General features: G+C 34.1%; 3 protein-coding genes and 2 pseudogenes across 7 annotated transcripts in view; 2 read left to right on the plus strand and 3 right to left on the minus strand.

Annotated features, from left to right (window-relative positions):
* Positions 1 to 1567, plus strand: part of LOC134274095 (perlucin-like protein) — a 3114-nt gene extending 1547 nt beyond the window's left edge. The window contains exons 3-4 of the mRNA XM_062756341.1: positions 58 to 157; positions 915 to 1567. Of these exons, the coding sequence (XP_062612325.1) occupies positions 58 to 157; positions 915 to 1135 (321 nt within the window). The 3' untranslated portion in view covers positions 1136 to 1567. The remainder of the gene's footprint in view (positions 1 to 57; positions 158 to 914) is intronic.
* A 1998-nt stretch (positions 1568 to 3565) lies between these two features.
* On the minus strand, positions 3566 to 9675 carry LOC134274096 (von Willebrand factor A domain-containing protein 2-like; annotated as a pseudogene).
* Positions 9676 to 13386: 3711 nt separating this feature from the next.
* On the minus strand, positions 13387 to 59889 carry LOC134274103 (nuclear receptor corepressor 2-like). 5 transcript variants are annotated; one of them, XM_062756356.1, is made up of 29 exons: positions 59824 to 59889; positions 43781 to 43955; positions 35282 to 35397; positions 34031 to 34220; positions 33656 to 33814; positions 33329 to 33445; positions 32105 to 32161; positions 31922 to 31974; positions 31637 to 31703; positions 31248 to 31333; positions 30954 to 31040; positions 26447 to 26534; positions 25975 to 26208; positions 25719 to 25826; positions 25213 to 25435; positions 24827 to 24998; positions 24089 to 24204; positions 23883 to 24008; positions 23731 to 23784; positions 23173 to 23315; positions 22406 to 22583; positions 21565 to 21783; positions 20683 to 21372; positions 18453 to 20488; positions 17988 to 18204; positions 17382 to 17584; positions 16958 to 17114; positions 16384 to 16530; positions 13387 to 15447 (listed from the first exon to the last, which is right to left on the minus strand). In XM_062756356.1, exons 1-29 carry the CDS (start codon positions 59847 to 59849, stop codon positions 13946 to 13948), a joined length of 7746 nt encoding a protein of 2581 aa, XP_062612340.1. In that variant the 5' UTR covers positions 59850 to 59889; the 3' UTR covers positions 13387 to 13945. The 5 variants fall into 5 exon arrangements, with proteins under 5 accessions (XP_062612340.1, XP_062612339.1, XP_062612338.1 ...); XM_062756355.1 differs by having other exon boundaries at positions 16958 to 17111; positions 32090 to 32161; XM_062756354.1 differs by having other exon boundaries at positions 32090 to 32161.
* Positions 59890 to 61100: 1211 nt separating this feature from the next.
* LOC134274097 (T-complex protein 1 subunit zeta-like) lies at positions 61101 to 76408 on the minus strand (annotated as a pseudogene).
* Positions 76409 to 79703: 3295 nt separating this feature from the next.
* On the plus strand, positions 79704 to 90077 carry LOC134274105 (NADPH--cytochrome P450 reductase-like). Its single transcript, XM_062756361.1, has 15 exons — positions 79704 to 79805; positions 82980 to 83235; positions 83841 to 83895; positions 84353 to 84481; positions 84797 to 84946; positions 85163 to 85287; positions 85676 to 85765; positions 86030 to 86128; positions 86249 to 86365; positions 86652 to 86770; positions 87447 to 87628; positions 88056 to 88205; positions 88424 to 88688; positions 89273 to 89501; positions 89867 to 90077. The coding sequence occupies exons 2-15, from the start codon at positions 83072 to 83074 to the stop codon at positions 90009 to 90011; spliced, it is 2019 nt and encodes a 672-aa protein (XP_062612345.1). The 5' UTR covers positions 79704 to 79805; positions 82980 to 83071; the 3' UTR covers positions 90012 to 90077.
* Positions 90078 to 144179: the final 54102 nt, after the last annotated feature.

Here is a 144179-nt window from a genome sequence, read left to right on the forward strand (position 1 = left end):
AATCTTTTAATTTGTCTAGTATCGGGATTAATATAGATTTTACTCATTCTACTCTAGACATTTTGTAAGGCCTATGGAGCAAAATTGGCAGAGATAAAATCATCATCAGTAAATTACTTTCTTAAACATGAAGCTAGACGCCTTACACGTGGTTCAGGTTCGTAGGTTTTTCTTATATACAAAATATGCATTATAAACAGCTTTTGGGTAGCGATATTACACGCATACATATGACAATTTCTGATAACCCGTGAAACCTAAAACATCACTAAAATGATATCAAAATATATTATGAAAATGTTCCTCTCTATGTTATCTTTTAGATTGTCTCTATCCATCATTTATAACTATGCTTTTTTTTTGTACCTTGTACATTTGCGATATACCATTTTTTCATTATTCGGAAAAGCTCATTCTTTTAGAAAGTTGCTTCTTCAAAAGTGTTATCTGATTTCAAGAAAATATACGTGCTACAAAGAAGATTATATTACATCATGCATTTTTTTTTTTATAAACGTTGTTGATATGGTGAAAAAATAGAATTTTGGTGGTTTTTTTTTTTATTTTTTCAAAAGGCTATCCCCCCCCCCCTCAGTTTGTGTGGAATTGCAATAGGACTTGCTTCACAAAACCTTAATTAAGGATTATTATATTCCTTTGTTATAACTCATGTATAAACAAATGTAACCATGTTTTCGTCAGAGACTTCCGATTTTCTTTTTTTAAATTTTGTTCTTTTTTTGACTTCCTTTGTGTGTGTGTGTGTGTGTGTGTGTGTGTGTGTGTGTGTGTGTGTGTGTGTGGGTGTGTGTGTGAGGGTGTGTGTGTGTGTGAGTCATATTCTTCTTTATTAACATGTTCTCATTTTTTTTTCTTTTTTGATTGATTGATTGTTACATGTTTTCAAATTACAGGAAGGTATTGGCTTGGAGCTATTGATATATTTTCTGAAGGTGTGTGGAAGTGGACGAGCAGTAACACCAGGGTTTATTATTCCAACTGGGGGCGGGGAGAACCTAATAATGTCGGTTCTAAGGGTGAGCATTGCGCACAATTATTCAGTAGTCATAAATTTGCTTGGAATGATGGGAGATGTCATGAAAGACATAATTTTATTTGTCAAAAATCTGCGTAAAGAACAGTATCCATTTAAGATATGGACTATTAAAAAGCATGGTTAATGCAAAGTGCAGTATAATATAATTTATGGAACAAAAATCAATTAACATTACATTGCATTCTTATATTCTACCTGTCTTTACCGGAATAATAAATGTTGCATTCTTTAAAGGTTTAACTAAAAATTGTGTCAGTGTAAAATACTCCCAGTGTTATTTTGTATCAATTTTTTTTTTTTTTTGTGTGCTTATTTCTTTTGTAATGTTAGAATACTTTGTTCATTTTCTTGTTAAATTCCTTACTATATCCTTTGCCTTAATGTTCTTGGCTATCAATTTGTCAAAAATGTAGATGTTGACTGTAGTGTGAATTCATTTAATAAATGTTGGATAGACTATGGCAGTTTTGATTGTTTTCTCTTTTTTGAAATAAATACCTAGTACTTCACAACGTTTTTCTAATTGTTGGATTTATTTCCTTTGCATCCATATTATATCTACATGTATTGAAATGTGCACATAAATCTATAAATATATCTTAGCATATTCAGTCTAAGTATTATTTAATCAATAACTACAAATTTGGAGGTGGAGACGAGTGCGCGAGCAATGAGTCTCCACCCCCAAAATGATACAGAACCTGCCTCCTAAATGATTTGTGACACGATATATCAAAAATAGCTCCGCCCACTTTATAACTTTGCAGCATCCAAACTTCCGCCAGAGTTCTGTAGATGAGGCCCTGACGGGGAGTACGCATCCGCAGAATATATATTTCCACAGAAAACGTAAAATTCGGTCAGATTAGTTTTGACAATTTAACGGGGTTGACGTAATCGAGTGATAGTCAGTCTTAATGGATAAGGTGGAGGATTTAACCGTCATTGTTGTGATCTATTAAATTGAAGATGGAGATTTATCACAAATTTATTTCACTGAGGGGTCTTAAAATCCCGGTTTATCTAGATTAACAAAAACAGGATTTACAGAAAATTCTTCGATGGACTTTGATTTCATGGATTTTTATTTTCAAATTGAATTGCGACATTATGAGGCGTGTGGCTGTCGTCAGCGAGAAGGATTTTAAAAAATAAAAACGCGGAAAAAATGGACGTGAATGATTTTGTAAGAGGAGAGTGAATGTTTTCCGTTATTGCGAATTTTCCGTTTCGTTTGGAGCGAAATTACGTACAAAGGATGTTTTCCGTTATTGCGAATTTTCCTTTTACTTTGGATCGAAATTACGTGTAGATTCTGTGTGGAATAAGTTTTTAAAAAGTGATTGAAAATTTTTGACATTTTACATTCTCAGGAAAATACCGGGTATTTCTTCAAAATTTATAATAGGAAAACATCAGCATTTACTATTTGTACGTGCTTTTGCTAAATTGAATCAGATTTATTTTTAGACCGTGCTGTATTTTAGATACAGGATAGTTGGCGAATACAATACTGCATACAGGGCTAATACAGAACGGAAAGTAGCTCCGCCCACCGTAGTCCCGTTCTGTATTGCTAATACAGAACAGTAAACTTCAAAGAAAAACACCGCTATCGTTTCACAATCGATAACTAGAGGTACTGTTAGCAATAAGCTCACTAAATGATACACCTGCCTCCCATGTGAATATAATGGCAGTGTCATGTTTTGCAACGGGATACCCAAAATATGTGTCGGATCGAAAAGTAAAATAGGAGGTGTACAATGGCAATATGCAATAAAGATTCTGTAAAAGTCTCATCAAATTTCATCATTGGTATGAGAAGAGTTGTGGATAAGAAGTTGGTACCCCAAAGCGTAACAGACAGACGGACGAACGGACAGGCAGACGGACATCCCGATTTCTATATACCCTCCCGCTTTTCAAGCGGGGGGTAAATAATAAAGAATCTAAGAAAGTACAGTATCATTACAATTTATTCATTGGTATAGGAGGAGTTGCAGATAAGAGATAAGTACCCCTCGATATTATAGAAAGAAAAGCTGTGTTCATGTTTTGCTATGGGAAACCAAAGCGTCCGATCAAAAAGTAAAATAAAAGGTCTACAATGGCTCTATGTAATAAAGATTCTGTGAAAGTTTCATTAATTTCATTCAGTGGTAAAAGGGGTGTTGCGGATAAGAGATGGGTACAACAAAGCGTAACAGACGATTTTTCTACACTTTATACATCAATTCCTCGCGACAAAATAAAATCTTTACTTTTTGACAACAGCTTCTTCAATAAAAAAGGCACTAGGAATTCTGCACATCTTGTGATTGGTCATCAACATAATAACTTCGTAAATAACAACTCTCATTGTACACATGAGTACTCCGATGTTGATAACTAAAGCATGCTTAATTCCTCGTTGACAACATTTATGTAGACTTCCGAGACAAAGTCTTCTAAATGTGTCAAAAAATAATACTAGTAGCCATATGAACAGACAAGATATCCATGTCAGAAAACGCATCTCTATCTTGTTGTCAGAGATACATAGATATCTGTATTCAACATCAAATACCAGATGTTGTCTTAAAAAAAAATAAGAACGATAATGAAAAAAAAACATTTAACATGAAATTAAACCTTTTGAGCATTACACATTTTTTTTTAAATATAATTTTTATTAACCTTTCTATTGCTTAGTTTCGAAAATATTTGGTATACATTCCACATATTTTGTGTCTCTTGCTGCTGATTTCACTGCCATGGATATTGAGTTCCCATTGTCCTCTATCATATAAACCCTATATGGGTCAAACGCTGCTTCTTTAACATTTTCCAAAGTTTTGTCTAGCCCCGAGTCTGTAATCTCAAAAGGCACCATTATATTAACACTAATTCCATCATTATGCAGCTTCTCTATTTGCTGTTTTATGCTTAATATATCGTCTTTTCCCCAAAATCCATTTGTGAATAGATAGCAAATCTTTCTAGCATCAGGTCTGCTGCCTGTTGAACTACTGTTGAATAATTTGTCTTCTAAATGCGACAGAGCAAAGGTCGTGTTTCCTTTCTTATCTTCGATGGAGACTGTATACAGTTTTGCCTTTGTGTCTGGGATTGATCTCTGATGAAAGTCGAACTGTATTTGAGTATCATTGCTAAACGTCATCATTGCAACACTAACATTTGTATTCAACGTGTCGAAGGAGTCAAAAAGTTTTTCGACCACTTTCAGAGAATGAAGAGAGTTTTCTGCTAGTGGACTGGAGTCTTTAGAAGTATCGAAAAGGATGACGACATCGGTCACAGAGGAACTATTACAATCTGAAGGAAAGGTCAAATACGATTGTTAGGTGCTTGCATGAGTATTCCAACTTATCCCTATACATGCTATAGAATGCATTTTAAAATAATTAACAATCAAGAATGGTCTCAAAAACTCTTTCAAGGTCAATAACCTCCCTCAAATGATGAATTTGAAAACGAAATACGGTAGCCTTTCTAAAAAAATCAAATAAGTTTACCTGAACAGCCATAGTCTGTTGAATCTTTTAACATGGCCAACAAGAGATCGTCGTTATCTGGAGCAAACGTGTATAGAGGGTCGGTAGAGAGTTGTACTAGTTCTTCATGACCAATATCTTCACCGACTCCGACCACAAAGATCTTGAATCTCAAATTTGTGGCCTTCAGGATCTGTGCTGCTTGGATAGCTTGGTTCCGATCTGTTGACAGTCCGTCCGTCAAAAGTACTACGTAGTGACTGATGTTGGACAGCAGACGAGCGCCATTTGCTGGATTGAGGATTTCCTGAAACCGTTTACAGAGGATACATCTGAAGTTAATATTACAGTAATGAATGAAAATATTGCATGTAATTGGGGATAATATTGAAAAATATTGCACCTCGAAATCCAATTATATGCAATTCACAAATACATATAACATCAATAGTTTAACTTTGTGCACTGAAATTCTGTGCAATTAACTTTTTTTTTAATATGTCAACCAGCATCAGTAATGTTGATTGTTTCTACGTGCTATCAGGTTGGGTGTCTTCCCACTTAGCCAACATTTTGAAAAAATACAGGTAAAACACAGGTAAGTCGGTGTTGGCTAAGTGGGAGGTGTGTTCCCGTTTTGCACACATTTGGTAATTAGTATAGAACAACAGGTGTGAAGTGTGTTTTGATAGCAATTATAGTCTGATACCTGTGAATACCTGTGAATACCTGATTTATTCTTAAGAGGTTTAATACCATTTTATAAGCATATATTTATGGGAAAATATTTGATTTTATTGAATAAATTATTAATTTTTGTTTCATATTATTTATTATTAAGTCCAATTTCTTAAAAAAAAGAATATGTACTTTTCAATCTTGATATAATTCTAAATGAATTAAAGATATAGCATATAATAAAGAAAATAGTGACTAAAAATTAATTTCAAAAGATGTTTTAATAAGATCATCAGATAATCAAATACATTAACTTTGTATTTATTCTCTTATTTTTTCACTGTAAGGTCATCTTTCACATACTTACTAAGCTAAGTATAGTATAGACTATAGCAATTAAGTAATCATCTCACCTGGTCAAATTCCCATTTTTCACACATTTTTTAATTACCTGTAATTAAATGCAAAATGGGAACAAACCAAGTGGGAATGGGGTGCAGGTGGAGAACAAAAGAAATAAATTACAGGTAGGCTATAGTCTGTTTTAGCTATATGCTGAATAAATAGTATATAATTCTTATTAGGATAATATAAAATATTTAATTGTTTTCTTCTCATAAATATTAAATTATTCATATAAAAATATTAATTTTTTTTAATTAAAACTATGATTTTTTAAAAATATTTAATTATTTTTAAAACTATTTTAGATGTCTTCTTATTTCAAATATAAAATAAATTAGAAATTCTCTTTCTCTAAAGAATTATATTTAATGATACCTGGACATTGATGTAACCTAAAATGATAAATGCTTACATTGAATTTTTTTCATCTGGAAATATAAATATGAAAACTAATTTAATTTATTTTGAAGAGATACATGCATATGTACTACTATACTTCTAATTCATCCTGGAATTATAATTATGAAACTAATTTTAAATTTATTTTTTTTTGAGATACATTTACCATGTTTACTACTATAAAGATTAAGATCTCAAAATTTGCAAGCTTTTGATTCTGTAAATTATTGATAATAATTATGCTGATCTAGTTAGAAGATTCTTTAAAAAACATTCAATTATAATCATTTATAAAATAATTATATACTTAACTTGTGTATCGGTAATGTTATGAACAAGCACTTTTACTAGTATAAACACAACCATTTTTAATGATTATACATAATTATTTCTTCAAGGTGACTTAATTGTTTTTATTTATTTTCCAATAAAAATACGCTGTGTGGTCAAAAAAATATATATTTGTTTCTATTTTTTTTTTACTTAAATGATATTAATATTCTATTTATAAATTTAAATTAATTACTTTTTTGAATTAATTAATTCCCTGGTTAAATTTTGCTACTTTTTTTTACATTATTAAATTATTGAACTTTTAATTTTTTTCTTTAATTTTATATTTATTTTGACTCAGATTTTTATTCTGGTTGGTATATTTTTACACTTTTTTTTTTCCAAAGGAAATAATTCTCAGGTAATTAATATATATGCATACCAGAAAACAGACTATAGCCTGTTAATCACTCAGGTGTAAAAATGAAAATGTTGGCTATGTGGGAATAGGATTTTTCAAAATGTTGGCTAAGTGGGAATAAACCTCAGGTTGGGGGGGGGGGGGCATAGTTTTATCATAAAGAAGTTGAAAAGTTTATTCTAATATTAACCAATCTTGACGAACCAGACGAAAGATTAATATCCCATTTTTATAATATATGTAACGAAGGATTATGAAAAGAAATATTTTTGTACATATTTCATTAAACCACTTTACCTGTGAAATAAAAGAAAGGGCATCTGTTGTTTTAGTTGCTCCTCTATCACTCCTTAGTAAGGAAACTGCATTAAGGAGACTTGAATTACTCTGATAAGCTGTAAAATTAAAGACCAGTTCTGGTTTGAAAGCAAAGGAAACGAGGGACACTTGAAAGTCATCAGGTCCAATTGGAACTTGTTTTATGAATTTGGTCATGAAAGCAATGGATCTATTCATGGCCTCGGTTTGACTAAATGACGTATCAACCAAGAACATGACGTCAGCAGGACCTGGTCTGCAATCTGTAATCCATAAATTGTAAAACGGTAAAAGGCAAAATAAATTCTAAATGTAAATTAAGCCAAAGAATTACAGTAAACTACATCGTTTCAGACATTGTACCTCTTTCACAATGAACTCCCTCGTATCTTTCACTACAGACGCACTTATAGCTGTTTATTCTGTCCTCAATGCAATCGTTTCCATACATGCAAGGAAAGCTCAAACACTCGTTAATATCTAAAAAATAATATTATTAATCAAGTCATATAAAGTACCAGATATAAACTGATTAACTGGAGAAAAAAAACATTAATTCGGAATATTAATTTCTGATTGATCTAAGTTTGCGCAATCTGTAATTATTATAGTAAATATGTAATGATTGTTCAAATCAGTTATTTTTAGGGATGGAAATCGAATATTTTTTGAAACCGGTTAGTCGTAAATTCTTTCGAACGAGTAATCGGTTAATTAAACTGACTGGTAGTTGTTTCTTATATATGAGGCGCCGTTTTGGTATTACCAGTTCAGTGCCAAAAAGCGATATCACCTATTTGATTTGAATTGGTGATATCACCTATTCAAAAAGGTGATATCAATTCTTCGAATAGATAATACAGGAATCACTTATTTGAATAGGTGATATCGCATATTCCTTTTGAATAGATAGGTGATATCACTTATTCAGATAGGTGATATAGGGGAAATCACTTATTCGAATAGGTGATATCACCTTTAATATTCGAAGAAGTGATATCACATAATCATCCCTGGCCTCTTACCTATCTCACAGTTAGGTCCTGTCCAGCCGGGTAAACACGTGCACGTGTACTTGCCTACTTCATCGTGACACGTCCCTCCGTTCTGACACGGGTTACTGTCACATTCGTTTACGTCTAAAATCAAACACGTCATTTTAAAAAACAAATCGTAAAGTTACAACAGGTATGTATTAAAAGTCCTATAACAACCAGCCTTACCAATGCAAGCATGCGCAAAGTGTGCCGGACAGGGGGTGGTCAACACGCAGAACAGGCCTGGCGGACAAGGTGTTGTCAAGGTTGCACATCTCTGTTCTCTTGTGTATTCTTGTTGTTCCTAAGGATAAATACATCAGATAAATACAGGTAACATTCTCTTGGGTATCAATGTGAATACCACTTTAGAGTAAAACAGGGGTCCAAGGTATCTGGTCCATAATCAGAAAATTATGGAACCCGGATCAACCATGTAGGTCACTATCGCATCATCGCACTATCGAGCTTTTGGTCACAGGTGCGATGTTGCCAAAACAATCATGAATGGAGCGATAGCACGATAGCGATGATGCGACAATGCAGTGCCGATAGTGCGATTGCACGATGCATCGATGGTGCGATAGCGATGATACTATATGGCGATGAAGCGATTATCACTATCGTCGCCATCGCATTGTCATCATCATATCCTCGCATCATTTTTCGTGTCAAATATTCATTTTCGGTTATAAAAATATCCCGTATTTATAAAAGTAATAATCACTATATAGGAGTATTTTAATTCCTGAAAAGAAATGTTTAAAACGCCAAGTGTTTGTAAACATGATTTGTGATATACATTATGTATTGGTCGATTCATGCATGAACCTTGGTTCTAAATAACATTTCTACTATATTTTAATTACGCATTATTTAGTACATTAAAAGTTTAATTCTTTTACATTGAAAATTGAGGGACCTTATTTCAAATTAACCGAATTTAATTATATTTGTGTGCCAAGATATACTGAGTATATAACTGCTGAGACAGTTAAAAGAAATAAGTGCGAGAATTTGTTATTTCGACATAACATTACCTGCATTGCTTTTCAAATATAATATATGTTCTGATATTTTCAAAGAAGCCGGTTTTTTTTCGACTTTGAAAAACAAATCTATTTCAGTCTTACTTGACAATAGGGTATGTGAAGTTCACACCAGGTTTCATATCCCGGTAACAATTGTGTGCAGTAGGCGGGATCGGGGACGCGTTAGGATCCAAAGCAGCTTGTCTTTTGTGTAGGAATGTTTTAGCCTCGTGTTCGGGTACTTCCGGGAGATACAGAGAATGGTGATGATTTCCATGACCAAACACTGATTAAATTAATTATAAAATATTAATTAAAAAAGAAAATTTTCAGAAAAAAAGATAAGGAATCAAAATAGATATACTTACCGGATGAAATAAAGCCGAAAACCAAAAGTAACGTCAGCATTGTAAGAACTGTTTTTATTTCACTGCAATGTCTTTATCTATATGTTTAAAACACCATCCCGGAAGAATATATTTCAGTGTGTGGAAATAATAGGTTTAAAAGGAACCAATCGCCCTTTTGGAGTTATCAGCAAACTGTTTACCGTTAAGCTCTTTAAAGAATTTCTTCTTTTTTAAAAAGACCTTATTGCATTTTTTTTTTTGTAATTTCAATATCGATTCATTGTATAGATAGTTAAATTACCTAAGGATCAATAAACGAATTTCGTGCCGCATTTAAAACACCAATCACTATGTGTATGTTAACAAAAGAGCTCAAATACATACAGGGTCAAGCTTTGATTTGTATGATAAGAACATATATCCAGTAAGACTTAATGCTCTTTCTTTACCCCCCCCCCCCCCCCGATATGTCTACGCTATTATGAATGTATTTAAACCCCCCTTAATTTAAACAATTTTGGGGCCCCTCTATCTTCAATTCATGGATCCGCGCCTGATTAGGCCTTCTTAGTGTCAAACACAAAGACAGACGCACGACATTTACATGCATTAGGCCTCCTTAGCGTCAGACACAAAGACAGACGCACGAGATCTGCAGCTGGTAAAATGATCAAGAATTCAACTCACAGAGAAAACAATTAGAAATGGAAATATATTAAAATATTTAGTCCTGAAAAATCTTTGAAGATCTTCTTCTCAAGAACTACGGGGACAGAAAAGCTGAAACTTATAAGGAAAGCATCCTGGGGAAGCATAGATTCTAAATTGTTTAAATCCTGGCCCACGGGGGTAGGGTGGGGCCACATGTATGTAGTTACAAAGATGGGTCTGGTGAATTTTTTAAGAAATAGCACGACCAAAGAAACTCAGGTGAGCGCTGTGACCCATGGGCCTCTTGCAATAAATTTTGCAGCACTTTTCTGAATTGTTCTATTCATCCATTGATCTGAATTTATTGATCCCATACCATGTACATACCAATTACATTTTGTTATTTTAAGAATGTTCAAATGCAGGGAACACATCGTAGGCTAGCCGTGACACACGTGTGTTTGATGATTATTACCAAAACACATACATGTTTTGTAAAGACATTTTGATATCCGGGACAATCAACAAATGAACAAACAGTATTAAAATATTACTTTATATGTTGATTCTGCCCGCAGCACCTTTTGGTACTCTATATAGCATGCTGCAACTTTTCTATCTTGACATATGTTTCCGCTAGTCTTTTCAAGCAGTATTCGCCCATTTCCCTTTGAAAAGGTGGTGTTCCCATTATTTATCTAGCCTGTTTTCAAATTGATAGTTTTTTGCTTATACCACACCATCTGGCCAGCTATATTCTACAATTCAACGACCGGTATTTAAAACTGATCCCTGAATAATTTACGGTCTATATTTAGTTCATGCCTGTAAACATCTCTGTGCAATAGAAGCATTTGATAAAATAACTTTTTTGAATAAATGCAGGTAAAAACGGTTTTAGCTCACATCAACTGAAAGCTAGAGTGAGCTTTTCTGATCGTCCTTTGTCTGTCCATCGGTAAACTTTTCACACTCCCTTCTTCTCAAGAACCTAAACCTAATTCTAACCAAACTTGGTACAAAGCATCCTTGGGTGAAAAGTAGTTTGAATTCTTAAAATGAAGGGCCAAGTTTACTTACATGGAGAGATAATCAAGAAAAGACCAAGAAAATCAAGAAAAAATCTTCTCAAAAACCACTGGGCTAGAAAAACTGAAACTTGTGTGGATGCATTCTAGGTACTGTAGATTCTAAATTGTTCAAATTTGATGACCCTCCGGAATAAGGCAGGGACCAGATAGGGAATCCGAGTTTTGCATTGAATTATATAGGAAAAATCTTCTACTCAAGAACCACTGGGCCAGAAAAGCTTTTGTGGAAGTATCTTTGGGAAGTGTAAAATTTTAATTGTTCAAATTATGACACCCATGCAGGGGTAGGGCGGGGCCCCAACAGGGAATCCAAGTCTTACATTGAAATATGTAGGAAGATCTTTAAAAAATCCTCGCAAACAGGGGGCCAGAAAAGAAGAAACATATAAATGTGGAAGCATCATGGGTTGTTTAAATTCTAAATTTTCCATATCATGACCCCTTGGTGGTACATATATGTAGAGTGGTGTCACAAAGGGGGAGGGGTCTGCTCCAGAAGTGACCAAAGTGACTCTGGTAACGATGTGGCCCACGGTCCTCTTGTTGTTATGAATATGTCATGTACAAGTGAAGTTTGAAATTTTAATACTAATTTTATTTTCAGAAAATGGTCCGAATATTCCACTATCGTTGAATAATTTTACAGAATAATCGACTAAGGAAAATAAATAGTTGGACATCCCTGTAGCTGATCCATGTGTGTACAATTATAGTTTTGCATTCAGGCTCGTGCCATGGGAGTGGGGGTCTGAATCTCACACTTTTTTTCAAAAACATAAATTTTACTATATAAATGTTCATTGTTCAAAAGGCTGCTCCACACTTTTTGTTGCAATAAACATGATTATAAGTGAAATTAGGGTAATGTAGTAGTGAATGAATAAAATTAAGGTACTGAAAGAGGTTGGGACCTACCTACAGAACACAGGCACTTGTTTTGGTAATAAATTTTTAACCTATATTATAAAAATAGCAATTTTCCTCCTGTTTCTCTTGCGCCCCCTTCGAAAACGATGGTATGTCCCACAGGGGCCGCTAACAGTAACATACTATATTTGATTTTACGTAATCGCCATATTTCTTATAGTGATTACGTTAAATTTAATGTAGTATGTTACCGACTCCTGTTGCACGTCCCTGGCATGCATTTTATCAATACTTTTTTTTGTGGTGGAAAAATCATGCCATTTTTATGCCTTGTCACGAATATTGGCCGGGGCGTATATCGTTTGTCATATCAGTCTTTCCCCCACACATCGCCTTTTTTAGCAAACTATTCAACATGTATCATTCAACTCCATGTGCTGATACACATTTTTTTCAAATGCATCAACACTTTTTGACCTAGACCTTTCTTTAGACCTTGGCCTCATTAAAAAATGTGTTTTAGCTAAAGTTTCAAAGAAGCTATTCAAGACAAAGTAACTTTTTTTCATATTCTAGATCCAATGCCGAATTTGAAGCACTGTGAGTCAATGACCAGTGAATACAGAACCCTGAAAGTTTAGTCCACACACAGATTTATGTCCCAAACTCTCCATGGCCACTCATCCAATCATTATGATTTAGAAAAAAAGCATGAGGATGCATCTAAATATATATGTATAATCACTGCAAGACTGGTTAAAATAGGGCTTGTACTGTGCATTGTAGTTATGCTAAAATAATGAAAGCTATCATTCAAAGCAATGACATGATATCAGATAAGTTGGTACAGTTTAAGCTTATCTTTGCAGAAACTAACTTTCAAATATCTAACTTCAAAACCATATTCTTTTCAGTAATTTTTATTTAAGCAAACATTGTAAAAGATTTTAGGTAATACATGTATATCATTTTGAGTGTTCATTTTTAAAAGATTGTAAATAGAGATTACAAATACTATAATGTTTTAAATTTAACTACAATTGAGTTTTATAAAATAACTTCTTTGAATAAATAAACATCTCTTTCTTTTGCCTTGTTTAACATTTTTTAAACACAGACTGACTGTTTTAAATGTATATTTATACACAGGATAATAAAAACACACATTTTTGACAATGGAACAGGTACCTATGAACAAAATATGCATGTAAACATGTGAGCATGCCAACAACACACACATTACTATTCAAGATCAGAGATTTCATTTACTTTTTGATACAACTACATATAAACAAATTGTTTCTCAAAAAAAAAAAAAAAAAAAAAACGGAAACACCCACCCCCATACATCTAACAAAATTACTTCTAAATGCAGTATTTTCTTACTCAGTTATTTGCATGTAATACATGTACTCCCACAATATCCATACAAACACAAATCTAAATACCATAACTTTAAGTTAATGTAACTTCACTTGACCTTTTTGCTTGTATGATTTCTTTTGATACAAACTAATGTTCTAACACACTAAAATACAACAGACATAGCACACATTCCATGAAATTTGTGGCTGTGTGGTTCTTAAACTACGATAAAATATTTCAAAACTACAACAGATGTATGACATCTAGTCTAAATAAAGTCATCACAGACACAAAGGACACTCTATACAATAAATGTAACAAGTAAAGCATGGAGCACTAATCCTGACGGAATAGAAACCAAATGCAGGGAAATAATGTGAACTTTAACCATGAAATCTAGCCCAAATGTCCTAGAGGGGATGGAATAAAGATGAACACGACTTTTACATATGGTGTCCTTGAATATTTTGTTTGTTTTCTTCATCATTCATTACAATGGTGACCTTCAGTCATCATCAGACAGGGTTTCATATTGTGATGACAGAAGGAGAGCTGGTTCGTGGTTCCTCTGCTGAAATCCATGTTCCCCATCCCCTGAGGACCCCACCTGCTGACCGCTCGCGGAGTAGGGAGATGGCATTGAAGCAGCAGTAGTACTGGTGGGGATGTTAGATCCAGCTGAGGTTGGCATCTCTGAACTGGAGTGAGGGTGAGTGGTTGTATCAAGAACAGGAAAATGAGAATCCCCTCCCCTTGGTGACCTAGATCTATGTGTGAATGAGCCTACAGCGCTGTCGGGGGTGCGACTTTGGGACAGGCGTTCTCCCCCATCCTGGATGTCGGTACTACTGCGTGGACTGTTCTCACTGTCTTTAGATGACCTTGAGGACTTTGACCTATCTCGCTGAGGTGATGCGGAGGTCACGTCTGCTGCAGAGGAGCTGTCAATGGCACCTACAGATTCATCAATGATCATTCTGTCGGAGTGAGTGCTGTCTATACTGGGATGGGACACATTAGAACTTTCGTCCACCTCTGAGGTATCATGTTTTGAGGACTTCCTTATGAAGCGACTGTCAATATTTTGCTCTGGTCTTATGTATGACTGAGCCTCTGAACTCTGTGCCTCTCCATGGTCCATTCCAAATCTGGAGTCTGAACTTTGAACTTGTGAGTCATTGCCACGGTCTGAAGAACGGTTATCAGAACTATCTACAATTCCTCTACGAGGACTTCTGGTTGTGCTTGACAGAGCCATATAGCTTCCTTTCACCACTGGATCATCATCTGGACTATCTGGGAAGTCGTACTCTGATCTAGGTCCCTTCTTGTCTGTTGTTGTTGATGCTCTCTGAACTTCTGACATAGAAGTTGGGGTCGATTTCTGCTGAGAATATTTGCTCTGTGCATCATCTGCTCCATACTTGACTCTTCCCCGAGCAAACATGCGTTTCTTAGCATGTGCAGCAGACATTTGAGAGACAGGTTGAGAGGATGTGCTGGAGCTATCACTGACTTCATCACTAGAGCTGAGATGTTTGCTGATGGGGTCCTGATACTGATGCTGCTCACTTGAGGAAGAGGTACTTGATGGAAAGATTTCATGCTGATGTTGCTGTGATGTTGCTTGGTTGTCTCCATGTTGCTGAGAGTGCATCTCTCTCTGCTGATTCTCCCAGCCTCTTTGCTGAGTAGACTCCGGCTCAGGTTGCTGTTGGTGGTGACCACCTGCCATGGGAGACATAGAACGATTCATCCCTGTGTTTGTAGAGCTCTGTAGATGACTCATCCCTGGCTGTGCCATTTTCTGCTGGTGGCTCCTCTGATGCATAGAAGATACCCCAGCCTGTGATTTGGTATCATACTCATCCCGTAGAACCTCTGCGATCTTGTTCTTAACATAATCTAGAGGTGACAAGTTTCCTAGCTGGCTGTTGTCAGGCTTAGAGCTAGAGGCCACTTCAGAAACTTGAGGGGAGGACACAGAACATTCAGCTTGATGACCACCTGTAAAATATGAATACAGCATTTCATAAGATTTTTAATGTAGGTGAATATGAAATTACTTGAATATATATCATGCTGGTAAATGCATACAAACTTTTAGAAATAATTCACTTTATGTGTGCTTTTCTGTTATTATTTTAATTCTATATTTATAGATGTGTTTGCAAAACTCTGTGGCTCTGACAGTAGCAATTTGCAATGCTGGCATCTTCTTCAATGTAACACAAACACATACTACAACTATCCACAACTGCTTACATAAGTTACATAAGACTAAAGTTAAATGAACATTTACATGTACATTATAAACGTAAACATGAAAAGTATGCATTTTCACATCCCTCTGAAGGCAATTTATAAAACGTTTTCTATTGCAGTGAACTCTTAGAATTTTTTCTGGATAACGATTCTGACAAAAGTTTAAAATAGGAAAGGATCACTCTGACATAATAAAGAGGAATGGCCAAAAAAAGGACCGCACATCACAAAAGTGATTATTTTATACACATAGGCATATAAGCCTTGGCTAGTTTTCTATTTATGAAGAAATTGAAAATAAATTATTACAGTCAAGAAGATACATGCAAGTAAAGACAAAAATATTATCAAAAGCATTTTTGTCAGAATCAAGAAAACTAGGTACCAAAAAGACTTTATCCATAACAAAACGAATACATGAGAAGCAAAACTAAAATATTGTTAAGACATGTACAGTAAAACTTGCTTATAACGAAGTGCAAGGAACGGACAATTTAACTTCATTATAACTGCAATTCAATATAATCGTAGAGTTAAAAATTTTAAAGTCAAAGAAAAAAAATCTGGTATTTTCTGAAATGATTGCTAGTAGAACTCTTTCTACAACTAATGTTCTTTCATAATGAAGCTAAAAATAGTCTTGATGGTACCTTGTTTTGAGTAATTCTTTAGACATACCAGCAGTGTTTGGTCTAGATAATAGACTGGAGATATGCTGGTGATTGGCGGCTACAGTTGAAGAGATATTCAGTGAACCAGATCGAGAGCGAGGTGAGGGAGGGGGAGAAGTCTTGGCAGGCAGTGCCTCACTACTTTCTGGGGCTCCTAAAGGAGCAAAACGACACAAATACAATAACAAGCATGCAACACAGTCAACAGTGTACTAGTCTGAACATGTATTCACATAACAATTATTAAGCATTTATAAATCTGTTTTTTACTTATTCTTTATAAATTCTAATTTGTTAGAAAAGAAATTTTATAATTTCTTTTAGAAAGAATTTTATTTCATAGGAATGTTCAGTTTGAATTTGCAAGTACCAATTACTGGATACAAAACAACAGAGAGACAGGTTACATCTGAATACTGACAAATAGAAAAAAGTCTTCCTACTTGTTACACATTCTTTTCAGAGAGAAAAGCTGCTGAAACAACATGTACATGCAAGACCTATCTTTTTGCAACATGAATGATTCTCCATCTTACTAAAATTCCAAAACAGCTACATTTTAAATCTAACAGAAGACCCACCGGGCGGGGAGACCGGCTCGGTGCCACTGGTGATATGAGGGGAGCGTGACTGGTCGGGGTGGTGACTACGGTCCCCCTCACCAGGGTGTGGAGTCATACTGTCTGGGTACATCTCTCCAGAACCAGAGGAGGAACTCCGAGATCCTACTGCTTCCTGCTAAAAACAGAATTTGAAAAGTGAAAAATCATGGTCTCATGATTTTGTTTACTTTGTAGTTACTAAATTTCTTCAAAATATGTTACCCCTCTTATTCCAAAATTTTAAATTGCTATCTTTAAAATGAATAAAGGGTATATAATTGTTTAATACTGTGTATATGTCATTTAATTATCTATCAAAAAAAACCAAACTTTGCCAAACATTATTAATTTGCCGTGCAAAAAAGTTAGGGCCTAATTATGAACAGAACTCAGTAAAACTTACATGCATGTGGGCTTTCTTCCACTTGTGTCCGTGAACTGATGGCACAAACCCTGGGTGAGTAGTGGCCCCGGTAGAGAAGCTCCGGGGTCGAGAGTCGGTGGACTGTGACACCCCGTCCGTCTGACCCTGGGAGGTCAGGGGTTTCCCAGGGGACGACTGATCTGGAATAGCACTGACTGGGGTGCCCGATTTACTCACTGGTGCTACAAGATTGTCGAAAATATACTTTTGATAGGCAGTCCTCAAGTTAAAACACTGACATATTAAATTGGTTTTCTGAGTCTGCAGCCATTAAGATAAAGGTTATCTGTCCGAAACTATGGCATAAAATCAAGAATATCTTGTAGTATATTTCATGTAACAGCTTTAGCAGCTTTAACAGCTTTAGCATCTTTTAAAAATAAAATGTTCTCCATAACTTAGATTATTTATGCAGATATGAATCCTGCAAAATAATATGATAATATCACACAGGTACATTGTGGGCCAATTGTGTAATAATAGGTATTTTGTGCTATCAGTAAAATTACAATTACATACGCACAAGACAGGCATTTATCCACTGTTCTTTAACCTATGATAAACTCAACTCTGGGGAATACTTACGAGAATCCTCTGGACTCCCGTTAATCTGACTCAGAACATTGGCTTTGGCAGACGGTTTGGTATTACCGTAATCCATCATTATGATGGAGGTGATGTGTTCCCCTAGGGTCATGCTACTTTTCTGTTCCCCACCAGGGCCCTCAGATTTGGGGGTCCTAGCCTCCATACTGGATGTGGTTGGACTGTTCTCGCTATCAGACACTTGTCCTGATCCACTCTGATGAGAAAACAAGACAAACATATAAAATCTTTTCAATATTCTTTTCTACCAAATACCAGCAGCAAGATTGTTTTGCAATCCTTGCACAACTATTAGCACATTTATTTTTAAAATGCTGCCCACATTTATGTCTATACAATTTTACAGACCATATAACCTAGAAAACTTACTATAGGTTCTATACACTTATATCTCAAAAAAACACATAAAAACACAAGAGCTTGAATTTGGTTTATAATGTATACCTGTGGTGTGCTTGGCATTGGAGAGGACTGTACTGGTCTCTGCTGGGACTCGTGGACCCAGCGTTTCTTGCCATGCATGGCCGGTGGTGACTTCTGGTCTGGAGGAGTGGAGTGTGGTACTGGCTGTGGTGCTGAATCTGGTGGCTCCTGTTTTGGGCGGGGCATAGAGGATACCACAGAGGATGCCTCAGGCTTGGTGGTGGCAGTTTCCTCAGTTGAATTGTTAATCTGGTGGATGATAATAGCATCAATTAAGTTTGCGGCAGTTAAGGAAGCTTGTCTCTCACTTCCAGAGCGATTTGTTCCACTTGGGTCCTGAGCAAACACTTTAAAGAATTCCGCTGGAGTTTGGATGTTACTGGTAGTATTCCTGAATCCTGGAGAGGATCTGTTTGAGGAGCTTTTGTTGGACTCTGTGTCACTTTTAAAACCTCTGTCATCTTGTTTTGGGGACTCCATTATTTCCCGCCTGATCTGCTCCTCCAGATTAAATGCCTTGTTTTTGTTGGCGTTCTCCCTCTCTTGTTGCTCCTGCCTCTCCTGCATTTGTCTTCTGTTGTACTCCTGTTGCTGAGCTGCTAAAGTGGTAGCCGGTATGCTGGACCTTGGTTGTTGCTGCTGCTGACGTAAAAGTGGATCGTATCTTGGTGAATGTGCACCTTGAGTTCCCCGCATACCCTCCCCTGGGTAGTCTGGTCTTTCATTGGCCGTAATCACACTAGGGCGTCCTGTGCCATGGGTTATACTTGGTCGGTCATGTGGAACTTGGCCTGGACCAGGCATTCCTTGTTTGGGCCAACCACTAGGTTTCTCCTCATGTGGTGGTGCATTATGGGATGGATGAGGTGACAACCTCCTATCAGGCTGCATGGGCATCTGTCCAGGTTGAAGATAGATCAGTCCCTGGCTTGTCTGTGTGTATCCCGGCATTAAAGATCCTGGGTATGGGCCTGGCTTTGTCTCTTTGCCTCTCGGTGAGGGCTGACTTTCCTGTTTCCTGTGAGGTCCACCCATCTGCCGAGAAGTTTCAAAATCACATCTTATAGTCTGTCTGGTGCTGTTCTCTGGCTGATAATGAAAAGGCATCCCTGGCTGTGGATACTGCTGTGGAGGCCTTATCATCTGCTGTTCCATCATCATTCTTTGCTGCTGCTCCCACTGCATTTGCATCCTAGGTCCCTCCATGCTTCCAGGGGCACCTCGAATCCCCATCTCTCTATTCACAGGAGTACCACTGGTTATTGATCCACTGGGCATCCTTGGCTGGCCTTGTAAATTCTGCTGCCTGTGGATTGCCTCTTGTCGCTGTGCCATATTGGCCAACTGACTTGGATTAATGCTCTGAGCAACTGTCCTTACAGGTGTACCTTGTGTAATTGATCCAGAGCCTGAATGCATGACAGAACCAGGCACCAACATAGAAGGATGACCTGTTGATGGGGGAGATTTTGTATTCAGCTTTGGAGATGGTCCTTTGCTATTTATCAATGGAGGGGGTGGTGGAATGGCCTGGCGGGGCTGTCCACGAGCATGTGGGTCCATATTGGGGGGCATTCCTGTGAAAGGGGAAGTGCTTGGTGGGATGTGTCGGCTGATAGCTGGAGAAACAGCTTGCCTGTCATGAAGGTACGGCTGAGGAGATTTCTGTTCCACAGATGGAGGTCTATTAGTCAATGGCAGTGCCTCACTATGAAAATATCCAGTGGGTTTCTGAGAGTGGGCAGGTGGTGGTCCTGAAGATCTGGGCAGGGGGTCCTCAGCAGGTCTTCTGTACTCATACTGGGGCTGGCTACCAAAATCACGGGGATTTCCCCTGTAGCCAGAAGGAGCTTTAGAGAGATCTTGGGGGAGATCCCCTCCTCTGTCTCTGCTGTCTGGGGGTTCTCTCTCCATTCTGCCTGGTGGCATGTGATAAGGAGAAGCAGAATGGCGTCCACCATAATCAGGCTTCTCTTTACGGAGATCCTGGACATTGTATTGACCAGCACCTGGAACCATGGGCTGACCTCTGTATATTGGCTCTGAGGAGGCAGGACCTAAAATTATTTGATGCAATAAATAAATGCAAGTCAAACCATTATTCAATAAATGCCATTCACAATTTTTTTGTACAAATATAGTTAAATTTTTCACTAAATTTCACTCTAATTTTTCATTGAGAATAAAATTTTGTATTTACATGGAAAATTTTGTTAAGCACTTCCAAAAAGAATAGGTAGGAAATAATTACGTTTTTCTTGAGGTCTCTCAACAGGGCGATCAGGCTGGACCAAATTTCTCTCAATAGCAGAGTGGATGAGATCCCTCACACAAGACATACGCTTGGCATCATTCTGGCTCAGGTTACTTTTGTTACCGGTTACAACTGGTGACATACTTCTGCTGAGGTGGCCCTGGTTGACAAATCCTGGCTCTGACATGGCACTGGAGGGTCTGTGTTGAGCGTTCTCCCCCTGATACATAATATTATACATGCTGTTTCTTCCCTGCTGACCCTGGGGTGGCTGTCTGCCTGAATAATCTAACACTGCTGGGTTCCCTGCCTGTCCCATGACTGGCTGGACTTCTCTTACATCTCGACTGGACGGGCGAGATGGGTGACCGTGATCGACCTCCAGAGCTGGACTGGAAGCCACTCTACCGGGCACTGGGCTCTGTCGGACAGCTGATGGATGAGGAAGTGGCCCACCTCTCATTGGTAATCCTGGGCTTGTGGAAGGTCTGGGCTGAGTGGGCACCCCTAACTGGGCCCCTTGCATCATCTGCTGTAGGTGAGTCTGGGTTGTTGGAGAAGGCTGCATGTGTGTTGGACCTGTTGGGGAGGGCTGATGAGGGAAGCCCCCAGTGTTCTGCTGCTGGATAGGCAGTTTTGAGGCAGGTATTCCTGAAGTTCTAGGGCTAAATGTGTCTCTTGGCTCATCTAAGGATTAATAATTGTCATATTTACAATATAATCTCAATGTACATATATTATAGAAAATGAGCTTTGATTAGTTTCAACTTTATCTACAATGTTTTTTCTCTTTAATTTCATAACATGCGAAACAGGTTAACTTTGTGTGTTCATGAAGATAAAGTATAAATCAACCATATAAGAAAAGACTGGACATACTCTGTGGTTCCCTGGGGGGCTGACCCCCTGGAGGAGGGGCTTCGTCAGCACTCATGGTAGCACTACTGTCGTTATCCACACTCCTCAGGCTGCCCTGGGAGGCACTCAGGGGCTTGTTAGCGGTCAGATTCTGAGGGAGACCCATTGTGGTGGGACCCTGGAAGTTAGAAGATAATTCGGTCCCTGTGTTCCCCTCCTGCTTGTCCTCTTTCATGGTAACTATGAAAAATAATGTGTTTTTTAAATATCCTTAAAATATATCAGTTTTTCTCAGTAATAATAGAAAATTCAAATTTACTTTGCAGTTAGTATTCAACTGAAGAAATTTTCAAATGAAATATAAAACATTTAAACAGATTTACAGTGTACATGCAAAATTTTGAAGAACATAAATCTTATGTGTTTGTTTCAAGGATTCTTTATAGAATCATACCTTATTATCTCAAACTGGATAAGACCAAGAAAAATACTTCCAAACTTTTTGATTTGACATATCAGTTTTCAAAGTTTCCACTGTATTTTTAAAATCCTAGCTTTATCCTTACCTTCCTCTATCCTCTGTGCCGAGGGGCTAGGAGCACTATCTATTTCCCTACCTTCCTCTATCCTCTGTACTGAGGGGCTAGGAGCACTATCTATTTCCTTACCTTCCTCTATCCTCTATCCTCTGTGATGAAGGGCTAGGAGCACTGGTGGTGTCTGAGTCATTGCTATTTCCCTACCTTCCTCTATCCTCTGTGTCGAGGGGCTAGGAGCACTATCTATTTCCTTACCTTCCCCTATCCTCTGTGCCAAGGGGCTAGGAGCACTGGTGGTGTCTGAGTCATTGCTATTTCCTTACCTTCCTCAATCCTCTGTGCCGAGGGGCTAGGAGCACTGGTGGTGTCTGAGTCATTGTCCTCATCATTGTCCTCCATCCCTGAGGACATGTCCTCCACATCAGAGGGGGCAGTCACCGTGGACGCAATGCTCTCACAAATAGAAGTGGTCCTCTTGTCTACCTCCTGAGAGTTGAGAACCTGTTGGATATGATAATAAAAGTTCAACAAAGGTCACAAGTTAAGTAACAGCTCATGTAAAATATAACAAAAATATGTCAACAAGTCATCGATTCTTTAAATACTGTACAAGTTATTTTTTCCGTGTGGTATTAATTTATGCTATGTACGCGGTCACAAATAATCCGCGGAAATTTGTTCATGCATACTTAATATAAATGTAAGGCATATAATGACAGCTCTAGAAAATCCGCATAATTTTCTACCCGCGGATTAAACAGAAATTAAGATTCCGCAGAATTATGACCCCGTGGAAAAAAAGTACGTCTACAGTATAATGAACACAAAGGTTTAGGGTTTTATAGAAATGAAACCCATGTTGTTATCTTTCTGCCAATATTTGAAAAACTTTTTCATAATTTTTGTACCCCTTGGTACTTATAAATTTTGAAAGTTAAAATATATTGAAAAAGCCAGTTAAATTAATTTGATCTGTTCATTCATCATCTTCAAATGTGAATTATATTCGGTAAAATACAAATAATTCTGTAAAATACTTTTTTTTATACATGTATAGAAAACAACAATCCAATGATCTAAATTATTTTACCTTTTCTTTGGCATGTTCCTGTACAATTTGTTCTAGATTAAGCTTTTTCTTGTAGTTGAAGTAGAAGTTTTTACACTGAGCTTCCGTCTTTGTTGGCACCATACTGGCAATGGCTACCCAATCTCTGCCATGATTTCTCAGACCTTAAGGAGGAAATAACACCATTAATGACTCAATACGTGAGAATATTACATTTATACATACACTGTATATGTAACACAAAATATGTAACACAAGATCTTTTGTAACAGAAATAAGGTACTTGTGTACTTTAGTCATTACATGAGAATAGTTATTGCCTCCAGTACATTTGATCTTTCCTACATAATATTTTCTGTATAAACTTGCCTATGCCGGTAAGTCAGATTTTTGGGAGTTTAACCTTGGTCCAAAACTCTATGTCTGACTTATAGGCGAGTTATAAAAAAGACTGGTATTTTAGGAGGTAAATCCCTTAAATATAAGCTGCAAAAATACAACCGACTTACAGGCGGAACGAGTTACATGTATAGGCGAGTATATACGGTACACATAATTATAATTTTGGTACAGACTGACCTTGCTTAGCTATTTCCATCTCCTCTTCTGTCCAACGTGATGTTTCTACACTCTCTGTTATTAAGATCAATTCATTGCATGATTTTTTTTAATAAATATCTAATGTGATATTTCATAGATTATTAATGTTTCTACATGGCAGACATAAATACCTGTGGCTTCTGTTGTTTCAGGGGCCATTTGTGAATTCTGGTCCCCAGGCACTGTGCTGGTTCCCAGTTTCCTTGCTATCCGATTAAAGCAAGCTGAGCAGCACTTTGTGATATCATCAGTAAGTTCTAGAGATAGAATGAACAGTTAAAATGATTATTCTGCACATATAAATGAAACATAAATTCTGGACTGGTAATACACTTACGTAGTTCTTTTATGACTGGTTCCTTGGCCTCTGCCGTCATCTCAGACCATTTAGGGGGCAGGGGTCTTAGACGCTTGACTTTTCTCTTTGGTGTTTTACATGAAGGAACAGGGCATCTACAATCCAGTCCAACTTATACTTACAATTACAGAAAAGGTAAAATAACATGCAGTAAAATTTTCAGCAAAAAATAACTATTAAGGTCAAGATCTAGTAAATGAAAGATGTCTACAGATTTATCAAACTTGAGAAATAAATTCCTTCACTGATGCTTTACAACTTTAGCTTAGTCAAATAAGGTGTTTCGGGGCATAATTTGAAGATAAACAAGATGAAAAACTGTATTTTAAAATGTCATTTTTAATGAAAAATTAAGAAAACCAGTCATGAAAATGGGAGTTTTTTTCGTATTCGGCAAAAGAGATGTATCCAGATTGCCTACAGTCTTTCAGAAAACAGCAATTAGTATGTTCATGGCCTCTTCTTTAAATCAATATCAAATTTAATATAGGTATCCGGTTTACTTTTCATATGATTTCAAATTGAATGACATGAAAATACCCTATTTTCTACATAATTCTGCTAAAGCCGTAAAATACGGGAAAAAGAAAGTTGAAATTGATTATGACGTCATAATGGATCTAGCACCAAAAAATTAGTCTCAAGTTATTTACTAGATCTTGACCTTAAGTTTTCAACAGTTGCTGTATGGATCAAACGTCACTATTTTTATCTTACTGTGTGTATCTGCGGCGCACTGATTTACAGCGACAACTGCTGCAGACTCTCATTTCAGGTTTGAGATTCTCTTCCTTCATACCATAAAGGTCACAGTTACTCTGGGTCAAAGGTCGACTCAGACCATAGTGCTCCAATAGCATATCACAAATGGCACAATTATGGGCACCACCTACAATGTAAAAATTCAAAAGATTCTATTATACAAAAAATGTATTTTTCTAACAAAAGTTCTTGAAATGTTAAATCTGATGATACATGTATGTAATACGGACAGATTACATAGCAAATGCAGTAGCTGACAGCAAGTTTGCAACAAGATGAATCTTATGAAGATGCACGTTACTTGAATTGGACAATCATTCTAATTTATACTATACACTGACCATCCCCTTCTCCCCCTGCAGTGACCGCTGGCATTGCCTCATTGTCATCTGAGGAGAACTCCTCCTCTTTGATCTTGATATCTGCCTCACTTGAGGAGGAGGCTGGAGCACAGCTGTCTGAGGGCTCCACCTGCTGCTCTGAGGTGGCGGACGAAACCACCTCATCCTCCCCCTCCCCGGGCCGATCCTTGTTCCCGTCTTCCTGGGGGCGGGTGGCTGTTTGCTAAGGAAAAAATTAATAAGCATGGTAAATGTACCTGTAGTGTATTTATTCACACCATCTCAGATAGTTACATGTACATTGAAACTTTCGAGAACCTTTGAAAATCTTTTATTTATTATAATTTCTGTATAATGTACATGGTAACTATATGCTTTTAGACTTAAAACAGTAATTTTATTTTTTTTTAACATTTACATGTAATTTTTAAAATCAATTTTCTTCAAAGGCATTTGATGATGTGGTAAAGGAACAAGAATACATTTGATCTGGTTCTTGTTCTTACCTGAGGTTTCTTCCACTTTTGTTTCCTAACAGTCTGTTTACGCAGGAGACTTTTGTAGTTTTCAGTTTTCTTGGTCTGGTAGTAATACTGCACACAGTCCGCAACACTCTACGAATATATCACAATTAATTAAGAAACTAGATCTTCAAAGATATCCAAATACAATTCAGATGTCCAAACAAAAAATTATACTGAGATGTTTACATGTCTAAACTGATTCTGTGATGATTACCAGTAAAGAACATTTTCTGCTTACCTTTCTCTCTAGGAACTGGGATATGTAGGAGAAATTCTTGGGATGCTGTAGATACTTTTCCTTGAAGATGTTCTTCTCCTGCGCTGTCCAGACATTGATAAACTTCCCTTCTTCGTACTCTGCCATTGGGTCATCTACTCGGCCATTGTTGTTTATGTACCGCAGTTTACGTTGTCGAGCATCCAACATCATAGGGGGCACAACAGCATAACTCCTCATCTTCTTATCCTCTTCCTAGAAAAATATCATGAATATACATGTAGCTGTATGAAATTTATATTTAGTGTTATCGCTTAACAGACTAAATTCATTTTTTTTTTATTTTAGAAACATTTCAGTTTCTCAAATGCATTTCATTTTTATACATGTGGATGTACCTCCTATCATAAGCAATCACCAGTTACAAAAACACCTGTAATAATTTTCCTCACATCATAAAACAAGTTAGTATTGTATATTTGTAATATCTGACCTCCTGTTCATGTAGCCCGTCCATAATCTGCTCCAGCTCTGCCTCACTTCTAGCATACACACCATTATTACCTCCACGAGTCCCTGCCCTGTAAATAGCAAAATGTTCTCTTTTTATATAATTTCCCTTCCCTACAGCACCTAATCAAAATTTTCATTGAATTAAAATGAGTTTATCATTTTCATGAAAAAGACTTATCATTTTTTAATGCAAAAAATACTTTTAAAATGTATGGTTTTAAACTCTATCGAGGAACAATGTGTTTCTATCAAAGAACAATGAAACACATTGTACAATAAAATCTCCACCGGGTATTTTGCATACAGTGTCAATTTTCAACTAGAACTGTCCAAACGGGACAAAATACCCCCGCTGGGTTTTTCAGAAGTGCTAAATCATGAATATTTTATGGATCTAAGAGAAGAGAGAAATGCTAAAACATTTTTAGTGCAAATGTAATTGCTTATTATATTTTTTATAAATGAAACGAAGGCGCAGCCCAATAAAAACAAGAGGCCCAGGGGCCACAGCGCTCACCTGAGCACATCAGGCTTGACTTTACTTTGATAACCCCAGGCCCCCCCGGACCCTCCAGGCGTTCATCACGAATTTGAACAAACTAGAATGTTTACACTACCTGAGGATGATTCCATATAAACATCACTAATCATAGCTTTGAAGTACTTGTAAAGAAGATTTTAAAAGGTTTCCCTATATATCCCTATGTAAAACTTGGGATCGGCCATTTTGGCCCCACCCTAGCCCCGGGGGTCATGATTTGTAAAAACTTAAATCTGCTCTACCTGAGGATGATTTCACATGAGTTTTATCTTTCCTGGCCCAGTGGTTGTGGAGAAGAAGATTTTTAAAGATTTTTCCTATATATTCCTATGTAAAACTAGGGTCGGCCATTTTGGCCCCACCCTTGCCCCGGGGGTCAAAATATGAACAAACTTGAATCTTCACTACCTGAAGTTGCTTCCACATGAGTTTCATCTTTCCTGGCCCAGTGGTTCTGGAGAAGAAGATTTTCAAAGATTTTTCCTATATATTCCTATGTAAAACTAGGGTCGGCCATTTTGGCCTCACCCTTGCCCCGGGGGTCAAAATATGAACAAACTTGAATCTTCACTACCTGAGGATGATTCCACCTGAGTTTCATTTTTCCTGGCCCAGTGGTTCTTGAGAAGAAGACTTTTAAAGATTTTTCCTATATATTCCTATGTAAAATTTTCATTTTGGCCCCAATTTGCCCCAGGGGTCATGATTTGAACAAACTTAAATCATTTTTTACCTGAAAATGATTCCACATGAGTTTCATCTTTCCTGGCCCATGTGTTTCTGGAGAAGAAGATATTTAAAGATTTATCCTATATATTCCTATGTAAAACTTGGGTCGGCCATTTTGGCCCCAACCTAGCCCCGGGGGTCATGATTTGAACAAACTTAAATCTCCTCTACTTGAGGATGATTCCACATGAGTTTCATCTTTCCTGGCCCAGTGGTTGTGGAGAAGAATTTTTTAAAGATTTTTCCTATATATTCCTATGTAAAACTTGGGTCAGGCCATTTTGGCCCCACCCTTGCCCCGGGGGTCATGATTTGAACAAAGTCTTGAATCTACACTACCTGAGGTTGCTTCCACATAAGTTTCATCTTTCCTTAAAAGCAATTCTGGAGAAGAAGATTTTTTAAAAATGCCATTAATTTTTAAAAAATTTAAACTATCTCCCCTTGGAAAATGGCGTGGCCCAGCATTTGAAGCAAACTTGAGAGTCCCCTTCATCCTTGAAGCATATTTGTGCCAAGTTTGGTTGAAATTACAGTGGTTATATAAGAAGATGATAATGTGAAAAGTTGGTAATAGACCAACAACGACAACAACGACAACGACGACAAAATGGACAAATTTTGATCAGAAAAGCTCACTTGAGCCTTTGCATCTTAGGTGAGCATCCATGCAAGAGGCCCATGGGCCTTATAGGTCACCTGAGAATCATGCAACAACTTTCAAATGATTGAATTTGGTTCATGTTTTAAGCTAGATGCTATGGCATTCAAAATTCTGAAAGAGGCACCATTGCTTATCATAATTATACACTTAGCAATTGTTTAGTTTGTTTACTTAATATGGATAAGCAGCGTAGGGGAACAAAAAAGTATGTCAACTAATCAGTAATATTCAGCAATAATCAGGAGTGCTCCCACCACATATGAACCCATGCAAGTTAGGTCTATACATTGCACAATTTTTGAAAAGGCACACTTGCTTATCAAAAATGTTTGATTAATAAAAGGAGCAGATTTCAAACAATTCTTTTTCAGAATATAAGTATCCCCCCTCCCCATTTTGGTATCTCAACCCAGGGGCCTTGAAATTCACAATTCTGGAAATAAACCGATCACCAATAACTATGTTAATAGTTCATTCTGCTTATTACCCAGGAAAATGTAGGAAAAAGATTTTCATAGATGTAATGTATTTTCATCATATAATCATTATAGAGCCACATCCTAACACCAGTTTGGTCACCCTGGGGCCATAAAATTCACAATTTAAGGTAGAAGCATTCTTGCTCATCATAACTATGTCCTTAATTAGATTATTCAATAATCAGAAGCAGAGAAGAAGATTTTCAAAGATTTAATGCATTTTCACTATGTAATCAATTGAGCCCCGCCCTAACACCAGAACTGCTGACCCTAGGGCCATGAATTTCACAATTTTGGTAGAGGCACTCTTGCTCATCATAATTATGTATTTAGTAAGTTTATCAAATACTCAGGAACAGAGAAGAAGATTTTCAAAGATTTAATTCATTTTCTCTTTATAATCAATAGAGCCCCGCCCTAACACCATACATGTAACCCCTGACCCTGGGGCCATAAAATTTACAATTTTGGTAGAGGCACTCTTGCTCATCATAACTATGAACTTACTTAGTTTATTTAATACCCAGGAGCAGAGAAGAAGATTTTCAAAGAATTAATGCATTTTCACTATATAATCAATAGAGCCCCGCCCTAACACCAGAACCCCTGACCCTGGGGCCATGAATTTCACAATTTTGCAAGTTTGGTCAACATAGGGCTTATAGTAGAGGCACTCTTGCTCATCATAACTATGAACTTAATTAGTTTATTTAATACTCAAGAACAGAGAAGAAGATTTTCAAAGAAATAATGCATTTTCACTATATAATGGAAATAGAGCCCCGCACCAAACACCATAACCCCTGACCCTGGGGCCATAAAATTCACAATTTTGGTAGAGGCACTCGTGCTCATCATAACTATGAACTTAATTAGTTTATTTAATACCCAGGAGCAGAGAAGAAGATTTTTAAAGAATTAATGCATTTTCACTATATAATCAAAAGAGCCCGCCCTAACACCAGAACCCCTGACCCTGGGGCCATGAATTTCACAATTTTGGTAGAACTCAATGCTGATTACAATAAAACATACCAACAGTTTGACTGCTTGATGTCTGGGAGTAAAGAAGAAGATTTTTAAAGATTGCACTAATTTTACTGGTTTTTGCCCCACCCCCCAGGCCCCAGGGGGGCAGGGACCAGACGACACAAATTATAATTTTTGTGTCCCTTCACCCATAGATGCTATATGCCAAAATTGGTTGTAATTGGTTCAGTGGTTTCAGAGAAGAAGCTGAAAATGTTTAAATGTTAACGCACGACGCACGACGGACGACGACGGACAAAAACAGATAGCAATAGGTCACCTGAGTTTACTCAGGTGACCTAAAAATAGACTAAACATACAGATCAGACACGAATTATGAACTTTTTCTGTCAGTGACCTTGAACTTGCATAAATGGTTCAAAGTCATGACACAACCTCAGGTCATAAGCAATGTTTGTGTGAAGTAGTAGATTCAAGTTTTTCCATTAATAAGATATGGACCGACACAAAATATGAAATTTTTCTTTCAGTGACCTTGAACTTGCACAGATGACCTTGGGTCAACATCATGACACACCTTTAGGTCATGAGGAATCTTTGTGTGAAAAAGAAACTTACCAAGTTTATCCATAAGAAAGATATGGACCGGACACGAATTATGAAATTTTTCTTCCAGTGACCTTGAACTTCCCCAAATGACCTTGACCCAAGGTCATGACATAACCTTAGGTCATGAGCAATCTTTGTGTTAAATGAGAACTTACCAAGTTTATCCATAAGAAAGATATGGACCAGACATGAATCTATGTTTTGAAAGATCTACTTTGCTACTGCTTTATTTTCACCTAATATGCAATTGGGATAGACGAAAACTAATTTAAAGGGAGGTAAGCTTGGAAGATTACTGCGTGTGACATGTGCTCACAAAATATAAGGGCTACACTTACTTTCAAACTGTTAGGAAAATGAGAGAATTCAGGATCATCTTGTACTGGGAAGTTTCATCAAATTTATTTAATATGCCCTTGAAGCTCCCAATGATTACAAATTATTCCCCTTATATTTTCATTAGTGACATGTTTACCTAGAAAACCTCTCTTTATCCTCTCTGTTTTTCTTGATTTCTGGGAATACTTTTTCAAAATACTCCCTCATTTTGGCATCTTTAGCTCTGAAAAACAAAGCAATGCATCATGATACAAAAAAATCCTAATAAAATGAAAATCTGGCATTTTGATCAACAAATAACCTGAAATCAAATAAATCCAATCCATTGATTCACTATCTAGTACAGTGATATGTAAATTCTGCCCCAAAAATTGACAATGGGTAAAAATGTACATTTAAATTCGTATCAAATGCCTTACATGTAACTTACTTTCTCTTAGCACTACTTTCAATTCTTTCAATTTTCTTCAGCCAAACTTGCATCAACTGATCATATCTTTCTGTGAGATACCTCTCCTGAAAGTAAATGGAATCATTTTCCTCAGTCTTTAACATTAATAAATCACACCTTTTCCTTCAAAGTTCTCTCTCTCTCTTTTCTCTATCTCTCTCTCATTTATTTGATCCTTTACACAAAAGAAATTGAAGTTTTCAAGAGGTAAAAATTTCCAGGATATCAAAGTTGAAAATTCTATAGGCTTATACAGTGAAGAAATTGATGAAAGGGTCATTAATATTCATTAAATTCACATGCTACTAATACATAAATTAGCATCCAAATCAATCTTTATTCCACTGAAATGAAAGCTTTTTCATTACCCGTATTCTTTTTTCCTGCTGCCTCTTTTTAAAATGCAAAAGAAGCCTTGGCTTAAATTCAGCATACCTTTAAAAAAGAAAAGAACTTCTTAGAATACAAACTAATTTGATTTTAACATATCCAAAAAAAATTATTAAGCAAATTTTTTTCCCTTGGCTTCTTTTCAGAGTTTCTTAAAAAGAAAAGAATAATTCTCAATCGCAGCTGTATGTTTCTTGAAACAGAAAACCCAGAAGGGAAGTCTATTCATTATATCTCTGATTACATGGCCTGTAAGATCTTACTTTCTCTTGTTCTCATGGTACACTGTCGTATCAGATGGCTGGTTGTACAGAGGCTACAAAAATCAATATTGCACTCATTAGAACAGCGAATCAACAACAAAAAAAATCGTGTCGGAAATAGCGTCACTGTTACAGGGCTGATGCACATAGGAGCCAGTGCTGTCTTACCAATTTAAAACATACCAGATCTATCTTCGGCCCTAATTTGGCAAACATGTTATGGGCTTCCTCTGCTTTTTTCTGCAATAAAAAGAGGTTATACACTGTATTAATCTGAAAGTTTCTCGATAACGATGCTAAACGTCAATTAAAAATAATGAGCAACAGTCTCCCCTAGTTTGTGTCTTGAATTACATAAAAACGATTCTTCTTGTTATTACAAGTACATGTATACCAGACATGGAGAAGATAAATATCTTCAACAGAGTGATTAAACTTGTCTATCATCTCGGGATGTTTATGACAACAATAAAACCCAAGTTTCTTAAGACTAAGAATACAAAAAATATATACATGTACATGTACTAAAAGAATTAACCTTAAACCCCAAATCAAAACATACCCCCTTCCTTAATTATATATACTGTATACTGTAAAATCACATATTTCCGTGGGGTCCATTTATCAAGGTTTGAGGAAAAAATATTGGTTTGTTGTGGTTTAATTTCGCGGTTGGAAAATGTTTAGTAGTAATGCAAATGAAATTTTACATTTCGTGGTGAGAATAAATTCAAGGGTCTCTCCACATCTCCAAATCCAGGAAATTTAGTATTTCACAGTATGCCTTTTAATATATTCAATCTACAAGTCAACTCTTAATTTCAAAGTTCACCGAAACCAATAACGAGTTTAAAATTGGAGTCTTTTCCCTCAATAAAAAACCAGTGTAATTTTTTAAGTTCCTGATTACTTCAATTAATTGGATTGTGGTGACAGGGAGTGGGTGGCTATGACCCCAAAGAGTGAAGAAAAAGTATTCCTTTGTCTTCCTAAGATCAATAATAGGGAACTTGAGATTTTTCAATTTTGAAATCTAACTAAAGACATGACAAATTAATGACTCTGTGCAAGTGATAAATGCATCATTTCTTTGTTCACTTCAATTTCTTTGATTTCAGGACATGTTTCCATTTTTTTTTTTTCGTTCTCATTCCTAAGACCTTGCTCTAAAATGGATTAATTTTCCATGTACAAACAGCTCTAAATAGCAAAATGTCACTTCAGAAAACTAGAATGTGTTACACTTTTCTGACACATTTAATAAAAATATTGCCTCATAGTAAGCAGTGATTTTTCATTTCATCCTTGGTACAGGTGACTACCGGTATATTTAAAGCATATTATAGCTCTGAGTAAAACATACCTGACTTGAATTTTGTTTGAAATGATTAGTACTGTCATGCTCACCCTGTTTTCAGCATAGATGATTTGAGCTATGCTCTGGTGTTTGGTCTCTGGCACGACAATGTCCTTGACCTTCTGTTTTTCCTCTGGAGGCTTACATTTCTCCAATTCCAGCTGTTCCTGCAATATACAAAGTACTTAAGGTTCCCTCTTATAGCAAATAAAGACACAGTTTTAGTGAACTGTAGATCAAGCTATAAAACAAATTTTGTTTTACAAAATATCAAGAATTCTCCACAAATTCTGCAGGCCTTTCATTTCATGTGACTTTTTTTATGTTTAAACTCAATAATGAGAGAGAGAGAAAAAGGGAGAGAGAGAGTTAGGTACTTGTTTTTTCTTGAGTTTATGGATGTCTCGGTCCACTTTGCTGATCTCCCTGTCGACTTTACTGATGGCCTGTAGGAGCTGATCCTTGGAGGACTGGCTCGTCTCATCAGGGGGCAGGGTTGGGGAGATGGCCTCCACTTGGGGGTTGTAGGTCGGTTCCTAGGAGATAGACAAACCTTACATTTACTGAAAACCTCCAAATTCATCATCTGATGGGGGTTACAGTGAATAAATGCATGGACAGTTAATATATCTGATTCGCTTCCACCAAATACCTCAACAGAAATTTATGAATATAAAATTTTGTGACTACTTTGTAATAAACCAATGCACAGAGAGCATGGTGTCATTGAAATAAGAAAACGTCCACTCCACCTTTTTAATGTCTATTTGTAGGGGCTGTAACTCTGGTCTTTCCATGACAAGTCGGGGTCGTTTGGGGGTCTGAGGGCCGCCAGATGAGGGGTTGACTTGGCTTGTACTGGGGCCTGGGTCCCCTCCCCCTTGTGATACCTGAATGTTCCCCATTGTATCCTGATTGTAGCCACTATAAGCCTCTCTAGTTCTACAACAAAATTAAAACTTGTATGTTATTGTACAATCAGACTTTTCAATATACAGCTATATTATAAGTTTACATGGACCATTGTTCAGAGTCAATGTTTGTAGATATCTTACAGACTTGAATTAGTATGTTACAGCTTAAAGTTTTCAGCATTTATTCACTTGGTTATTACACAAAAAATTTATAATTTTTTTTTTCCACATTTAATTCATCAACATAATAAACAGACAGACTAACCAACTAATCCTCATTCTATCTCTTTTTTGAGAAAACTTTTTTTTCTGAAAGTTTTATTTCCATTTACATATTTATTTTCAACTGATGTAATTGATTTTGTTTGAAGGAACGTGTAAATATCCCAAATTGTAAGAACTTTTTTTTCATATTTTATCTTTTATTCTAAATTTATAAAACTTTTTTTCTTTAAATTAAACAAAATTCAGCAATCATTTTTAAACAAGTCTGTCTTCTTCTCAACAACTACATTGTACTTTCATAAAACATGTACCTTCATATGTTTCAGTACTGTCTATATGTACATGTAGTCTTAGCCCATAACATACCATTTTATCAGGATACCTCATTCATGCCCTTAACTGACCTACTTTTAAATGTAAGCTATGAACCTGCTCATGTGAACTTTCAATCATGATAGTGTCATGTTTACAGAAGTCAAGAGTCTACGATACATATCAGTTTCCTATTCTACATAAGCTGATTGTATTAAGGGTACGCAACAAGAAAAAAAACTCCACAGGTATCAAGTTCATAGAGAGTTCACCATCAGATTTATATTTGTTTTCTATTACAGAAATTGGATCCTTTAATGGTTATATAATAAATCATGGCTTCATTTACAAGTTAGAAAAATTGCAAAAAAAATGTGTCTTTAACCTAACACTTAATTAACACTGGTGTTAAGTTTACTAATAGGGGATATCAAAAATATCTTTTACATATCAATGAAATTAACGAATTTTTTCCTTGCCTTTAATCTATTTCAAGTTTCAGGGTAGATTTTTTGGTGAGGGGGAGGGGGTGAAGAGATCTGAAACATTTACCTGTATCTGTCTAGGTTGGCGGCTCTGTGGGCCTGGAAGTCATGAAGCAGGGTGGGGCGGCGGGGGATCTGAAGGTATTCCTCCCTGTAACGGTCCCTCCCGGCCTGGTCAGCTCCCTAGTAAAAAATCAAAACGACAATGTCGTATATATACAAGTGTAAAATAATGAGCTTATATTGGCTAGGGTGTTCCAGGTTTTGTAGCGAGCAGTGATAAAGTTTATGCAACTAAATACAGGTACAATCTACTGATAGTTATGGCATAAAAACTGTGACATCAATACATTTATGGGGCTTAAATTTATTTCTTTGTTCTAAAGTATTCAAGTTTTTCCTATTTACACCATGAACAAGTATTTCATATACATGTACTATGTTATATGAAAATCTTGATTTGTTTGAATACATTATTGTGGATTTCATTGCGTATATATCAAACAAAAGGATGAGGCAGCATCCACATTGCTTAAGTCTTTTAGTTACATGTATCAATTGATTCAATACCTTAAACTGCTCTTTCCTGATACATGTAGACTATTTATCCACAAAATTGAACCTTTCATAATATGATATCTTGAAGGTTACACTGAGAAAATACATAAATGATTAGGGATCTTTTTTGTTTTAGCTTTAATTTATTTAATTTATTTGTTAGATGTCTCCATGCAATGTTACTTTTGAATTTCGACATAACGTGTCAAAATAGATTTCTCCTATTTCTTGGATTCCAACCGAAAACTTCATGTACAGTAGTAATCATGAAAATCTTGACAAAATCAAAATTTACCTTTTTTGAAATAATTCCTGCAGAATACTTAATAATGTGTTTATTAAGGATTGCATGGGTGCATATCATAAAAGGTCCTTGATTGACAAGTCTTTAGGAATGTGACTTTTAAGGAGTTGCACAATTTAGCTAGTACATCTTTAAAACCTTAGCTCTTTTGATTTATTCTAGAAGTATATTTTCCCTGAATTCAATCTTTTTTTAAGTCTTTCACATAATAGCAAGGCCTTTATAGGTCAATGTTAATGCAATCATTTCCTGATGAACACTACTAAAGTTGGTTGATGGTTGAAATGACCTTCAGTGCAATTCATAGAGCAATTTTGACATTTAATTGTACAGTGTGATTAGTCTTCCTCAATCTATTCTAAAATTCTTTATATTGATGGGTTTTTACATAATTTTATTGTCCGCCCATATTCCAATCATGCCAATTTTAACTCCCCCACCCCTGTATTTCATTATGAGGTACTTTTGTGGTCATGTAGTACTCTTTACTGAGTTCTCTGATTTGACCTTTATATTTTCACCAGGAGGGCACTTCTGTGGTCCTCCTTATTGAATATACTATAATTTGACCTCAATATTGACCACAGTTGAGATTAGTTCAAACATTAAATACCCTAAGGTTACAAGCTTACATTATTAAAGTACATTTATATTGGTCAATGAGTAGATCTCATCTAATTTACCTTTATTCTTTATATCATTTTTCTGTTTACAGAAATTGAAAATTTCTTATTTATACATTTTGCTTGCATTCAACATAATTTTGCATTGAATCAGAAATTAAAGTTTCAGTTGTAGCAACACAACTGAAATTTACGTTCATGTCACTATAAATGTTATGAAGTTAAAACATAAGGTCAGCTGCAGTTTATCGCAATATCAGTGTTTGTGGAATTTTAGTTTGTGATGTTAAACAACCTAGTAAATATACAAACTACAAAGTAGATCTTTTACCTATGAAAGAAAGGAGGAAAAGACAGGACCCCTGGGTGACAAACAGAATTGCAAATACTCTAACAGTTAAGTGACTGCCCCTAAAATGATTATGTATTAGCCTACACACAAGAATTACACATACAAGTAAAACACAACCTGAAATGCATGTAAACACAGTACAAATAGGTCAGAGAGTGAAATCCTCTCAGGTGACCCACATATTTTTACAATATTTACATTACGTAATATACATCCAAAAGTGAATGAGACAGCATGCTCAGTAGAATGGAACAGTATAAACTCACTGACCTGTCAGCTAAATGTCTGCATAGTCAACAGAGTGACTTGTGTAGGATCAGAAAGTGTGTGTTGTTTCACTATACCTAGCGACCTTCACCTTGTCTTTATTTAGAATTTTTTGATTAGGGGCATGAGGCAGTGGAGCAATCTTTTACTACACAGAACAGCCACTGACCTAGATGGGCGAGAGCTGACCTAGATGGTCAATATGCCCGCAGTGGTCTTGCAAGCTTTTGGCTTGTTGGCCGTCAATCACTTCAGCCATACATCACAGGCCAGATCTAAGACTGGACATTTGACATATCTGGCACATGTTTGACCTATATTTAATGATGTGATTTACTTAAAAACATTTCCTGTATTGAATGACTTTTCTACAGATAATGTCTTGTAATTGCACAGGGTTAATTAACTGAATGAAAATCATTACATACCGGTATATTTCACACATGTTTTTCTTTACCGGTAATACAATTTAGACAAATAATAATTAGTAATCATGACTTTGCATGTGCTTCAACTAACCCCACCCCGACCCCAAATAAATGCAATGACTGACAGCAAACTGGTTTTTTTGTGATAAGAGTACCAGCAAGTATTTCTCACATGAATTTAAAAACATTCTCCGTAGCAGGTGAGATATTCCAACAGTATTGATGTATATCTAGCATAAAAAATAGTAACGTCATCAAGTGGTATTATAATAATTATAATCAAATAATATGAAGATCGCAAAACCATGCACTTCCAATCTTGAAAACTGTAATTAGTTAATATGTGAAAAAATAATGCCCTCATGCAGTTTTGTAGCCCCCTTTTGTCCCTCATTTTCAACAATTCAAAAACAAACCTGATTTCAGACTTACTTTTGTGAAAAGCTAATGTCAACAGCGAACATGTAATTACAATAAAAAGAAGATCAGAATTGAATGGGAAAAGACATATACTGGTAATTACATATAGTCTTAATAGATGTACAAGCATGTATCTATATCTGCAGAGTTTTAGAGACATTAATAAAACAAGGAGACTAAGAAATTCTCCAGATAAAAAGACAAAAGATATTTTTTTTTACATATATATTATTATTATAAATACTACAATTTACAGAGGACATTAAAATCTATAGTTAGCACTGATTGGCATAGCTAACAATGGAAATCAATCCAATTCTAACTACAGTCAATGGACATTAATTTTTTTCTTTCCAGACTTGTGTTGAATTGTTTACATGGAACCTTAATAGCAGTTTTAGATTGATTTTGCAGTTGTCCATCATATCAGTTCGTTCTTTTTACTTTGAGTGACTTATGATTTCAAAAAAAAAAAAAAAAATGAACAAATTGGTGATAGTAATTTATGGCATGATTTCTGCAATACTGTATCTTTCAGCAGATAATTGTGCTACTGAAAACCCATAGGCCTCATTGTAGACATTTTTTTTTTTCTAATCTTGACTTCTTTTATTTCTTTTGGCTAAAGCATAAGATTTGCAGTTGCATATTCACCATTTGGGGAACTAATAAATATTACAAATGAGAGGCCCATGGGCCTTGATAGTAACATGAATTTCATGAGTTTCTCACAAGAGATTTATATCTTTCATTCCTACGAAAATGTTTCCTTTGAGAGTTCAAGTATTGCAAAAGAGGCTTTGTTAAATTAAAATGTTCTTGACTCTCTGGAAAAAACGAAATTTAAACATCTTTCAGCAGGCACTGCCTATACAAGTCCTCTCCATGTTTTCATTTAACAGGTCAGAGAGAATACTCGAAATCGGGTATTATCCGTGAAATCACGTATAATACTCGATATTAGGGTATCATTGAATCCGCGAAATCGGGTATAGGAGGTGTAATCACCTAATAAAACTTAAACAATGGGATGGCGCATGTTGCCGAGTTAACTTTCATCTAGATACACATGATTTCTAAAGGTATCACTAGCCAAGTAAGAATTTGGGCGTCAAGATTAATGCGCTCGGGACAACAAATACCCGTGGAGCTCAGTACATTTCATGATCTGCACACAAAAAGGCGTTCGATTTGCTTTATATTTTTCCTTATGTTGAAAGTATATGCATCTTCCTAATGTTCATTCCCAACACAACCGAATTGTAAAGTATCAGAATTCGGGAATTTATAATAATTCCACATCAACACGACAAACATGAACAATTTGTAAATAAATCAAATTATACGGAAACACATTTCATACACCAGATATGATGCCAATGTATAAACAAGGGATTGTCTATCCTATCTAATTATGTGTCATTAATTACTTTCACATTCATCTTGTGCATAAAATCAAATTTATTTATGAATGTATAAATAATGTAATGATAAAAATGTCTAAAATTTCGGCTAAAAGAACCCTCTTTCTCTTTTTTGAAAATCTTTTCTTTTTTTATTTATCATTCAAACATATTTGCAGAATATGTCTTCAACATTTTAGTAGAGACAGTGATAGTTTCAGGAATACAGCTTATGAGAGAACATAACTGTTGATAGTTTAATTTCGCTAAGTCATCAATATTTTACCATTTCTTGTCGACTTCAAGGGGGGGGGGGGGGGGGGGGGGGGGGGGGCTAAAGGCTTCTTGACCACCTCTGACAAAACAACCTCGACTGTGTTCTACATGTGTCCAAGAGACCTCTCTTTGAATGTCACGGTCGGTTAAACTCGGTCATATATTTTTAATCGTAGGGAAGATTTATTCATCAAATAAAAATCATATACATTGTAGGTAAACAAAAAGCAACCTGTTATTTTCTAACACAATATAAGACTACAAGTAACTAGAATTCATGTTTATTTTTTAAACACATTTTTTCATTATAGATGAGTATTAGGAAAAGTTATTGCCATGAGTAATACGTATCATAGATAAAATAACTCAAAGAAAACTGTGACATATTGTCTAGAACCAATCAGATAGTGCGTTGTATTAGCATATTATAATGAGGTATAAGATAGCGATATAAAAACAAGAGGCCCATGGGCCACATCGCTCACCTGAGAAGCTTTGGCCATTCTGTTCTTTACCAGATTTCCCCCTTGTAATACATATTGTGACCCCACCCTTCCCACTTATCATAATTTAAACAATTTGAAATCTACACTGAAAGTATGCTTCCAAATAAGTTTCAGCTTTGATTTTCAGATTTTTTCTATATATTTCTATGTAAAACATTGATTCCCCATTGTGGCCCCGCCCAACCCCCAGGGGTCATGATTTGAACAATTTAGAATCTACACTACCCCAGGATGCTTCCAAATAAGTTCCAGCTTCCCTGGCTCAGTGGTTCTTGAGAAGAAGATTTTCAAAGATTTTTCCTATATATCTCTATGTAAAACACTGATTCCCCATTGTGGTCCTGTCCTACCCCCGGGGGTCATGATTTGAACAATTAAGAATCTACACTACCCCAGGATGCTTCCACATAAGTTTCAGCTTTTCTGGCTCAGTGGTTCTTGAGAAGAAGATTTTCAAAGATTTTTCCTATATATTTCTATGTAAAACATTGATTCCCCATTGTGGCCCCGCCCTACCCCCGGGGGGTCATGATTTGTACAATTTAGAATCTACACTACCCCAGGATGCTTCCACATAAGTTTCAGTTTTTCTGGCCCAGTGGTTCTTGAGAAGAAGATTTTCAAAAATTTTTCCTATATATTTCTATGTAAAACACTGATTCCCCATTGTGGCCCCGCCCTACCCCCGGGGGTCATGATTTGAACAATTTAGAATCTACATTACCCCAGGATGCTTCCACATAAGTTTCAGCTTTTCTGGCCCAGTGGTTCTTGAGAAGAAGATTTTCCAAGATTTTTCCTATATATTTCTATGTAAAACATTGATTCCCGATTGTGGCCCTGCCCTACCCCCGGGGGTCATGATTTGAACAATTTAGAATCTACACTACCCCAGGATGCATCCACATAAGTTTCAGCTTTACTGGCCCAGTGGTTCTTGAGAAGAAGATTTTTTAATGACCCAGCCCTATTTTTGTCTTTTCTTGATTATCTCCCCTTGCGAGGGGATATGTCCCTTCATTTTAACAATTTAAATTCCCCTTCACCCAAGGATGCTTTGTACCAAGTTTGGTCAAAATTGGCCCAGTGGTTCTTGAGAAGAAGTCGAAAATGTGAAAAGTTTACAGACGGACGGATGGACGGACGGACAGACAGACGGACAGACAGACAGACGAATGACGGACAAAATGTGATCAGAAAAGCTCACTTGAGCCTTCGGCTCAGGTGAGCTAAAAAACAAGAGATGTTTGTAAAACACTTATGCCCCCCCCCCCCCCACAAATTGGAATTTTTCTAAGTCCAAAAGGGCATAACTCTGTCAATTATGGTGTGATCATACCCAAAACAGAACTTGACCTAGATATTCATCTGACTAATTGGTATACTAAATTAAATTTCAATACCGGGGTATGTGCAACCTCTCCAAAGAAAATGAACGGAAACTGCAAACATTTGGAATTTTTCTAAGTCCTAGGGGCATAACTCTGTCAATTATGGTGCGATCGTACCCAAAACAGAACCTGACCTAGATATTCATCTGAATAATCTGTATACTTAATTCCATTTCAATATGTGCAACCTCTCCATAGAAAATGATCGGAAACTGCAAACATTTGGAATTTTTCTAAGTCCAAGGGGCATAACTCTGTCAATTATGGTGCGATCATACCCAAAACAGAACTTGACCTAGATATTCATCTGAATAATCTGTATACTTAATTCCATTTCAATATGTGCAACCTCTCCATAGAAAATGATCGGAAACTGCAAACATTTGGAATTTTTCTAAGTCCAAGGGGCATAACTCTGTCAATTATGGTGCGATCGTACCCAAAACAGAACTTGACCTAGATATCCATCTGATTAATTTGTATACTAAATTCCATTTCAATATATGCAACCTCTCCAAAGAAAATGAACGGAAACTGCAAATAATTGGAATTTTTCTATGTCCAAGGGGCATAACTCTGTCAATTATGGTGCAATCGTACCCAAAACAGAACTTGACCTAGATATTCATATGATATACCTGTATACCAAATTTCATTTCAGTATGTGCAAGGGTTATGAAGAAAATGAACGGAAACTAGATGGACCAAAAGACTGACATACCGACCGACCGACCGACAGACAGCAGCAAAGCAATATGCCCTCCCTTCTTCGAAGGGGGGCATAAATATAGAAGGTAAAGACGTAAAATTTACCCTGTCTATCAAATAGTATAATAAAGAAAGGAAGTGGCTACGATTTTTATGAAATTTTAATGTCCGATGAGGAATTATATTCCCAAAAAGTAAGACAAGAGTTTCCAAGGCAATTGAATACTCCATTATTTCAGTTTGTTCATTAACATGTTCATAAACGTAAAAACTATAAGAAATGTGAAAACTTGACTATGTAATTCATATTTCAATATGACTGTACCTCGATCTATATTGAGAAATTCAATGTATTATAAGCTCATGAAAAGATGTACACATTTGACTTTTATTTATAACCCCCCCCCCCCCCCCCAAAAAAAACAAGAAAATCCTGTTCATATGACTTCTCGCTCTCAATTTTCAGACAAATGCATAAAATAAAGGTAAAATAGCATATCTTGTATCCATTAAAATGCAACCAAAAAATTAACGGTGTCTTTGAATAAAAATTTCATGCTCAAAAAAGATACTCACCTTCAATTACATGTAGCTATTTTCAAACTGTTTTCCCGTGGGTATTTATTAAATCTTATTTTATTTTCTTCTTTATAATAACGTTGGTATTCTATTATGGCAGAGATATACAATTATGACTCGCTTATACTGTACTCTCTAACTGTTAGGAGTAATTTATATTTCACGAGAAAGGGACGCCATACATTTTTCAGTAAAAATACATAACACGGCGTTAGTCGTTTAATTTCTTTAAAATTTCACGTTTTGTGAATAGTGCACAAATTAGAAAATTAAATATATAGAATACTTTAATGGGAAATAAAGACAAACAAAGTGTAGTTATTTGTTTTTAGAAATTATATTGAAAAATAATAACGCCATTGTGTCCTCTTTGTTACCCCAGCAGTGTTTGTCGTGTGATTTTAAACTTATCTGACAACCGTATGAATTAGGTTTAATAAAAATAAATCCACAAGATACTGATGTACAAGTAATAGTTACTGGCATAATGCGCCGTTGCTTTATTCTTTAGTTCTTATAGAAAGTTGCACGGAATACCCGATTTTGCGGATTCAACGATACCCAAATATCGAGTATTATACGCGATTTTACGGATTATACCCGATTTCGAGTATTCTCTCCGACCTGTTTAAAACTGAGCAGATATTGAGCAGATCAAAAAACACCCTGAGTGAGCCTAATTTTTTGTTGTGTTCAAGGTTCTATTACTATGTATGATGCAGCAGACAGATAATTCTAAATGTGCCTTTACCTGGAAGTCTTGTCTATACATAGGATACACTGATGCTGTGGCTGGCACTCCAGGGTAGTTCCTGTGGCTCTGAGGATCCTGTGGGTAGGGGTACCCAGGCCGCTGTTGTACGGGGCTCTGGGGGCGGGGCCTTTTGTATGGAGAGGACACATCGTGCGGGTTGCCCGCTGGCCCTCTGAAAAGATACATACTGTGTATTGGTTGATGTTTAACTCTATAGTCACAAAATTTGGACCAACCTGTCTCATGTGTAGGCATTTCTAAAATAGAATGAGTTTGAAATCTGCCACGAGATGATTCAATACCATATACTTATTGGTTCAAAAATTTGAAGTAATTACTTTCAAACAGAAAAGCAGTTAAGGTTTAGCTGCAAATTTTGACCCCCCCCCCCCCCCCACCCTTTCTCTCAAATACAATGTCAGAAAATATATGATAAAAGCATTATTTTTAGCATTTAGTCATTTTTTAAAATGTCTATTGCATTCTACAATTTGTTAATTCTTGTTTTTTGTTTTGTTAATTAACTAAATGTCCAGGCTTAATTATGCTGGAAAAACAATATGGATTTAATTAATGAGGAAATCATGAAATATGTCTACATGACAGGTGTTTGAGAAGTTAATACACCAATAACATTTACAAAAGTACCAAAATGAAATCTTTATGAAACATTTCTGATAATTTGAAATATAAATGAAGATCAGATATTCTATGAACAACCTTAAATTTTAATTGAAAAACCTTTCACATTCATTAATTTCCTTTCACCTCCACCTGTGTTTATTACACATGCATAGCAATTCCCAATTAGCACATTTTTACAATTATTATTGTCTGCTTTGAGAAAAGACATGGTTAATCATTTAAAAGTTCAAATTCTCATACAGTGAGCATTTTAATAAAGCAAACTTTTTATTGATATTATTATATCATTTTTTTTTAGATTCTGACTTTAAAGTACATGTATGTCTATGAACCAATGTAATTAAAAAAAAAAGCAAAAACACAGACCCCTGGGTACTGTTTTGCGAAAGAACTTGCAACTACATGTATTTAAAATATACTGTAAAATCACATACTGTGGAATCATTTTAATTTGTAAGGCTCAGGGTTTGTGGGTAAGTAAAATTTTACCTGTTCGTGGGGATGTAATTTTGTGGGTTACTCGTAAATTCCATGGTTCAGTGAATCAATATGTTAACAAAATAAACGTTCATGGGGATGTAAATTCGGAGGTAAGGGTGACCCATGAAATTCACGAACATTCAAGTCCCCCCCACAAACAATGATGATTCTACAGTATTTTCTCTGGGTCAAATTTTGAGGTTTGATAAGAAGATATTGGTTTGTGGGGATTTGATTTCATGGTTTGAGAATAAAATGCACATGAAATTTTACATTTCAAGTAGATCATGAATTTGTGGGTCTCTCAATGCCTAAAAAACAAGGAAAATGAAACCCCCATAAATATTAGTGATTTCACTGTATCCATTTTTAATGGTGTTTACTTCACACCTTTCCTGCATGTTTTAGCATCAAGGATGACTTTGACTTATTCAAACTATACTGTAAATATTATGATATACACAGGGTTATTTGGTATGATGTTAAACACACTGTGAAATAATCACGAATGGTTTCTCCAAATAGTGTCAGATGTCAACACCAAATAAGCAATAATATCAGAAATGACAATGGCAGGAAGTAATATGCTCTCCAAACCCACGGAATCCCTGCAAATAATAAGCCAAGCATCAGATAAATTGATTATGTGGATTCTCATTTTGGAGTATTAAAAATCCCAAACATTATTTAGCAATATTTAGACAATTGCTTTATCATTATTATTAATAATAATATCTCAATAATTGTCCTGATCCATGTAATATTTTTCTTAAAGATTATACCTTCTCCAAATCCAATTTTAATTAGTGTTTATATGCAAAAGATGTCTATATTGTTTGTTAGTAACACAAAATTTTGTTAATCTTTTTTATCTGTATGCAATAAGATTCAACTGAAAAAAGGGGATGGGGATGTGCGGACACCTTTTCTGTCAAATGACCAGATATAAAAAGAAATATTGAAGTGCCTTTATTTGATCACCCTTTCTCAAAGACCTTAGAAAATTGTTCAGAAAACCCTTTTAGAAAGAAACTTGAACAAACAAGGGTAGTCAAAGGCAGAGCATCAACAAGAGTAGTGAAAGGCAGAGCATCAACAAGGGTAGTCAAAGGCAGAGCATCAACAAGGGGAGTGAAAGGCAGATTACATCAACAAGGGTAGTGAAAGGCAGAGCATCAACAAGGGTAGTGAAAGGTGGAGCATCAACAAGGATAGTGAAAGATGGAGCATCAACAAGGATAGTGAAAGATGGAGCATCAACAAGGATAGTGAAAGGTGGAGCATCAACAAGGGTAGTGAAAGGTGGAGCATCAACAAGGATAGTGAAAGGTGGAGTATCAACAAGGATAGTGAAAGATGGAGCATCAACAAGGATAGTAAAAGGTGGAGCATCAACAAGGGTAGTGAAAGGTGGAGCATCAACAAGGATAGTGAAAGGTGGAGCATCAACAAGGATAGTGAAAGGTGGAGTATCAACAAGGGGAGTGAAAGGCAGAGCATCAACAAGGGTAGTCAAAGGCAGAGCATCAACAAGGGGAGTGAAAGATGGAACATCAACAAGGGTAGTGAAAGGCGGAGCATCAACAAGGATAGTGAAAGATGGAGTATCAACAAGGGGAGTGAAAGGTGGAGCATCAACAAGGGTAGTCAAAGGCGGAGCATCAACAAGGGTAGTGAAAGGCGGAGCATCAACAAGGATAGTGAAAGGTGGAGTATCAACAAGGGGAGTGAAAGGTGGAGCATCAACAAGGGTAGTCAAAGGCGGAGCATAAACAAGGGTAGTGAAAGGCGGAGCATCAACAAGGGGAGTGAAAGGCGGAGCATTCCTTCGCAAAGAGCATATTAATCCCCAGTGCAAATTACATCACTTCCTTTTCTTACAGCACTAAATCAAACACTAACAAACACACAAACAATTGCAGTTCAACTATGTTTTTGTCAATGTTTCCTTTTTTATTGCATTTTAAACTAAATTGATCATATTGAATGCAGTTTGCATATTTATAGCTCTCTTGACTGAAGTAATTCAGCTTTAAATCAAATGGTTAATTGTGGGTCAACTCAAACAAATTTAAACTTAAAACTCATTTAACAATTAACATACATATATTTACAAACCAATCTGTCAGTTTATATCCAAGAAATTGTACAATTGTGTAATACAACAAGAAAAGAAAAAGTATGATTAGTTTTACAAAGTCGCAGGACTAAATACAAAAGTTAAAATGTACAGACCTATACCTTCTCCAAAAAGCAGAGGCATGAACTGCATTTTGATAAACCTGAGCATTCCACTGTTGTTGCTGTGAAAGCTGAACCTGAGCAATCTGGTTGCTGTGTTGCTGCACAGCAGATTGTGCTGTCATGGCTGGTGCTACATGCACCAAATGCTGTGCTTGAGTTTGCTGCAATTGCTGAACGCGATACTCAAAATTGTTGAACATGGCTACTTTTTTATGTCCACAATAATGTCGCAATCTGTCTTAATCAGAGAGATCTTGAGCACTCACTTTACCAAGTAATTGGCAATAAAAGTACCATTTAAACTGTAAAAGCCTAAAATCAAACTCTTCTATTCTTCATCTTTAAGACACCATTAGTTAATGATATCTAACAAAGTAGGAGAAAATGAAGGAAAAAAATTGAGACAGTTATTTGAGGTACTGTTGTTTTTTCGATGTATCCTTAATGCTTTCTTGGCTAGAATAACAATTTTAAAAAAAGGCACCTAATGTTTGGCAAGATAAAAGCACAAGGCACCAATTATTAGAGTCCAACAAAAATCAAAGCACCAAGTACAATCCAAAAATACTCCAAAAGATGTTAGCATCCCTGGAAATATTTTCAGTCTGTATACAAGCACAGTTTTCTAAAATCACATCATCTTTCTAGTCCTCCACATGGTGACAAGTCCTTTCTGCTTTAATTCGTCACAACGGCATGTGATTCGCATTTGAAGAGAAACTAGAACAATACTGCTCATAGCTTGTGTAAGTTCTCCAGAGCCAAAGCAGCATCAATATTTCTTTAGAAAAAAAATATACGATTAGAGGAGATATGTGCTATTGAACTTTCCAGGCAAATAAACCCACATTGACAACTGTCATCAGAAACTTGATTAAATTTCAATGGCAAACATCAAAATGCTCAAATCTCTTTTTAATTCCATCCAATAGCAAAAAATATCAAAGTTTTGGAATCGTTAGCCACAAGACAGTACTGCAATGACAGTTGTGTCTCCGATTTCAGATTGTATAATCCTTTATAATCCTGTTAGAACTATTGATTGCAATGACCATACCCGGTCAACAACCAGCTCTGTCACGAGTTCATTCCAAGAAAAAAAAAAACATTTTGGTAAAACAAAAAAAAAAAATTTCTTTTAAAAAAATTTTCCTTCCAGCCACATTTAAAATTCCATAGCTCTGAGAGAGAAAAGTCAATACTAGATTTACTGTTGGTGCCGACAAGGTACAGGGAATCTAATCACATGGTTATCTCTTGCTTTTGTCACTTTTCCTTGTATCACCAACCTTTCTTGTTAGTATACAATAGCTGTCAGCTTTAGCATCTGTAAGGTGACAATGTCTGCTATTCCTGGTACAATTTCTAAATCTTAATCAGACCTTCCTTTGTCACTTTTCTTATGTTCATCTGCTTCTGTCACCTCCACAAGTGATTTTTTCCCTGATTGCGCAACTTTTTTCAATCATAGATATTTCATAGAATTCCCCTTTGTTATTTAGTACAAATCACTTTCTGATACATGTATGCCGATTTGTTAGTGCAAATTGATTATTTTCTAAGGAGTATCACATTATAATTATAAAAACGTCATTGTTACATTTATTAAAACATGTCTAGATGTGACTAATTAGATTTGTCAATCTTGAGATTTCTGCGAGTCAGAGCTCAGCTTCAGCAATGATTAAATGATCAATTTTTTCTTCATTAACAGGCAATTAACAGGACTGTGGAGTGCTAATAAACTGCAACAGTTTGCTGACATTTGAACATTTTCATATACAATGTAATGGAATGAAATTAGATCCGAGAAATATAAGTGGAGAACCTAATAAGTTTACTTCATTAAGAAACAAAACTGAATATCATTAACACCTATATGTTAAAACTGAAGATGTTTCTTAGTAATAAGTGGTACTAAAATGACATCTGTCAACCCTATCTACACAAATGATAATGAATTATTACAGTTCATAAAATTACTAGGTGATAATAAACAAATCATTTTCACTTTTATTGTCATCATGATTTTTATAACATTTAGGATTCAAAGGGCAAAGTAGGAATTTTAACAACTGAATTTTAATGTTCCAAATGTACAACAAGCCATTAGGAACTTATAATTGAAACCAATGTCTATGAAAAATGAGTGTTGGTTCCCTGTTATACTTGCTCTGAGTTACTTTTGATTGAATGAAATTACAGAATGTTTATTTCATAATAGCTCTCCAGCTTCCTCTTCCGAAACCCTATCTCACTTCCTCCCATTAGTGCCCTTGTATTGACAGATTGCCTCCCTTGTGTTGTGATATCCTTGACCTTGAAGTGAGAAAGGGTGTGGCTCTGTTTACATCATCATGAAGGAAATCACTGATGATGTCCAATATATTTATCTGTTTGAGGCAAACAATAACAGAGATGGACATGAGTACCTTTTAACAATACATCTCTATGTATACATTTCCTCAAAATGACTTTTCAACATAGGAATGAATTCAATTCTTTTATTCACTTTCTGAACTGCCAAGAATTTTAATATGTAGCACAAAATCTTGGCTTCCATCATCAATAAGATTGTCTAGATCAGTTTCTAATCTTTCAATTTTCAAAATATTAATTTCTTACAACGAAGAATAAAATGGAAAAAATCACATCAAGATCGAGTGACAGAATAAAGAGAATCCATGGATCACAACAATTTAATTAGCCTCAAGTACAAAATACTCTTAAATGAAACTCAATTTTCATTAAGTCCTCTTAATGGCATGCTTTGAACATTTTCAAATCATTTCACAATATCAAATGCTTGAAATCCACTTGACATATTTAAAAACTCCTATCCTTTCCATTTTGTCCATGCCCGATTTTTATTCCTCATCTTCTGACCTCAGCTAGGGGCCATAGATTTAATTTAATCAGACTTTAATCACAAAGCATGAGGATTAATTGTTTTCTGACGGAAATCAGGACTAAATGGTTTCAGAATAGCCAATAATTTCCATAAAAACCTCTGAATCATGAAGAGCAGAATTCTAATGCCATGTACAATAGAAATACCCACTGGAGCAGAATTTAAAGAAATGAAAGAAAAAGCAAAATTTAAAAGTGCATTACATCATGTACATGGAGATGTGCTGTTGAGTAGACAAGCATATTGATTTCACTTCCAGTTACCAACCGAATTTCTTAACAAGATTTAAAAAAAACATATTTCCAAATATGAAAAATAATGAGACATTCCTTGAATATCTATTTCATCATGGTTTAATCAGGACTTATAGGTACTTGAGAACTGACCAGCTTCAAAAACTTTAAAAATTTCTGTCAGTTCAAACATCTGGACCAAAAGTCTGGTAGTGTCCATCCCTTGCAACTTTGGTCCAGGTAGGGCTTGGTAATAGGCCTGCTCAAAAAGCTTAAACCTGGTCACTCATCTGGAAAATATGTCGGATCCAGCATCCGAAGCAAGTCTGGTAGTGTCCATCCCTAGATGCATCATCCATGCAAGTTTGATCCAGGTAGGGCTTAATATATTTACTTGGTGATGGACTTGCTCCTAAAACTTAAACTGTATGATTTTATTATGATTTGTCGTCACTCTATTCAAAATAATCAAACTTTTTTAGAAAGGGAGTTAAAAAATCATTTTTTCTTCCTTTCAAAAAAAGTTCTCTGCTTTGAAACCATGATACGAACACTCCTATTTTCTTGCTAATTTTGTTATACAACATAAAAGATGTATGGTATAGAATGACTTCATGGAAACATTATTTCAAAATGATGAATAGAGTTTCAGTAGTCATCAAAACTGCTAAGAAACACATAATACCAAGGACAATATGAAAATATTTCTCAACTCTCAATAACATCTGTCAAATTCAAGAAAAAGAAGAAAAGTCATCAAGTTCTTCAAAGCTATACATCATATTTCATAACTGTGTGTCTAAAATACTGATTTTACTTAATATGGTCTCCATCATGACAAATATTTTTTAGACAAACATATTCACCATTCTAATATTAAATTTAAACATCTTCAAGAATGAGGTGAATTTTTAATACTTTAAATAAATCCTGGGAATATTTATCATCTACAATGCAGTGAATGCATTTCATATTTATCATGTTTATAATGTTTATAGTGTTTTTCAAGCAACAAATTCTTAAGGCTAAGGCCAATAACTCTTACTATAAAAATATCACTAAATAAACTAGAAAACTGACCAGTCAGCAAGGGCCCCGCCATGGGGTAGAATTAAAAGGGTGCAGCTTACGTAATGATTAAAAAATGTACGAAGAATAAGCAACAGCAACTGTATTCTTAAAACTGTATTCTTAAAAATTCCTGAATATTCAAAAACCTGAAAATAATATCCTTGTATTTACATTAGGCAGTAAAGAACAATTTAACATTGAATGTATTAAACAATTATGAAGCTTGTGTTATATAGAATGCCAGCCTTCAATGAATGCAAATATCATGAAGGCTTGACCTTAACTTCAAACAAACAGCAGTTGCAAACAAAGGTTTTCATTAATCTTAAAGATAAAGAAAAGCCCACTAAATTTTCTGCAGCAGGCTAGATAATTGATCCCAAAGGATTAATTGTACCTCTCTCATCATTTTCTTCTAAAGTTACAATAAGAACTTTTTCAGTATTAATGATAGAATGGGGTTTTTATAAAACTACCTTAAAAATTAATTAACATAAAGTAAAAAAAGTAATTCAAAAAATCTTCTTTAATCTATTTCTTGTTTTTAGAATTCAATGAAATCATAACTATTAAACAAAAATAAATTATAAAAATTTATACCTAAATCCACATTTCACAGTGTTCATAGCATTCCAAATTGACTTAACTTCAAAACAAACTTCATTTGCAGACAGAGGTGGTAATTCATCTCAATGTGACAGATAAAGATAATGCTCTGGATTTTCTTCAGGAGGAAACCTAATTAATCCCAAGGGACTCATAGCCAGCATTCATTTCACAATGGGAACATCTTCAGCAGTTATCTCTCTTTGCCAATGCATTCTAAAGTTAAGGAATCTACCCCACCACCCCAGCTCCAAACCAGGGGACATAGAGAACCAAACTTAGCATCAAAATATGTATTTCTGCCTACTGAACTAATATACCAAATTTGAACTTGATTGGGCAACCAAAAAAAAAGTTGCCCATTCATTCTTATGCATAGTAAAGGAATCTACCCCACCACCCCAGCTCCAAACCAGAAGACATTGAGAACAAAACTTAGCATCAAAATATGTATTTCTGCCTACTGAACTACCATACCAAATTTGAACTTGATTGGGCAACCATAAAAAAAGTTATTAGAAAAAAACAGAAAATTTGTGGACGGAAGAGAGACAGACGGACAGACGGACAGACAGAGTGATTACTATAGGGCACCCGCAAATCCTTGCGGGGCCCTAATGAAGATCATAGTATTTTTCATGTTATTTGTCCATGAAAAATACAAACTAAGAAACAAACAAGATAATCAAACAAAAATGCACACAAAGCAAAAAGTTAATATAAATTTACTGTATGTAGCACCAAAAGAAGCATAATAGCCCCCTTTTTAGTTTGATTTTTAGATGGGGTCACGTGACCCCGTCTATTAGTTTACTGTCAGAGCCCTCAAAGAGGAAGCCGTGGTGATAACACATGAATTAAATCTACGCTATATGAAAGAGTGCAGAAATTGTTTTGATCAAAATATAAACATTCTGTATCAAACTGAAGAAAGTGATATGAACTTTTTTATAAATGAAATTAATGAAGCATTTTGTATACGATAACTCAAAATATTAAGAGCCATTCTCTGTAATGATTTGAAATTTTATATAGGAGCTGTGGCACGCATAGTCTCAGAATTTCTCCAAACTCTCTATGATAAAAGGCATTGATACCCTGAACTGAAATCAGGCAAAAATTGGTTGCTATGTTTTATAGTTACCATGGCAACATGTCTTAAAGTACGAAAAATGGCATTCTTTAACATGTTTAGAGCCCCATAGTTAACTTTTGCGGCAAAGCAAACAATTGGCAATGACTGTTTCCAAAAGTTGAAGGTCAGATGTCTCAAATGCATTATAAACATGTTTGGTAAATCAACCATTACATACGTTACTACGGTAACAAAGTATTCAAAAGTAAAAAAATATTCATTGAATTTTATAAAGTCATACACGTAAAAATTAAAAAGCAATTGTAGGATGAAATGTGACCAAATAATAGAAAAAAGAGCCTTGAAACACATACCAAGAAAAATATGATATTTCATTTTGGTTGGCAATGGTTGCCAAGGTTTTTATGCCCCAGAGAGCCTTCAAAGTAACACTATGTATGTTTAAATATGATCCTATCTTTTACAAAAAGCACATTTCCTCATAACTAATGATCAATTTTATAAGATGTTGGTGTGCTCCAAATTTTCCCATTTCAAAAAATTCAGATTAGATTCTTTAAATAGAGCGTTGCTATGGAAATAAGCAGAAAATATATGCTTAAAAACCTGAAAAATATTTTGTTTCCTTGGATACGTACCCTTAAATGTAGATTCCCAAAACTTTTATGATTGATATTTATTAACAGCTAACTTGACTTTTAATTTTGACTATCATCCAATCTCTAAGTGGATGCAAGAAGTTGGCACACAGGGTTTAATATTGATATAAAGTTCAAAAAATCGAACATTTTCCCTTCTTGGTAACCATAGCAACAGTGTTGTTTTATTCATCAAATTTTATCAATATATGATATTTAACTTCAGTTCTAACAGATAAGACTATTCCAGCTGAGTTCTTTAATTTGTTTCTTGATTAAATGGCAATTTAATTCTTAATGCAGCGGAAAAAAAATCACTTTTAAGCACTGGTACTTTGTTTCCATGGTAACACTACAAAGTAGCAATTATACCCAATTTTTCTTATGGTTTTGGTGTTGCAAGGTCCTAAGGATGCATATTTGCCAGTCTTGAATTTTCATGTTTTTCCTCAAGACAGTAGCATTAACCCAATCTTAGTTACTGGTTTTGCATGGTTACACTGTGTTACCATGGCAACCATAAAAGTTATTTATAGAATAATATTGCTTATACTTATATACTTAAGGTCAAACATTTTCATTGTTTTTCTTAAGTCAATGATTGAGTTTTAGCATGTAACACCTACCATTAGTGAATATGGAGTGTTTTTCAGCATATTTCAGCATTTTAAATGTATTCCAAATGTACCCTTGGTTACCACTTACTTAGAGATATATTCTAAACAGTTTCTTCACAGTATAAGTGACATCAAGGTGTCATGTTTTTGTTAGAATGGTTTGTTTGCTTTTTCTAGTTTTTATTAAGCCACAGTCAGGATTTAAAGTGGCTGAAAATCTCGATTTTTCAAACTTTTCCGGCTGTTGCCATAGCAACCGAGACACTAAGCAACGAAATTTTGTTTGATATTTGTTTCTGGTGTCAAGTACTAAGCATGGGTGAAGTTTCATCAAAATCGGTGACCATGCGTGGCAACGAAGTTTAAGTGGTTACAGAGAATGGCAATTAATTGTAAAACACACTAGTAAACAAAGTACTTTCCGGCGTAGTATTACGACTGCGTACGCATCATCCATTGTTTACTTTTGGAGAAATATTAATTCGGACCAGGTGAAATTCGGACAATTCAAAAAGGTTTCTAGAATTAGCAATTATTGAAATTTCTACTTCAAATTAAATGAAAAACGTGAATTTATATTATTCACAGTTTTGTTTTTAGTTTGTTAATTAAAAAAAATTATCGAAACTCGTTAAAAAAAAAAAACACAATTGTGAAATCTAGCATGAAAATTATTTTGACCCCGGCTTTCAGTACTGTCTCAGTACTTTGATTTATTACCAGTATTGTACCTGTGTATAAACAATAGAAATGTAGTCCTATTTGACCAAATATTATTGACTTTTTTTTTTAAATAAGGATCCCACCTCTCTGTATATATGTCTAAATTTCCAAGATTCAACCACAGCGTAGCTCATGCAGTGAGCTCCAGAGACATGTATGAATGGAGGAAATTTGCACTGAAAATCTGTACATTGTTCAAGGACGTTTCTATCAGTCCACATGAAATAATTCTAAACTCCCAATAATACTTCGTAGTGCATAGCAACATGGTGGTTTAAGCATGTCAACAACAAAAAAACCCCAAGGATTTAATGCAATTTTCATACCACAAAACTATCATTTGTATCCTCAGTAAATATGACTTTTTATCCCGTGTTTACCCCTTTATCCCATGGATATGACTCATTGGATATTTTTTTTGATATCCCACAGTTGTGATGTCACAATGGGTTTTACGTTAGAGCGATTAAGTTAAATAAAGTGTAGTCCTTCATAAAAGATTGTATTTAACATTGATTGTGATGAATTAAACATGATATAAAATGAATCTCCCATGATTTATAGTTGGATATGATTTTTATCCAACTTGTTGTGTGATTTTATCCAGGCCTCGCCAAGGCTTGGGAATAAAAACCACACAACTCTTTGGATAAAAATCATATCCAACTACAAATCATGTGAGATCTTATATGTATATGACATCATATTTTTGTCACTTAAAAGCTTAGGTATTTCCGAATTTGTCAGAAAGATTGGAATCTCGCTCCCAAGTCCAGGAGAGTGAGTCCATTCAGTTTTGTAACTACATGTACCGGTGGTAATTTTTTTTCTTCCTTTTACTAAAAAAAATCTGGTGCTCTACGCAAGATTTTTATTGCAAAGTTAACATGTATCAGTCTATTTAAAGCAATCTTCAGAGTACACTTACTTTTTAATAAAGTAATCTAAAATCTTCTTTGCTAATAATTTAAGAAACTGACGAAGGTTGTTGGGATAAAATTGAAACGATTAAACAAAACATTTATTTTTACAATTTAAACATACCTTTTTTGAAAGAACATTTTGTAACATCTTTCATTAATATTGGAAATAATTATTGGAAGGCCTATTGATCGACAACTTATATAAAAGTGCTCATTATTAATTATATTAATTTAAAGACCCCCTGATCAAATGAATTTAGCTTAATAAGCATCAAGCATACTGTATGTTTGAAGAAAACTCTGAGGGGCATATCAACTCAGGGTGAACAGGAGAATGGTGTGAAATCATTTGGCGCAAACAGGTTATTGGGTGGAAACTTAACTACTATGACTCATGTACTTATGATGTAGCTAAATCTAGGAATGTAACAGTCCTGTCAGTTACTGTTCCTGCAATGCTCTATTTTATTATATACCCATCAATTTCCTTGTTTTTGTTACTGTCAATTTTACAGAGTTTGATCCGATTTTCTGGATCACCAAACTGTGGTTTTCCAAGTCCATATCACCACTCTCTGAAACTGATGATGTAGTGCACAGAAACATGACGTTATTTTTCTTGCACATTAAAAAGTTTCTGGATATTATGGTTTGTGTAATAGATAAATATTATATAAGAACCACGAACGATAGTATTGTTCTCCCGCCTACCTCTAAGTAAATTCTCAAAAGTTAACATATTCGAATGATTTTCAAAATTTTTATTGATATTTAGGTATGAATTTTAATAAAACGTTAGTTTTTTGCGATACCAAAGAGAGGTAACTCTATAGTTTTGGTAAAACTTGAGTTTTTCACTATAGAAATCAATGGAAAACGGAAAATATTTTTAAAACATCTTTCCCCCCCCCGTGAAACAAAAATTCCTTTTTACAGGTAATATGAACTGTCATTTTACAAATTTATGCCAAAGCTTGTTGTGTTTCACTGGGGGGAACATATGTTTATAGACAAAAAACGAAAAAATGCTGATCTTTCACCAATTTTAAAGCTATTTACAACTAAATAATTGTATTTTATTAATTTATATATGTTTAATTTATTTGCGTAAAACATAAGAAAAGATATGAGATACATTTTATCATATTTAAGACTATTTAAATTATGGTGATTCTTGAAAGTTCGATTTCACTACAAAATATCGTCTACCCCCCTTTTTTCGAGAGCTGAAATTAATGATAACTTACTATCTAACGCTGGAATTAAAATGATTAATCAATTACCATAGAACTGTTCTTTGTATTAAACAAAGATTTAATGGCCAAATTGCCATTAAAATTGAATTTAATGGGTGCAAAAATGTAGGCGGGAATCAAGAGTTAGAGTTAGTACGTAGTTCTTTACCTCTAAAGTTTTATCTTAGTTTACTTAGCTAGTTGTATTAGGGGGTATATAATAAATTTATCTTTATAACAGTAAATTGATCTAAAGAGCCATATCACATCTTGTGACAGACGCGGATCATCAGATCAAACTTGACGCTTCGCACCTCATTTGTTCTGATGATCTACATCTGTCAACTCGACGTGATACGACCCTTTGGATCAAGTAACTGTTATAATAATATATATGTATCAACTTTCAAAGCCGAAAAGTTTACAAAAAAATTGCAGATTTATAGCCAGCGCAATGAGCAGCGCAAAGCGCCGCTCGTCACTGCGAGCTCTTAAAGCTACAACTGGATGAAGAGAAAATTGAGACTTTGCACATTGATCCAAATAAAATTTTTTTCCTCCGTTACTCTGGACCCACAATGCATCACTTTTTAGAGCTACATTCTCATGAAAATAACAGAAAAAAAGTTATCTTGCCTTTACTTTATACATATATTAAAGATAAATAGTAATTTAAACGAAAGGTTCTTCATTAACTTTCAGCACCGTTAAGACTTCTTACATGGGACATCATGTGACGCCAGAGTCTAGAGGCACCAATGTGTGGTTATACAAGCCCAATTTAAATTTTAAACAAGTAGATCATCACTCGCCCTAACGGTTGCATCGCCAACATATTAATTTGTGAGGTGTATAATTCATTAACCAGGTCCAGTACAATCTCTTGATTTAGCTATGTAGCTTTAAATAGCTATATAGCTGAATTATGCTATTCAAAATAGCTTTATTTAGCTATTTATATTTAGTTTTTCACAAAAGTTTTTTGCTGAAAAATATCGCATTTATTTGACTCTTCATATTTGTACTATGGACTATCAAAACAACGACCAAAATCAAAGATAGTTCTAACATTACAGCTTTTGAATACTTTTTAAGCAAAAAGATAATTTCTATTGTTAGAGTAACTGTCCAATACCTTGGGTGCCTTGGGCATAGAAAAGTATGATTGCTTCTCATTGTGCTGAACTGTTACCAATCAATTATCTTGTTGGACATAATTGGTCTCCATTATAATATCATTGCAGAAGTAACTGTATCAATTGCTTTAGTTAGCCCAAAACCTTGTAGAACTTTGAGTACAAAGTCTCTCAAGGAGACGTAATTTGATGAGTGATTTTTACATGCATTATTTTAAGAAGAGTTCAAAGTTGTATATCATCACTGCACCAAGGTGCACTTTTTTGTACATTCTGAGAAAATTACACCTCTAAGAAAAAAGTGTAGTAGAATAGCTAAATTAAGCAATACTGAATAGCTTAATAAAGCTATATGGCTATTTAAAGCTATATAGCTAAATCAAGAGATTGTACTGGACCTGTTAACATATCTATCTACGCTGCCTAGCTTTAAAGGTTTTATAGCGAGCGCAGCGAGCGTCGCGAAGCGAGCTCAATAGACTAACGTGTAAGAACAGAGGAAATTCGGATTGAAATCTGTACATACGTCAGCCAAATTTCTCTGTGCAACATTCCCAGAATTCCTGCACTACCCAATGTCCTTTGCGCGAATATTGCCGAATAAATAAATAAATAATAACGTAAAGCATATATCAGACTTTCAGTTTGTAGAAATCTTTCAAAGAAACAAGAAATAACTGCAATGTTTTTCCACAGAAATTGCACTAGTTCTATAGTTTCAAACAGATGCTCGGCTGTCTCCGTAAGCCCCGACGAGCTTTGTGACGTCGTATGACGTCACAGCTAGTCGAGATGTCTCGTGCGGCTTGACGTTCGAAGTGGCTGATCTCAAGTGTTTTTGATGGTACAACTGCGCTCGCCCCAACGGTCACACCGTAAAACATATTAGTATACATGGTATAATTTCAAACACACAGAGCATATGCCATGATACATTAAACTCATTCACATGCAGTCATTGAATGTTCATGCTATCTGGTCAAGTCTTGAAATTCAATACTTGAGCAAGTAACATGAGCATTGATTGATTGGAGCAAATTATGCCAAGGACTTATCTTTTATGTCAAATTTAGACAGTGATTTTAAAGACTGTGTAATGTAGGATTGAGTTCTTTGAAATAAAGACGTGATTTCAATAAATTAAATAACAGCATGAACTTCTGAGTTCACAGGGGCTTGTCACGAAATATTTATCTTCTTTTAATAAAGTTACCCCTACTATAAAAATACTATAAATACTATAAATAAATAAATAAATAATAAATAAATACTATAAAAATAGTGTATTTTTATAGTAGGGGTAACTTTATTAAAAGAAGATAAATATTTCGTGACAAGTCCCTGTGCTGAGTTCTGTGTATGCAACACTACGTGATTTTACTATCGCACACGTGTAATGAAAACAATAACTGTATGTATTTCTTAAAATTTGATATTCACAATTCAATTATTTACGCATAGTTTTTAATCAGGTTTCTATACCTTTCATTTGGAGGGCGTCCTGACATTATTTTTTCAAGAAAATTTATGTCGCCATTTTTTTCCTTCCCGGAAGCGAAGAATATTTAAAAGCAAAAATCGTCCGGTTAGCATTATGAAATCCGGAATAATATCAGTGACTCAAATGTGTACGAATAATTGGGATACTTTTGTCATTTTTTTTTATTTCATTGACACTTGAAGGAAGTAACGCCGATGGGATGTTTGTGTGTTTTGGGGACAAGGGATAGGGGTAAGTAAGGCATTTTATTATCTGTTGGTGACAAATGTATGTCCACCTGGAGAGAAGACCAACCAAAAAAATCATATTTTTGCTAAATGAGGCCTTACCCTTCCAAATGAGCAATACAAGTAAAACATGGGTAATCAAAGATTACAAAGAATGTTATCTTTCAATAAGGAAAAATCGCTCACTATAAAGCTTCCAAGTCCAGGCATAAAGCATCCCTAAGCAACATTTTTGCGTTTCCATGAACATTCATAGAGTTATAATAGTAAGAGTCTTTTCCTGTCATATCAAATGGAAAATGAAAATTTAAATGTTAGCTGTATCTGATATGGTGACGTTGATGGACTCTAAAATATCAGTCAGATGTTCCAACAATCTGTTGGAATTCCCATGGGTACCAAGTGCACCCCTTTATAGCAGACCTATTTCTGTATTCACATGAAGCAAAATTTACTCCGATATTCCTATATGAGACAAAAACACCTGCTGTTGCCTTCTTCTTGACATGTAGATATATCGATGACGACGTATCATCAATTAACAATAGTTACTACCTTTCATATGTCAAGTTGATATATCACAGTTATTTGAGCTTGAAATAAGATCTCACAGAATCTGACGCATCTGTTTCATACTTGGATATTTAGCTAGAAAGACTAGACTTTAGTGGTCACCTAACAAAGATTTAAGATAAGCATGACTTCAATTTGTCAAGTTAATTTCCCTAACATAGAAACGTTATATTGTAACTTTCTGTTGCATTCACCAAGTCAAGCATTACAAATAACTTTAGAAAGTACGATTCCTTTTTCATATTCCAGGTAAGTGGATGATTTATTACTTCAATGGAATATAGATATTTTAGATTCCACAATTTACAATACTAAAATACCATCTTCTCTTGAAATTTTCATATTCGTCAGCAGCATTCATGTCTCTTTATTAATTTCAATTATCACTTTCGGTATAGATGGCATAATTTTAAGTTTCCTTCTAAAATAACCAGAGAACAGATAAAAGCAAGACAGAATTTGATCAAACATTTAATGACAAAGGGGATATTTGTTCAGTTTCACAGGATTTCAGTCTGATAAATCAATGTATTCTATGTAAAATGTTCACTGCTATCCTTTTAATGACGTCATTCCTGCCCTCATCATTTCGTCCACTAGTAGAAGATTTGTCGCTATTACAGTACTGTAAAATAAAAAGTCATTGAAATAAAACATGTACATCATGAAAGTAAACATCAATTTCTAGTCAAAAAATGTTCTTTTCGTTTCTAATACAGACTTATTCTAAGGCCATAAAAAATTAATTTCTTCGTTCTCAGGCCCTCTCTCATCTATTCCATGAGTGCCTCATTGACCCTTTTTATTGCTAAATCAATAAAATAAAAACAACAAATCACCTCCCTCATCATTTTTTGTGTTTGTGTGTGTGTGTCATGTTCTGGGGCAATAAAAAAGGGAGAAAAAAATGCCTCCCTCCTCTTCATATTTCTTGAAAAAATGCCTGAGAACCAGGGAATTAACTTTGCATGGCCGAAACTTCTGAAGAATTTGCAGTTCTTACTGCAGCCCTTGTCACACTTACCAAGAGTGTAGTAACTGTTTCTTGACTCTATAATTATCTAAAATTCCTGCATCCAGTGGTAGAATTGCTTCTCCTGATACAAAAACAAATATCAAAATTTGACTTTACATTGTGCAGGAAAACTATTGGTATATACATGTAATCACAGTGATGAATAGAATTATTTTCTGCTTTCATTATCATTCAAAGATACTAGTACATAAAATAACAATGTCAGAGATACTGTGATTAATTTTGTTTGTTTGTCTTTTTTATATGTTTCTCTTCTCTATTTTATTATCACAGATAAATGCTAAAAAGAACTCAAGTTAATTGAATGTATCTTACCTGTTTTAATATCTCTCTCTACAGCTTGTTTAGGTCCTGTGTATTCCTCCTGGAGTTTGACAATAGAAAACCGGAGTTCTGGGCCAGGGTTTTAATGATGACTAAGAGGGCATCAGCATAGGCCTGAACACCTTAAAAGAGTAAGGAAAAACACTGAGTCTGATATACATCACATCAGATGGCATACAATCTCTGAATCAATATCCAGATTTTATCATTATAATTATTTAACAGGGTGGAAGAAAATTGGAATGGACCGAAGATAAGACACCACACCCAGGACCCCTGAATCACTACAGGCAAGTGCTCTATCAAGTGGTGTATCTGGCCACCCAGCACCAGCGATCAAACCCATCTGAACGCCACAATTAAGCATAAAATTGCATTTTTAACTGAAAATCTTCTGCGAGAGCTAAGAATTATGATAATAATCTGCCCTTACCTAGCCTAGCTCTGCCCTTGACCTCATTCTTGTACTTCATCAGTTCCTGGTATGCTGCTATTTCAAAGGCTCCAGCCCCAGGCAGTACACAGCCTACAATGTAAACACATCGAAAATGTAAACATTTACAAATAAAATATGAAGCAATATAATAATCTGATATAGATAATCCATAAATAGGATTACACTAAATTCTGAAATGACTGGACTTACATGTACTGTAAACCAACTTTTATTAATGTGCAAGAAATGCAGTTCCTCGACTCTAACTCGCAAATAATACAAGTAATCACTGCAAACCATTCATTTTCCTTAAGTGCTTGTAGAGAATGTTTCCTCAGTCATGAAAATTAATCGTTGCAGATTGATTTCAAATTTACGAACTGCGAATAAAAGATGACGTGAATAATAGTTGGTTTACAGTAAATATGTACAGGGGTGGATCTAACATTACTTACTATCTTCAATAGCATTTTTGACAGCTCTAAGCCCATCAAAAATGGCATCCTTGATCTGGGTCAAGGTGTGCTTGTTGGGGCCCTTCAACAGAGTGACAGACAGGGGGTTCTTACACTGCTCTATAAAGGTATATGTCTTCTCCCTATGCCAACAAAAATTAAATGATAGAACCATTTTTAGCTCACCTAAGCTGAAAGCTCAAGTGAGCTTTTCTAATCACATTTTGTCCGGCATCCGTCTGTCTGTCCGTCTGTCTGTAAACTTTTCACATTTTCGACTTCTTCTCAAGAACCGCTGGGCCAATTTCAACCAAAATTTCACAAAGTACCCTTGGGTGAAGGGGATTCAGGTTTGTTCAAATGAAGGGCCACGCCCTCATTCAAGGGGAGATAATTGGGAATTAATGAAAATTTGGTGGCATATTTTAAAAATCTTCTTCTCAAGAACCACTGTGCCAGGAAAGATGAAACTTATGGGAAAAATCCTCAGGTAGTGTAGATTCCAAATCATGACCCCCAGGGGTAGGGCGGGGCCAAAATGGCCGACCAAAGTTTTACATAGAAATATATAGGAAAATTCTTTTAAAATCTTCTTCTCAAGAATGACAAAGCCATAATTCATCATATTTATATGGAATCATTCTCAGGTAGCGAAGAAAATTTGTTCAAATCGCACATTTTGTAAAAATGGCCGACCAAAGTTTTACATAGAAATCGTGAGGAAAATTCTTTAAAAATCTTCTTTTCAAGAATGACAAAGCCATAATTCATCATATCTATATGGAAGCATGCTCAGGTAGTGTAGATTCAAGTTTGTTCATTTTTTGACCCCCGGGGGTAGGGGGGTCCAAAAGCAAAGTTTTACATAGAAATATATAGGAAAATTATTAAAAAATCCTCTTCTCAAGAATGACAAAGCCATAATTCATCATATTTATATGGAAGCATGCTCAGGTAGTGTAGATTCAGGTTTGTTCAAATCATGACCCCCGGGGGTAAAAAAAAGTTTTACATAGAAATATATAGGAAAATTCTTTTAAAATCTTCTTCTCAAGAATGACAAAGCTGTAATTCATCATATTTATATGGAAGCACAGGTAGTGTAATTCAAGTTTGTTCAAATCATGATGAGGGCGGGGCCAAAATGGCCGACCAAAGTTTTACATAGAAATATATAGGAAAATTCTTTTAAAATCTTCTTCTCAAGAATGTCAAAGCCATAATTCATCATATTTATATGGAAGCATGCTCAGGTAGTGTAGATTTAGTTTGTTCAAATATGACCCCCGGGGATAGGGTGGGGCCAAAATGGCCGACCAAAGTTTTACACAGAAATATATAGGAAAATTCTTTAAAAATCTTCTTCTTAAGAATGACAAAGCCATAATTCATCATATTTATATGGAAGCATGCTCAGGTAGTGTAGATTCAGGTTTGTTCAAATCATCACCCCCGGGGTAGGGCGAGGCCAAAATGGCCGACCAAGGTTTTACATAGAAATATATAGGAAAATTATTAAAAAATCCTCTTCTCAAGAATGACAAAGCCATAATTCATCATATTTATATGGAAGCATGCTCAGGTAGTGTAGATTCAGGTTTGTTCAAATCAATTAACAAAGTTTTACATAGAAATATATAGGAAAATTATTAAAAAATCCTCTTTCAAGAATGACAAAGCCATAATCATCATATTTATATAGAAGCATGCTCAGGTAATAAGATTCAAGTTTGTTCAAATCATGACCCCTAGGCGGGGCCAAAATGGCCGACCAAAGTTTTACATAGAAATATACAGTCCAGTACATTACGAAAAATTGTAATATTACAATTTTCCATAATATAGTGTAAAGTAAGAGTTATCTCCCCATTGTAAAAATAAATCTATGCTTGATTAAATCTGCATCTAGCTCACAGCAGGGTCACTACTACCACTTACTAAATGAATAAGAAGTAGAGTAGATAGCTAAGGAATATCATGTGTCTCATTTAAGCATTTAGATTGGTCTTACACAAGATTAACAGCTGGATAATCATTAATGCATTAGTTACAGTATGAAAGAACCATGATGGTCGGAGCTAAACTGGGAAGGACGGAGACATAAAACCAGTATCAGGTCACTGGGTCAACTTTAAACTATATAAGAAAATTACTGCCAATCCCACAAAAATTACTCTCTGGGAGATATTGACATCCAAAGTGGGCACTATGTCAAAGAAAGTCAAAAAGTTGCAATAAATTTTGGACTATTTCTTACCCTGCACCATGAAAACAATTAAACCAGAAGTTTGGAACAAAAATATATCATAATAAAAGCATTTGTTTGCTTTAATTTAAGATTTTCACAACATTAACTATATCACAGTTTTCCATAATATTACAATTTTTCATAATATAGTTATATTACGAAAAATTGTAATATAAAATCTTATATTATGGAAAACTGTAATATAATTACAGTTTTTCGTAATGTACTGGACTGATATATAGGAAAATTCTTTAAAAATCTTCTTCTCAAGAATGATAAAGCCATAATTCATCATATTTATATGGAAGCATGCTCAGGTAGTTAGATCAAAGTTTTTATCATGACAAAGGGGCCAAAATGGCCGACCAAAGTTTTTAAAGATATATATAGGAAAATTCTTTAAAAATCATTTTCTAAAAAAAATAGCAAATCCATGATTGGTCTTGGGACTACTTTTGGATTTACAACTCAATTACTACTTTTTCCTAGCCACAGTGCTCAGGTGAGCGATGTGGCCCATGGGCCTCTTGTTGTTGCTTGTCACTACTATTTTGATAATACCAAAGACCACAATACAGCAGTTCCTAAGCATCATATAAAGTTCTCACCAGAACATGTTCGTAAATCAGCCCAGCATAGCCCAGACAAAGTCGTTGAAAGAGTTCATGGCTATTCCTCCACAGGCCAAGGTCAATTTCTAAGGACATTTGAAAACTTTTTCACAGAAATGTATGATTTGAGATTTAACAGAGAGGCAAAAAAAAAAATTAATCAATAGTTTCTCAGGCCCTCTCTCATCAGTTCAAAAACAGCCGCATTGATAAATTTTATTGACATATTGAAAAGGGGAATAACTCAATTTTCTATTTTTCCAAGTTGAAAAAGTAAATCGAGTTATTCCTTTTTTTCATAAATGCAGATAACGTTTTTATTAGAAAAACAATATACATCTTTTAAATTTTTGTATTTTATTAAATAACTTTTAAATTAATGTTTGGAATAACATTACTTAACGTTGAATACATATTATAACTAATTTCAGAGAACAGAAATTAAGAATTAGTAGATATTATCATGTAATTGAACAAATGGCTTAAAAAAGTGTAAAACCTGCTTTAAAAAAAAAAAAAAAAAAAAAAAAAAAAAAGCCTGCCTGCCGCATTAAATTAAAAAAATTTTTGGCCTGAGAAACAATTTATTAATTTTTTTTGGCCTTAAATGAACTCTGCTTCCACAAACACAGATTCATCTACACTATGCAGCTACATCTACCATAAGTGTGTGCTTCTTATTAAGTTAATGCAAATAAGCATAAATAGGATTCTTTACATCCCTTATTATCCCTTATCATGAAAATCTGCTGCTTTATAGATAACTTGATTTACCTCTCCATATTTCTCCTCTTTGCTCTTCTCAGTCCAACAATGCCTTCCTTTGCCAGCATATCAAGAGACATGGGATCTATGCCCTGGAATTATACAAAACAATAGAGTTTCTACAGACATGACCAAGTTCTGATTCTATACAAAACATCCCCACTGTTTTTTTTTTTTTTTACATTGATACACAAGCTCTTTCACATTCTCTCAGACTGCTTAATTAATACAGTAGACAGTGTTAACTTATTTTCACCCTACACTATATATATCAGACATCCTACCTTCTGGTTGATGACGTAGAAGCTTTGTCGGTTCCATCACAGACCTGCTTCTTCAAAGCGATGATCTTCTTCACTCGCTATCAATGAATTCTCTCTCTGCCTTCACCAACTTCTCCCTCTCGTCAGCACTTTTGTAGAAGAATCCAGCATTGACTTCACTACAAAGGACAGAACCATTTCACTTTCATTGAATATTACATATGAATAATTATATATTCTTATATTATAATAATGAAATCAAAGGCCTACGGCTTGAGAGGTGCATCGCATTGAGGGTATAAAACTTCTTTTTTCTTAGAGAAATCAGCATCAATGTTAAGGGAATGAAAGAATCCAGGAATAAGAATTTAAAAAATAACTAACGTTTCTTTGAGGTTAAAAAAATTGAGCCATGGCTCTGAGTTTTAGCCAATCGATCATGTGCAGGAGAGGAAAAACCTGATATATTGATATTTAAATTAAATCATAATTGATTTTAATTGTATTTTAATTCTTTTTTTATTTTTATTCTTTTACTATTAGGAAGATGAAATAATGAATGTCAATATAGAAATTTTAAATGATTATTGAATAAATTGATATAATTTCATATCTGAATTATTTCAGTTTCTTTCATTATGTGCACTTTTATAAATATCCCACTTTGTTTTTAACTTTTTCCCAATATAAATGGCACAATATATAACAAATGTTATATACATGAAATGTTCATGTAAATTATATTGGACTAAAATAAACACAATCGGGCGTGGTATACGGTTTATTATGAACCCGATACAAAACCGAGTAATTTATCGTACGAGCTGTTGTTATGCAAATAGATCTTACTCCGCGCATAGGGCACGTTTGTTGTTGTTTTCTCTCTTTGTTTTAATTGTTTATTTTCTCATTTTTTGTAACCTCTGTTGATCAAAGTAAAAACATGTATGTGTGAGATTTTATGTTATTAGCTGTTTAAAATTAACAATGGATATCGCCAACTTGTCAATGTACATTAGGCTATCTAAATTTAATGTTCTCAGGCCAATTTTCTCCAAAACAGAGCGGGAGGGCGGCAATTTATTTTTCATTTTATTGGCAATAAACAGGTTGGGAACATATCCCCCTAGCGAGATCATCTCGCTAAAGCGCGATTATCCCTCTTTAGCGGGAGAAAAAACATTACCATAAACGGGAATTTTGTTGTTTTCGTTATAAAATAATCAAAAAGGCTCCAGAAAGCTGTATTGAAGTGTGAATTTACTACAAAAAACTGAAAATTTTGACCAGAAATTTAAGACAATCACTGCTGCGTGTGAAATAAGAGGCTGAAATCCACGTGTAAATCGTGCTTTTTTAGCGAATGAGATTTATAGTCAGATATGTTTTTGAAGCATATAAAATATGTATAGATATCCAAATTATATTGATAGCTTTCCATTCTTGCACAAAATTTTAAAATAATGTTCTTTAGAAACCCATGATATTTGCTTAAATATTTATATGTACGCGAAGAAGTACGGAAGCGCAACTGGGTTGTAACGTTTGTGGAAAAAAGTATAAACTGAGATGTGTATCAATATGGGTAAACCATTCATTTAATGGAATTTGAAAACAGATTCATAAAAAAAGGTTTATATTGTGTCTAACCGATATTGACTTAGTACAAATGTTGATGCATGGTAAACTTGTAAATTCAGGAAAGCATGATTCAACCGGAAGCAAATTGGAAAAAAGGGGGTGGCTCTTCAAAGAGAAAAAACTCAACCTGGAAAAAAAAAACTTGACAAAAAGAGAGAATTTGACAATTGTCCAAACCTCAAAATCCTATTTCATGTGCCAAACAAATTAAATAAATGATACCACTTACCATCTTTTCATTAACACAGAAACGTGCCTGTTGATAGTGTAAAACATGTTACCTTGAATTAAATTTCATAACTATACGAAATACGTGTTGTTAATTATAATTTCAAGAAGTATTCCCTAGGTATTCGTATTTTAATGACATAAATTCTTAATGTTTTTACCGGTGGCAATGAACAGTTCTTCGTTTGAGGACACTTTAATTGCGTTGGAAACATATGTTGGGAGTGCATAGGTTAACATGTGTAAATTTTAATGGCTACTTTCCAAAACATACGCTACATGAAAGCACACAGACCAGGTGGCATTTTAGATATTTAAAAAAAAAGGGGGGAAAAAAATCTGCCCCCAAAAAAAGTAAATAAAAAAAAAAGCTAAAAGTGTTGACATTGTTAAATGCCTTTTTCAGCCGTAAATGTATGATTTAAAGAAATTTTGAAAGAATATCAGAGATTGCATGGAATTATTCGAATTTTACATTTTATTATACCTTGTAATTGTTTTATTGGGTTAATCTAGATGCTATTGCCACCTTTAATAGCTTCCTTATAGAAGATCGAGTGTGATCACCGATAAGACTTTCAATTAAAATGGTAAAGATTTAAAAATGGTTATGTCGATAGCTTTTACCATGCCTGATAAGAGTCTTGGTATATGATACATTTATCATGAAAATACTGTATTTGTTTATAGATAATCTACATGTACCATCTCTAGCCGTCTAAAATATCACGTTTCCAATATAACATGCAAAGTTTGAGACAGTGCAATAGTGTAGGATAAAATAATTTTTAGGGTTGATTAATTTACGTCCAACAATGAATTTTTGAACATATTATTTTCACGGGTAAAATATACAGAAAAATTAATATATCTGTTAGAAGATCCTGGGAACTCTGACTGGAAGTGTACAAGAACCAATAGAGGGCGTTTAAGAAGGTACTTGTATCAGTCAATCAGGCGAAGTTCTATAGGTCACCAAACAGAAATCGTCATGCCCTATGGAAATTCCAAAGTGACAGACACCCCATCACTATATCATGCTGATACATACTCCCGCTTTTCAAGCAGGCGTATTAAAAATAAATCTAAACATGCAATTACAATAAACGTATAACCGAAGTAAGTTTAGTTGTACTGATAATTATCACCTGTGGTCCTCCGTAGAAAGGCTACGCTATTGTTCATAAACCTATTCTAATTTCCATGATTTGCAGCAGTAGTGACAATATTTTGAAGCAAATTTATTGAGATGAGACAATAAATATTTATCAAATGGGTAAACCTGATTTTCCTTTTTCAGAAGTTAACACGATTACAGTTTGAATCTGTGTACAAATCTCGGTTTTCAATGAATTCTCTCTCTGCCTTTACCAACTTCTCCCTCTATGTCAGCACTGATAAAGTAGATGAGGGAGGTATTTTCTTTAATTTTAATTTGACTTTTCTACATAAAGATAATTTTTTTAATCACAGATATACCATTTCTTCAAAACTTTCCATTGCTTAACATGTAAACATCGTAGGTAATGTCCTATATATTTTATATTATTGTAAATGGCTAATAATGAAATAAACTGAAACAAAACAATTTCTCCTCAAAACCAACTTTATCAAAAATACAATAAAATCGGCAATGCAGCTATTTCGAAACGGATGTGTTACCAAGATTTCAATTTTATATGGCCTTAGCACTATTTTTAATAACGTGTTAAGAATCAATATTGTTGAGTCCTTCAGTTTTGAATTGCCAGGTGATCGCAATGAGGCTACATCGAAAACGATGCACCTCAAAAAACTGCTAAAACAATTTCTCCTCAAACTTCACCATGAATAGTTATGTATTCTTCTATTTCAGTTTAAGTTAAATACTTTAATATTTATGTTTTTCGTACTACAGTGAGATACAAATACTTCAGTTTTGTATTCCAGTGGTAATGTCACATTTTCTTCAAACTTCAGTGAGACGTTACACTGAATACTCACGTTTTCTTGCACTCCAGTGAGACGTTAGACTGAATACTCATGTTTTCTCATACTCCAGTGAGATGTTACAATAAATACTCACGTTTTTTCGTACTCCAGTGAGACATTACAGGTGAGTATATAACAGTCCTCAGATCTCTTCTTCATATCTGGGTGACGGGCTCCATGATCCATCACAATACCCTTCACCAACCTGTTGTCAAAATGAGTTCAAATAAAATTGAATTTGGAATCAATCTACTTAGGACATACAATATGTTTCAAAATTATATACATATTATGCTATTTCTATAATAAATCATCATGCACTTCAATGGCTGCTAATAAAAGACCTCAGCTCTGCAAAAGATCTTCTAGCCTTACAAAATAGTTGCCCTCTTAAAAAAACTTTCTTTATTATAACCCTTTTCCTTGTCAATTTCTTTGTTTTTATTTGCTTCGTTGTCTGCTACTGACAACCCAAAGGTTTTATTTCAAACACTGAAACAATGTTATTTCGTTTATTCCGGATACAATTCAAATGTGAAACTGCACAAACTGCTGATACAAACCTGTCTAAAAAGGTTTGCTACAAATACTATAAATACATATTTCCTTACGTGGTGTCCATGTCAGTTTTGTGCATCATTTCCATGATTTCTACCATGTGCAGATCAATAGGCTCATTTCCTTTTCTGATGGCTAAGACAGCATCTACAACTTCCTACAATACACCATCAAAGTTTATTAGAAAGCCTTCCTGTTACAGCACTAGATACATCGGATTTCTTTAGGTATATTAATTTCTCATCAGCGTAAATATTTTAATCATAGTGGATTATGATTGACAAAACATTAATCAACTTTTGTGCATTTATCCCAATAAAATCAACCTCTATTAATATCAAAACACCAGTACAGACTTTGTTGGGTAGAAGTACCTCAGTCAACAGATCTGCTAGTTCAGTGTGAACCTTAGTACGGAGCGAGGTCCTGGCCACTTGTAGTAATGTGTCTCTGTCAATCTCCTTGGAGATTTTACACTCCTCCAAAACCTGACATCAGAAGAGACAATTTATATGTAATATCACATGTTAAGGACCCTCTCTACACAAGTGCAAATTTTTTTTTGGACATTGAGAAAAATGTATTCTACAAAGGAGTTAATATTGTGCTTATTTATTTAATTTTCACTATATGGTGTGTGGCATTTACCCCTGGGAAAAATGTTCAAAGACAACACAGTATCAGTGACTAGAAATCACTGTTAATTACTTCAATAGAGAAAATACATGTAAATAACACGTTCAGTTAATTTATCATGGTCTTTTAAAATGTTAAGAACATTTAGATTAATTACAAAACGAGTAATACATTGTAAATTTCTATTTTTTAGAAGTTAGATATAACGGCAGATCACTCTAACTGCTGAAAAATACCTTAGAATTAGAACTCTTTAGTGTGCAGTGTAGAGAGGGTTCTTAAGCAATCATATATATCAAACACTATATGAAGACATCTACAAGTAAAATAACAAGTCATTTACACATTCTAAACATTTAACTTTGATACCTCTAAAGCTTTGGTTTTGGCCAAGTCAAATCCTTCTGTGATCAATCGTGGATGAAGACCCTGCAAATCATTATAAAAGTTATTCAATTTTACAGTCAATACAATACACTTGAGCACTTCTTATTTTTTGTAGTTCAGATATGCTATGTAAAACCTACAAAATTTTCTTTTACTATATTTTATATTAAAGTCCTCCAAAACATTTACATGCAAATTTCTTTCAAAAATAAAATTATTGCTTGTCTGGCTAAAATATAAAACCATAACACTACAGTTCTGTAGCTAGCTTGATTATTGGTACAGTGTATAAGTTTTCATGTGTGAATGTGTCATTCACAGAAAAGCTTTTGATTTTCCAAGAAAGATTAAATTTTTTTCTACTGCCTTTACACCATATGTAAAACAGGCACCTCCGAGATGTACAATTTGTACCTCTGAGATGTATATACTTCGTACCTCTGAGATGTATACAATTCGTACCTCTGAGATGTATATAATTCGTACCTCTGAGATGTATACAATTCGTACCTCTGAGATGTATATAATTCATACCTCTGAGATGTATACAATTTGTACCTCTGAGATGTATATAATTCGTACCTCTGAGATGTATATAATTCATACCTCTGAGATGTATATAATTCATACCTCTGAGATGTATACAATTCGTACCTCTGAGATCTATATAATTCGTACCTCTGAGATGTATATAATTCATACCTCTGAGATGTATACAATTTGTACCTCTGAGATGTTTATAATTCGTACCTCTGAGATGTATATAATTCATACCTCTGAGATGTATACAATTCGTACCTCTGAGATGTATATAATTCGTACCTCTGAGATGTATATAATTCGTACCTCTGAGATGTATACAATTCGTACCTCTGAGATGTTTATAATTCGTACCTCTGAGATGTATATAATTCATACCTCTGAGATGTATACAATTCGTACCTCTGAGATGTATACAATTCATACCTCTGAGATGTATACAAATCGTACCTCTGAGATGTATAAAATTCGTACCTCTGAGATGTATACAATTCATACCACTGAGATGTATATAATTCATGACTCTGAGATGTATACAATTCGTACCTCTGAGATGTACAATTCATACCTCTGAGATATATACAATCCATACCTCTGAGATGTATACAATTCGTACCTGCGAGATGTACAATTCATACCTCTGAGATGTATAAATCGGCCTGTTTCAGCAGTTCTCCTATAATTAGAACATTAGAGGTGGTCCCATCCCCTGTGATGTCATCCTGGGCGGTGGCTACTCGTGCAATCAGAGAAGCTGTTGGATGTTGAATTTGCTACAAAATTCCAAATCATGTCAGTGAACAGCTGAAAGATGATCCATCTGCACAGTCTACGCGAAAGTTTAAAATTTTTACAGGACAAAATGTCTGGTAAAAATAAAATTTTTACCAGACCAAGCAATTTCTTACCAGACCGACTGTTTTTTCTTTAAATCCATACATCATAATGATACTGAGATTGAGAGGGTGCATGGGATGGGGTTAATTCTCACTGTGAAATTTAACCTTAAATAAATTCAGTGAAATGGACAAGTTAACTATTTATAATTCTCCTTTGTAAAACTAAAAGGTATCTATTTACAATTGCATGCATTTTTTTCTTCATTTTTGACTTATACAACATACACTGTATCAGATCTTCTTAAATTTAATATGCACCTTTTTATTTCAATGCATATCTATTTTTCCTGAAACAACTCATAATGTTAACTCAGGTACAATGATCATTTGAAAATAATTTCCCAACCGAATCTACGTATGAGCTATCTAAATATTTTCCCAACCAATCTACGTATGAGCTATCTAAAGATATCTAACCCTTGACAGAGGAAATTCGAATTAGAATAAAAACGATCATGACAGGGTTGTAATACATAAAAATTATTCAGGTATTACTGCTAAATTGGTCAAATAAAGGATATTTGTGGGGAAATGGACCATGTGTACCTCTTAATTTAGATTTATTTTGCCTTATTTTTTATCGGACATTTGGTCCTGTATACTGAAATTTTTTACCGACCCGAACTTAATTTTACCGGTAAAAACCGACGGTCCGGTGACTTTCGCATAGACTGTCTGCATCTCCAATCAAGCAAAGAATATTCTAAAGGCTTAATAAGACAATAATAACTCTGCCAGACTTCAATCAAGCCAAGGTCAAGAAAACTGAATAATCAATACGACTAATTGTGGACTAGTTAGTTAAATGTACACTGATGCTGGCTTTTTTACTTGGAAAAGTGAAAGGTATTTAAGTCAATTGTCAACACTGCATGAACATAAACACACAACACATAAATGTTGAAATAACATAAGATCTCTTTAATTAGATAAAACATAAAAAGGTTTAAAATTTTAAATTTGATGAATTATTTTTAAGTTATGATGAATACATCAGTGCTCCAAGTTGCGACTAAAATGGTCGCATTTGCGACCAAAAAATTGATTTTGCGACTAGAAATAAAAACAAACTCGCATTTGCGCGACTGAGAAAATTTGGGCTGGTAACCTCCATTTTTAAGATAGGGATCAAGATTTACGTTTATCAAGATTCTCTATCAAGAAAATGTTTGAAGCCATACACTTTTAAATTATTACACTTTAAAAAGCGTCGCATGGACTTGGATCACATAATATTATGACAGCATGCTTTAATAGTGAAACACAAAGTTTGATAGATATACATAATGTCCCTGATAGAATGGCATCCATACTTCGTAAACTTTCTAGGACCCCATATTGTTATTGAAGCATTTGGTCAATTGCTTGCGTATCACAACTAATCATGCTAATAAAGAGTGTTTTGGCGGCATTTATAATGACTGTGTAATGGGTTAGGTATGTAGTAGTAAGTAAACATGACAAACAGCTGGCAAAGTCCTGTCTCAACAACTGTCAAAGTTGTATTCATTTGATAAAATTTTATTTCTATGATCAGATTACTTGTGTTCTTCTGTGTACTGTGCAACCATAAGGGTACATGTATTTAATAAAAATATTTCCTTCAACCTAGCAAATTGTTTCTAGTCACAGTAATAAGTAATCTTTGATTTAATAAAGACATAATACATATCCTTGTTTAAATGAACTAGTTTTATTCACAAAATGTATTCTTTTTATGGTGAGACGGAGTGAAATATCTGATTATGGCGACCAGAAATTCTGAAATGGCGACCAAAAGAATTTTTAGGTCCCCATTTAGCGACCTAAAAGCAAGTGGGACCTGGAGCACTGTACATTTTAATATATAATTCAATATACAAACCATTTCGTGGAGAAGAACATTTCCATCCTTGGTCAGTTTGATATCTCCAGATCCAGACACCAGCCTATTCAATATAATTATTTGGGTGTATAAATGATTTAGATTTCAGTTTCTTCCAAGTTCTTCAAAGTACAAGATTTCTGTACTGAATTTTTTTTATATTTTTGATCCTGTATAAACAAACATCAGAAATCTTAATTAAGACTAGCTATTTTCCTTTAAATTAAATTTGTGTAACATAAATGCTAGCTGCAGATCTGTTGTGTGATATGGTTTAATATTTTAGTCTGAGGCTCTGATATGGTAAAAGACATAGCACAACAGCTCTGCAGGTACAATAACAAGTAACACAAATGCCACATAAATGTGATTTCACCTGGGTCCTATAAACCGAGGACAAGAAATTAACAAAAGGAATATACCTCAATTCAATAGGCAATTATCATTTTAAAAACAGAATACTTTATCTGGAAGGGGGAAGGGGGGGGGAAGCGACTCATAAGAGTGTCATTAACTTCTTTTCATAATTATGAAGTCTTTTAGAATTTCTATTGTGCCAAACGTTTATTTCCAGTTGTCAAAGACCATATGCCAATTTCAATTTGTCTCTTTGATGAGTCTTGTTCAACAAAACTTGATGGTAACTGGTCGAAACAAATCAAAACATGAACAAACCACGTGTTCTGGAACATTCGGTTTTCCGATTTCTTTAAATTACTTACATTTTCAAAGTACCCTTTGGTCCTAAATTAGATTTAAGAACATCTTGGAGACCTTTGGCTGCGCTTATATTTACGGCTAAAGCTTGTGCAGCCCTAGCAACTTCAGCTTTAGGGTTGAGAGTTTTGATTGCCGACATGTTTATTTCACGTTCCTGGCGAGTAACTTCCCTTACATCCGAAAGGAGGCGCTGAGAGAGGTCAGGGGAGGAGTAATTGTAGAAATTAAATAATTTAACAACGAATCCAAAAGGAAAAATCTCATTATCTGAATGAAAATAAATTAAACCAGAGACATATATCTGACATTTATGTTCCTGCAGGTCATACGGTATATACTATGCATATATTCAGGTGCGGATCTAGGATTTCTTTTTGAAGAAGGGGGGGGGGGGGATACAGCTATTAATATAGTAATTGCATAAAAAATACGAATAATCGATAGAAAAAATTGACAAACGAAAAAAAACCCCTAAAATTTCAACAAACCAAAAAAAAAAAAAAACTCATTTCCCAAACGTGAAAAAACAATTTCTTCAGAAGGTTTTAACACATGTGCCTGATTGGTGGATCGATAGCCATGATAGCCTCTACCCCCTTATAATAAATATTTAAAAAAAATATGTAAGAGCGTATGATATCTCAAAAATATAAAGTTTGCCCGTAAAGCACATTTTTAGGCGTTCTATGCAAGCAGATTTTTGTAAAGTTTGGAGAATGACCTTATACGGGTATTTTTCAGCATTATAACGTATAAGGCCATTCTCTAAGCGTGAGAAAAAGTGACATGCTTATAAATGTGATTGACGAGTAGGTGACATAATCAACATTATCATTGGTGGTACTTTTCCATGTAGATCTAGTTACATACATGTATATCAATAAAAGGCGTTTTTGTACTTTATCTTTTTTTAATGATATTTCATTTATTTAGTATAGCAGTGCATTGAGTATTCAGTTTTTATGCGAATGGATCAATAGATCCAGGGCGTATGTTGTTTTTGTCCTGTCCGTTTGTCTGTTTAGCTGTTTGTCTGTCTGTTGTCAACTTTAACTTTCGTCATAACTTTTTAACCATAAGAGATAGAGACTTTATGTTTGGTATTCAAACTCCACAAATTAAGCTCTTTCAAACTAGAGGTACTGTGAGCGATGAGCTCACTAAATGATACCCCCCGCCTCCCATATGGTTATAACTGGTGAAAAAGTCCATGTTTTCCTGTGGCCGGGAAACCCAAAATATGTGTCGGATCAAAAAGTAAAATAGGAGGTGCACAATGGCAATATGTAATAAAGATTCTGTGAAAGTTTCATCAATTTTCATTCAGTGGTATGAGAGGAGTTGCGGATAAGAGATGGGTACCCCAAAGCGTAACAGACGGACGGACGGACGTACAGACGGACGGACGGAATTAACGATTACTATATACCCTCCCGCTTTTCAAGCGGGGGGTATAAGGACGGACGGAATTAACGATTACTATATACCCTCCCGCTTTTCAAGCGGGGGGTATAATGACACCAAGGTCAATGACCTTGTGACTTTGACTGTGACATATATGCTAAAAATAGTTTTAAAAAAAATGTCGCCATAACTTTTGAACGATAGCGGATAGAGACTTCGTATTTAGCTTGCATACCTCACTAATTTCTTTCAAGTGACACCGAGGTCAAAGACCGTGTGACCTTGACTGAGATCTAGTCGCTTAAAATAGGTTTTTTCAAACTTTTGAACGATAGGGGATAGAGACCTCGTATTTAGTATGCATAGTCCACTAATTAAGCTCTTTCAAACGACACTAAGGTCAATGACCTTGTGACCTTGACTGTGACCTTATATGCTAAGAATAACTTTTTCGAACTTTGTTGCTACCGGGCGCGTAGTGTTTAACAAACACACATCTTCATATATACTGTTAATTTTTACCTCTCTTAAGTAAATGCAAAATACACGATACAATTTCTGATTATAAGATTTTGATCCCAAACTTTCAAAATATCATAACTGACGTGAATATTGTACAAAATATAATCAGTGTCTTCTCTTAATATATCATTACATGTAACGTACAAACCCATTACAGTCCTCCTTTCCCTCTCCCCTCTCACCGTGTATCACAGCAAATCAAACGAATGAAGCTTTTTTCTGAAGAACTATGTATCATGCACGATCTTAATTTCCGAGTTGATTTTGATTGGTTTAATTATATGGGGGTAAGAAAAGCCTGTAAAGAACAACCTTTTATGCTTTTTGAACAAAAAAAAAAAAGAAAAGATGAATTGAAAATATTGGAAAGAGAAGTGTGTGAATAATGCTGAATATGAAATACAGAAAAAAGCCATCTTTTGCATTTTTTAAAAACTTAGTTTTTCTTTTCTTACACAGGTTTTAATGATCTATTGAAAGCTACAGTGTAGCATCGAAGGGGGTCTGATTAAAATCAGATCTTTGTTACGCTCCGAAATTCTGATAGTCGCTGTTCAGCAACCATCAGAATTTCGGCGCGTAACAAAGATCTGATTTTAATCAGATTGGGACCTTGGGGCCAAGTAGGTCTAGACCCAACTTTTCCAATCATAACTTTTTAATTTAATAATCATTGAAAGCCCGATTAATGTCTATAGGAAAATGTACATTATAACGTAATGTAGTAGTACATAAAAAAAAGTGGCACTGAAAGAAGGTCGCTTATAACCCCCCCCCCCCCCCCCCCCCCCACACACACACACACACTCCTCTACCAAAATGAAATAGGATCTTTTAGGTTTTTTCCTCCCCACTGTAAAAATAATGCTAAATCCCTGGAAAATGATTCTAATAACGAATTTTTAAAATGTAAGCAATTAAACTGATGGATTAAAAAGAAATCACTTGAGATAATCCTATTCATGAGAGAAGATCCAGGGATTTTTTTTCCGGGGTGAGGTGTTCCATCCTGGTAAAAAAAATCTTATACATCATATGTTTGACATTTCCTTCAATCTAACAAGAAGTTGCGTTATCTAGGAAGTTCTACTGTATTTTTCGTCACTTTACTGCCTATGCGACTTCACTATGCATATATTTAATATGTTTATCTCTCAGCAAATTCTGGACCGCCCACGCTGCCCTCTAGATCAGCGTGTTCGGGCTATATAGGTCTTCTTAATTTATCTTTTAAAAAAATTATTTGTGAAGATGTGCATTTTGAGGCTTTTTAAAATTTTGTTAGATATTAATATTTTAATGATTCTAATGGAACAATAACTAACGTTAATGCATGCCGAGTGGGGACCTAATAATAAATTCATTAATCATCCATTTTAAGTTATGCTGCTAGATTTTAATTATTTAATATTTGATAATTTATTTCATAAATGTATTAGAACACATTAAAATCACAGAATTTTGCCAACTCCCCCGATTTTGTCAAAATGCTTACTTAGTAATAATTATTGACTACTCCCCGAGTAGGATTTACACAACTATTGGTGACGTCATTCACAATTTGTATAATAGAAATCGTGTCGCAATGAATATGATAAAGGGATGCTTATTTAACTTTAAGGAGTTTTAAGTTGATTGGAAAGCTTAAAATTAAGGTATTTTTTTTTAATTTCTTTTAGTTCTGATTGAGTTGCATTTCACATGTGTAGATTTAGCCCACCTTTTTCCACGAGACAGCTGATATACTTGTTCTTGGTCAGTGCTGTTGTATAACTGCAATTTTTCTACGTGGTTGTCGGTCAGCGCATGTCCTGATGTCGATGACCCCCAATCATGTTAAAAAATATCTGAATTGCATTTTCTCTGAGTTAAATATCTGAGATAAACATTTAACTGAACTTGCACGTAGCACTGTACCAGAAATTGAACTTTGACCTTAGCACCTCAGCTAATGCAAACATTTGTAATAATTGCATGATCAAGGAAAATAGTTGTGATAAAAGAGAAGCTCTAAGGGTAAGTTGAATTAAAGTTGTAATATATAAACCGAATTTTCTGACCTCGTTGAAAATCACCTGAAGATCTTAAATTGACCTAAAATTAGGCCTAATTCTTCCACCTGTGATTCTTCTATGATTATTAAGGTACGTAATTCCACCTGTAATTAATAGTACTTCAATATGTGCATATTAGTCTAAACCAATTTCTAATATCGGCTTCATCAACCTGTCATAAATTTAATTGTGATCACAATGAACTGTTCACTGTTAGACGAGTATATAGGGTGAGTGGGTCTTTAGTAAACTTGATTTAATTAAATTACTTAAAAACCAGTAATTCATGTGCTAAAAATTTTTATTTCGGATCTATATATAGACAGCATTTTCTGATTGAAAAAAATGTAATCAATAATTTAAATTGAAAAGAGTAAACCAATCAATTTTCAATTTTATTTTTAATCAATCATCATCCCATCAGTATAATAGATTCAGGGCTGCAAATAAACATTTAAAAACTAAGGGGCCATGTGGGCCCCCAATATCACAACTTCTACTGGCCCACATTTTTCTATTCACTTAAATTAATGTATAAAAAAAGATCTACTTTTATTATTAGAATTTCATATATTACATTTCATGTGTATGTATATAACCATTAGGCCAGGTAAAATTAATCTTTAGATTCTCATCCTAATTTGCTAAAAAATTGGGGCGGGTGGGCGGATTTTATTTTTTATAATTGTTAAATTGTAAGTATTAACAAAACATGGACTTTCCGTACACATTTTTTCATTATGTTAATGCCAATATGAATAGATTTTATTTTTTTCATATTCTTTTAAATATTTTAAAGAAAATTCTTGCTTAAATTATTAGATATTTATTGTTAATTAACAAATTATCAAGTACACGTATACGTACGGCACACGCAAAACAAAATGAAGTGGGGTTCTGATATCAATAAAATTTGTATGCATGACTTCTCACCGGCCTTTCCCTAAAGACCCTTTAGTTTTACCTACAAATCCCTCTGTTTTCTGTAAAATATAATAGATTCCCACCTTCCTCAAAAATTGGATTGTTCTTGAGACTTGACATGTTCGACAATAAAATAGGTCATATTTACAAAATCTATAACATATTCTAATAAAATATCCTACCAAAATAACCGAGGCCTGAACAGGTTTGATATTTAACATTTTCTTAAACATTCTCCAAACCCTGCCTACGATGTTTTATTTTTTTTTCAAATCAAAATCACACACAGTTGGAGATCGTTTAAACTTGACCAGGTGTCATTTTGCATGTCTATTTTTTATACTTAGTTTTAAGAAAATCTTTAAAAACTTACTCATGAATGGCAGTAATGGTATCTAGATGTGTTTAAGCTATTATTTTTTCTCTGCCTTCTCTATACTGACAAATAATCTTTTCCTTACATATTTAAACTGCTTTTATTGCCGATTTTTCTACATTCTTCACATGGCTCTTTTGCCATAAATAGCGACACGCGACTTTTAATACAGATGGGAGATAACTCTTAAACTTCACCTAAATTGTTACTGAATAAAAATACATGAAAATGCTTTTATTAACACCCAAAAATCAAAATAAAAAACACAGGGGCGGGACATTTTGAGAGGGGCGGGCGGGGATGAGAATCTAAAGATTAATTTTATCTGGCCTTATATACATTTTAACAATGTACTTTCTTTTTGCCCCAAGAGGGTGGGCCCTTAATTGGTCAGTAAACGAATTGAATTGAATATAACATGCATAAGTTGACATGAATGAAATTCCATGTTTTCATTAATTTCAAAAACATTGTAATGTATATTGAAATATTTTTATACATGGTAGTAGCCAAAACCCCCCTCTCTAACAGTTTATGAATAAGTTGTTCTCGTGAATTGATGAAATATGAATATGATTGACTTGAAACTTGACATGGTTGACATAGGCTAAATGTTCAATTGTGTCACAGAAGTTATCACCATTTTTTTTGTACATTCTTCAACCATTTAAATACAACAACACACATGCTAAAATGACAAATAAAATAAACGTTATCTACACATATCATTAAATTCTGCACACACAAGGTAATTTACCCAATGTGTCGCATTTACATCTGAAAGACAAAAGCCATTATTTTCATGCTACTTATTATGTTCCTTAGGTTATAATTTAACTAGGGTGAATCAGGGAAAAAAATGCATGTGTTCCATTGTTATTCATCCACAGGATTGACAGGAAAACACATAACAGGGTACCATAATTATCATTCAAAAGAACTGCACCCCAGGGAGTTTATTCTATTTAGATGTAATGCGATTTGATGTAATGTTGTAATTTGTTAGGAAAATTTTTCAAGTTTTTATGAATTAGTGCTAATCAATGATGTGATATTTTAATAAAATTTCTTACTTGGGGATTTATCAGTTGTGTGAGGAAGTAGATGTAGTGTTCATTGTTATTGCCTTTCAGTGAGCCGACTGCTTATTTTAGTATGTATTAATGCAGTGTTGTTATAAGTTTTCTCCGACCATAATCAGAAAAGGTGCTCATAGATACACAGGATGTGAATTAAACTCTGTGGTATAAGAAGAGGGCCTGTAAACTCTGTGGCTTTGTTATATAATAATGAAGAAACAATGGCAACCTGCCTTGATGTGTATAATCATGTATAAAGGAAAGGAGGGGGCAATTTTTCTATTTCAGTTTATTCCTTTTACATATACCATGGTCATTATTAAATATTATTTGATTTGATATTGCATGCTCATGATAATAACAACGTCTAAACTGTAATCTTTTCATTCTTTCCAGGAATAATCAGTGATTTCGGAGTACCATATAAATAAAGGAAACCACTTAATTCCAGTGATTGTGTTGTGAATTGACCCAATTTTAACCCAGCCATGAGTACTGACGGTGGCGCCTCGGAGGTCCCAGTGGAAGAGGAGGGGCTGTTCTCAGTCCTGGACTTCTTCATTCTATCTGTACTGGCGGGCATGGCTGCTTACTGGTTCTTCTTCAAGAGCAAGAAACAAGAACAGCCAACCTTCAAAAAGCTGACTGTACAGTAAGCTGTTGCACTCTGTTACACTGTCAATACGAAACTAGGGTAGTTGTAGGAGTGTTGTACTTCTGTGAAATCCTTTGGTGAGGTTAATGATGCTTTTTTAATGTGAAGGGCCTTAGTTTTATGCTCTACATGGCTCTATTAAGAGACCATAAAAAAAAATTTTTCACTGTGTAGGAATGAAAGATTGAGTTGCAGGATGCCTAAGAGTTCAAGATCGTATGTGATAAAAACATGGCTTGCTGTTTGGGAATTTTTTGCCAATCAATAAAATTCTGCATTAACACTTTGATTAGTATGAGGACTTTTTTTACAGACATGATTTACATAAATTGAAATGTTTTGCACTCTGACTGGTTATTGAGCAGATACCAGTCAAGCTAGGTCATGAAAATCAATTAACTATAAAAGTACATGAGCACTTTTACAAGTAATTTATTGTTCCCTCTTAGAAAGGGCATGCCACGTCTGTTTAGCATGTTTAAGGAATAAAATAACAAATAATTTGATGAAAATTTACTTTTGACTTCTAGTATAATTTATTACATCATCAAATTAAATTATCTACCATATTACTTATCAAGTCTTTTTATATGTACTTGTAGACCAGTTCAAGGAAGAATGAATGATCCTAGTTTCATCAACAAAATGAAATCTTCTGTAAGCATATAATAATTCTGACTCATGGAATGGCCAGTTTAATGTTTCCTTATCAAATTCACATTTTTATGAATCTTCAAGTTTAATATGTTTTACTGTGTTTTTCCATGTTTATTCAATTTTTTTTTTAAATTAAAAAATGTTTTATAACCTAAACTTATATGAGAGTTGAAGATTGTTGTATTTTTTCTCTGTAATTTATTTCAAAACATATATTATTTAGAAGATTTCAATGAAATATACTGGGGACAATTAAGAACTTGTTAAATTTTAGGAAGAGTCATTGAAGGGTTTGGTGAGGGGACTTTTTCCAGATTTTGTAAATATGTTTTGCATAAGGGTATCTGAGAAATAGCATTGATATAATGCATATATTTGTATAACTGGTTGTAGAGTTGTGCTGTCTAAATAACCTTCGTGTTCCGTTCATCATATAAATGTTTACTAATATTTACAGGGTAGGAATGTTATTGTGTTTTATGGTTCACAAACTGGCACAGCAGAAGAGTTTGCTGGTCGCTTGGCTAAAGATGCCCAGGGATTCGGCATGAAAGGCATGGTGGCGGATCCAGAGGAGTGTGAAATGGTAAAATTATTCATTATAATGGTAGAGCCCTAAATCTTGAATTGTAAACAATTTTTATAAATTTCTTACGTTTTAAATAAAAAAGAGTAACTGTAATACCCATGTTGAGGTCTTCCCTTCTCGATAATTCTTCTCAAAAAGAGGCAAAAATGGACGGTAAGAAGTTATGAATAGCAGCTTTATAGACTGTTTCTCTTAGTTACTCATAAACATCCTTTTGTAGGACAATCTTTGTAGTCTACCAGAGATAGAGAATTCCGGACCTGAGAATTCCCTAGCTATATTTTGTATGGCTACCTATTTTTTTTTTTACAGGACAATCTTAGCAGTCTACCAGAAATAGAGAATTCTCTAGCTATATTTTGTATGGCTACCTATGGAGAGGGAGACCCCACAGACAATGCCCAGGAATTCTACAACTGGCTACAGAATGGGGAATCCGATCTAACAGGAGTCAAATTTGCTGTAAGTACATGTATTACATTGAAAATTTGTTCAAATAAGCTTTACAATCTTCTAATATTAATTTTTGGAAAAGGCATTGGATATCAAAGACTGTTCTCATCTAAATTAAACTTGAGGCACTAGATTTAATATAAACATCTATTAGCTGAAAATGACGTGATCAGATAGTTGTACAAGGTTTGGAAAAATATATAAATAGTGCATGTGCCCTTTCAGGTGTTTGGATTAGGAAATAAGACATATGAACATTACAGTGCTATGGGAATCTATGTAGACAAAAGATTAGAAGAGCTGGGAGCGGAGAGGATCTATGACTTAGGACTGGGAGATGATGATGCCAAGTATGTACAAAGAAATATCATGTCTCTGTAATTTTATCATTTCTCCTAATGCTTTATAGGGCCCAGTATCTTCAGGTACTCTAAAGTTACAGTGCCCATTTGTCTAAATTTTTATGTAAGGCAATAACTAGACTTCAAAAATAATTCAAAGTCACTGATGTTTGTCTTATATTTATATGATGCAGTATTGTGAATGACATTTTGACATGAACATATTGCTGAACAGGGTTCTGTACATATTTATGAGTTTTCTAGAAATAACTTTCTCATATATAATTTACCGACAATTGTACAATGCAGAGTAGTTTTATATTCATGTTTACTTTTAAAATTCTGAATGTATGACCCTATGAATATTGATATTGTATGCCATTGCTTTTGCTTTCAGTATTGAGGAAGATTTCATAACCTGGAGGGAGAAGTTTTGGCCGGCGGTGTGTGAACACTTCGGTGTTCAGCCCACCGGGGATCAAGTCAGGTCAGTGAGAGAGGGTTACATTCGTCTGTTAGGTTTCATCTGTATTATCAAGTATCACCACAGTTCAATAACCTCACAGATTGTAATATATAATGTACCATGTTTTAGTCCAATAAGATCTTTATGGAGTCATTGACTTTAGGGACTAGAAGACTGATAACATGTAGTTCCCTTATTACATCATATGATAGTAATGGCAAAGCCTTATTTTATTGTTGTATAAAATGTGTTACATTTGTATGTAATATTTTATAATGGTTTCAGTATACGCCAGTATAGCCTCACTGTCCATGATGATCTATCAATAGAGAAATGTTACAAGGGAGAAATTGCCAGATTAGGATCATTTGGAAACCAAAAACCGTAGGTTTTGTTTTATATGATAATCTTAAAGTAATTACATGTATTAACAAGGACGCACCTTGCTAAGTGTACATGTAAGTATAATGCCGATGTATTATGTTATATAATATTTGTTTATAGACCCTACGATGCTAAGAACCCATTTTTGGCACCTGTGAGTGTGAACCGAGAACTTCACAAAGGCGGAGACAGGTCCTGTATGCATATTGAGTTTGACATTACAGGATCAAAGATCAGGTTTGTGTAATTTGATACATTAATTTAGTCCAGTGTTTTACATGATAGAGTCATCGGTATATAAACATTGTTAAACTCTCAGTCCCCATTTTCAGAACCTCTTTTGCATAGAACGATATTTTTTATAATAATAATCCAATATAATAATTTACTAGTCATAACCTGCTGACTGATAAGTACAACTCTCAAATATTTTTGATGAAATCAGAAGCCTATTTTATTTCACAGTACAGAAGTACATGTAAATCCTCCTCCCTTTAACTAAGACTAAGTCTCTGTATTGTAGATATGAGGCAGGAGACCATGTGGCGGTGTACCCTGTCAATGATCCAGAGCTGGTGGAACTAATCGGAAAAACCTTAAATGTGGATCTAGATCAAATGTTCACCCTCACTAATGTCGACGGTAGGTTTAATTTGTTTGGAAAATAAGAAGGTTCCAATAGAGTAGAAATGATAGATTTATGTGATCATGCAGCTGTGGCCAATCATAGTGGATAACACCTCGGGCATAATTACAGCAAAGTTAATCATTTGCCTGAACATTATGGAAACAGCTTTGATGTGGTAGCCTTCTGTAATTTTATCATGTTATGTGTTAAAGAGCTTTTTTTTTTCATTGCATTTACTTTGAGATGCAAATATTTATTCAGATTTTTTGAGAATAAATGTTTTTTTCTTCTCTTTTGTATGCAACAATTTCATGAAATTCTGAAACAGAAATGGCCCTTTTTCTTCAGGGGATAAATTTGTTCTCTCATGTTTCTAGTAAGAGTAAATCATACCTGCGTTTTTAGAGGAAAATGAATTTGTTCACAAGTTAATTGACATTTTGTTCATTCTGTGCCATTTCTTGCCTCAGAAGAGTGATATGAGTAAACACATTCTGAATTGTAAGCTTACAGAACCATTTTCTTTTCAGTATCCGGTACTACAACAAAGAACATGAAATATGCAATCAATTATAACAAATTACATGGATAGAATTTGAATGTAATTTATAACCCTAGTGTATTAGACTACAATTCATAACTCTGTTATATTTGACTTACTTTTATTACCTATAAATAATATTATTACAGAGGAGGCCAGTAAGAAATACCCCTTCCCGTGCCCCACCACCTACCGCACTGCTCTCTCCCACTACCTCGATATCACAGGGACACCAAGGACACACATTCTACGGGAACTGGCAGAATACGCACAGGACCAGAAAGATAAAGATTTCCTGTTAAAACTGACATCTTCTACACCAGAGGGCAAGGTACACACTCAGAAGTTAAAATTATATTGTGCTTACTTTAGTATGCACTTAAGGCAAAATAGATATCAAATTTAAGGCAAACATATATTCATTTTGATGTAAGTGAATTTTTGAGCTATACTGCATGGACAGTAAGAGTATAGTGAGAGGTTTATGCATTTGTTTGAATTTGACCCGAGAACTCTGGCATGCCAATCAAGCTAAAGGCTGAACACATTAGCACAAGCTAGCGGTAGTAGGAAGCTATGAAAGAGATATCCTCCTCTCTTATAGAGAGATCTAAAGGAGTGCTCTACCTTGGGTAGTGTGTAATGGATGGCCTCCTACTACCTTGGGCTTGTTCTGAAATGGAATAATTAATCTTAGGATACATTATAAATGATTGAGAAATTTTGATCCTGATTTATGGGATATTTTGTTATTACAGACGTTGTACAGTGATTGGGTAGTTAAGGACAGGAGAAACATCACGGCTATACTTGAGGACCTCCCTTCTGTCAAACCTCCTATCGACCATCTCTGTGAACTGTTACCTAGGTTACAGGCTAGATACTATTCCATTTCTTCATCTCCCAAGGTTTGTATGGTGACCACCAAATTTTGGATCTTACAGATAGTCTAAGATTACTTTTCCTTCAATATTTTTCAAGAAAAATGACATTTTTGTCAATTACATCAATTTATACACAAGTCTATTGTGTGTGGCATTTAAATAAACAATTATTCAATTGAAGTCTAAGTTCCTTTTCAGTATTGTCATTATCCTTTATTTTAACATCAATTTCATTGCTACAGGTCAATTCTACTAGTATACATATAACAGCGGTTGTAGTCAAATATAAAACCAAGACAAATAGGATGATGAAAGGAGTCGCTACCAACTGGCTGACCCTAAAGCGACCGACCAATGGCATTAAACCTACCGTTCCCATCTACGTCAGGAAATCTCAGTTCCGTCTTCCTTTCAAGGCCAACACACCAGTCATAATGATCGGACCCGGCACAGGGTTAGCTCCCTTTAGAGGATTTATTCAAGAAAGGAATTTCCTAAGGAAAGAGGGTAAATATGAATTATTGCATTCAGTTACTGTAGACGTACTACTTTTTACCACGGGGTCATAATTCCGCGGAATCTCAATTTCTGTTTAATCTGCGGGTAGAAAATTACTTGGATTTCTTAGACTGTATAGTAGACACTATATGCCTTACATTTGTATTAAGTACGATTGGACAAATTTCCACAGAAAATTTGTGACAGCGTACATAACGTAAATTAATACCAAGCGGAAAAAAGTACTTCTACATTATTTTCATGTATCGATACATTACTTTTGATTATGCCTTATCATTAAGAGTATTTTTCTTTGAAAAGTCTATTGCTAATTTTATTACACAGTAATATCTTTTTAAGGGTTTTAGGTACATATAATCTCAAATATATCTAAAAATTGTTTTTAAAAAAATCGAAACTAATTAAAAAAAGCTCTTGAATCCTACACAAGTAGCTATGAAGTGAAACATTACACTCCCTTTTAAAAAAATAAAAAAATAAACTGTTGTGCTGACTTTAAAGAAATTATAGATTACTACTTATAAAAGGCATGTGTGAACAAGCTTTGTGAGGATAGATGTATATTGTTGTAGGTAAGCCTGTGGGAGACACGGTGTTGTACTTTGGTTGTCGTCGTAAGACGGAGGATTATTTATACGAGGAGGAGCTGGAGGAGTACACAAAGGACGGCACACTGACTAAGGTCCACCTGGCCTTCTCCCGCGATGGACCGGACAAGGTGTACGTACAACATCTCCTCAGGCAGAACATGGAGGAAACCTGGAAGATGTTAGAGAAAGGAGGGCATATATATGTGTGTGGGTAAGCAGAATTTAATTACTTGAGTTACTTTGAAGCCTGTAGATGCGAGTGATTTATCAATCAAATATTAAAAATAATTATCGATAAATGGCATATTTAATTGGATTGTAAAGCAAAATACAGATTCAAAGATTTGCAACTCTTTGTTCATACTTTTATATTGTTCTTAAATATAATGGTAGTACAGTATTTGTAGAGATTAATTTCCCTATTAGTTATACAAGTACTATGCATGTAATTTGAAAGCTAGCTACTTAATTTATGAATTTCATGTGATTTTAGAGGTGAAGAAATCATGTAATATAATTTAACATTCATGTTCTTTATCACAAATGACAGATGCATATTGTGCGTTTAAATTTTAGTGATGCTCGCAACATGGCAAGAGATGTACATGAAACATTAGAGAAAATTATCATGGAATGTGGCAATATGGATAAAGAAAAGGCAACTAATTATGTGAAACAGATGCAGAACAAGGGACGCTACTCTTGTGATGTATGGAGCTGAAGATGGTCATTCATAATTCAACAGATCTGTTCAGAGTGGCTGACCAAAGTGATAAAGGGAAAAAATGTTTTAATTTCAAATCTTTAGTATGAATTAGCTGACATAGTGTGTATATTTTTAAGTATTTTACACTTTTTCATATATGAAGAGCAATTTTTTAAGGCATTGTTTAAATTCTTTAGTCATAAATATTTATGTTTACTTCAATAATAACTTTCTTTTATATAATTTTTTTTTTGCTGAATACCAATTGATCTGACATATTGTCAGATTATTGTTGGGTTTTCCAAGCAGAAAAGGGCTTTCATCATCATAAGTGAATGACTACAGTCATGATAATGAATGATTTCCACCGCTATGAAGTGTAAATGATGTTTTGGCCTTACTCAGATTAGTAAAAAGTTAAAAGTAAAAAGTTATAGTAATTTTTAAAGTTTAATTTGAATTTTAAATTTGGAGACTGCCTTTATGAGATTTCTCTTCTTTTGTGCTAGAAAGCTTCGAAAAAGGCTTGATCCTTTGTATGACAAGATTTTTCCATGTGTATGTATGTATAAAATGATTCCAAAAGATAATAAAAACATGGCATTATGACCCAATGGTTAAAAACATCATGTTACCCCATAATGTTTGTTCACTTCAGATTCATTGTAATCAAGTTTGTTCACTGCTTTGAATCACTTTTACAAAGTATTTATATGTACAATGTTTGTTTATTTTTATTTTTTGTGATTGGAAAGAAATAAGAACTTTAAAACATCATTTTCTATCATGGTGCTGAGATATTAATAGATTTATATTGTGAGAACAAAATTGTACTCTGCGCATACTTAATTTTTAATACTATGAATTACCTCATTTGGATATGAAATTAAATGAATGCTGCTGTAGAATACATTCATTAAGTGATAAAACATGTTTTTGATAATATATTCTTCATATGTGCCGGTAAATACAGCAAGAGATTGAAAGTACTATGTCATTGATCAAGAAGTGATTGATTTTACAATTTTTTTTTTTGTAAATATGTATATTGTCCTTGTCCATGTATAGTAGTTGGTAGATCTCCATTTTATGTCCAAGCATTACAATTAATTAATCAAGTAAATGATTTTATTTTGATGCCTGACTTTTGTGTTTTTTAAATTAAATCCAAAGTTTAAAGGAAATCACAGGTTTCAATTCATACTGAGTTGTAATTGGGGAAAAAAATCATCATCTAGATGCATTGTATTAAGGAGGAATGCCACACCAACTTTTTATTTTATACAAAAAAATGTAGATCTCTGAGTCAACCTTTTTAAACAATGGTTTCAGCATTGAAAGGCCGACATTAGCTCTCAATTATTTTATATGATTTTGGCCAATCCTATTCAAAATTAAACCGTTATTGTACAATTATTTGAAATGAATAACATTTTCCTTAGAACACTAGTCTGATTAGGTGTAATATGGGTTAAAACATTATTGAACTTGACAATAAAATAGATTTGTTCATTGTAAAACATGAAGAGGCAATAAATTAGCATTTTATTCATTTTCTGTGAATTTTGATCGGGATCGGTTTAATTTTGATCAGGTTATGTTTTAAATATTTAAAAAATTAATTTCTCTAAAATTTCTCAATTTCGATTCAATTTCTTTTTAAAATATGATTGATAAACATGTTGTCCCAAGTTGTGACTAGTTTTATGGTGTTTTTAACCATAGGTTTAAAAAATATTCACAAATAATGTGTTTAATTTTCATAAATAATTTCTTATAAAAAAATTAAAAAGTCTAATATTTCCCACAATCCATGAATTTTTTTGATTATTTAAAAGTATAAACAGTTTATTCTGTCAGTTTCCAGGTGGTAAAGTTGTTCATATTGATTGTAATTTTGATGTTGACTCAAGGATAGTAAAGGGAGATACTCTTGTGTGAGAATTGAAGAAAAAAAGGGGATTAATAATTATGATATTTCTTGATTAATGAAATAATATTAACGAAAGCATTTTCCCCCAAAGCAATATATCCTCCTCTGCACACATCTCAGTATTTTAAGGATCAAACATATCCCTGGTATATGAATGTATTTTTTTTCTCAGCTGATAAGAAGAAATGCTTATTTTTGAGTACTGGATTTTCTTAGAGGTATATATGGATTGAGAGGATACACTTGACTTTTGAATTGCCCCTCCTACATATAAGTCATAAGTCTGCAGCTGCTCTTAGCAGCCATGATAGGGATTTCCCTATACTCACAAACAACACTGATTTCGTAATAAGTTTTAAATTTAAATTGGTTTATGGATTTATGTATTATTTCTATTATAATATGAAGCAATACTTCTTTTGAACAGAAATTACAATTTTCTCTTGTTCCCTAAATGCCAAATGTACAACTTTGAAAATTGATTCTATCTTATTCCCCTTTTGTCAAAGACATCTTTTTAAGGATCATCTAATTAAATTTTTGCCATATGATGCTTTTAAGTAAGCATGTAAATGGATATTGTTCATTACAAATTGATCGAGGAGGAGGGGTCTACTTTTCTTAATTTTTCTCCAATGTTTATGTATCGGGGTTATTGTTGAAAAGTTCGTGGACTAGCGCCATCAATCAAAACTATTTTAAGGAATACAGCAAAAAAGTTTTTATACTTTGAATTAATTGTCAATGTTTTCGTAAGTAATGGAATGACCCCATGGCGCAACCACAAAATGCGATGTCATATTCTAACAGAGACAGTGAATTTAACAGAGACAAATGAAAATTTCACATCCAATTTTCACCCATGTGGTTGGACACAATTGACAAATTTACCTTATTTTCTCAATTTTCTGAGATTTTAATCTTAAGAATTTTATTTTAAGTTCTCTTGAGAATGTATAAAATAAGACGCCTGAAAGTACGGAAGCGTAAATGGCTCTACACTTGTTGTGTTATACCTTTTCATATTGTCTTATATTTTATCGACTTATCGGCATATGAAAATTTACTTTCTTATTTATACACATATTTTGAATTGTATCAAGATTTTTTAACATAATTGAAGGGAACCTCTTCTGTTCAATAGATTTTATTGCTTTAAGTTTAATCGACTGAAATAATATATTGATTTTCAGATATTGATCGAAACAAATTATTCCATGTTTCCCACTGTTGTTGATGCCCTGGCATACTATACTAAGTAGACAGTTATTCCGTAAGTACCTCCTCCTTGGCAGATATAATTTATAAAATGTTTTCTACTCAGTGTAATGACCATGCTTCCTTTAAAAGTGATTTTCTTTGTGAGAAAAAATTATTAGTTCAATAGGGAAATTCATCTGTGTTTAGACTCTCTTTAATAAAATTTTCCACTGTGAAAGAAAAAGATTTAAATTTCTCATCATTTATTATAATATACTGTATATTGCATTACTTATTGAATGACCTTCGTATACCGAAATGTTCAGACTACCTTTTGTAATGGAATACAGTGTGCTACGTGTAGCTACGGTTCTCGTAATAAGTACATCAATAACTATAGTGAAAGGCTGACTTTCTGTCGTTTTCGTCAGATTTCAATCGACGTCACGAAGTCAGAGAATTTCAGTTGGAGAGAGGTACCTCCTTCACAAGACAACAAATAATGTCATTTGGAATAGCAGATATTTTAAATGGTCCATTTAACATTTTTTGCAGGCGAATTTTTATTTAATATTTCCATTTTTAAAAGTATATTTCCTGTATGGTTGTAGAGTCTGATAAGAACAAAAAAGATGTCGCTATTTTCTGTGTATTGTAATTCTTCCTTCAGGATATCGACTAGATTTTAAAGATGTTGCTCTAATTGCAAATTGCTCAGCCATCACCGCAATAGGAATTGTTAGCTTTCTCATTCCACGAGAGAAGAAATACTCAGTTATATTTCACAATGTATTTAACGTTATTCATATCATTTATCAAACAGTACTGATTTATTTCTAAAACCCACTAAGATTTGGAGACGATATCCGAAATGGCTAACAGGTTTGAAAATACTATTGCTATTCTCAATAGTTTAATATTACTCAATGTTTGAAATACTTTACAGGTTTCAATTTTATATATATATATATATATATATATATATATATATATATATATATATATATATATATATATATATATATATATATATATATATATATATATATATATATATATATATATATATATTTCATTGAAGGCTTATATCATCTGATCTATTTCAAAATAAATAGAGAAATGCCTGGAGTGAAAGAGAAATGAACATGTATATATTGAAGACACATTCAAGGCACAATTTATTTAAAACGGTATTGAGGGCGGTACCATCTCCCTAATTTGGTTTATTTTAAGTGCGATATGAATATAAGGAAATGTTCTTGTACTTAAATTTAATCGTGATGAATTCTTAAACCACAAATTTTAAAATGTTACCCAAGAGATCACATCGCAAAACAGGCAACCCATTAATCCCCTTCTTACTTGCCTCAGCTTTGGTGGGACTTTTTTTCCCTCCTATTTTTTCTGTGATTGCAAATATAATAGACACATCGACCAAGATCATTGGAATTGTGATTATTTTCTATACAACACTCTCTTTATTCTGCCGAAGAGAGGAATGGATAACACACGACGTCCCCTTGTCCGGGGTGACTAAAACCAAGATCGGAGTTCTATGGATTCTTGGGGTATTTAAATGTGTCTTTGGATTTATTCATAGGGAGGTTCACTGGAGATGTGCGATGAATGATGAATACCAAATAGTAAGGGACATCGGGAAATTTGCTTCAGTTCTTTTTACAATCCTACAGTCGTTCATCGTTTTGTATTGCCATAAACATTCCTTTGTAAACAATACAAAAATAAGAGTTGTCATAACTTCGATGGTCGTTACAAATTTGACCGTTTGGCTTACAGGGCTTGTATATTGTGTTACAGAAAAAGCAAGCTCAGATAATTCAACTTTCATTGAAGATATGTATAACTGCACCTATGTTAAAGAAAATAATTTAGAAACATTGGTTCGATATACGGAAATATTCAGAATACCTTTTGTTATGGAATTCAGCGTGCTAGCTACGGTACTCGTTATAAGTATACCAATAACAGGTGAAAGGAGTACTTTGTCCGAGTCATATTCATCAGATTTTTTAAATCGGTACGAAGAACAAGAAAGTATTGCCTTTACAAGACGACAAAAACTATCCTTATTGACAGCAGTGTTTTTTCTATGTGGTCCATTTTACATTTTTGGTGGTGTATTTTTGTTTGATAGTTCTACTTTCAAAAGAATATTCCACATATGGCAATGTTTTCTTATGGGAACGAAATCGGTGACATTTTTGATAATTCTCATAATTTTCTATGCGTTGCAAAAGGAAGTTAGTATCATTGTTACCCACTACCATCCTAATTTCAATGATGTTTCTTTGCTTGCAAGCTGTTTTGGTATCACTGCAGCATCAGTTGTGGTTTATTTTACTCTAGAAGAGCACAGTTTATTATCATTATTTCACTGTATATCCAACATTGTCCACATCTTCTATCAAACAATACTGATTTTCTTTCTAAAAGTGGTTTATATATGCAGACGGAATCAAAAATGTCCGAGTCGATTGAAAATGTACCTTGCTATTCTCATCAGTTTCAATATCACTCGATGGTTAGGTGATTTTCTCGTTTTCTTGGCGTTTATAGAAACCGCTACATCAAATCATTTCTATATAAGTCTTTTTAATGTGTTTTATCCTTTCCAATCGTTTTACAGATTCCAATGTGCAATGGAAATGATAAATATTTACTTGAAATTGTGACACGGTTGAGCGAGGTTTATTAACCGATAAATTTTAATAATGAATTTGGAGATAACGAACACTAATTAAGCTCAAAAGTACATCGAAATAATACAAATCGGGAGTAGAACAATTAAACACAGACTTATGAAAACCTCAGAGGTGAGATCAGGAGGATGAGGTGCCATGGAGGAGGAAGCATCTCCTGTCGACCGATCACACTCACCGTGTGCTTCTTCTCATATAAATCAATAGAATGCACCAAAATAATGATAAAAAGATGAGGTGAAACAAAAACTAAGATAAGCCATTTTAAGACTTGCAAATATGTTTTGTAAAAATAATTGCAAACACTTAAGATGCCTCTTTATAAAGTGAATGTGTCTAATTTTGAGTTGATTCTTTTAATCTTTCTTTTTCCTTCTATATATTTTAATTGGTCTACAGTACTTAGAAAATGAATGAATTTTAATTTATTTAGGATTGTTTATTATTATTTTTCTTTTTTTGGAAAATACTGTACATTCGGTGTTTTTTGGGTAAGAATTGACTGAAATAAATACATTTTCTTTGAATTTCCATATGTTTCTATTTTTTGTAACGTAGTGCCTAAGGTTGTAACGTCATAAATGGGCGTGTTTTTGTTTTAAAATCTGCATATGTTGCAGGACATGAATAACCTAAGAATTCAGGTTGAATGGATCAAAAACACTTAATTTACTTTTGTTTCCCATAAACTTCAAGTTCCATTTTCTCTCATGATCTTGTCAATTTATGGAAGGATGGAGATTGTAAATACTTATAAAATATATAATTCCTTTTATATAGGATACGGTCAAGTACGACAACAAAAATCCTGATCTGTCTTTACGAAGTTTTTCCTCAGTTCCGAATGTCAACTCAGACTAATTATTTTTAAAAAAGGCGATGTCATTTCATTATCCAAATATAGAGGATTCAGACATCTTTAATAACAATTTAAATAAAATTTTGCAGAAAATATTTTGTCTTTCTTTGCAGGTTTTCAAATAAAAGATACAGGTGTTCTTTATGAGTTATCCCCTTTTTATTGACCACACAAGTAGTTACACTCTACATTTAGAAGTAAACTAAAACTTTTATGGGATGAAAAATTGATGGAATATGCTGAATTTAGAGCGTAAATGGTAAAGACGGGGTCTATGGGAAAGGCTGTCATGCTTTAATTTCCGCGATTTATCGCAACCTGTCTACTTTATGGTAACGTGAGCTAAACTAAAGAGTTGTCGATATACTTGATTTTACATGTATATTTCCATTGAGTTTTAATCGGTAGAACTCTCATTGTGATAAGAATTGAACTGTTGAACGGATCACATTTCACACTGGCTGGTTATGTTTTAGATGTGATATATTATGTATGCACAATTATAAGAAATATTTCTAAGTAAGTCGTAAAATTGCTTTTGACAAAATTGATAATATACACACATGTATATGCTTATCTTTTGATAAACGAATGGTATTGATTTAAGTTTTACATTGCCTAAGTAAAATTTATAACCCTTGCACATAGTTAAGATTTGAGGATCAAGTATAGATGTATCCTCAAAAGATAAATATATTGTTCTCTCTGGTGGCGAGACAAACTTTTCTCATATATATGTATTTGAGTATGGGAGTTGTTTCTTTAAGGAATGGATTAGGAGAAAACACTTGACCTTGGAATGGCCCATCTTACATATATGACATTAGTTTGCAGCTGTTCTCAACAACCAGATTTAAAGGATGATTGCACTCAAGACATGCGAAAATTGCGTCAAAATAAACTTCAAAACAGGCATTTTTTTTAATTGCAGGGAGTATCAAAGTCTAATCAACTTTACGTAATTACAATAAGTAAAAGTATGTATATACGAAGTCCGAAAGTGTTTTCTAGGGCAGGAGTCATCACAATTTCTTCAATCTCCATACGATAATGAGGACGCCCACTTTTTATATTATAATTCATCAAAAGATATATTTACTCAGGTAACTTTGTGAATACTAAATTCCGTCACGTGACATACCGGTACATGTAAGGTGGCGTGTTTTTTGTGAACTTAGGACACTGTGCTCGAACACGTTAAATTTTAGGCAACAATTTAATATATTCTTTACCAACACTGATGGGCTCATATGGTTAATTACAATTTAAACTTTTGTTAATCATGTACTTGTGCGATACCAAAAAAATAGGGAGACGGAAAATAGTGATCTTGCATTTTTTGATACATGCTATTATGGATCATCTAGTGTAATTTTAGACCTATTCTAAATATGGTAGCTCCACCTCTCATGCATACATGATGTTCAATTCTGGGCAGATTAGTGTAACTTCTTCGATTTGGAAAAAGTAAGAACAAAAGAAAACATGAAATAAGTTAATTTAATTATTGCATTTCAGTCTAAAGAAGATGGGGGGGGGGGGATAAGGCGGGCGAAGTGCCTTAAGTGCGAAAGATAAGAAGTGAATTTTTTTTTATCTCGATTATATCCAAATTTTATTTAATATTTCATCTAATATTAAAGTATACTTTATGTAAAATCTCTACAATTTACAAAAATCTCACAAAGACTGTAAATATTAGCCTATGACGAAGCGTACATACACTAAAAAGAACAAAAACGATCATTTTCTCATACTTTAACAATTTTTTTTTCAATCTGTGTGGGTCTTCGCTCCATTTTTTTGAAAGATAATCCTAAAAGTTTGCAATAAAGTATAATTTTTTTGGTTTACAAGAACATGGAACGAAGAACCACTATGCTACACGGCTCATGATGATTTTAGGCATTTAAATAATGGTTGTGATATGACCCTTGACTTAATGGACATGGAAGTATTTCTCGGAAAGATGCGAATGATGTGTCATAAAAGTGTACTTTTAAGGTAAAGTGGGTCATCGCTCAATGTTTTTGTAAACCAAAAAATGTGTATTTTGTTGCAAACTTTTAGGATCATCTTTCAAAATAATGGAGCGAAGACCCACTCATATTGAAAAATTTTGATAAAGTACGAGAAAATGATCGTTTTTGTTCTTTTTAGTGTGTGTAAGCTTTTTCATAGGCAAATATTTTCTGTTTTTGTCAGATTTTCATAAATTGTAGAGATTTTACATGAAGAATACTTTAATATTAGATGAAATATCAAGTAAAATTTGGATTTAATTGAGATTAAAATTTTCACTTCTTATCTGTCGCATTATAGGCACTTCGCCCGCCTTATCCCCCCATCTTCTTTCTACGAGATTTTTTTTCTCTCAGAAAATTTTTTTCCCTCGTAGTTTCATAAATTTCAAAAATGAGAAGTTAATTTAAATACATTGAATATGATTTCTTAATATCAGACGCTATAGGCATTCTGCCCGCCTTGTTCACCCATCTTCTTATTTTTAACACTTAAATTTTGTGCCAAATTAATAGACTTTTGTAGTAAATATATAAAATTAAAATGAAGTTAAGATTTAATAGTAACAAAAGAGTCCGAAAAAGACCCCAATCATGGCGTTAAGTGCAGTCATCATTTCCCTATACAGACTTACGCATACTCATAACTCGTCCAATTTTGCAATTTGAATTTGGTCAACCGAAGCTGACTTTTATTAAATGATTGATGAAATGTCTGTATTTATGGAATGATAATATTTTTATATTAAATTTTGACTTTTTGTTCACTTTATGCCTAATGTTAAATTTACAAATAAATGATGCTGTGTTGTCACCTCATTGACAAAGACATCATCTTGAAGGGTCATTTGAGGAAATTCATGCCGTAAACTTTATTTGCTCTTAATGGTCAATGGAACTTCTGTAAATATTCAAATCTTTTAAAATGAAATGGTTTTTGCCAAGAAAGGTAAACCTAAGATGTTAAATTATTTTACATGTAGTTGTGTTCACATACATATACATTACAAGGTGCCTTACTAGTTGAAAATTTGTCCAAATATCCATTTTAGAAAAAAAAACCATACTCTGTTCCCATAATGTCCAAATAGAGTACACGTATTCCAAAATTTTCCATGATATTGGTAATGTTCTTTTTTTTCTTTGGGGGTGTCTTATATTGAATATTGTTACACCATCACAGTGATCATCTCTTGCTCAAAGTATGTGTTTAAGTCTCAATCCCTCAGATATTTCAAGGTTTTATTCCTGCCGGATTCAAGCCACTGGCGTTTTAAAGAAAGGTGTATTAATATGTTGACGGTGCGACCGTTAGAGCGAGCGCAAACTCTTCTATTGTTTTAATTTAGATCGGGCTCGTCAAACCGCACGTGACATTTGGTGCGTCTAGACTCTGACGTCACATGACGTCGTATGTAAGTTTCAAATACCAAGAAAAAACTGAACACTGCTGAAAGTTAATGAAAAAAGTTACGTTTACAATTTATCTTCAATATGTATCCATTAAATCAAGGCGAGTAAACTTTTTGTTGAACATTTGCCGTCATTCTCGTGAGAACGCAACTTTGCTTAGTGATGCATTGTGGGTCAAAATTACTGCAGCAAAAAATTCTAAAGAATGAATGTGCAGTAGGCCGAATTTTCTCTTCGCCCAGGCGTTGTCGTTAGAGCTCGCAGTTACGAGCGTCGCTTCGCGACGCTCGCTGCGCTCGCTATTATTGTTACAACGCGAAATTTAAAAAAAATACAATGCAAAATGTAATTATCTGTGGTTGTTACACCCCCCCCCCCCAATCTACGCAGAAAGGTATAATAATGCAAAATGATAATTCTAAAAACAATTATTACATTTTGCATTGATACATTCTTCATGGGTCTCGAAGCAAAAGGTAATGATAAAAAAAAGTGGTGAACCCAGTTTACTAGTATTACATTTTTCGTCGTAACAATGCACATTTTGATGCAATGAACTGAGAAATTCTAGAATATGCGGAAACTCGTGTGTCAAAGTTTTGTTAATGAGTTTTAACAACGCAGTAGAGACCGAGAAGCAAAACACTTTCAAAAATATTCCAAACCAACTACAAAATTACATTTTTCATTAAAATTACGAAATGTACATCTGTTCACTTCCTTATTTGTTAAAGGGATTTAAGACGAATGGACACTGTTTAATTAAAACCGTACGTGTCCTGCTTCAGTTTTACTCTGTTATTAAGTGATATGTACACATATACGGAAAAATATCACTTGCTATTTTATTACTGTCATCAATGATATTGTTGTGGATATACATATGTTACAAAAACTGAAAATGTTGCTCCCTGGACAAAAGCAAAACACAGGAAACACCTTTCCCATTTTTCTGGGATCGACTTTGATTGGGATTTTCTTCATTCCTATTTTATCACAAAAAGAGGCGGTGGTGGAAACAATTGGTATGTCAACCGAGATAGTCGGAATTATGGTCATCCTGTACACAGCTCTCATGATATTACTTAGAAAACAAAAGTGGATAACACACAAGAATTTCCATGTCTGGCATGACAAAAACCAGAATTGGGTTTCTTTGGGTGCTGGCGATATTCAAATGTGTTTTTATCTTTATTTATAAAGAAATTCAATGGAGATGTGCAGCAGATGGGCAATATGATAATGTCAGAAACTCTGGGAAATATGTCTCACTTCTGTTCACGGTCTTGCAGTCATTCATGGTTCTGTATTGCAATAGGAACTCTTTTGTGAACAGTGCCAAATTAAGAGGAGTGATAACTTTGATGGCCGTGACAAATTTAATTGTTTGGTTAATAGGATTAATATTTTGTGTTTTTGAAAAAGCAGATAATTCAAATTTTACCGTAGAAGTGTATAACTGCAGCTATGTTGAAGAAAATAATTTAGAAACAGTGATTAGATACACAGAAATCTTCCGACTACCTTTTGTTATGGAATTCAGTGTTCTAGCTACGGTACTCGTTATAAGCACACCAATAACAAGTGATAATGAAACTTTCTTTGTGTCTTATTCATCAGAATTTAATCGACGCTATGAAGTAAGAGAATTTCAATTGGAAAGAGGCACTTCCTTTACGAGGCAGCAAAAAGTGTCATTAGGAATAGCAGTTATTGTTTTGAATGGCCCCTTTTACATGTTTGCAACCATTTTCCTATTTGATGATTCCATTTTTAAAAGCATTTTTCATATATGGTTGTATTGTTTGATAGGAACAAAATTGGTGTCATTTATACTTATCCTGGCCATTTTCTATGTATTGCAAGAAGAAGTTGTGATTCTGCCCAGAAGATATCGACTAGATTTAAATGATGTTGCTCTAATTGCAAGTTGCTTTGCCATCACCGTAACAGGAATAGTTAGTTTTCTCATTCCAGGAGAAAAGGAATTCTCAGTTATATTCCATAGTATTTTTAATGTGGTTCATGTGATTTATCAAACAATACTGATTTTATTTCTTAAATCCATCCAAATTTGGAGACGGAATATGAAATGGCTCACGAATTTAAAAGTAGCCATTGCTGTTCTCATCAGTTTTAACATTACACATTGGTTGAAAGACTTCTTGTTTTTTCTTGGGTATATAGAGATCGCCACATCAAAACAGTTCTTTAAATCTCTATTTTACATCTTGTATCCATTTCAATCCTTTTACAGGTTTCAATGTGCTATGGAGCTTATAAATTTTTACTTAAATTTGTGACTAATTGACTATTCTTAAATTATAGGTTTACCCAGATTATTCTTAAATTAGGTTTACCCAAGCATGTGTTTCACGTTTCGGGAAATATTTTCATTTTCAAAATTATAATGAAACATCAAGAGCAGATATTTCCGGGTTGAATATACGTCTTATTTCTTTTGTGTCAAAAGTCATTAGAATTCCCCTTTTCATTTGCATTCTACTGGAAACAACAAGGATAGATGCAGGGCTAACTTTGGGAGGTGGGGGATGGTAAAAATACATATACTACATAGTCATTTTGTTGGAAGAGCAGAAAGAGAGGGGTGTACAAAGGAGAGAGAGGGACGCCCAATTTAGCTGCTTTATTTTTTAAATGTAAATGCGAGGGAGGGTTTAAATATGTATTTTATTAAAAGAATAATATGTGCATAAGTTTCTGTATATTAAAGGACAGAATTCTATCTGGTACATGAAATGTGTCTAACGATGTTTTCGGAACAAAACCCATCAGAATAAATGGTTATTTAGAGCGACTTCTAATTTTTTTTGTCTTGAAATACATCGATCTGGAATAAGGCGGGTAATAAATGTAGATTGATTCACTGGTTTCAACAGAACTCTTTTAGGTAGGGTTTAATAAACAAAAAAAATTAAGAATGTACTGCGTGTTACTTTTCTATTGTTATAAACTGTTCCCTATATCATTATAGATCTATTTCTTTGTGAGACACTTACTACCTTAGTCCAAAATATCTGACGTTTTCCAGGCTTTTTCACGTGCCCGGGAACATCCGACGTTTTCCAGGCTTTTTCACGTGCCCGAAAACATTTGACGTTTTTCACGCTTTTTCACGATTTTGATATTTTACGTGCCTGGAAAAGGTCAGATATTTCGGACTATCACTATCTCTACCCGTTACCACCGAACACATATCTCTTTTAACTTTTCCTATCTTTTAAACAAATATCTATTTAAGTTAATAAGCATTATAAATATTATTGAATAGTAAATGTGCAAGAACATATGTACATGAAACCAATAATGAATACCACGCTGGTCTAGAGACGGTTCAGACAGGTATACATGAAACCTATCTCTTACGAAATGAGAAAAAAATCAACAACATCAAACTCTATTTGTCATCTATATGAGAGCGAAGCAGGTTCTCTATACATGCATACGAGTAGTAAATACTTTAACGTTTTTTTAAAAATCCTTTTCCACCTAAATAAAGAGAAATCATAGAGAACGATCTGTGCATTCACAATTTGACACGGTACTTGTGGTAAAAATTGCTAATATCCCCGTTATTGTTTATTTTCTGACCTGTTGATTATTCTATGACCTAAAGCTGTTTCGAGTCCCCCATTCATAAAATTTCAGAATGTGACAAATACTGAACTTAATAGAAGCACAGAAAAAGGTGATTGAACAACTCTGAGTGACTCAAAAGTTTTTTTTAATCCGTTGCAATTGATATTAGTATTCTTCAGAATTATGCAGTCAATCTGATTTGTTTAGAGCATATCACGTGAGGTGTGACAATTTTGAATATACAGTTGTTGACTGGGGTTGAGGGAAACAGGTCGACTGTTTTCCGAGACTCCTGCCTACAACTGTTTTGTTATACACATTTTCCGAATGCAAGCGCCCTCGGGTGACAATGACAACCCTACTCAGACCTGATAATTTGTGATGTCTCCCTTCTAAACAGTACATGATTATATAATATCATAACTATACTACAAAGCAAACAAATGTTACTATGAGGGCCTGTTTTGCTATATACGACATGTTACCTTTTCGATTTGAAATGGTTATATCTATGAGGCGCCATTTTGGTATGTATTGCCATTTAGTGATGACACCAGCTCGAATAGTATTAAGTCGAGTTTTATATGCGATATAGCCTATTCGAATGAGTGATATCATTTATTCGAATAAATGGTTTCACCTTTTTGAATTGGTGATATCATCTATTGGAAATGAATGGGTGATATCACCTATTTGAAGATAGAAATCAAAAGCGAGATTGTCCAAGCATGACAGATTTCATCGTGTGATGGTGTAAGTATATCGATGCAAATAGGTGATACATGTATCACCAATTCCAATAGGCGAATTCACCAATTCCAATAGGCGAATTCACCAATTCCAAAAGGTGACACCGCCAATTAAAATGGGTGACATTATATAATTATGGACTTCAGTATAGGTCGATATGTGGTCATAAGGCCTCATGGAAATTGATATCGACCGAAGACACAGAAAGTGATAGCGACCGAGTCTGCTCTCTGTCTAAGGTCAATAGCAATTGCCATCAGTCCTTATAACCACCGTATTGACCGTTCATTGAGGTCCGTAATAGTTATAGTTATATAATTACTCAAAGTAAATGCACTGGCACAGTCCAAACTAAACAGTCATTACGTCACAATGGTCACTTCTTATATTATTACGTCACGTTCTACGTAACTTTAGTGCAACCGCATGCTGTATAGTGCGATATCATTTTCCGCCGACGCGCTTTCGCGTCGAACTCACAAAAGGAGGAATATCACGTGACATTCTTTCAGCCAATGAAAATTACAAAAATAATCTTCTTATATATATAATATCACCAATTGAAATAGGTTTTATCACTAATTTAAAACGAATATAGGTGTTCTCACAAACTATTACATGTATTGGAATAGTTTTTTTTCCCACCTATTTGATTTAAGGAATGAAGCTTATTTCAACTTATATTATACGATATAACTTGGGTCAGTTAACGCTTTATAAACCGCGAAGCGCTTTATAAAAAAGCGTAAACTGTCCCAAGTTTTGTTGTATCGTATAATATAAGTTGAAATAAGCTTCATTCATTATAATTTGATTTCAGTGCAGACAATGAGATAATTTTTCCCCAAGAATAAGGCTTCACATTGATTAAATTTTAAAAGTAACGTCAAGCGGAGTAATACGTAACTCATTGTGACGTAAGCAAGTTATGTAATACAAAATGGATAAAAAATTTTATCCAATCAAATGACGTGTCACAAGTAAAATTAAATTATTAGTTGATATCACTAATTTGTTGAGGTAAATTTTCATACCTCAAATGTTACACATAAGGATTTAGATATATTTTTCGAACTATATTCTGTTATTAAAGTTAATGTATAAGTTATAAGTAATAACACCAATATCAAGTCATACTAAAACTTTCTCTGTGTTTTATTCCCCAGATTGTAATCGGTACGAGGAACTTAAAGTAGAAGAAAGTATCTCCCTTACAAGGCGAAAAAATCAACAGCAGTTATTTTTCTATGTGGTCCTTTTTTACATTTTTGCTGGTGTATTTTTGATAGATAGCTAAACATTCAACAGCATATTCCCTATAAGTCTATTTTGTCTTATGGTAACGAAAATTGTGTCATTTCTGCTAGTTCTCAAAATTTTCTATGCATTGCAAAATGAAGTTAGTATCATTGTTACCCACTACCATCCTTATTTTAGTGATGGTTCTTTGCTTGCAAGCTGTTTTGGTATCACTGCAACATCAGTTGTAATTTTGTTCACTCCAGAAGAGCAGAGTTTTTTTTATCATCATTTCACTGTATATTCAACATTTTCCACATCTTTTACCAAACAATATTAATGTTCTATCTGAAAGTGATTAATATTCCGAGACGAAATTCAAAACGCCTGAATAGTTTGAAAATATACCTTGCTATTCTCATCAGTTTCAACATCACCTACTTGTTAAAGGATTTTCTCGTTTTCTTGGCGATTATAGAAAGCGCTACGTCGAATTATTTTTATTTAAGTCTTTTTTTATGTGTTTTATCCCTTCCAATCATTTTACAGATTCCAATGTGCAATGAAAATGATAAATGTTTACTTCAAATTGTGATACACTTGAGCTAGCTAAAAAGTCTATCGAAATGATTTGAATTGGAAGCAGAAGAAACACAGAAAATATCAGATGTGGGATCAGGTATCATTGAGAAGTAAGCATCTCCCGTCGACCGATTAAACACTTCTCGGCATAAATCAAGAGAATGAGCCCCCCCCCCCATATATATATATCATAGACCTAAAACGAAGGGACTGCCGACTTATGACGTCACAATCACTATCTTCTTGCGCTTGCAGCGCCCTCACCGGGATGTATAGAAACAGACTTCCTGTAATGAAATCAATGTTGTCGCATCACTAATTTCTGCATTCTTTGAGGAAATAACAACAAATTAGAAAAATCAATCACTTATCTAAGCTTTCTTCGACGAAATGATCTCGATTTACTACTTCGGAAGTTATAACTTTACGCTATGGAGTCGATGGAAACGTTTAAACTGCAGACATCAGCTGACTACGACGTGACATCTCTTGAATGCTGACGATTATATTTTACGGTAGTACATGTTTATCTTCTTAATTATTTTACAAAATAAGGACACAATTTATCTACCAATATTTGAACAACGACCAATTTCAGATCTTCGCTGAATTAATATAAATAATACATTGTGAAGTGCCGTTTACCATAAGTGCTTGAGGACGGGACCCCCCTCCCCCTTTTTCGATATAGACCCCTGGGCTTTTTTCTCATAAGTAGTCCTTCATTGACTTATCTGTGATAAGATCTATACCAAAAATTAGAAAAATTACCTAAAGCAAACGTTCTTTAGAATCTACCCAACACTCTATACAAGCGGTTTATAAAAAAGCGTAAACTGTTCCAACCCAGTTTATACCGTATAAAATGGGTAGCTATTAAATTCATTCCTTATAATTTAATTTTCATTCATTTAATGTAAGAAAAAACGATTATTGTACAAACAAAATGCCTTCAATTTGTACAACATTTGAATGTAACGTCAGGCGGATTAATACGTTTCTGACGCAAGTCATTGTGACGTAGGCAACCCATTTTATACAGTATAAAATAATTTTTTATCCAATCAAATAAAGCGTTACAACTAAAATTAAATTATATATATATAAATCACGGATAAAAGAACACGAGTTGAATCAAATTTCTAAAATATGACTTTTAAATGCAAACAACTACTCACTGAAACCTGATGCTTTTATTTAAAGAACACATGTTTTATTTTGATTTTTCTTATCTTTTTTCTTTCTAGAATAGTACAATAATTTTTAAAAAGTGAGTTTTAATTCATTTTAAAATTAATTTTTGGAAAATGCCATACATTCCATGTTTTCCTGAATATGAAATAACGGAAATAAATACATTTTCTTTGAATTTCGTTTTGTTTCAACCCCATTTTGATGCATTGCCCGAGACTCTGACGTTAAGTTTTGTAGAGATCTTGTTGCCCGACGTGAGTACGAATTCTGTTCGGATGGATTGAAAACTAAGAATCTAGCATTGCTTTCCCTGTGTTTTATGCTCCATTTTCTTTCAGAGTCATGTTAATTTACGGAAGTGTAATACAAATCATTCCTTTAAGATAGAGCTAGGGCAAGTTCGACAACAAAAATCCTGATCTGTGTTTCAATTAATTTTTTCTCTTAGTTCCGCTGTCAACTCATACTAATTATTTTTATAGAAATGGTGAGATTTCCTTATCCAAAATAGCAAAATTTAGATTTCTTTCATTGAAGACCTTAAAAACCGAGGCCATCACTACAGGCGTTGGCTCATTAAAGACCCACACTGCTGACTGCCCTAAGTGCCGAGTAAAAGTCAAAATGTGAATCCCTTCATCGGTACATGGTGATGTCTCTATATGAGTGAAATATTCTCAAATTGGACGTTAAACAATCAATCAATCATTTCATTAATTCCTTAGATATTACTTTACGGTTAGGATTGTATGATATTAGATTTCTTTTCCAATACAGTACGAGGGCTGTTCAATAAATACTGTCCTGAACTATATGACATACATAACAGATATCATATGACATTAAACTTGACTTTCTCTCATTATTGAATCTTTCATGAATTTATAACAGTTCACGTGACCATTTTTCATGACATATTTTCTTCGTGAGAAGCTGGGAAACACGGACTATTCGAGACACTGCATTATAAATGAATGGTAAAGAATCGGTAAACTATAGAGTGAAAATAAAAGCTTCATTAAAGCTGCCGTAAAACTTGTTAAAAATCCCAAAGAAATATTCACTGAAATATGTGACATTTACAGCAACCAATGCCTGTTTTACAGACAAAAAAGCAGGTGGATTTTAATAATAAAAAATTATATAATGGGCAGGGTTCTCCATCATTTGAGATTTTACTGTGTTGCAGAGTTTAAGCGAAGCACTAATATTTTCGAAGTATTTTCGCGAACAAATTCGCAACTGAATCACAATTCATTATAATTACAAAAGATTACAAGCACACACTTATTTAAAAATTGCTAATTCTTTACACAAATGGTATGGACGTACAAGACGTACATATTGTTAAAAGGGAAAAACGTTCTGAAAAGCAGAGGAAATTCCAACCAATAGTTGAACTACGTAACATTTTTGAAAGTAGATTTGCCGTCTTTATTTATCAGGTTTCTTGATGGAGTTACCGCATTACAAAAAAGGAACTTCAGAACAGTAAAGTATTTTAAAGAGTTCATTGAACATGCTGAAATTTCAAAAATTTTGGCAATTTATTTACATCAATTAAATGACTTCGGTACGATGTTATGTTTGACTTACAGTGCTTACATAATTCTAGAGCCGTGGCTCTATAGGTATTATTTAGAGAACTCGACAGGTTCTGTATCGTAGATACAAATTTGGGGGCAGACGAGTGCGAAAGCACGAGTCTCCGCCCCCAAATTTGTATCTACGATACAGATCCTGTCGAGTTCTCTAAATGATTTGTGACACGATCAATCAAAAATAACTCCGCCCACTTTATAACTTTGCAGCATCCACTGTAGATGAGGCCCCGACGGGGAGTACGCATCCGCAGTATATATATATTTCCACGGAAAACGTAAAATTCGGTCAAATTTGTTTTGACAATTTAACGGGGTAGACGTAATCGAGTGATAGTCAGTCTTAATGGATGAATTGGAGGATTTAACCGTAATTGTTGTGATCTATTGTTTTAATTGTAGATGGAGATTTATCATAATTTATTTCAGGGGTCTTAAAATCCCGGTTTAACTAGATTTTCATTTTCAAATTGAATTGCGACATTAAAAACGAAGTGAAAGAGACGTGTGGCTGTCATCAGCGAGAAGGATTTTTTCCGTGATAGCGAATTTTCCGTTTCGTGTGGATTGTTCAAAATTAGGTACAAAGGATGTTTTCCGTTATTGCGATTTTTTTTTTACTTTCGATCGAAATTACGTGTAGATTCTGTGTGGAATACGTTTTTAGAAATTGATTGAGAAATGTTGACATTCTACATTCTCAGGAAAATACCGGGTATTTCTTAAAAATTAATTATAGGAAAACATCAGTATTTATTATTTGTGACATGACCCGGTGAGTTTTCCTTTGAAGTCAAGCATACTGTAACTGCGATACAGAACACTTTTTGTGGGCGTTTCTTATGCAAATGAGCAGAAACTGTACTGTATCTGCAAAATATCAACGATACAGTACGGTTTATATTTAGCGATGACGGAAAGCTGTATCCATATACAGACATACCAATCGTTCAATTCGCCATAGAACTGTTAGTATTTACTCAAAAATTGAGGTGAATTAAGAATAAAATTTTACAACGTAAAGGTATTATTGTCGGATTCAAAAATTTTAGAAAGGAGGGAGTGGGGAAGTTCACAAATTATTACTTTGACCCCCCCCCCCCCAAAAAAAAAAAAAAACAACGGAAAATCGTATTCCGTGGGGTTATATTTATAATCAACCAACACCTATGTGCGTCATTTCGTTACTTGTTGACGAATTAAAAAGCGTATGTATACAAGATTAGGAAAAAAATTATTTACGAAAGCGAAAAAGAAAACAAACTCAAAGGAGGTGGGATGGGGGCACCAGTGAGTGCTGTATTCCCCTTTTTATAGTTACTCTACATTTTAATGAAAACATGATCGTAAAATACCCCCCCCCCTTTTCCTTTCATCTGCTTATTTCAATTTGTATATGACGACCGGTGGAGGACATTGTCGGACATTTCTCTCAGAATCTACGATCTCCCGAAGCATTTTTGTTTCAAAAATATTCCCACATGATTCTTATATATCAAAATGTTTTGCATTAAATCGTAGCTTAAACTGAAAAAAAATGTCAGCAAAAGCTGCATAGAGAAAAAAAAAACCCTGCGCAATCAAATCTAAATAAAATTTTTGGAGAACAAATTAATTTATGCATCCCTTAAATAATTATTTTAAAATGATAGATACCTGCACGTCCATCTCACTCGGCATTTCAGTTGCGAATGCTTAAAATGGGATACTAAATCAACTTTCTGCAAAATCATCTGATTGGTTGGGAGGTATGTACCCAAATACGCATGTAAATTAGTGAGGTCCTTGGAAAGGTCATGTCACAAGTCATTTAGAATACTCGTTTCTTACTGTATCAGAGATACAGGGCGGGGCCCGGCTCGAGCTATCGCTCTCGCCTCAAGCCCCGCCCTGTATCTCTGATACAGTAGGAAACTCGTACTCTAAATAATACGTGTACGTGCTAGCTTTGCTAAATTGAATCAGATTTATTTTTAGACCGTGCTGTATTTTAGATACAGAATAGTTGGCAAATACACTGTATACATACAGGGCTAATACAGAACGGAAAGTAGCTCCGCCCACCACAGTCCCGTTCTGTATTGCTAATACAGAACAGTAAACTTCAAAGAAAAACACCGCTATCGTGTCACAAGAAAGACATATTTAAACATTTTTAATAAATAATACAATGTATTTTATTGCAACTACCAACTAACCGATAGATTGAATTGTAAAAACAATTTATTTGTCTTTATTCCGTCATGCGTAAAGTCCGGCGTGGGTCTAGGAGATAATTGATTAATTACTCAAGGTGAAGCCCTAGTAATTAAGTGTTATAACTTTTTGAATTGAAAGACTCTACAAGTAATAGCTTTTCAAAAAAGCTTGCCTGACTAATGCAATCAATATCTATAGAACCTATAATCATGATAAGTTATATATATGAATATTTACATTGGGGTGAGGGGTAATTATTTCATTAGAATAAATTATGAAGACGTCGAACAAAACATCATGCATTAATTTTAAGTTGTTTGCTATTTATGAAAGCAATGGAGAGCCTTGTTTTTGAAAGTGGGGGGGGGGGGGCAGCTAGAGAATTTTTTTCACTCATCTGCAAAAAAAAGGAATATGCCCAAAGTTGAAAATCCTATTTCGGGGGGCGGGGGGGGGGTATAGTGACCAACTTTTTTTCAGTGTCAAGTTCTTTCTGTACCAATTATTTTAGCATTAAATACTGCATATCCCTTTAATAAATTTCCTGTTATATACAGGGGGGATCCAACCTTTCAATTAACATTTCCTATATATAGTAAAAGTAAGATTGGGAAAAAAAGGGGGGAGACAGCCCCCCCCCCCCTGTTGCTACGAGTCTGATGGAAAAGGAATAATGAGATTTTATTTAAAAGGTATATTTTGTATGCGTTAAAAATTGGTTTTGATCTGTTTTTCGTTTGTTGTATAAGGACGCCTGTGGAGTGTTACAAATACTTGGAACTCAGAACCACTGAGCAGTTTCATGTAATCTTTTTCATGCTAACACCTACTGCGACTCGGGACTTGGTTTTAAACGGTCTCATCCTAAGGACCGATCTCCACGTCCTGCAGTGGATTCGATCACGAGTATAAAGCTCAGCTCCTCATTCCACAACTCTATAAATGGTTTTAGAAGATGTAATAATTAAATAAGGGAAATGAACTAATGAATATTAATTTTAAAATTAAAATTTAGAATTAGATTCAACTGCATAGACTACCAGGAAGACAGCTGAAAATATGATAACTGCAAGAAATAAACGAATCGTTATGATTAACATGCACAATATGTTTACAATGAAGCGCATTGAAGTGGTAAAATTTTCTGTTTGGATGGAACGTTTTAAGCTATCTTTAGACACGCCCATTGCTTTAGAAAGGAAATATCGGTCAATTGATTCAATCGAATACCTGTAGAACAGGTATTTCATAAATATAACATCCAATGAAATTGATGGTTTACATAAACACCAAGTAAGCACGTGTTCGACTGATACATATGCTATGCTAACTCCAAATCTCCAATAAACGTGATAAAATCAGAATTATGGACATATTCGTTGCAATGCGTGTTTTACATATTCAGGAACTCTATACATAGCTCTTTCTTATTTAAAACTCTTCATTTCAATGTAACTCATGTTGCTTGTCGCGGGAAGTGTTCCTAAACATTACGACGAACATTCCTTTCTCGTTTCTAAAGAAATGGGCGTGTCGGTATGTTATAATTGACGTTCAAAACATGACTCAGAACGTTTCGTCCAAATGGAAAATTGAATGTTTCCACTTAAGCATAGTGCCGCGGCCCCTTTTTCGGACCCCTCTAACTTTATCTAATTAACTCAAATGTTAATTATTTTACACCTAACTCATACTTTGTTATCTTTGTGGTATATTACTTGCAAAAATTCATACTGAAAACGGCGTCTTAGTTTTATAAATGGTAATTTAAAAAGCCATATACTTCGTGTTAATTCCGGAATGTTGCGCTTGTCCGAGTTGGGTTTTAATTGTGTCACATTAATATTCAGTGTAGGCGGGGCATTTCATCGATCGATTGAAAACATGTAATATTTAGCCAGTTATAATGGCTTTTGCAATTTAATACAAAATACAAACTGTATACAGAAAAATAAACACAAAGAATTTTTCAAGAATTACATTTTTTTTTACGAAAGATGGTACTGGGGGAGGATCTTTGAGGCGTATATAATCCCTATAAATCCAGATCCCCCATCTTGTGGTCGTTTCTCGGTGGAAATTTCACACAAAATTAAATAAACATTTATAAACTCTCTCTTTCTCTCTCTCTCTTTCTCTATTCGTACTTTTTAAAGTACAGTAAATACCCCGTACTTCTCACAAATAATGGTGTACGGAATATTTTTTTGTGATGCTGCATGTGGTGATATTTTATCACTAAAACAATTAAATTTTATTAATTATATGTGCGATTTTTGGTTTTTTTCCCAGTTTTTTGTTTGTTTGTTTGTTATTTTTTACAATCAAAAACACTTTGAGGAATGATGCTACTTCGAAGATGGGAGCTAAATCTTTGAAACTCGTTGAGCCTCTAAACGTGCCCCTCAATTCCAAGGACTAAAAAAATATCGTTACATTTTTTTTTCCAATTTATTATTCCAGCACCCTATTAAAACATTTGACAAAAAAAGAAATAATTCTATGTTGATTGATTGAAAATGTACATGTAAACGGTCTAAGTTGGACGCCTTTCGACAGAATCTACAACCACGTGGTTTATCGATTTTTTTGTATTCACAATGAGTGTATTCGATTAAGACAACCCGTGTCGCACTAGTGTTAAATATGCGCATGCTCATTGATTGAACTCTAGTGATCTAAATAAAACATCTCGTGTTGTTTAGTGCTTGTATAAATATGGCGGGGAAACCCGTATATTCCCTGTATATCGGGTTTGAACAGGACAAACAATTGATTAACAAACAATATCCAATTATCAAATAAAGAATAGCAGATAATTTAATACAAGACATCAAAGCTGAAATTCATTGTCCAACAAAATTTATTTTTTACAGATACCGGTACAACCACAGGAACATGTCGTTACTTATTTTTCTTTTAATAAAAATATATATATTAGGTATGTGTATATTCTTTTTTATTAAACGAAAAATGAGTACACATGTAACGTCAGGTGCCGGTGGATACAACATATATTTTATAGATTATTTATCCTTGCAATATTATTTAACAAGTCAATACCTCCTCTTATTAAAATATAAAAGTAGAATAAGAATGTCTCCACATACATACATGGGAATAATTTTAAATATAATAGTGACGTACCATTGTTTTTGAAGGGGGGGGGGGGGGCAAGCCAGAGAGAAAAAAAAACGACACTTCTATTTAGTTGGAGGAAGAGGATGTAGGTTCCACTTCCTTCAGTACCAAATTTTATTTATACGATACGACTTCAGCCTTGCTTTGCTTTACTGTAACAAAAAGGGGGAGGAAGCAATCGGTGGTCTTTCAATGAAGATTTTTTAGAAGGAAAGAGATGTTTGGGGAAAAAAGTGCTGGGAGCGCTTCCACCAGCTGCTACGTGCCTGTATCCCCTCCCCCGGTAAAATTTTGCACGGGTTATAATAATTGGTCAGAAAAGTACCATAGCTGACATTTTTCATTAATATAGTGTTAGTCATAGGATGTGAGAGACATATACTTTTACAAAAAAAAAAAAGAAAAGAAAACTTGAGCGTATGTGTTTTTCATGGTCTTACATGGCTGTGGATTTTAATTTTGAGTCTGTAAATTTAATGTTCAATATTTCAACTAATTTTTTTGGGAAAAAATACACATGGATTGTATAATAATACACGAGTTTATTACGATTGTAATTAAAGGGTGAAAAGTTAATTTCTATATATATAACATTTATTATAAACAAACAACCGGTTGGTTCTGGGGATCCGACATCCATATTTATAAGATTACATTGTAATACATGCATGTAACTGAAATTGCTCTTACATTTGATCCTGCATTTATGTTAAAAATGAATTATTAATAATAATAGTTTAACTTCATACGGTAATTAACATTAGATATCTATGCTGCGATTGTTAAATCTATTAAAATAATTTAAGTGAATCAATATGCATCTGTTAGACATTTTTGTAATCAAGTGGCCCGTTTTACAAAAGAACTTACACCTAAGACCAAAATTGATTCTGCGATTTTATTCTTCTTGAAAAGAATTTAGAATGTTTCTATGGTAACAATTTTCAAAAAGGTTAATTTTCAAAAATTCATAATCAACATAAGTTTTTGGTTTTAGTCGTAAGTTCTTTTGTAAAACGGGCCCCAGAGGTTCGGGCAATAATTATAGGCAGATTTAAAAAAAAAAAAAATTATTTAAAAAAAGAATTAAAAACTGCCAATGATAACACAGCCGTAATTTTAAGAGGTTGACCTAAAAAATATATTTAAAAAAGGGGGGATGGATATCAAAATTATAATGCAGACTTTTTTCATTGACGTTGTAAATTTCTAATACAAACACTGACAAATTTATGCAGAAACAGTTTTTGGATTAACAACGCGACTTCACTTCCCGCCATTTCTTTCACCTGTTACTCCAGGTAAACTGAGGAGTATACTCGCGTAACACGAGTTGATCACCCGTGTCGAAGATAGGTTGTTTTATTTACAACTCTAGTGACTCGTGTAACCCGTGTCGCTTAATCGAATATACCCAATGTTACCTGAGTCTACAAATCACGTGGTAAATTGGAATATTAAACGGGTCACAATGAGGTCAATGACATGTAAATACCCGTAAACAGTGAAGGAAACTGTCGGCGTTTTGTACCTTTTTTCAAAAAGTTTACCCCGAGCGCAGGCATGCCCAAAATTCTCCCTTAAATATGTTGAATTCCCATAAGTTCTACACCTTCTGTCCTTTTGAGAAATTTGGGCAAGCATGCGCTCACTATGTATTTCAGCTCTAAAAATCGGAATAACTTTGAATAACAATGGAGATTCGTGATTTGCATTGACCCCTCTTACAAAACACAGTCTCGTTCTTCAAAATTACTCACTTTTAATTTCTGTAATTTTGCAAAGTTGCGATCTAGACCTTGAAGAATTGTTTTATTAATTTCATTAGGCTACTTTCTATACCTTATTTTTGCGCAATTTACCGGGGGCCACGTTTAGTACACTAAGTGCAATCATTCTTTTACCACTTCAATGCGCTTCATTGTAAGTATACTAGATTGTTGGGTATGCCAGAGCATCAACGATTGTTGGAAACAGCCCGTTATGCATAAATGACCCAACGAACTTGACGGTGATTCCTTATATTCCTCAATCCTGGAATAGGAGGGACACTTTTCCTAAGTCTATTTTCTGTGTTTTATAGGAGAAAGAATTTTATCTCTGAAAACTGGGGGGGGGGGGGGGGGCTGCGAGTCCGGGCGAGATATGATCAGAAATTTTATGTATATTTGGCCAGTTTCCTCTTAAGAACTCTTTTTCCGTTTCGTTTTATTTACTTTAAATGAAGTAACTTCTAACTTCTTTCACAATTTCACCGATATGTTTTGCCCCAAAGTTCGAAATTCCGATAAAAAGAACAGACTTGAAGTTTTCATTTCCATTCAGTGCAGTAGAATCATCCAGGAAAAGGGCGCGAAGATATACACGTGACATTTGGCGCAAAATGATTGTGACACCCCTTACCTAGAAGACAAATGGACTCATCCAATAGTACAGAAACGCAGAAAAAAGGTCAAACGGACATGTCCATAAATGAAATCGCATGAAATAAACAGCTGCATGCAAAAAAACTAAAGGAAATAAACACATCAATATATTGTATCAGTCAGATGGTTATTTTTTTCTGCTAAATGTTTTGTTGAAACGGAGGTAATAAATTCCAGTGATAATCAGCATGCACAAAATTTTGCTGGCTAACTGTGACCTCTTCTCTTCGCACCTCGGAAATACCAATCCTTATACAGCCTGACGCCGTGATGTCAGGCAATAATTGTTTGATTAAAGTTTCAGTTAGAGAGAATTTGTGTGTTTAGATTTTCTAATTATCACAACTCTTACTGTGTCGGCAAATTTTTTACTGTGTCGCATGCATGAAATTTGAATCGTTACTGTGTCGGAGAAAATTTTACTGTGTCGGGAGCAACACAGTAAAAGAGCTCATGGAGAACCCTGAATGGGCATCAAAAATGGGTACCGTCCTTGCCAACAAAAATTATAACAACTTATGTACTGTTCGCCAAATTTCAACAAATAATATTTGATGATGTATGATTGACTTTAAGACACATAGCAAATTTGATAGACATCATATTGGGAGTAGTTTACACTTTTTTAAAGAAACGTTTGACGGTAAAAAAGCTTGGTACTCAAAGGTCACCCTATATTTTGAAAAATGAGTGAAAACGACAGCGTATACGAAATTCTTAACAATTATTTTAAAATATCAGCAATTTTAGTTATCCACATTTGTTTCATTTTCAAACAGATATTGGAACATGCATTTATTGCTTAAAAGCCTAAAAACAAAATTTTCCATAAGATGTACTTGATAAAAACGGCTAATGTCTGACAAGAGCACAAGTATGCAAGAGCACAAATACAGATTTATATGTAATTTTCTTAAAAATTAGTGGTATTATTGTTCAAATTCGTATTCGGAGAGATAGTTTAACTTCTGGAGGAGTCTAGAAAGCATTTTTTTGCAAAAAATCAAAAGGTTTATTAGAGGAAGGTCTCAGAATCAGGAATCCACTACATTGGATTTCTTCATGACAGCGTCCAAATCCGCATGCCCTGAAGAGTAAAGGGGTTTTCGGGATAAACAGAAAGTTAATGTTTTTTCACATTAACAATATTCGCCAGATCTTTGACCTTTTGACTTGTTTCTTTTTCCAAACTTAACAAAACACCTTCCGGAAGGAAGAAACAAGTCCGGGAAATCATTGTATCTACCATTTTCCAGTATACTAAGGGTCATACCCAAAAATGAGTTCTAAAAAACAATTAGAGATTGGTTAAAAAAATTACGGACATGTATTTTACTTAAAAGAGATTAATAAGTAAAATCATGAAGACTAAATCATTGAAAAGCGTCGTTTGCTACTTTCTGAGCACCGAGGACATTATTTATTGAATAGCCCTCGTACGTACCAAATAATTCATGAGAAGCAAATAACTAAGAGAAATAACCCTTTCATACTCTTTATCTCGTTTGCAATGATTATTTAGATCGCTATAATATTTAAGTACATATACTTATCTTCAATCCACGTATGGAAATACATATACCACCAAGTTGAGCATAAAAGCATGCTAATATTAAAGTAGATTTCAAATCTAAAACATGTTACTTCATGCGCTTTTTTATTTTGAAATAAGGTCAGCAATCGTTTTTTTTAGTTATTAAAGAACAGGGTATTTTCAAATAAATTTTTTAAAATTGCGCTTGTTTGTGATTCAAGAGACATACCGTATAGAGGGATTCTTTAGAGAGGTGATTATTATGACACATGCAGTGTTGCAACCAACTTTGAAATACCAAACCTATTGAAATAGTTACTATAAGTATAGAAGTTGAGGGATTCTTTAGAGAGGTGATTATTATGACACATGCAGTGTTGCAACCAACTTTGAAATACCAAACCTATTGAAATAGTTACTATAAGTATAGAAGTTGAGGGATTCTTTAGAGAGGTGATTATTATGACACATGCAGTGTTGCAACCAACATTGAAATACCAAACCTATTGAAATAGTTACTATAAGTATAGAAGTTGAGAACCTATTTCAAAACACAATTAAAATACCAATCAACTTGAAATTGGCGTTGTTGGAAAATTGGTAGAAGTGAGATTATAGTTGCAGTTCAATTGATTTCTATCAACAGAACTACAGTTCTGCAGCTATTGTTATACAGACTTTGGAGGAGTAAGACAGAAATGTTCCTCATTCAAACAGTGTAAAATGATTTGGTTTCAAACTCTATAAGGTAGGGATCAATATACAAACTTTACGAGTTAAATATTATCTTGGTGCACTAAGTATTCCTTTTCTGTCGTTATAAACATCTTCTTATATCAAATACTAGTAGATCTATTTCTTTGTCAGAGACTCTCTATATCTACCCGTTGGGACACACACACAAACGTCTACTACTAGTAAATTTATCTATCAAATTATTAATAGCGAATGTACATGAAACCAATTTTAATTGCTAGACCAGTCTAGCTACGGTTGAGGCAATATACATGGGAACTACCTCTTCCTAAATTGAACAAAAAACTGTGTGTCATTGGAGAGCAAAGAAATGTTACTTTGAAGGTCTGTTTTGCTATTTACTGCTAAAAGTTATATCGCCTTTTTGATTTGAAATGGTGATATCACATAACTGAATACTGGTAATATCTCTGAGACGTCGTTTTGGTAACATGAGCTTGACGTTTTTAACATTTCTTTTCATATACATGTAATTATTTTAATTCACAATGAAATGGAAATATTTAAGGATTCACTGTCTAGTTAGTAGAGTATGCCAGGGCCATCAACAATAGTTGGAAACTTGAGATAATTTATGCATATCGGGCTTTCCTGGGATACTTTTCTACTTACACATTGATTCCTTAGGTCCCCTTAGGTCCTCTTAGCTCCCAACGTACCACATTTACACCCCGAATGATTAAGAAATCAAATCAACTAAGTTAAACTTTCAAAGAGTTATCACAGAAAAAAACCCAAATGGAAATGGAAATATACTGAAACTTTTGAGTTCAATTAAAACAATAATTTCAAATATTTTTCCAGCATTGTTACCATGCATTTTAATTCATCTTTAATCAACAAGTTACTAAAATTTTGTGTGATTCTGAGTGATAATCCTTAAGATATTGATATCAATATGCCGACACCCCCTAAAAAACTTAAAAATTCTCGTAATCTCCCATTCGCATCAGTAACAAACTTGATTTTCTTGTGCATTGAGTTCACCAGAGCATTTATTTTTTTCATAGCATTATTATTCAACCCTTCCGACTGTAGACTTAAAGGCTGAGATTAGCTTATTATTCCAAAGCCAACAATGCCCCCCGCACAATTGAATCCCACGAATTTTCGATTTCGGGTAGAATGTACAGAACCCAGCAGGTTTGGTACTTGTGAATGTTTGTAAAAAAGTCTCGGCAAACATTAGCTACATTTTCCAGTGTAAACATGCTAAAAAAAATCACGCAAACGAAGCGTACGCGCGCGTTTATTAGTAAAATCGACGTAAAGTGGCCAAGCTCGTGGCCCAAATTAGAGCAGAGAGTTTCTGTCAATTTAGGGTGAAAAAAAGTGAGTATGATTGTCTGCTGTATAAGTATCGGTTTCAGTGATAATGCCTTGACAATAAGCGAGGTGGCATGATGAAAAGCCCTTTCTTGTTGTGACGTTGTTACGCGCCAACGTCACCGCCATGGTTGGTTGGAAACATTTTAAGTTCACTCTCTAACAACCAAAAAAACTTGATATTTGGTTAAAAAGTTGAAAACAATCTGTACATGTTTTTGCCTTTTTATTCACTTATGCAATATTGAATTCAATTACTAAACCCACAATAGCTTCCGTCATCCATACCACGATTTAAAGAAATCTATACTGACTGCAAATATGCAAAAACGATGTCTATAAACCTAATGCATAGTATGGTACTACAAAATTTTATCATAAAATTATCATCATCAACATCCACGTGTTTTTTTTTTACTTTTTATAATTTCCCCTACGTGACGCCATACATTTCATGGTTGAGTAGTTTTGACCAGCAATTTTAGTGCAAAGTAACCAAAATACACATCTGACCAATTTTCATAATTTTCGGTCACGTAGTCAAAAAATTTCCCCATATTATATGTTATGCGTTTCTTCATCCGTTCAGTATATGTTCAAACAAATATAATAGGCTAGCCATGTGATCAAATCATCATTTCTATATAACCAAACCAACCCGTATTTACATCCCGAAAAAGCTTTTTAAAATAAAACATACATTTTTGAATAACAATTTTAATCATTATAATAAAAAACATATTTGATGTTTAGTAATTTCCTTAATTTTTGCATTTTATGGTGATTTAGTATGGCAGCATGACAAATAGTGTCGTTTTCGGTGTGTTTAAAATATACTTTAAATTGTGATAGGATACAAACGACTTAAGGAAATGTTCTATTCATTTCATTTTAATTGACTTGTGAAGTTAATTCTGAATGCAGTACACAAATTAAAATGTTACCAAAGAGATCACAATGCAAGACGGGCAATGCAATCCCATTTTTGCTTGCCTCAACTTTGATGGGAATTTTCTTCCCTCCTATTTTTTCATGGGGAGAGACTGTGATTGCAATTATAATAAGCACATCGACCAATATCATTGGAAGCGTGATTATTCTCTATGCAGCACTGTCTATATTCTGCAGGGGAGCGGAATGGATAACCCACAACGTCCCCTTGTCAGGGGTGACGAAAACCAAGATCGGAGTTCTATGGATTCTTGGGATATTTAAATGTTTCTTTGGATTTATTCATGGGGAGATTAATATTCACTGGAGATGTGTGAAGAACGATGAATACCAAATAATAAGAGACATCGGGAAATTTGTTTCAGTCTTGTTTACAATTCTGCAATCGGTCATTGTTTTGTACTTTCATAAGCATTCCTTTATAAACGGTGCCAAAATAAGAGTTGTCATAAGTTCGTTGGTTGTTACAAATTTGACTGTTTGGCTTACAGGACTTGTGCACTGTGTTTCAGAAAAAGCAAGCTCAGATAATTCAACTTATATCGAAGAAGTGCATAACTGCACCTATGTTAAAGAAAATAATTTAGAAATATTGATTCGATACACAGAAATCTTCCGACTACCTTTTGTTATGGAATTTAGTGTGCTAGCTACAGTACTCGTTATAAGTACACCAATAACAAGTGATACGGAAACTTTCTCTGCGTTTTCTTCTTCAGGTTTTAATCGGTACGAGGAACAGAATGTTGAAGAAACAATTTATCTTACAAGGCGACAAAAAGTGTCCTTATCAACCGCAGTTCTTTTTCTATGTGGTCCATTTTACATTTTTGCTGGTGTATTTTTGATAGATAGTTCTACATTCAACAGAATATTCCCTATAACTCTATTTTGTCTGATAGTAACGGAAATGGTGTCATTTATGCTAATTTTCAAAATTTTCTATGCATTGCAAAAGGAAGCTGGTATCACGGCTACTAACTATCACCCAAATTTCAGTGATGTGTCTTTGCTTGTAAGCTGTTTTGGTATCACTGCAACATCAATTTTAACTGTTTTCACTCCAATAGAGCAGAGTTTTTTATCCTCATTTCATTGCATATTCAATATTTTCCACATCTTTTACCAAACAATATTAATGTTTTCCCTGAGAGCGGTTAATTTTCGGAGTTCAAAACACCTGGCTAGTTTAAAAATATACATAGCTATTCTCATCAGTTACAACATCACTCACTGGTTAGGGGATTTCCTCGTTTTCCCGGCGTTTACAGAAAGCATCACATCGAATGATTTCTTTTTAAGTCTTTTTTATGTGTTTTATCCTTTCCAATCGTTTTACAGATTCCAATGTGCAATGAATATGATAAATGTTTACTTAAAATTTTGATACACTTGAGCAAGCTAAAAAGTCTATCGAAGTAATACCGGGTACGAATCGGGAGCAGAAGATACACAGACCTCTGAAAACATCACTTGTGGGATGAGATGCCATTTAGGAGTAAGCATCCTCCGTCAACCGATCACACACGTTTTGGTATAAATCAAGAGAATGAGCAATACAAAGATTACAAATAAAAAACATGAGGTGAATCAAAATCTGAAAAACGACTTTCAGATGCAAACAACTACTCATTAAAACCCGATGCTTCAATATGAAGTGCATATATTTTGATTTGATTTTTTTCTTATTTTTTTTCTATTTAATATAGAAACAATACTTAAAAAATGAGTGAATTTTAATTCATTTTGAAATTAATTCTTCGAAAATACTGTACATTCCATGATTTCTTTGTTATGAAATCACTGAAATAAATACATTCGTTTCGTGTCTCTGTCTTTTTACGCGGTATCACTGGCTATGACGTCATATTTTGTTGAGATCTTGTTGCAGGACGTGAGCATGAATTCGGGTCGGATGAATTGAAAACTCAGAATTTAGTTTCGCTTCCTCTATGCTCCATTTTCTTTAAGGATCATGTTAAAGTACGGAAGGGTGGATTTTATTAATTACAAATTTATAATATGAATAATTCCTTTAAGATTTAGATAGGGCAAGTACGACAACAAATATTCTGATCTGATTTTCAAAGTTTTTCTCTCAGTTCCGCTATTGTCATACTAATTATATTTTATAAAAGTGGCGGGATTTCCTCTTTAAAAAAAATTATCTTTCAGACTTCTTTAATTGCTGAACTTAAAAACTAAGACCACATGTCACGACAGGCGTTGGCACGATAAAGATTTCTTTGCTCAACGGTCCTGAGTGCTTAGTACAGGTCAATATTTGAAATCCTTTGCCGGTATTTAGTGACGTCTCTATATGAATGAAATATTCTCGAATAAATAATTTATATTGAAGGAAATATTTTGTTTTTCACCACAGATGTCCAACTAAAGATTATAGGTCTTCTTTATAAGTTACTCTTTTTATCATTGACCAAGCAAGTACTAGTACTTCGGCTCGATCTACAGATACTCGTAGAATCAATTTTGTAAAACTCCTTGGGATGTAAAATGGATGGAATAAGCTGGATTTAGTTTGACCTGAGTCGATATAAAATAGACAGCATGGAATGAATATAAGTATTTGTACTTATATATGGTCGTAATCTAACGGTAAGGGCTAGGGCTTTAATACTTCACAGATATACTGACACGTAAAAGAAACGCAACACCCTACTTAAGGGGGAAATAATTATGTAAAGTAAAGAATGTTGTATCTTAAAATTATGAATATATTCAATTTGTTAAACATCGGTAATTAAACGGTTGAACGATTTTCATACTATAACCGGAAGTCAAGTTTGAGTCTGCTTAACAGAAATCAAAAATTGCATGGTTAAACAAAATTTCATCACATTACGCCTCAACAGGTTCTTACGTATCATATGCATTAGGGACAGTCTTTGTACCGGAAGTCCAAGGGTGTCTACACTGCTCTAAGTTAGAGAAAATTCGACTTATCATCTGAAAAACGGGTATTTAAAATGCCAAAAATATTTCCTTCCCTCAGATCTCGATATTAATGAACCTATTGCATCGTAAAAATTAAGCTGCAATTGTTGTTTAGGGTAGTATTGCACGTTTTACTTGAATGGCTGGGAGGGGGGTGTTTTAATAGTCATATTTCACTTAGTAGAGTAAAAAGATAACAATTTAATATTTTTATCAAATCTCTGATGTTCTGAAAAGTTAGTAGTCTTACTTTATATGCTTTTGAAAATCATAAGATAAAAAATTCAAACATTTGTAGATTACTGCTTGTTGCGTTTCTTTTGCGTGTCAGTATAATTTATGTGACAAGACTTTTTTATGGATACCAACAACTTTGACCCAATGACCTTAACCTTGGAGTTTTACCTACTTTTTAAAAAACTTAAACCTTGGCCATAACTTTTGAATGGTTAGGGCGAGGACTTTCATGCTTCCCATATGTAATTTTTGTAACAAGGCACTTTCTTTAGGAACAAACAACCTTGACCCTGGAGTTTGAACTACCTTAAGGACACGTTAACCTTGGCCATAACTTTTAAACAGGTGGTGCAAGGGTTTTATATTTCAAATTTGTATTTCTTGTGAGAAGGTCATACTTGGGTGTCAACATGTTTGATTTGCATTTGAAAAACTTTATACTTCACTATGTTACCATACGGGTGCATCAGTGTTTCTCATTCACTTCTTTTTTACGCTGTGACGTCATGTTTTGTTAAGGATTTGTTGCAGGACGTGAGTATGAATTCGGTTCGGGTGGATTGAAAAATCTAGCATTGCTTCGTCTACACTGCATGCTCCCTTTTCTTTCAGAGTCATGTCAATTAATGGAAGGGTAATTTTTTTTATATTAATTATACATGTAATATGATTAATGCATTTTAATTAGGGTAAGGGCAAGTACGACGACAAAAATCACGATATGTTTTTCAAAGTTTTTTTCTTAGTTTCGCTGTCAACTCATACCAATTATTTTTATGAACGTGGTGGGATTTCCATATTAAAAAAGACAACTTTCAGACATCTTTAATCACAGACTTTGAAAACCGAGGCCCGTGTGACGGCAGGCGTTGACACGTTAAAGATGCCTGATTCACTGCCATGTGTGCTGAGTTTATGGTGAAGTCTCTATATGAGTGAAAAATTCTTGAATGGGACGTAAAACAAAATACAATCAATCATGTACTCCATCTAATGAATCAATCTAAAAGGTATCACAAAAATGTAATATATATATATATATATATATATATATATATATATATATATATATATATATATATATATATATATATATATATATATATATATATATATATATATATATATATATTAACCAATCAAGGGCCCTCGGGGGGCATGAACAAATTATTACAATATGATTACACTGATTACAATTGTATATTATAGATGTATAATGTAATATGACTAGTGATTAAGTTTGACATTGAGAAGTGCAACACCACAAGATGTATCATAAAGAAAATGTAGGATTTGTTACATATTCACAGTACAGTCTCACACTGGATCAAAAGTATAGAAAAACATAGGATGACAACAATTAAATAAAAATAATAAATATAAGATAAATGATAATAATAAAAAATTCTTGTAACAATGACAGTACTCTAATATATAACATGTGCATCTTGAATACAAAGGGCACCAGGGGATAATACCTCTACACAGCCAGTCTGGCAAACCTGTACCCTAAGTATTGAAGACGCTCATTCAAATAAAAAAATCATTTGAGTTTTAACAGAAATAATAATTTCAATTAATAAGTACTTAGCGTATAATAGATGACAAGTGACTCATGTGACCTAAAACTAAGTTCGACATAGTTGGAATTTGTGGTAAGGTTCGTTAACCGATGATTATGATAAAAGGAATATTTAATCTTAGGACACTTATATATTATAAATGATTGAGAAATTTGATAATGATTTATGGTGTATGGTATATTTTGTTATTACAGACATTGTACAGTGATTGGGTGGTTAAGGACAGGAGGAACATCACTGCTATACTTGAGGACCTCCCTTCTGTCAAACCTCCTATAGACCATCTCTGTGAACTGTTACCTATATTACAGGCTAGATACTAAAGAAAAAGCAACCAATTATTAGAAACGGATGCAGAACAAGGGACGCTACTCTTGTGATGTATGGAGCTGAAGATGGCCATTCATAATTCAACAGATATGTTCCGAGTGGCTGACATAAGTGATAAAGGGGAGAGAATTGTTCTAGAGATTGATTGTGTTTTGAAAGAGAAAGGTCAAAGGCCGTAAGAGCCGAGCATTGGCCTGAATTTGCAGCCCTTCACCGGCAATGGTGACGTCTCCATATCAGTGAAATATTCTGGAGAGGGACGTTAAACAGTATAAAATCAATCAATCTAAATTTCAAATCTTTTAGGAATGAATTAGCTAACACGGTGCGTATATTCTTTAAGTATTTGATAGAATATATAATTTACACCGTTCATAAAAGAAATGCAATTTTAATAGCATTGTTTAAATTCTTTAGTCATATATATTTATGTTTATTTCAATCATCTGTTTCTTTTATGTAATTTTTTGTTGAATACCAATTGATCTGACATATTGTCAGATGATTGTTGGGTTTTCCAAGCAGAAAAGGGCTTTCATTATCCTAAGCGAATGACTACATAATAATAATGAATAATTTCCACTGTCATTAAGTGTATATAATGTTTTGTCTTCACTCTGATTAGTAAAATGTTTAAAGTAATTTATTTTTAAAAATAGATAAATTTCTATTAAGGATTATGAACCCTCTGCACATTATTAAACGTGGCTTGAACCTTAATAATTTTCCAAATGAAATGTATTTTATATGTAAAATACGAACAATTATAGCATAGCTTGCGGGGCAAAATTAGACCAAAAAAGACACTTCAACTTGGCAAATCTATAAAGGAACTATAGACATTTATGTCATTAATATCTATCTCTCTTACCAGAGTATCAATGTATCTTAAGGATTGAGAATGTCTTTGTTAGATTTCTCCAAATTTCTCTTTCATTCCTTGTATGACGAGATTTTTCAATGTGGATGTATGCATAAAAATGATTCCAACTGTTGTTAAAAACATGGCATTATGACCCAAGGGTTAAAAACAATGAGTTATCCTATATCTGTTCACTTCAGATTCATTGTAATCAAGTATGTTCACTCTTTTGATTCACTTTTACATAGCATTTACATGCACAGTGTTGGTTTATTATTATTTTTTTAATTTTTTATTTTTTGTGATTGGAAAGAAATTAGAACTTTAAACATCATTTTCTAACATGGTGCTGAGATGTTAATAAATATATATTGTGAGAACAAAATTGTACTCTGTGCATTACCTCATTTAGATATGATATTAATAAATAAATGCTGCATGCTATAATGGTGTTTAAAAGAATACATTCATAATGTGATAATGCATGCATGACACCTGATCCCACATCTGATGTTTTAGAGGTCCATCATTGCTCTGCTCCTATTTTGCATTGTTTTAATGGATTTTGATATTGAATACTGTTCGTTATCTCCATTTCCTTTATGCATTTGATAATTTATTCTTCATATGTGCTTTAAGATACATTAAGTGATTGAAAGTACTTTTCAACTGATCAAGAAATGATTAATTTTTTATACATTTTTGAAAAATATTTATATTGTTTATGTCCTTGTATAGTAGTTGGCAGATCTCCTTTTATGTCCAAACATTACAATTTAAAATCAATCTATTATATGATTTTATTTTGATGTCTGACTTTTTGTGTTATGAACAAATCTGAAGTTAAAAGGACATTATAGGTTCCAATACAGGTTTTGAATTACAAATAAAATTAAAATAAAGCTGCAGACTGTAGACGACCCCCCCCCCAAAAAAAACAGAAAAGTGCCCAGTGCTAACTATAGAAAAACGTTATATTTATTGTACAAAAAAATCTGCTTGTGGTTTTTATGTCCATTTCTTTCAATTCATACCAGCTGCGAAGGTGATATTCTAGTGTGCAGTATTGAAGAAAAAATAAGGAACGATATTATATACTCATACATTTTTCTTTTGACAAACCAAAGGGATTGGTTTAAGTTTTACATTCCCAAAGCATAATATATCGAATCCCCCTTGCACATAGTTAAGTATTTAGGATCAGACATATCCTCAGTAGATGAATATATATTGTTCTCTCTGATGGTTAGGCAAACCTTTCTCTTATACATGTATTTGAGAATGGGAGTTGTTTCTTTTAGAATGGATTGGGAGAATACACTTGAGATTTGAATTGCCCATCCTACATATATGGCAATAGTTTGCTGCTATTATCAACAGCCATTAAGATTTCCCTAAACATGTACTTTGAAAATAACTGCTCCAATTTCGCAATTGAACTTTGTCTGAAACTGACTTAAATGAAATAATAAATCTCATGAATAAATGTATTTTGTATATATGAGGTAATAATGCTGAGTATTAAATTTAATTTTAATATGAAATTTTCACCTTGAAGGGTCATCTGATGAAATTCATGTCCTAAATTGTATTTGCTCCTAGTGGTCAATGAAACTTGTGTTAATATTTAAATCTTTTAAAAGGAAGTGTTTTTGCCAACCCAAACCCCCTCAAAATGTCTGATTAATGTGATAATTAAAACACTTCATGGTAAACATCAAATATTAAATAATTTTACATGTATATGTTTCCTCTTACGCATACATTAAAAGGCACCTCACTAGTAGGTATTTTGTCAGAATAACTATTTTAGACAAAGATGGGTCATACATGTACTCGTATTCAATAATGTCCAAATATAGTATTCCAGAAAGTACCCATGATATCCACTATAAAAGTGCCCACTATAAAAGTGATCAACTCTACCTTAAAGTGCGTGTTTTTAAAAGTCTCAATCGCAAGCATATTTTGAAGTTTTAGTCCAGCAGGATTCAAGTCACTGGGGTTTGAAAGTAATGCGTTACAATGCGTAATGTAAAAACAACGCAAAATGTAATGAACTTGCATGATTACATGTACATTTTTCGCATTTATCAACGCAGAATGTAATAAAGCAAAATGTTTAATCCTAATTTGTTATTACATTTTGCGTTTATATATTCTGCAATGGTCTCGAAGCAGAAGTTTATAATAAAAAAAATCATAAACCCGGTTAATTGCATTTTGGGTTATTACATTTCTCTGTAATAACATAGCATATTTTGATGCAATGAATTAAGAAATTTTAGAATATGCGGAAGCTCATGTATCAAATTTTTGTTAATGATTTTCAACCTCGCAACAGAGACTGAGTATTACTTTTAAAAATATTTCAAACCAATGACAAATTACTTTTCATTAAATTTACTAATGTACATCTGTTAACTTCCTTATTTGTTAAAGGGTTTTACGACGAATGGACACTGTTTAATTTAAACCGTACGTACCCTGCTTCAGTTTTACTCTATTAATAAGTGATGTGTACAGAGAAAAGGAAAAAAAATTATTACTCTGTATTTCGTTATTGTTTTCAATAATATTGCAGTGGACTAACTGAAAATGCTGCTTCTCGGACAAAAAAATACAGGAAACGCTTTCCCGATTTTCCTGGGATCGACTTTGATTGGGATTTTCTTTCCTCCAATTTTATCACAGACGGAGGCGGTGGTGGAAACCATTTGTATGTCGACCGAGATAGTCGGAATTATGGTTATCCTGTATACAGCTCTCATGATATTACTTCGAAAACAAAATTGGATAATACGCAAGATTCCCATGTCTGGCGTGACCAAAACCAGGATTGGAGTTCTTTGGATGCTGGCGATATTCAAATGTGTTTTTATTTTTATTTATAAAGAAATTCAATGGAGATGTACAAAGGATGGGCAATATGATAATGTCAGAAACTCTGGGAAATATGTTTCATTTCTATTCACGGTCTTGCAGTCATTCATGGTTTTGTATTGCAATAGGAACTCTTTTGTTAACAGTGCCAAAGTAAGAGGACTCATAACTTTGATGGCCGTAACAAATTTAATTGTTTGATTAATAGGATTAATATTTTGTGTTTTTGAAAAAGCAGATAATTCAAATTTTACCGTAGAAATGTATAACTGCAGCTATGTTAAAGAAAATAATTTAGAAACAGTGATTCGATACACAGAAATCTTCTGACTACCTTTTGTTATGGAATTCAGTGTGCTAGCTACGGTACTCGTTATAAGTACACCAATAACAAGTGATATTGAATCTTTCTCTGTGTCTAATTCATCACAATTTAATCGACGCCATGAAGTAAGAGAATTTTAATTGGAAAGAGGCACTTTCTTTACGAGGCAGCAAAAAGTGTCGTTAGGAATTGCAGTTATTGTTTTGAATGGCCCCTTTTACATTTTTGCAACCATTTTTCTATTTAATGATTCCATTTTAAAAGCATTTTTTCATATATGGTTGTATTTTTTGATAGGAACAAAATTGGTGTCATTTATACTTATTCTGGTCATTTTCTATGTATTGCCAGAAGAAGTTGTGATTCTGCCCAGAAGATATCGACTAGACTTAAATGATGCTCTAATTGCAAGTTGCTTTGCCATCACCGCAACAGGAATAGTTAGTTTTGTCATTCCAGGAGAAAAGGAATTCTCAGGTATATTCCATAGTGTTTTTAATGTGGTTCATATTATTTATCAAACAATACTGATTTTATTTCTGAAATCCATCCAAATTTGGAGACGAAATCTGAAATGGCTAATAAATTCAAAAGTAGCCATTGCTATTCTCTTCAGTTTTAACATTACACATTGGTTGAAAGACTTCTTGTTTTTTCTTGGGTATATAGAGATCGCCACATCAGAACAGTTCTTTAAATCTCTATTTTACATCTTGTATCGATTTCAATCTTTTTACAGGTTTAATGTACCATGGAACTTATAAATTTTTACTTAAATTTGTGACTATTTGACTATCATTGAATTATATTTACCCAAGCATGTACATGTATTCCACGTTTCGGGAAATATTATCATTTTCAAAATTATAATGATATATCAAGAGCAGATATTTCCGGGTCGAATTTACTTCTTATTTCTTATGTGTCAAAGGTCATTAGAATTTTCCCTTTCTTTTCCATTCTACTGGAAACAGCAATGATGAATGCAGGATTTTTTTTCGGAAGGTGGGGGATGGTAGGAATACATACCACAAGTGGTCATTTAGTTGGAAGAGCAGAAAGGAAGGGGGTGTACAAAGGAGAGAGGGGGGCGTCCAATTAAGCCACTTTATTTTTTGAATGTGAATTTGAGGGAGTGTATGAATACATATTTTAATAATGAATGATATGTGCATTTCTGTATATTAAAGGACAGAATTCTATCTGGTACAGTTGTTTATGAAATGTGTCTAACGACGTTTTCGGAACAAAACCCATCAGAATAAATAGTTATTTATAGCGAATTACTGATTTTTTTTCTGTCTTGAAATACATCGATTTTGGAAATGGGTGAGTAAAAAAAGTAGGTTGATTCATTAATATAAACTCTATTTATATTAGTTAGGGATCAATATACAAAAAATAGGAGTGTACGAGGGCTGTTCAATAAATAATGTCCTGAACTGTATGACATACATTACAGATATCATTTGACATTAAACTTGTCTTTCTCTCATTATTGAATCTTTACTGAATTTAAAACAGTTTATGTGACCACTTTTCATCACGTAGGTCAAAGGTCACCCTATATTTTGAAAAATGAGTGAAAACGACAGTGTGTACGAAAGTCAACAATTATTTTAAAATACAAGTAATTGTAGTTATCCACGTTTATTTTATATTCAAACAGATATTGGAACATGAATCTATTGCTTAAAATCATCAAAACAAAATTTACCATAAGATGTACTTGATAAAAACGGCGAAGGTCTGACAAAAGCAAAGGTATGCAAGAGCACAAAGATAGATTTATATGAAATTTTCTTAAATATTAGTGGTATTGTTGTTTAAATTCTTATTTGGGGAGACAGTTTAATATCTGGAGGAGTCTAGAAAGCATTTTTTTTTCGAAAAAATCGAAAGGCTTATTAGAGGGAGCACCCAGAATCAGGAATCCACTACATTGAATTTCTTCATGACAGCGTCCAAACCCGCACGCCCTGAAGTTTAAAGGGGTTTTCGGGATAAACATAAAGTTAATGTTTGTTCACATTAACAATATTTCCCAGATCTTTGACCTTTTGACTTGTTTCTTTTTCCAAACTTGAAGAAAAGGCCTTTCAGAAGGGAAAAACAAGTCCAGAAAATCATTAGATCTGCCATTTTCCAGTATACTAGGGGTCATACCCAAAAATGAGTCTTAAAAGAATCAGAAATTGGATAAAAAAATGTTACGGACATGTGTTTGAATCAAAAGAGATTAATAAGTAAAATCATGAAGACTTAACCATTGAAAAGCGCCGTTTGTTTCTTTCTGAGCACCGAGGACATTATTTATTGAACAGCCCACGTATTATGTATTACTTTCCAGTGTTATAAATTTTCCCTATATCATAATAGATCTATTTCTTTGTGAGACACTTACTATCTTAATCCGAAATATCTGACGTTTTCCAGGCTTTTTCAGGATTGAGATATTTTACGTGCTTAGAAAAATCATTCTGACGTTTCCCAGCTTTTTCATGATTTCGATATTTTACGTGTTAGGAAATATCTGACGTATTCCAGACTTTTTCACGATTTTTATATTTTACATACATGTAAAATGTCAGACATTTCGGACTATCATTATCTCTACCCGTTATCGCCGCACACATCTGTTTTAACTTTGCTTCTCTTTTATACAAACGTCTACTAAGTTGAACGAGTATTATAAATATTAATAAATAGTGAATGTGCAAGATCATATGGTTCATACAAATATACATGAAACCAAGATTTAATACCAGGCTACTCTAGTGACGGTTCAGACAGTATACATGAAACCAACCTCTTTCAATATGGAAAAATACCCCAACTCTACTTGTCTTCCTTTGGAGAGCAAAGCAGGTTCTCCAAATAGTAAATATGTAAAAGTTTATATCCATTTCCATCTAAATAAAGAGTAATCATAAAGAACGATCTGTGCATTCACAATCTGACATGGTACTCAAAGTAAAAATTGCTCACATCCCTTTTTTTGTTTATTCTATGACCAAGTGGAATATTTTAAAGCTGTTTCGAATCACCCTTTCGTAAAAGTTAAAAAAGTGACAGAAAAAGGTAAACCAATTTTAGTGAGTGACTCAAAACAGTTTTTTGATCCATTGCAATTGATCGATATTATTATCCCTCAGAATTATACATTCAATATGATTGGTTTAGAGCATGTCACATGAGGTAAGACAATATACAGTTGTTGACTCGGGTAAAGAGACGCAGGTCGACTGTTTCCCGAGGCCGCTGTCTACAATGTTTTGTTATACTCCTTTGCCGAATGCAAGCACCCTCGGGTGACAACCGAACCCTACTCAGATCTGATAATTGGTGATGTCTCCCTTATTGTATAATATGAGAACTATCTTTTTGAAGTGGTGATATCATTTGTTGGAAATGAATGGGTGATATCACCTATTCGAATACTATTGTTAGAAATCGAAAGCGAGTTTGCCTAAGGAAGAGATATTTCATTTTGTGATGGTGTGAGTATATCAATGCAGATAGGCGATATAGCCAATTCCAATAGGCGGCATTACCAATTCTAATGGGTGCATTAAGAATATGTTTCATCACTAATTTAAAATCTCACTAAGATGATATAACGACAATCTAAATGCAGGCTAAAAATGTCCAGTATTAAAGATGTCTCATTTTGCAAAGAATAGACAGACTCGTAGGAATCAATTTCAGTTTTGGGGCACAGCCATATATTTTCACACTATGAACTACCAAAAATTCTAGTTAAGGTAGGATTCTTCTCATATTTCTTGTTTTAAAAATTAATGACATATTCACAGAATCAAGAATATCACTAAGTGATGGTATGTATCAGTGAAATAAAATTTGACCGTTTTATATCAAAGACAAGGTCGGGTCAAGGTCATTGCCTCTTCCAGGACATTAATTATAAAAAACAAGTTGCTGTCCTTTAAAAAAGGACTGCACCCAGATAGCATGACTATGTTGGGCCAACATTTGTTAAAGGTTGTATGGTTGGCGTTGGGGGAACAACGTTGGGCCAACGTTAGACCAATGTTACCAAGTCAACCTTCTCGACCATGACGGAATTCCTATGCTGGCCCATTGTTGGTCCAACGTAAGCAACTTCCATTCACTTTAGTTTCCAAAGAAGGAAGGATCATGGCGTTGGCCCAACGTTGGACCAATGTTTATAATACACCCTTAAAGAAAGTGTATTTACAAGTTGGTAGTAGTATGTTGGCCCAACGTTGGCCCATTGTTTGTAATACACCCTTAAAGAAAGTGCCTTATCAAGTTTGTAGTAGTATGTTGGCCCAACGCTGGCACAATGTTTGTAATACATCCTTAAAGAAAGTGCCTTATCAAGTTGGTAGTATTATGTTGGCCCAACGTTGGCCCATTTTTTCTAATTCACCCTTACAGAACGAGTCTTATCAAGTTGGTAGTAGTATGTTGGCCCAACGTTGGCACAATGTTTGTAATACATCCTTAAAGAAAGTGCCTTATCAAGTTGGTAGTAGTATGTTGGCCCAACGTTGGCCCATTGTTTGTAATACACCCTTAAAGAACGTGTCCTATCAAGTTGGTAGTAGTATGTTGGCCCAACGTTGGCCCAATGTTTGTAATACACACAAGTGTTATTTTGTTTAGGTCTTCTAAGATGGGATATTTATATTGGGCCAACGTTGGCCCAATTATTATACTGCCAACTAATTGATGGAGTCAATTTTATAATTAGCTGCTGAGCTTTACGTTAGGACAACGTTGGTACATTCTGAAATAATTGAGAGGACTTTCTATGTCCATGCTTATCAGTGGATGACTGCTTTTGTTTAGATATGATATTTTCAACATTTTAACTTTGCACTTAAGAAATCAAGCACCAAAGAGTGTTTTATTCTATTTTTTGAATTGTGTATATGCTTATTTATTTGTAATAACCCAGATAGCAGAACACCGTTGGCCAAATCTTACATTTTGGTTCTATTATCTATGTTGGGTTACCTTGATTGGCCAACAATGGCCCAACATGGAATATTGATAGCTGGTCATGTATAATAGTGCACTAATTTTGGGCTTACTGTTGGCATTATATCATAAAACTATTATCATGAGAGAAAATATTTGTTTGGAGATTGGCAACGGCCCTACGTTGGCCCAATATACCATGAATCGGACTGAGCATCATGGGTAGACAACAACCGGGCTTCTTGTAATATCCGCGCCATTTTTAATCTGACACGAGCGTAATGAGACTGATACCTTGCATATCTGCACTCACTTTGTAAGTATTAATAATATGTTTGCCTCGGCACAGCTGAATTAACGTTTAGTTTTTAAACGATATCATGTACAAATCTGTGTAAATCAGACACGGGGAATGTAGAGGCCAGGTGCTGTTGGGTCAGCACTGTACAGATAGCATGCTTACATTGGGCCAACGTTGGGCCAATGTAATCGGTTACATCGGGCCAATTTTGGCAAATGGCATTGACCCAATTTAAGTTTGCTCATCGACCCAATGTTGGCCCGATATGTTGGGCCAACGTTGGCCCAATGTAGAGTGTTATTTCTACAGATATTGGCCCAACGTCGCGCCAACATTGGCCCAATAAATGCGACATTGTTGGCGAAACGTCAACAAGAACATTGGGCCGATGTTGGCAAATGCCGTTGGCCCAGTGTCATTTTGCTCCTTGGTCATATGTTGGTCCGATATATTGGACCAACATTGGGCCAATGTGTATAAACATTTGATTGTTACAAATCTGTATATTAACAAATCTGATCGTCTCTACAATCAGAAATAAATCTACAACCAATCCTACTTGAAAAATCAAGCTAGCTAAAAAAAAATTTAAAATTCTCATAATTTATCGAAACAAAATAAATAATCAGTGATTAAATTTTTTGTTTATATACAAGAAAAATAAATGAAAGTATAAAAATGTGTTTTGATACAGTTAAAACAATTAATAATTTGCTCGTTATTTAAATTGAAATTTGTGTCTAGTAGAATACATTTCCGAAGTCTACCACTTAATTTACTTATATACACTTAACGTCGAGAACATGATCAAACATTTTGAAAATGTTGAATTTGCTGAAGTTAAAACAAAATTTATTCAGTACTAAAAATTAATTGGGTTCTTTCATTTAAAATTTGTTCAGTGTAACGACAAATTTTCAATACATGTATTTTATATGGGGCAACATTGAATCAAAATTGTTTTGATGATGATATCAAGCGTATAAATATTATGCATAAATGCCTTCATCACGCAAGCTAATCACTTAATCACACCATGAAACAAAAAAGACGGTTATTCCTTAATTGACAGCTTAAACATATAGTGATATACTTGTAAATTTAATCGTATGTTTACTCTTTACTGAGAAAAGTAACAAATATATTAAGTACCTAATATTACAATTTTAGTGCTACTGGAGATTCTAAAAAGACATGGAGAACACAATCAAAGAATGGCTAAGGTATGCCAAGGACAGGGATGAGGGAGGAAGAAACGGACAGAGAAGAAAAGAAAGGGGAGGAGGAGACTCGGGAAGAGGAAATGGAGACTTAGGAGAGGGATCAGATGGAAAGTGGCAGTGCCTAACTTTTTTCTGTGATATAGTATGACATTCCTGTAGTTCTACTTTTTTTGTGTCTGTTTGTCGGTTATAAACTCAATGCAGATGCCAGAAAATTTTTTTCTGTAAGTAAACAAAATGACGAGATTCATTCTAATATTATTTTAAGAACAGCTAGGAGGGCTTTGTTTATTTGTTAGACGTGCTTATTGATACCTGTAATTTACTGAACTTGTGCATAATTTACATCAGAGAGGGAGTATACAGTCATGTAACCCTACATGTATAGCTTGAAGTGAGCATCCACTTTTAATTCTTTATTAATGTTTTCTTCATGCACTGAGCAATAAAATTATAGTATGTTATAACTGAATTTTATATTCTGATTTCTTTTTTCTCAGTTTTTTAATTAATGTAGAGCTACTTACAATGCAATACTTGTTGATGGCAATTCTATGAGAATATTGAGAATATGTATTAAACTATTAATCTAGCATATATAGCATATACAGATAGTATTAAAGGCTTTTACCATTTAACTGTACTACAAAACTAGTATAACCTTATTGTATATATTTGTTTGTCAATTTTGAGGACAAATGGCCAACCAGTGAAGAGCAAATGAGTTGTCATGATGGAGAGCCAATAAGATACAAACCAACGTTGGCCCAAAAATGATGTTTTCCTGATATTGAAAGAATAAGTGGCCCAACAATGGCTCAATGATATCCGTTCGTTGGTCCAACAAGTTGGTTTGATTAAGGGCCGATGAGCAAAATACCGATGGCCCAACATTAATTGCTTACAATGGCCCAACTGTACAAAAATGACGTTTGCCCAACATTGAAAAAATACATTGGCCCAACAGTGGCCCAATATTAACTGTTACATTGGCCCAACAATAAGCCAATAAGTTGGTTTGATTAAGGGCCGATGAGCAAAATACCGTTGGCCCAACATTAGTTGCTTACAATGGCCCAATTGTTCAAAAATGACGTTTGCCCAATACTGAAATAATACAATGGCCCAACAGTGGCCCAATTTTAACTGTTACATTGGCCCAACAATAAGCCAACAAGTTGGTTTGATTAAGGGCCAATGAGCAAATTACCGATGGCCCAATGTTGAATTCAAACAGTGGCCCAACATAAGGAGCGTTGTTGGCCCAACAAAGGTCCAATAACATCCTGCTATCTGGGCAATACGTGGAGCATACCCATGTGTTTCTAACCGAAATTCAGTTGAAGACATTTTCTAGGTGTAGTGAATTTTCATGTAGGTTTGTTAATATTTTCTACAATGATATGCCTACTTATGACTGATTGTAGTCTCAAAGCAAAATTGTTAAATTTTATCCCCGATTGGCCTTATGTTTTGTCATTTTGAAAAATCGAGCGATTTTGATACATGTAACGCATAAAGGCTGGGACTTGACACCTGTTCTAGAATTATCTGTCATGGGAAAAAAAGATCTGATGGTACACGTGTAGGACAGCTATGTAGTACGCAGATTTTTTTTATTGTCGGACACCCTCTCCCCCACATTAAAATCTGTTGCTACAGGCCTCTATCAAACGATATTTGGATTGTTGCAATATCAAATTATTTTTGGAGTCTTGATGCACAAAACTAATACCGGTGAAAACGTGTTCTATCTTTTAAAAGCTAGAACTAGTTGTTGAATGACGTTTTTTTATTCAAGGTGTAAAGTAACATGAATCTATATATACTGAAAGTTTTTCCTACTTTTTAAAATGATTGTGCCATAGAATCAATGTTTAGTTAGTACATAAAAGTATATGTATAAGAGAGAAATTTGTACTTAGATTGGAAGCTTATAAAAGCTTAAAAAGTTCTAGTTTGCCTAAAAAAATCATATTTATTTGATATATTAAAGAATTTTATATTATTTACATTTATCATACTGATATTTGAAAAGTTCTTCAAGTCTTTGAATGTGTAAAACTTATAACTAAATTCATTGTTCTCTAATAATATTGAGAGGCTGAAAAGAAATTTTCATACGCCACCATTCAACCAAAAACATAGTATATGCTAGTTTTCAAACGCGACTCGTGAACGATTTCTATTTAAAGTTGTACAATTGGGATGAGGAAAGAAAAAATTGGTCTTACACCTAAAATATAATATGAAATACGAGGGTTGTCCCCCAAAAGTCGTAGACAATGTTAATAACTTTTTAAACACGCAACCAATACTAACCAAATTTTGCATAGACATAACACATTGAATGTTCTTTAAATATGTGAATTCTTAAATATATATCTTTCATATTTATTATATTGGGACAATTTATATGAAGGCCGATATGGTCTGTAAGCGCAAGACAAAAATTCGGAATAATTTACGCATAAAAGTTGTACATTTGTTTTTATTTCTATGGTACCATGTAAAAGATCAAAATAAAATTTAAATAACTGAAACCAGAATAAAAATCTAAATAATATTTCAAAGTTTCGTATAAATGGCATTAGAAATAGACGACTGGTGGCATGATTTTCAAAGTTTTGTTCGAATTGAGAGTGATGAAAATGACGTCGTCGAACGCGTACCCGGCGCACGGAAATGTAATAAATTGTTTTTGGTTAGTTTTATATTCATCAGAGACGGGGGAAAAGAGTACAGAAAGGACATTACACACTATATTCTAATAGAAAAACTCATTTTTTTTTTTAGTATGACATTCAAAGATAGCTTTCCTCTATATCGAAAAAATAGTTATTGCATGAAAAGTACAGTACTAATTGTTTAACGCAGACATTGGGGAACGTTCTGGGCCATGGACGTCGTCAAACAAGGTGTATTCTCTGCTGCCTAAAATGTATGGTGATCCTTCAACTAATTTAATTTTGACTAAAATTTAAATTTGCTCAAGAAAACGGACAGTAATGAATTTTAAGTATTCCCTTAGTCAAGAGTGGTTTATCAAGTGTATAAAAAATATTCATTTAGATGTTAAAAGCCTGATGTGAAGCAGAAAAAGGGAGTATGACGTTATGAGAGTTGCTTTCGTGCGCCGATGTACACTTACATTGTTTCTTTATTTTATCATAGTTTTCTTATTAAATGTGATATCGTCATGAAAATTGAAATAAATGATCATAAAATGTTACTCTTTGCTATGACAAAAAAGGAATTTGATTTAACAAAGAGAAAATAAACTATGTCCCCTGTCTACGACTTTTTGGGAAAACCCTCGTATCTCTTACACCTAAATATATAAGATATATTAGATATATAAGCAAATATACTTTGAATATTTCAGCAAGTCAGAAACCAGACAACCTACCTTAAGCAGGTGCCGACTGGGGTTTCCAATGTGCAAAACATGTACTTTGTTTACCCCCCCCCCCTACGGCCATGATAGAGGGTAAATGCATGAGCATGTCATAGTTTCCATTTCTCTTCCAAAATTAGGACGTTGATTCTTGACAGGAGGGATTTTATTCTTTACTCTGGTATGTTAACAACCTTAAGTCTCAAATCATCAATTCTATAAAATCCAACCAACCCGTATTAACGTCCCGAAAAAAATTTAAAAAATAAAACATGTATTTCTAAGCAACAATCATATGCATAGTCATTATCATATATAAACGCATTTTTGATGTTCAGTTACTTCCTTACTTTAGCATTTTAAGGTGATATTTTTTATGGCCGCATGACAAATAGTACCGCTATCAGCAAGTTCAGATTTAAATTGTGATACGATATAAACGAATTAAGGAAATCTTCGTGCTATTACATTTTAATTGATCTGTGATGAATTTTTTATGCTGTACACAAAGTAAAATGTTACCAAAGAGATCACAACGCAAGACGGGCAATGCAATCCCATTTTTACTCGCCTCAACTTTAATGGGAATTTTCTTCCCTCCTATTTTTTCATGGGGAGAGGCTATAATTGCAATTATAATAAGCACATCGACCAAGGTCGTTGGAAGCCTGATTATTCTCTATACAGCACTCTCCATATTCTGCAGGAGAAGGGATTGGATAACACACGACGTCCCCTTGTCTGGAGTGACTAAAACCAAAATTGGAGTTCTTTGGATTCTTGGGATATTTAAATGTGTCTTTGGATTTATTCATAGAGAGATAAATTGGAGATGTGTGAAGAATGATGAATACCAAATAGTAAGAGACATCGGGAAATTTGTTTCAGTTCTTTTTACAATTCTGCAGTCGGTCATTGTTTTGTACTTCCATAAGCATTCCTTTATAAATGGTGCTAAAATAAGAGTTGTCATAACTTCGTTGGTTGTTACAAATTTGACTGTTTGGCTTACAGGGGTTGTATATTGTGGAACTGAAAAGGCAAGCTCTGATAATTCAACTTATATCGAAGAAGTGTATAACTGCACCTATGTTAAAGAAAATAATTTAGAAACATCGATTCGATACACAGAAATCTTCTGATTACCATTCGTTATGGAATTCAGTGTGCTAGCTACAGTACTTGTTATAAGTACACCAATAACAAGTGATACTGAAACTTTCTCTGTGCCTTCTTCTTGAGGTTTTAATCGGTACGAGGAACTTGAAGTTAAAGAAAGTATTTTTCTTACAAGGCGACAAAAACTATCCTTATCAACCGCAGTTATTTTTCTTTGTGGTCCATTTTACATTTTTGCTGGTGTATGTTTGATAGATAGTTCTACATACAACAGCATATTCCCTATATGGCTTTATTGTCTTATGGTAACGAAAATTGTGTCATTTCTGTTAATTCTCAAAATTTTCTATACATTGCAAAAGGAAGCTTGTTCACGGCTACTAACTATTACCCTAATTTCAGCGATGTGTCTTTGCTTGTAAGCTGTTTTGGTATCACTGCAACATCAGTTGTAATTATTTTCACTTGGACAGAAGAGCAGAGTTTTTTATCGTCATTTCATTGTATATGCAATATTTTCTACATCTTTTACCAAACAATATTAATGTTCGTCCTGAAAGTTGTTAATTTTCGGAGACGGAATTCAAAACGCCTGACTAGTTTAAAAATATACCTTGCTATTCTAGTCAGTTTCAACATCACTCACTGGATAAAGGATTTTCTCGTTTTCCTGGCCTTTATAGAAAGCGCTACATCAAGTCACTTCTATTTGAGTCTTTTTTATGTGTTTTATCCCTTCCAATCGTTTTACAGATTCCAATGTGCAATGACAATGATAAATGTTTACTTGAAATTGTGACACGCTTGAGCAAGGTTTATGCTTAACAGTATTCAACCTCAGAAGTCTATCGAAGTAATACGAATCGGAGCAGAAGAAACACAGACCTCTGAAAACATCAGATGTGGGATCAGGTACCATTGAGGAGTAAGCATCCGCTGTCGATCGATCACACACTTCTTGACATTAATGAACAGAATGAGCAAAAAATAATGATAAAAAAATTACAAATCATGAGGTGAATAGAAAAACTCAATTTAGACTTTCAAATGTAAACATTCATTCACTGTAACCTGATGCTTTTATATAAAGTGCATATTCTTTTATTTGATTTTTCGTTTCTTTTTCCTCTTCTAAAATAGTTACAATACTTAGAAAATTTGTGAATTTTAAATCATTTTAAATTTTTTTTTTAATACTGTACATTTCATGTTTTCTTGAGTTTTAAATGACGGAGATAAATACATTTTCTTTGAATTTCGTATTGTTTTAATCTTTTTTTTTACACAATGTCCTAAGCTGTGACGTCATTTGTTGAGGTCTTGTTGCAAGACGTTATTATGAATTTGGGGTCGGATGGATTAAAAACTCAGAATCTAGCTTTGGTTCCTCTGTGCTTCATGCTCCATTGTCTTTCAGAATCAAGTCATTTACGGAAGTGTGGATTTTTTACTAAACAAAATATAAATAATTCCCTTTAAGATAGAGCTATGGCAAGTACGAGAACAAAAATCTGATCTTTTATTAAAAAGTTTTTTCTCTTAGTTCTGCTGTCAAATCATACTAATTATTTTTTTTAAAAATAAAATTATGGGATTTCCTTATCCTAAAAAGTGCATTTAGACATCTTTAATCGCAAATTTAATGCTTTGAAGGAAATATTTTGTTTTTCGCCATATGTGTCGTCCAAAGGAAAGATCACAGGTCTTCTAATTAAGTTACTCCTTTTTTAATTGACCGTGCAAGTAGTTCGACTCTACAGATACATTAAACTTCCTTGGGATGTAAAATGTACGGAACAAGCTGAATTTAGACCGATCTTCTTAAGTGGATAAAAAATAGGTAGCAACTGTTCCTTCATCATGTACTTTGATGCTCGATACGTTGATGTGAAGGTTGTGGGTCCTTCGGACGAGACCTTAACTACCGAGGCCCCATGTCACTGCCCTATGTGCCGAGTAAAGGTCAAAATTTGAAGCTCTTCACCAGTATGGAGTTTCTATATGAGTAAAATATTCTAGAATGTGACGTAAAACAACATACACTCAATCAATCAATGTTAATGGTATCTCAAAAATGTTTTACGCTATTTGAAACGAGAACATTACCCCTTTTCTACTCCAAAGTCTATAAGCTCAATTGAAATGCAACTATAATCCCATATGGGCTATACTAAGCACCCCCTCTAAAAAGATCCCCCTATACGGTATATTTCTCTTGTATCAAAAACAAACGTTATCTTTTAAAAATGATTTAAAGGAAACTGTTCGTATATAATTGATTGAAAACGATTACTGATCAATCTAATTTTAAATTAAAAATGCGCATGGTGTTACATGTCTTAGATCTAGCATCTACGTTAATGTTAAAGCATGATTCAATGCTCAACATGGTGTCTTACATAGTACATGTAAATCCAGACGTGAATTGAAATAAGATTGATTGATTGTATATTGTTTAACGTCCCTCTCGAGAATTTTTCACTCATATGGAGACGCCACCACTTGCCGGTGGAGAGCTGCAAATTTTGTCCTATACTCGGCACTCAGGGCCATTG

The sequence above is a fragment of the Saccostrea cucullata genome, unplaced genomic scaffold (assembly GCF_032062105.1).
Source record: "Saccostrea cucullata isolate Sc308-1 unplaced genomic scaffold, CSIRO_AGI_Scuc_v1 ctg537, whole genome shotgun sequence".
NCBI lineage: Eukaryota > Metazoa > Mollusca > Bivalvia > Ostreida > Ostreidae > Saccostrea > Saccostrea cuccullata.

Excerpts from the sequence above, each read along its gene's own strand:
- LOC134274103 (XM_062756354.1), bottom strand. The coding sequence starts at position 59,849 with ATGTCAGGACGCCCTCCAAATGAAAG. Across the intron at positions 33,815-34,030 it reads TACAAATAGACATTAAAAAG|GAACCGACCTACAACCCCCA; the intron begins GTGGAGTGGACG and ends TCTATCTCCTAG. Across the intron at positions 25,827-25,974 it reads CCCAGTTCCTAGAGAGAAAG|AGTGTTGCGGACTGTGTGCA; the intron begins GTAAGCAGAAAA and ends ATATATTCGTAG.
- LOC134274105 (XM_062756361.1), top strand. The coding sequence starts at position 83,072 with ATGAGTACTGACGGTGGCGCCTCGGAGGTCCCAGTGGAAGAGGAGGGG. Across the intron at positions 83,236-83,840 it reads TTCAAAAAGCTGACTGTACA|ACCAGTTCAAGGAAGAATGA; the intron begins GTAAGCTGTTGC and ends ATGTACTTGTAG. Across the intron at positions 84,947-85,162 it reads TAACAGGAGTCAAATTTGCT|GTGTTTGGATTAGGAAATAA; the intron begins GTAAGTACATGT and ends GTGCCCTTTCAG.